This window comes from Phoxinus phoxinus, assembly GCF_949152265.1.
Source record: "Phoxinus phoxinus genome assembly, chromosome: 8".
NCBI lineage: Eukaryota > Metazoa > Chordata > Actinopteri > Cypriniformes > Leuciscidae > Phoxinus > Phoxinus phoxinus.
The window spans coordinates 9,715,626-9,852,032 of NC_136883.1; the positions used below are offsets into that span (position 1 = coordinate 9,715,626).

The window sequence follows — 136,407 nt, forward strand, 5'->3', positions numbered from 1 at the left end:
CTGGGTACCATATTTCGTTAATAACACATCAGAAAATGTTGTAATGCTTGATTTCATTTAAGAATGAAATTATCTATACTTCCACATGCTTGTTTTTTTGAGAACTTGTGAAATACTAAATTAATGACACCTCCAGTATGCTTTGTCGGCACACAAAGCTGCATGGAGAGGCATATTCTGGGTACCATATTTCAATAATAACACATCAGAAAATGTTGTAATGCTTGATTTCGTTTAAGAATGAAATTATCTATACTTCCACATGCTTGTTTTTTTAAGAACTTGAGAAATACTAAAGTAATGACACCTCCAGTATGCTTTGTCGGCAAATAAAGCTGCATGTTCTGGGTACCATATTTCGTTAATAACACATCAGAAAATGTTGTAATGCAAGATTTCGTTTAAGAATGAAATGATCTATACCTCCACATGCTTGTTTTTTTGAGAACTTGTGAAATATTAAAGTAATGACACCTCCAGTATGCATCGTCGGCACACAAAGCTGCATGGAGAGGCATATTCTGGGTACCATATTTCAATAATAACACATCAGAAAATGTTGTAATGCTTGATTTCATTTAAGAATGAAATTATCTATACTTCCACATGCTTGTTTTTTTGAGAACTTGTGAAATACTTAAGTAATGACACCTCCGGTATGCTTTGTCGGCAAATAAAGTTGCATGTTCTGGGCACCATATTTTGTTAATAACACATCAGAAAATGTTGTAATGCAAGATTTCGTTTAAGAATGAAATGATCTATACCTCCACATGCTTGTTTTTTTGAGAACTTGTGAAATACTAAAGTAATGACACCTCCAGTATGCATCGTCGGCACACAAACTTGCATGGAGTGGCATATTCTGGGTACCATATTTCAACAATAATCAAGTATATATGTATATATATATGTGTGTGTGTGTGTGTGTGTGTGTGTGTGTATACATACACATCAGAAAATGTTGTAATGCAAGATTTTGTTTAAGAATGAAATTATCTAGACCTCTACGTATATATACGTGTATATATATATACGTAGAGGTCTAGATAATTTCATTCTTAAACAAAATCTTGCATTACAACATTTTCTGATGTGTATGTATACACACACACACACACATATATATTTATATATATATATATATTAGGGATGGGCAACGATTAATCGCATCAAAAATAAAAGTTTGTGTTTAAATAATATTTGTATGTGTACTGTGTATAATTATTTTGTATATATAAATACACACACATGCATACATTTAAGAAAAATGATTATATGTATATATTATGTTATTTATATATAAAATATTTAGATATATATAATATAAATGATGTATAAATATATACATGCGAATAGTTCTTAAATATATATATATATATATATATATGCATATGTGTGTATTTATATATACAAAATAATTAATTGTACACATATATAATATATTATTTAAACAAACTTTTATTTTGGATTCGATTATTCGTGATTAATCGTTGCCCATCCCTAATATATATATATATGTATACACATACACACATATACATATATATATATACATACATATATATATATATTAAAAATTATATATATATACAAATATATGTGTGTGTGTGTGTGTGTGTGTGTGTGTGTGTGTGTGTGTGTGTGTGTGTGTGGAAGAAATGGAACTTAAATACAAAATAAGTACTCTGGTTGAATTTACCAGGTAGCTTACACCATTTATAGAGCCAGACAAGATCATATTTTCAGGGATATTTATTTTCACTGTTAAATGAGAAATGCTGCCCGATCCACAGGCTCATAATTCACGTACAACTGTTCCTTTAAGAAATACTGCCAAAAACATCGAGGGGGAGGGGTTAACTACCATCCAACATTTTTAAGGTGGAACGAATAGTTCGACGAATAAGGAGCTGGCGAAAAAGGAGCTGGAGTCAGCCTCGTTGAGAACGATGAATGAGCGCGTGTGTGCGTGTGTGACCAAAAGGGGGAGACAGAGAAAAGAGAAAGAAGCCAGGATCGTTTCAATGGATGGTTATTTTTGACCAATATAAGCAGTGGCGCCTCCAGAAATTTTTCATAGGGGTGGCCAGATGGGGCCACTTAAAATCTTGGGGTGGCACACCAAAACTATAAACCATAATTTCAGAATTGTATTCTACTGTTGTAGTAACCCATACGGAAATGTAATATATGACATATCCCTATATCACTAGTGACGGCGTCATATATGTTAAATATAAGACAATATATTGCTATCACATATACATACCGGTATCTCTACATATATGTTGATATAGGTTTTTAACATATATAAATTTGCCATATTAAATGAGTATATTGACATATATTAATATGATGTATATGATTATTATTTATATAATACTGTATGTTTTGACCATATATGTCACCGATATGTTTAATTTATATATGCCAAACTATTTAACTATTTATTTCAAGTCTACAGATCAAGTCTACATATCCACATTTAATTTCAATTTATATCTCATTATCCACATTTTATTTCAATTTATATCTCATTATCCACATTTCATTTCAATTTCTATCTCATTTTCGAATCTTTTATAAATAAAATGTATTATTTATTATTATTTTACCTCTTCTTGACCAGCTCATAAAAACAAAACAAATATTACACAAATTCTATTTGAAAACTGATAATTATATATGTGACATGTATGTAAAAAAAAAACACTATTATACATACATCAAATATATGGGCTGGTTCTCTTACGTAGAGTTCTCTCGTACTGCGTCGAAGAACGCTACGGGAAAGATATTTCTTTGTCGAGATTGAAGCCTAAAATTAATCCTTAATTTTGTAATAATGTAAAACGCTTTTCTGAAGCATACAACCTAGGCGGAGCAATACAGCTCACCCATTGGCTGCTCTGCCAGAAAAGCACAGCCTATGCGAGGCCAGGACGCTGACCAATGAGGGCGCTTCGCGCCCTTCTGCGTCACCTCCCGCCCAAACAGGCGTGGCCTAGGCCTATAAATACGAGCATAGCTGTCTAACACGCCGATTTTCTAAAATTCAACGAAGCTGCACGCATCGCTGGATTGGATTCGAGCCGCCACAGCCGTTTGGAACAAGCACCTCAGCAGGACGCGCCTCTTACCTGAAGCCGCTGGTCTTCGCCGCCTTCAGCCGCCGTTCCCTGCTGCGCTTCTCCGGCGTGGAATATCCTTTACATTATGTGTGTGTGTTTTGTGTGTGTGTTCGCCGTCGCGACACACAGATTTTCCACCACTAAAAGAGCCGAGCGTCTTTTTCAAGATGCCTCGCACCTCCTGTGGCTCGTGTAGAGCCCCGCTCAGCGACAGGGACCACGTGCTGTGTTTCCTGCCTGTGAGTATCACGCAGCTTCAGCTCTCGTCGATGGCGGCTGCCATCGCTGTGATTTGATGCCTACGGTGACTCTGCGGACTCGCCTGGCGTTCATTTACTGAAGCTGCATCTTTTCCGCCTGCTGTAGTGCCGCGCCGTGAAAGCGCCGTGCTTAGCAGAGCCCGGAACCTCCCTTCACCACGAGGTGCTCGCCGCTGCTGCCGCCAGCTTCTCCGCCCGCTTCGCTGGACTCTATGATCGACGGACAAGGGCCGCTGTGTGCCGCCGCGTCCGTCATGAACGAGGAAGGTGAAGCCGCGTCTGTGGAGGAAGACTGCTTTTCTCTCCCGCTTCGGATGGGCGAGCTCCGAGGATCTCCCCTCCCCCGCCGCTCATGAGCGTCGACGGAGAAAGACCAGCATCGATGCGCTTACCGGCTGGATGGCTGTTTTTCTGCAGAGGAACGTACGTTACCGTCCTCACGACCCGCGCCCTTTTCTTCCTGAATTCACGAAGAAAGCGCGGAGTCCCGGAAAGCCCCGTCTTTAGCCAGGATGCGCACTTCTGCTTCGAGGAAAGCTACAGTGTTAAAATCCCGCCGCGGCCGGATTTCACTAAAATGTCTCGCTCGCACAGTCCCAACATTCGCGACCGTGCCAGTGTATTTTGCAGTCACCAAATCAGCATCAATGCTCGTTTGCCTGCACACAAACGCCGTTTTCACGACGCCCCAGGTAAATCTGAAAATGTATTTTCTGGTGTCCCGGCCACGGCCGATGGTGTAATGTGTGTATCCGTAATGCCCACGACTCAGTGCCCATTCATACACACAAGCACAGCCCTGCACAATACAGGGCTTGCACACATAAAATCGACTCGTGTCGGTTGTGCTTCACATGTAAGTTAGTGAACGTGCCCGCTTTTCAGTGCCCACAATCACTACACACTGCATGTCCCGTGGTTTCTGTAAAAACGAAACGAATGCACGGTCAGTCGGTTCTGATAGACAGTACTCTCTGTGCTACACGGTGTCCCGGCCACAGCCGATGATGTAATGTGTGTAACTGCAATGCCCACGACCTAGTGCCCATTCATACACACAAGCACAGCCCCACACAATACAGGGCTTGCACACATAAAATCGACTCAATGTCGATTGTGCACTATATGTAGTGAGCGTGCCCGCTTTCAAGTGCCCACAATCACTACAAGCTACATGTCAACATGGTTTCTACGGAGCTCGCACCGCGTGCTCTCTCTCTCTCTCTCTCAGCTGAGAGAGCTGAGCGCGCGCGCGGGCTGCCCGTTTGATAAGCGCGCCCCCGCATCACGCCATGTTACAGCACACGACTGCTCTCGTGTCGCCGCCATTTCGCGACCAGAGCCCGGTTTTTCAACCCGTGCAAGCACAGCCCCGTACAACACAGGGTCTGCACACATAAAAACGACTCAGGTCGTTTGTACTTTACATGTAGTGAGCGTGCCCACTGTCCAGTGCCCACAACCACTACACACTGCACGTTCCGCGGTTTTTCTGTAAAAACGAAACCAACGGACGATCAGTCAGTTCACAAACACAGTATTCCCGGTGTTATAAATGTGCCCGCTACCGCGCGCCCACATTTATTCACAAATATACGAGCCCTACGGGCAGCCCCGTTCAACACAGGGTTTGCACACTTAAAATCGACTCAGATCGATTGTGCTTTACATGTAGTAAGCGTGTCCACTGCCAAGTGCCCACAACCACTACACACTGCACGTTCCGCGGTTTCTGTATAAACGAAACTAACGAACGGTCAGTCAGTACACAAACACAGTGTCCCCGGTGTTATAAATGTGCCCGCCACCAAGCGCCCACGTTTATTCACAAGCATAACGAGCCCTACGGGACTCGTCCCGCGCGCTCTCTCTCGACACAGAGAGCCGAGCGCGCGCGGGATGCATACTGTGTTAAACATGCCCCCCCGCCTCACACGCCACGGCGTCCATGTTACAGCACACGGTTGCTCTCGTGTCGCCGCCATTTCGCGACCAGGGCCCAGATTACATTCAACCCCTAGTCACACGTGCAGATGCATGGGAAGGACTTCCCGGGGTCTCAGAATGGGTGCTAGAGACTATAAAAAGAGGCTATTCGCTACAGTTTCATCGACGCCCTCCCCGTTTCACGGGAAAAGTCGAAACCACGGTAAAAACAGAAGTAGCACATCTACTTCGAGCCGAAATAGCGAAGCTATTGAGCAAAGGGGCCATAGAGCCTTTATCTCAAGCTCAGAGCGAAGGGGGTCTGTACAGCAGATATTTCCTGGTACCGAAGAAAGACGGGGGTCTCAGACCCATTTTAGATCTAAGGCGTCTGAACAAAACGCTAACAAAGCGGAAGTTCAGAATGCTCACGACCAGAAGTATCCTCGCGCAAATTCGCCGAGGAGACTGGTTTATGGCAATAGATCTGAAAGACGCGTATTTTCACATACAAATTGCGTCACGTCACAGGCGAATTTTGAGATTCGCCTTCGAGGGCCGGGCATATCAGTACACAGTCCTGCCATTCGGCCTATCCCTAGCACCTCGTACATTTACAGTGTGCATGGACGCGGCGCTGGCACCCCTGAGACTCCGGGGCGTTCGAATTCTGAACTATTTGGACGATTGGCTAATTCTGGCTCAATCGCCGTCAGAACTCGCTCACCACAAGACACTAATACTCGATCACCTCGAGTGCTTAGGTCTGAGAGTCAATTGGGAGAAAAGTTCACTGTTTCCCAGTCAAAGCTGTCTATGACAGCACAGCTGTCATCACAGCGCAGGCGAAATACCCTGCAAATGGCGAAATCCTTCCTCAGCGGCCACATAGTGCCACTCAGGAGATTTCAGAAAATGCTGGGCCTCATGGCCTCAGCCTCAACAGTGCTGCAGTTGGGCCTGCTGCGCATGCGCCCACTACAGTTCTGGTTGAGAGCGCGCGTACCGCGCCGAGCATGGCTACACGGTCGCTATCGCCTCAAGGTCACTCAGGAATGCATTTCAGCCCTGACACCATGGAGAGCGTCAGACTGGTACCGGTCAGGTGTAAGCCTGGGGACTTCCTCGAGCCTGAAGGTGGTGTCCACGGACGCGTCCACCTCAGGCTGGGGAGCACTGCTCGACGGCAGTCCGCTCTTTGGCCAGTGGTCAGAGCGAGCCGAACTACCGCACATAAACTGCCTGGAAATGATGGCAGTGGACTTTGCGCTGAGGCGCTTCTGTCCCCGGATAAAAGGACACCACGTCCTGGTCCGCTCGGACAACATGTCGGTAGTAGCCTACATAAACCGCCAGGGTGGCGTGAGATCCCGGAACCTATTCAGGTTAGCGGAACGCATACTGGTGTGGGCCCAGCACAACATGCGCTCGTTAAGAGCAATGCACGTGCCAGGCCACTTGAACGTAGGCCCGGACAGACTCTCACGGAACAACGTTCCCACGGGAGAGTGGTCCCTACACACACAGACAGTGCGTCTGCTGTGGAAAAGGTTCGGCAGAGCGGAAATAGACCTGTTTGCAAACCAGGAAAACGCTCACTGCCCAGAATTCTTTTCGAAGAGCACGAACGCGCTGGCCAGAGTCTGGCCCCGCCGTCCGCTCTATGTTTTTCCTCCTGTCTCACTCCTGCCTCAAGTGCTGGAGCGTATCAAGGAGAGCGGATGCTCAGTACTACTGGTTGCTCCATACTGGACGAATCAGACCTGGTTCCCAGCTTTGATGCGACTGAAAAGTACTGCCCCGTGGCCGATTCCAGTGAGGAGAGACCTCCTCTCACAGGCCAAGGGCGCGATTCTGCATCCTCACCCCGAGCTTTGGTCCCTACACGTATGGGCCATAAACGGGTACCCGCTAACCTCCCAAGAGGAGTGTTAGACACGATCGAGCAAGCTAGGGCTCCGTCTACTAGACGGCTCTACGCTTCCAAATGGTCGGTGTTCTCTGGATGGTGTTCAGATCAAGGTCTGTCACCACTTCAGTGTGGAGAACCGGAGATTCTCTCCTTCTTGCAAGAGCTATTGGATAAGGGAAGAACCCCATCCACGCTCAAAGTCTATGTGGCTGCCATATCAGCGTTCGTTAATCCAACGCTTGGCCGTTCACTAGGCAGGAACGACCTGGTGGTCCGCTTCCTTAGAGGCGCCAGGAGGTTAAACCCTCCAAGGCCCCCCCTCAGTCCCCGTTTGGGACCTTTCTACAGTGTTGAACGCTATGAAAGGGGCCCCTTTCGAGCCTATTCACTCAGTTGACATGAAACACCTGTCTTTCAAGACCGTGTTTCTTTTGGCTCTCGCTTCAGTGAAGCGTGTGGGAGACTTGCAAGCGCTCTCAGTGAGAGCTTCTTGTATGGAGTTCGGGCCAAACGACTCTGTAGTCGTATTGAAACCGAAGCATGGGTACGTGCCTAAGTCCCTCAACACACCGTTCAGGGCTCAGGTCATCTCCCTGTCGGCCCTGCCGGCCTCAGAGGACGGAAATGGCTCCCTTTGCCCGGTCAGGGCATTAAGAGCTTACGTGTCCCGCTCCGCTGTTTTTCGACAGACGGAGCAGCTCTTTGTTTCGTTCAGCGGACGCTCCAAGGGGCGAGCCGCGACGAAACAGAGTCTGTCTCGATGGGTAGTGGACGCCATTGCGCTAGCCTACGCATTTAGAGGTTTGGAATGCCCTTTGGGCATCAGAGCACATTCCACGAGAGGCATGGCCTCTTCATGGGCTTGGTATAGCGGAATCTCGTTACAAGATATCTGTATGGCGGCAGGCTGGGCCTCCCCGTCTACATTTATTAGGTTCTATAACCTAGAGGTTCCTGCGTTGCAGGCTAAACTGCTCTCGGTCTAGAAGACTATGTATTAGTGTCCTGCCCCGCGCTGCGGCCCAGGTCACTTCAATGTTAATATGTATAAGTGTTCCTGCCCCGCGATGCGGCCCAGGTCACTTCAATGTTTAATGTGTATAAGTGTTTCCTGCCCCGCGCTGCGGCCCAGGTCACTTCAATGTTTAAGCATCACTCACTGACAATGTGTCCTATGAGCATGCTATTACCCCTCATATATATCTATATTTACATATATATGCTGTTATGCCTTAAGAGGCACTACTATAAAGGGATGATGCTAATTTAGCCGCTCTCCCTATACTTCTTGGGGTAGGCACTTGTATACCAGGGCGCGCGCGCCCTTAGGTGTCTGTGTCGGTCCAAGAGCACGCACGGCGTTTTACATGGGGTTCCCGTAGCGTTCTTCGACGCAGTACGAGAGAACTCTACGTAAGAGAACGTACTCGGTTACTAACGTAACCTCGGTTCTCTCTAGAAGAGGGAACGAGTACTGCGTCTCATGGCCGTGCGTGTCCGCGCTGCGTCACTTCATTGACGAAAATCGGCGTGTTAGACAGCTATGCTCGTATTTATAGGCCTAGGCCACGCCTGTTTGGGCGGGAGGTGACACAGAAGGGCGCGAAGCGCCCTCATTGGTCAGCGTCCTGGCCTCGCATAGGCTGTGCTTTTCTGGCAGAGCAGCCAATGGGTGAGCTGTATTGCTCCGCCTAGGTTGTATGCTTCAGAAAAGCGTTTTACATTATTACAAAATTAAGGATTAATTTTAGGCTTCAATCTCGACAAAGAAATATCTTTCCCGTAGCGTTCTTCGACGCAGTACTCGTTCCCTCTTCTAGAGAGAACCGAGGTTACGTTAGTAACCGAGTACGTTTTATATGTCAATTGTTCCATTTTCTAATAGGTTTTATATATGGGCATATATATGGGTATATATATTTTATATATGTGGATATATTTCATATATGTATATTTCATATACCTAGCTATGTACATATATTACATTTCCGTATGGGTAAACCGGCCTGAAGAAAACTATCAGAAAGACTTAAGGAAACTCCTACTGATATACTTTGGTTTATTGTGTTATATTTAACGGACATTGCATCACTTTGCATGAATTTCTTAAATGAAATAAACAGAGTTCACAAGCAGGTTAATAATAATACACACTCCATTTCATCATTGCAAATAACACATAGCCTATGACTCGACTGACAAAACTAGGAACTAACAGACACATGAAGTAAACTTGTGTGTAGTTTATAAAGTCCAACCTTGCACTTGTTGAAAACAATCTAAACTCTGTTTTTATGACGCAGCTCTTATTGATGCGACTTCCCAGCAGCGAGAGATGTGAGACTCTGCTGGTGGTGACGTAGCTCCGCCCGCAATATCACGCACACAAATGCCAGTGATGCAACAGCCAATGTCGAGTTTTCCCAATTAATGCATGAATTTAACAGCATTATTTAAACTCCGTTACACATATACATGCACCAGCTAACGACGTTAGCTAGGTAACTCTTGTCAAAACATGTCAAAGACGCATCAAAAAGCTGTTGTAACAGTATACTGTAACCATTTGGCACTTAAAAAGCAAGTCACGACACATAATTCCCCGTCTTCTTTTACTAAAGAATATGTTTTACTTATTTACTTACCGGTAGTCTTCGTCTTCTTTCTTAACTTCTTTTAAAATTGTTGACCGACGGGCACGCGCTGAGCTGTTGCTGTCTGAGCGCGCAACAGCGGCATGTACGGAGGGGCGGGGGAGGGGCGGGCTACTGTGTGCGATCGAAAGTCTAGATCAGCTTGCCTGCCTGGCTGTGCATTAGGGATGAAATGCATAACTGATGCTACTAAATTTTTTACTGGCCATTGGGGTGGCCAGTGGGGTGGCCAGGAGTCGGCCAGGGGTGGCCACCCCCTGGTGGCGCCATTGAATATGAGCTCGGATCACAGAGGCCCATCAATCATTAAAAAAAAAACCCCTGACCTAATTTTAAGAAAACAAATTGACAAAGATTGAATCCAATATTTGTTGATAGCCTAATATAGCTCAACAAGAGATTTATAATCTATTTCTGTAGTATTTTTACTCTAAGTGAGCAAAGTCTGTAAGTTTTAGTCTAATGAGAAACTAACATTTTCAGGAAAAAGAAAATCATCTCTGGGTCAAAATGACAGGAACACAACATAAGGATTAATTAGCGTAAGACAAAAACATGTTTTGAAAAAAGGTTTTATGATGTATTGAAGTTATAGTGTACCTTTGAATGCTTCATAATGTACGGTATTTAAAAAGAAAACATTCAGGTATAGTGCTGAATTCATTTATTTGATGAACAGCTTTTGACATTAGTATATCACTCCATGAAATTGCATTGATGAACATATTAAATAATTACAGCTACAGGAACTACAAACTCTCTGGTCCTTCAGTAAGAGACATCCCCCCAAAAAAACTCAATCTGTCGTCTGAACAAGTTGAAGGAGAAGCAAACATATGAGATGTTGAACTGATCTGCATTACTACAGCAACTATTAATGTCTGTATAAGCTGTCTTTATACAAGCATGAGAGCAGGCTGATCATGACACTACAATGAGCATCAGACTGTGGACTGGCTGTTGTCATGTGAATGTGTTTTAATTTTTTACAAACCATTTAGAACTCAGAGCTGAGGAAAGACTGAAGCAGGGCTGTTGGATCAGTGTGACAAGAATTTTTAAGATGTGCAAATTAATGTTTTAAGAGAAATTCAATTGAAAATTAATATTATGGGTTTATACTTCACACATAAAGCAAATTAATAGAATATGAAACTTGACAAAGAAACAACGTTTACATTGACATTTCGTCCACTCAGAGGTAAGGCTTCATCTAAAATATGACAGTAAAGAGAACCATGAACAAACACATCAACATTCAATGATTTTTTACATTTTCATTTGTGTTCCAGTAAAGTTTTATCCTTTTCCTTTTAAAGTGATATGCATTTTTATCAAATTGCATTTGCAAATCTTCCACATTTTTATTTGTGTTCCATTAGAACTGAACAAATAGCAATAAAATAAAATAAAAGAGCTCAAAAAGGTCACATACACACAATGGTCCCATGATCATAAAACTCCTGAATGATTCTGTGCACTGAGGCTGAATGCTGAACTTGATACAATGCAGGAAAAAAAAAGCAGTGCAATACAAAAACAACAATTGATCGCTGGTATCTGTTGCTTTCCAGTAAAACATTTTTTTTTTCAAATTTCTTTAAATTATCCAAAATAAAAAAAATTGATGTCTTAAAAAATAGTCTGATTTTCAGAGAACATACTGTATGTCGAATTAAGTTTACTTTTCCCCAAATAGCATTTGTAATACATTTTAACAAATGCTTATATGTATATATATATATATATATATATATATATATATATATATATATATACATAAACAATTTGCCAATAAGGTATGAGAAATACCTTTTATTCAGGATATATAAAAAAAAACATTAAAAAAAAAATCGAGAACAACACAAAAATACTTGTTTACGGAAATTAGCTTTGCACTGTAATGTCTGCATGCATGCACTCTCTCTCTCTCTATCACACACACACACACACACACACACTCTCTCTCTCTCTCTCTCTCTTTCACTCACACACACACTCTCTCTCTCTCTATCACACACACACTCTCTCTCTCTCTATCTCACACACACACACACACACACACACACACACACACACACACACACACACACACACACACACACACACACACACACACACACACACACACACACACACACACACACACACACACACACACACACACACACACACACAAGCAGCTGAGACTGATAGAATGATGCAGAAGCTTTGCGTGATACAGGAAGGACTGTAACTACAGTAAAGGCATGGCATGATATAATCCCAGCTCACTACAGTGAAATGACATCAGATTCTCTATTTAGATCCAAAGCTGTGTTAATGGCCAATAACACATTGAACTAGTGTGGAAGATTTCAAAGCTGAAACCCATGCAGTACAGAGCAGAAACAAAGTATCAACATGTATCATTTTCTGACCCCAAAACACTGAAATAATGTAATGTAATATAATAGAATTGTGTGTGTGTGTGTGTGTGTGCGTGTGTCTGCAGTTCAAAACAAACAGCTTTTCAATAAGAGCTGCCTGACACATTCAAGATAATACTGATATCCTGCCAGACATGACCACAAAGGACAAACGAGCAAAACAAAACAACTAAAAAAATAATAAAAAATGTGTCCATATATATTAACTCATCCAACAGCACATGCCAGAAAAAACAACAGCTGTTTCTAACTTTTAAAGACGCATAATACTGAAATAAATAACAGCAGGTTTTTGATAAACATCGTCATGTCTTGAGAGTCAGTAGTTTGGGGTTTCTTTAGTTCTGCAAACGATATCCAGTGTGTTTTTGGGCATACAAGACGCCTTTGTGAATCTCATGAAAAATATCATGACGTTTTCTTATTTGTCTTATTTCACACACACACAAAAAAGAAAATCAAAAGAAACAAATATTGTATATTACTGTATAAATACAGTATACTAACAATAAGATGTTTTGCCTATTTAAGCTTATTTATCCAACACATTCTCAGTACTGTACTGCAAAATAATAAATTATGATATTTATATTGTAAAGTACACAAGTATAGATCATGATCATGTACTGAATATATGCTGATTTGAATAAAATACATTTGTTGAGATAGGATGATATTTTATTACATTGCTGTATGCAAGTTCATATATATATATATATATATATATATATATATATATATATATATATATATATATCATATATTGAACTTACAGACATTCTATACAGTATATAATGATACTTTTTTTGGGAAATATGTTTGTCATAAAAAAAAAAACAATCATAATGTTCCTAAAATTGGCTCCTAAATTTCTTTGTGCAAATCTATTTAGTAATTTATTTCATTTGATATTTCCCCGGGACATTTCTTCATGAGATTCACGCACGTACAGAACGGTGGAGGGCCCGAGGGCATCTGAAACCTTGTTAAACCTCATCCAGGAGTCTAGATCCCGCCTGAGCTAACTCTAGCTCTGATAAAAAAACCTGTAAAACAAGGACCTCAGGCTCTTGATATGTACGATGCTGACAGAGCAGGTCAGTATGACGCAAACCCAAACAATCCCATCATGCACTGGGTCTGGACTGTACCATCTCTTTGGAAATGATTCCTGAAGATCAGAGATGTAAACTTGAGGAAGCTCTCGAGGAAGAGATCAGCTCGAGGACTGTGTATGGATTCTTTTCACCAGTTTTCACCAGACATGACTACCTATCAGCTAATCACCACACGCTACTAACCAATAATAATCTACGCTAATGAAGTCAGCTGAGCTCCAAGGTCTAGGTTATTTATCTGATATGGATGAGAGCAGAGGACTACAGTATGTTCCACAACTGGATATCCAGGTTAGCTAGCATCTGAGAGAAAATAAATAAATCTGATAGGGTGAAGCAATAAATAAAATATCCTAGCATCATACACTTTCATAGATATTTATATATGTATAAGATTATACAGCCCCGGGAAACATATTCTGGTTGTGACAGTGGTCTGAAAAGGCATTAGTGTTAGAATGAGTTATTTTATAAGCAAAACATCTCTGGAATATTCCAGGTGAATCTCACAAAAAAATATCCAGGTTCCACAATCAAAAGAATTAAGTAAATTAAGCCTATTTTTTTTTTTTTAAACATTGTTTTGTATTAAATATAAATTTAATACAAAAATTATATAAATTATATATAATTTTGTTGTTGTTGTTGTATTGTGACTGTTGTCATGGATATTTCTGCCCATATTCAGTTTTGAGCATTTCTGTTATTCACATTATACTCAATGTTTCTCATCAATAATATCATTTCTTTTTTTTTTTCTTCATTCCAGTGAGTTCCAATTTTTTATTTGATTCAGCATATGCCAGCAAATACTGTACTATGTAAATAATATTATTTGTTTTTGCAATAATAAGATTTTTTTTTTTTTTTTGCAATAAAGCAATTTGGGGAGGGGAAGTGCTTAATTATCATTAAAATAGCGTCACAATGTCCAAAAACTTAATGGTATAAAGATGGGCTTAATTTTCTTTAAGTAAAACAGGTTTTTGCAAGATTCACCCTTTTAAGGAATAAACAAAAGTAATGAAGAAGAGCAAAAAGAGGGATTGGTGACATGGTCTAAATTGCATTCTCTTTAATTATGTGGCTTATTTACCTATAACAATTATTTATTTATTTCTATATTTTGGCTCCCTGTTCCTGCCTGTGATTGGCTGAGGTGAGGTGATTGACAGGTCTACACGCGAGTGAGGAAGGCCAGATTGAGGCTGCCGGGGATCTGAATGGTTTCCAGGGCCAGAGAGGAGGGGTTAAAGGGGAAGGTCACGGGGTAGATGACTTTGGTGTCCATCAGCAGCTGAGGCGACTCCTTTCGATCCCGTAAACGCGTCTGTCAGAGGAAACACACGAGTTGAAGCATTCAAAATCAATACATTGATAAAAAGACTTAAATAGCAACTTAAAGTTGAATTTTTAAAACATACCTGTATTGTTCTTATGAACAATACTGACACCCGTTCTTCAAATGCATTGACAGGCGTATACAAGTTCAGCACCTTCACGATCTGGATAGAAAATAAGAAATGATGAGGGTGTGTGTGTGTGTGTGTGTGTGTGTGTGTGTGTGTGTGTGTGTGAGGTTGTGGTGAGCAAAAAACATGAAGAAAAAAAATTGAGCAGTTGCATGACCAAACAAATCCAGAAGTAGGCCTCCAAAAAGAACAAAAGATTGTTTTGGTCAGTCAACCATGTACAACCAAAACATTTTAAAAACTACGGAACCCCTAAAGGGACATGGTGACGGAAAGAAATATAAGATAGGAAGAAGTATTCAGTATAATCTGTGTTATTCTGACACATGTAAAAAAATCACTATTTTGGAAACATTACCACAGTAAAGCAGGACAAAATTAATAAATACACATTCGGCAATACAAGCATGAATATTACACTGCAAAAAATGCTTTGCTTACACAGTATTTTTGTCTTGTTTCCAGTAGAAATATCTTAAAATTCTTAAATCAAGAAGCATTTACTGGACAAGTAAAATTACATAAGAAATTATATATTTTTTTCTGATTTTTTTTTAAAAGTTTTTGCTTAATAAAACAAGACACACACACACACACACACACACACACACACACACACACACACACACACACACACACACACACACACACACACACACACACACACACTTCAAATGGAAAACAAGAAATATAATCTTAATTCAAATGGAAAACAAGATTCTTTTTTGTACCCCCTTGGCAGATAATTTTGCTTGTTTTAAGCAAAAAAAATATTTAATTTCTTATGTCATTTTACTTGTCTAGTAAATGTTTCTTGATTTAAGAATTTTAAGATATTTCGACTGGAAACAAGATTAAGTAAGAAAAGCATTTTTTGGAATGTAGTCGATTTCATTTAGATTCATCACAATGCATTTAAATAATAAACAAACAAAAACAAACAAACAAACAAACAAATAAATAAATACTGTTTTTATCTATTTTTAAAACAAAAACATTGCCTCAAGGAACATTACAATGTTGTGCACGTTGGGAACTGCTGCTATAAAAATGTGAGCCTTAAATGTATTGCAATGTGTATTCTTTTTAATAATTAGTGAGTGTCTAAGTGGGTCGTTTTTGTTCTGTTTGCCTGAAAAAGCTATGCTATAAATGGACTTTTTCAAATAACGATTGGCTACATCAAGACGATATGAAATCTACTTGTGCAAAAGAAATGGCCTAAATCAATAAAATGATCAGGGAAATGAATCATAATGTCTAGAAAGAGAGTCTGGAGTGTGTGTTACCTGTGCTGTAGAGAGGGCGTTGCACATGGAGCAGATTGCCTCGGCATCCTCATCGGTTTTCTTCTTCACCTGCAGTAGTTGTGCGGCCTGAATCAGCGGCTCCAGCGTCTCTTTTGCGCCGCATGTCATGAGATTCTTATCTCTCAGCCACTCCTCCAGCTGACTCACGTTATACCTGAACACATACACACATTAACCCTTGTACAAGAGACTATATGACTGGACATAAATTCAAATATGGCCAACAACTGAATTTCTGCTCCAATCTTGCCTATGCTACTTATATATTTAATGTAATCTACACCACCGCTTAAAAACGTGTGGTCGGAAAAAGTTTTTATGTTTTTTAAAGTTATGTTTATGCTCACCAAGGCTATGATATGAAATACTATGAAATATGAAATATTACAATTTCAAAAATATCAATTTTATTTTTTATTTTAAAATGTTTAAAATGTATTCCTCTGTTGTCAGCAGCCATTACTCCAGGTTTCACTGTTAAAATCATTCCAATATGTTGATTTGGTGTTATTATTATTATTATTATCATCACTACTGAGAACAGCTGAGCTGCTTAATATTTTTGAGAAAACCATGATCGTTTTTTCATTCTTCGCTGAATAGAAAGTTTAAAAGAACAGCATTTTTGTGATTAAAAAAAAAAAAAGTCTTTACTGTCACTTTTGATCTATACATCCTTGCTGAATAAAAGTATTAATTTCTTTAAAAAAAAAAAAAAATCTTACTGAATCCAAACTTATGAATGGTATTGAAAATCTCATGTGACTGATTATACTATTGAATACTATTATTTTTTATACTATAATTAATAAAACAAATACTATGGAGTCCATCAACTGTTTGGTTACCAAACCAACATTATTCAAAATATCTTCTTTTGTGTTCATCAGAAGAAAGAAATTTATAAAGGTTTGGATCAACTTGAGGGCGAGTAAATGATTAAATTTGTGAATTTAATTTGTGATTTAAATTTAATGATCATTTTAACATTTTTAAACAAATTGGTAGATATTTTAAGGCCTCATTTCTCACTATGGTTTCAAGAATTATGAAGAATTATTGGTATTGTACTTAAAAATATTTACATTTCCAACCCTATTTGGCAGCCACTGTATGTTAATCTGGTCTGCATAAACATTTGCACTGTTCTGCAAACATCTAGAAGTGATGTGCCCGCACCTGATCTGCATGCCCTTGCTCCAGGAGCACATGTCTTTACGCAGCAGCAGGTTGTTGAGAGTAACGGCTCCGATGATGTAAAACTGCTGCTTGACCACCTGTTTGATGAGCTCCGGGTCGGTCCCGTGCTGACACATGATGGAGTGGAAGGAGTTGAGCTGGCGGATGATGGAGTCCAACGTGTACGTGCCCTCGTCTGCGATGCTCGACGTCCTCTTACGGAGACCCGTGGGCTTCACGCCGGAAACGCCCTGGATGGTCTCATGTTCCAGCATGCCAGAGACTGGCGAGAGCAACAACAGACACAGGGATAAATACAGAGGGAGAGAGAAAGAGCGATACAGATGGAAAGAAAGACACCCAGAGGTCACGTGCTCACCGATCATGGGCTGCAGGGTGTTCTCCATAGACTTGATGAGCTGTTGGTAGATCTGAATGGCCAGATCGCTCAAAACCTGCCGGTACTCGGCCAGGTCAAAGTTGGAGAGACAGTGATCGTTCTGTTTGGAGGAGTTATGCTTCATGAATTGCTGGAGAGAGAAGGAGAAGAAAGCGTCGATTCTGTTTAAGCAACAAGAAACTGTGGTCACATATACACTTCAGAGGCAATATACATTATTCACACACCTGTAGAACAATGGATTTACATTATTTTTCCAAGACATGTCTAGCAGTTTGTGATTAAATGGCAGTCTTTCTGGATAATAAATTATATTGTGTTTAAAGAAAATAATGTCTATTTATGATTTATGACCATTATGATTTTTTTTCTCATTATCGTAATGCATACTGTTTATTCAGACTTTTTTAATGTCCTTTTTAAGACCAAGTAAAGAACATTGAAGAAATAAATTGAAGGCAACATAATGATTCAATATGTTATTTAAATGTAAATGTCTAGGGAGAGACACAATGAGCTGTATTAGCAACTTCAGAGTTTGACAATACAACCTCCAACATATATCCATTACTTTTTAATACATTTTTACAAAAAAAGTAGCTTGAATCGCTCTGATTCTAATCACTAGAATACGGACATAACTTTTACTGTATCTTCTGATCGCACTGCAAAAAAAAAAAAAAGTGATGTTCTTCCTCAATATTTTTGGCTTGTTTTCCAGTGAAAATTGTCTAAATGATTCTTAAATCAAGATGCAATTACTGGAGATACTAATTAATCAAAATGAAGTGAGTTTATGATTAAAACAAGAACAAATATCAGCCAATGGGCTGAGAAAAATCTACTTATTTCAAAGGGAAGTGTTGATTCAAACTCATTCTTTGCATAAACTCACTTAATTTTGTTTAATTTTTCAAGACTTAATTTCACAATTGCATCTCAAGTAAATGTATCTTTATTTTATAGATGTTTAAATAGTTGTATTTAAAACAGCATGAAAATACTGATGAAGATTTCAACATTTAATGCCATGACTTTATGAATTTAAGACTTTCTGCTCGGATATAATACTTTTTTAATACCCGCAGAAACCCTGTTATTATGTACTTATCTTTATCATTATCATTAGTAGTAGTGATTCTCATTAGATGCTCATGTAATACATGAATTGCTCCTTTATTATTAATATGCTTTAAATCAGAATATATATTAAAGGCAGTAAAACAAATAATACCATAATATATAATAGTTTATATTTGTTTACATTACAAAAATGAGAATGACATATTTTGACATAATGGATATATATATATATATATATATATATATATATATATATATATATATATATATATATATATATATATATATATATATATTATATTATTAAATATAATATAAAATAATCCATCTATAAATATTATATTACTATATATATTATATTATTAAAAGCTCTATATTTCAACAGCTGTATATGTCTTCAATTACGTTAGTCTGGTAAAAAAAAACAACTAACTAACAGGAAATGGGATAAATTATTGGTCTCTATGTTTCTCATTTACAGCCAAAGTTGCTAAACTATTTATACTGTATGGTTCACTGTCAACCTTCTAGAGTTTGAGAGAGACAATAAGTATGATATCTATTTACTTGTGCAAATAACTCCACAACATTTGCAGTGTGAGCAGGCGAGCAGAGCGAGACAGGAAGTTCATGTGTGTCTGAGTGTGATCTCACCTCATCGCCACTGTACTGTTTCAAGCAGTGCAGGAAACGACACGTGTTGGACAACCAGAAGGAAACCGTCTCAAAGTCGTCACCTCTTTTCTGTAGAAAAAGCAAAACAGTAATAGTTTGCAGTGATTAAGGAAAACAGAGTTATTCCATTGTAATTATCGTAAAAAGCAATGTCCGTTTTATCATTATAAATGTGAATGGTGTGTGTCGAGACCTTGAGGATCTTCTTGATGCTGTTGATGACAGAGGTGAGTAAAGATCGGACTTTCTGGTCATCATTAACGTAGTCGGCATGGCGCAGACACATGAAGAGGATGTATGCCGGCAGACCTGGTATCAGATTCACTGCCACACCACGAGGCTTCAGCTCTGACGAAAATCACACATGCGCAGATCAGTTTAATCGAGCACTTTTATAAATTCCTTTTTTTTTTTTTTTTATTAAGGCCTTTTACCAGTTTTCTTAAAAAGAGTGTAGCGTGGAATGAAAACCATGTAAGCTGGAATCGAACTTGAACTTTAATTAACTTTAATCTAAGTTTAGATGTTAATACTAATAGAGGACAAAAACTTAAAAAAATATATAATAATAATATTATTAATAATAAAACATGAAATAAAATGTATTAATTAATCGAAAGATCTAATGGGGGAAATTGTATTTTAATTTTAATTTGATTTGTTCATAAATGTACTTTATTAAAATAGTAATAAAAAATAATTTAATAGATTTATTGGCAACTTTATTTTGATGTATGAAAATATTCATAATACAGTCTACTTTGACATGTAGTTGTGTAAAGTTACTTAGTTAGTAGAATGTCTAAAGTGGACTATCAAAATAAAGCATTATTTTTGCAGTTGTGGGGTTTATGTGATAAATTTATAAATTTTGCCGGCGCAAACCCTCTTTTAGCGTTTAAAAACTACTAAACTTGACCAAAGACGTGCAGGGAAAAATTATCGATGAAAAGGCGTGGGCTGTTATTTTTGCGATTCATTTAATTTATTTAATAGGGACACGTGTGAACAATAAACATGTACCACACTACAACATTTATAGCCAAGGCTAATTTGCAATGTCCGTCCCTAGAAGGGCTTTTCACATACATACAAAAAATACATTTACAGTAACATTAGCTAATTCTGACATTACATAAAGAATGTGCGTTTGAGCGCAAACTAACAATGATTACACACTTGATCTCTTTTTAAAATAGCCTTATATAATAACCTTAATAACCTCAATAACCTTATTGCATATGCTTTTGTAGGAGTTTCCCATTCAGAAGAAACATTTATGGGAGGAGAGTATTTAAAAACAGAATAGTGTAGTGTGATTTACCAAGGTTAGCGGTAGTCAATTTACTGGTATACAGAGAGAATGTGGTAGAAGGGAAAGAATATTCTCCACTTTTACCCTGTTTAGTAAATCTGGCCCTAAGTGTCTTACCAAGTATGAGATTTTTGACCAGTTTGAGTTCATCCTCTTTCTTGTATTCCAGCATTCCCTGGAAATCTTTCTCCCTGCGTGGAATGTTCACTGGATGAACAGGCTCATCGGTCGTCTGTCCGGGAGACACATCCATCTGCCCGCCTACAAAAACACAGAAAACATCCACACACAAACTTTAAGGCTCATATATACCATGTAGATTTAAGTTCCACAGATTTGACAGATGATTTCTGAACATGGGTCTCTAAACACAGCCTGTGACACACACCTTCCAGGTCATTGATCTTCTTTGCAAAGACTTTGAGCTGTTTCTTCAGCTTGCGGACGGTCTTGTCCTGTTTCTCCAGCTGCTCCATGAGATCCTGTGACCAGAGAGATATCATCATCATCATCAGACAATTGTAGCAGCTTATGGCAACTGAGTCTCTTTGGCAGCAGAGTGAAAAATAGGGTTTATTTTAGTGAATCGGGACAAAGCAGGTCAAACAAGCATATTTCAGTTCTGCAACAATCTGAAGATATCAGCTGTCTTTCATCTGTCCATGCAACTCATTAAACAGAGAGAAAAACAGAAGCAAAGATGGGTGAATCTCACACATAAATGTCACTTTTCACCCCATCCCAAAAAAAGGGAAAAATAAAAAATAAATATTTTGCTTAATGAAAAAAAAAAAAAAAATTATGATATGGTGTCATTTTTGTGAGATTCACTTACAAGAGAGAAACATTAAAATATTAAAAAGAAAACATTAAAAAGTGTGTTGATTCACACTGCTGTGGGTTAAACACACAGTTAGAGTTCAATGCAGCTCAGATTCTGTGCAACACACGCTAGTTTCAGTTAGTGTTCAGATACATGCACACACACACACACACACACACAATCCTACATACAACCATCCTGCGTAACATGCTGATTCTGTAGGCTTTATACTCCTTTGGATCATCAGAGTGAAGCTCCTGTGAATGAAACATCTCCACATCAGATGAGCCCTTACACACCTGATGCAGGTGCACAGTACAGCACTGAAACCAGATCACACGCCACCGTTTCATGAGTGAGTACATCTCAGATCATTTAGAATCACATGAAACAAAAGATTGAGCAGGGGGATATCTGAACTGTCTTTTCAATGCAAATACCACTTTTGGTATTCATCTGGACATGACCCAAAAATGATGGGTTTAGAGCCTATTGTCCAATATATCTGACAAATATGTACCCCATAGCTACCATTTGGCTAAAATGATTCATTAAATAATTCATGGCTAATAATTAGTCAATGTTTTATACACTGGCCAACATATTTACCAACATATATAATACAGTATATCATATATGTATGCTATATATGTGTATTTGACGACACAGCTTCCCACTGACACATTCTACTCCACTCTCCCCTAAATGTGCTAGTTAAATCTATTAAATTGTCAAAATAAATGGGACGTTTTAAAAAAAACGTGTTCGGCCTTCGGCCAAGTCTTTCATCATATTCGGTTTCGGCTTCGGCCAATAATTTTCATTTCGGTGCATCCCTAAATAATAATAATACAAAAAATTATTCTGTGATCTTGCGATTGCAATAATAAATGCAAATTCAATCGTTCGCTTAATTTTTTGCAGCAGCCTGCATTTTTGTCTAGTTTCTACAAATTTTTCCAGCAAACATGTTAACCTGACGGTGATGCAATATTAGCAATAACCCTTTATTTCGATGGCCACTTTAGACATTCTACTAACTATAAGTAACTTTGCAACTACATGTCAACTATCTCTAAATAGAGTATTAGTAGACTGTCTGCTTAATATCTGCTAACACTTTATTTTGATGGTCCTTCAACAGAGATTCTACTGACTACAAGTAATGTTATTACGTCTCAGTATGTAATATTGTAAATGTTATGTGTACATGTGTTATGTGTACATCTTGTCTGTTCTACTTTCACTGTAGGATTAGTAGAATAAGCAACTTATTTTACCAACCTGAACCCTAACCTACCAGTCTACTACAGTTTACTAATACTCTAATGAGAGTGAGATGACATGTAGTTGCAAAGTTACTTAGTAGAATGTATAAAGTGGACCATCAAAATGACAAGCCCTGACAAATGATTCACTATGTGTTTAACTGTCACACTGCTGTATTGTAGTCCATTTCACTGTAAAATGAGCAGAAATGGCTGGACACATGGATTATGAACCACAATTGACCGTTCGCAAATACCCCCCTCCCCTTAGTTACTGTCGCTATGTCCTATGTCGGACAAAATGGCAGATGGCAAAGTATGATTGGTCAGATCACCTGTCAATCAAGCTCCCTGCGAAGGGTCAATTGGTCCATGTACAGGTAATTGTGCTCTTACAGGCCCTCATTTACGGAACGAACTTACGGTAGACAATCGGGCATTCGGTCGTTTCCACGCAAAACTTGGCATTTATCAAAATGGACGTGAACAGTGGCTCGCACGTCAGGTTTCAACTCGTATATGCAAGTTTTTTAGTTAGCATGAATTTGTGGGTAGCTCAGTAATTCTGCTGGAGAATTCTTATGAGAGCATTTTGACTGGAATCATATTCATCATTTAAAAATGAGTTGCCAATGGTAAAATGTTGCATTGAGTGTGCCATACACCCTATCCATAACATACTGTATATGTACAGTATAGTATAATAAAGTATTCTCTTATATACAATTTTTATATAATCATTTATATGTAATAGTGAAACATTAATAATCATTCAATTAATTAGGGGTAATATTTCTCGAGAAACATCAGTCATTTAAATATTCAAACCTCAGCTGGTGTTCGATATTTAAATGATGACTGTTTTCAGATGCCACATTTATCAGTGTCCAATTTGTCACTAATGCTAATTACTTAAAATGTAAACAATGAAATGCCAAAAAAAGGTCCTCATCCTCATGCCACCCCAGAAGCATTTGACTTTCTTTCTTCAGATGAATACAAACATAGATTTTTTTTTTTTTAGAAAAGTACAGTTTAAAAAGTATATAGTTACAGTATTTTTATCAAACACACCAACCGTTTAATTTCAGAAGGCATTTTGCATGAAGCATCAACTTTGAGGGATTATATTGTCTCACAGAAATTGATTATTTTTCTAAAAGCCTGCATTTGTGTTCATCTGAAGAAAGAATTTAATATACATATGGGGCGGCATGAAGGTTAGTAAATGATGAGAGTATTTAATGTTTTGGGTGGATTATCACTTTAAAGACGTAATGATTATTGGTGGTTTTCACTGGACCACAATTTCTGAGAACAGCTGCAGCAATTCCAACCATTTTGGGCGAAAAAAAAAAAAACTGAAAAAAAGTTCTCTTGATGGCAGGGAAAAACATCTATATCGATGAATAAACTTTTGTGCATATCTCCTAAAGGTTCATTTTTTCAACTTACAGGAGAACACTAGCATACAGATGAGCTGAAATCTAATATGCATGGGCTAAATACCACAAAACTACATTTATGATCTCATGGGGTCTTTAACTTTGACCAGAAATTAAGAAAATAAACTTCAAACAACCTTTTTATATACTGAGATGCATTAAGGGCCAAGAACAAGTTTTACAGGCTGCATATCTTGAATGTGACATCAGTATTAAAAACCAACTGGGATAAATATTAGGCTTTTATTATACACCAGTTTAATATTATGAAAAATAGGTGATATGACGAATCAATGCTGATCAAAACCTGATGACGCAATCCCATTCACTACGGAGCCTCTGAATGTCAAAACCTCATAAAAGCTGTGAATTTACTCATTTAATTTAACAAACATTTAAGAACAATAGTTATTTTTTGCCGCCAATGGCTGTGTAGGTCTTCAAGGGTTAAACTAACTGTCTACTACAATACTCCTTTCTACTAATCAACTTACATTTATGGGGCTGTCAGGAGACGACTAAATTAAGTTATTATTTGTTCAATAGTAGGAAAACAACATTATTTTTAAGAAGTGGATAGTGTGTCTGGCTGGAGGTGGAGAAGCACTGGTATAGGGAAGTGTCAGGATAGTGTTTGTACTGACCAGGTTCTCGTTGGTGAGGCGCGTGATCTCGTGTTGCAGACTGGCCTCGATTCGAGCCTCTGGAGGAAGCTGTAGATTCTGAGCCAACAGCTGCTGCTGACGGTTATTGTCCTCTTTAACACTATGCAGCTCTCCACGCAAAACCTCCACCTCATTGTCATGAGACCGACGCTGAGCCTGCAACTGAGACTCCAACAACCTATAGAGAGAGAGAGAGAGAGAGAGAGAGAGAGAGAGAGAGAGAGAGAGAGAGAGAGAGAGAGAGAGAGAGAGAGAGAGAGAGAGAGAGAGAGAGAGAGAGAGAGAGAGAGAGAGAGAGAGACTGCCTTTGAGTTGAGGAAATAACCAGAAATACACTTCTTTATTAGACTAGCATTAGCTTCTGTTTTGAAATCAAAGTGTTTAAGGAATAGTTCATCCAAAGATGAAAATGTTGTCATTATTTGGTTATACTCATTTTAAACCTGCAAGGAGAAATTCTGAAGAACTTTTATGCAGCACAATGACAGTGCACCATAAAATTCGTACATGAAATTCGTATGCTATATTTCCAGGTCATCTGAAGTCATATTATAGAATGAGAATCAGATTGAAATTGTCATTATTCACTGCTAATCTTCATGTTTCAATTTTAAAATATTTCACTGATCAGTGTTATTTTAGTATCATTGAGATACTACTATAGTTTTTTTAATATTTTGAATTGTTTTATTTTTACATTTTAATATTAGTTAAAGTTGAGTTATTTTTTAAAGTTTTTTACAAAAAAATCATTTTCTTGTCTATATCATTTTCAGTATTTTTGTTCTGCAGTTTTAGGTTGAATTATTTTAGTACATCACATTTAACTAAAATGAGAAATGTTGCCTTGGCTAAAATAAAGTTTAAGTTTTTATATTTAACTTTTCCGTTTTTAGTACATCACTGTCATGTAAATGCACCCTTAGTTAACAATAATAACCCTAGTGCTGATGTGACACACCATGTTTAAAAATACAAAAAGAAAATGTGCCATAACCAAAAGAGAAACTCCTATTAGAATATGCAGAAAGAAGAATGAGATCTGAGAGTGGAGGTGAAGATTTTCAGTGAATATTTCCACCTGGTTCTCACACCAAGCTATCGTATAACTTCAGAAGATTTGGAATATTGCGCACAAGCTGTAGAGACTAGTTTTATGGTACTTTTGTGGGTTTTAGTACTTTTTGAAACTTGGTTTGGAAGAACATCCAGAACAAGATGTTATGACAATGTAAATAATGGCCAACTTTTAATGTTTGAGTGAACCATTCCCAACTAAGGCCAAGAAACCTGCCCATTCCTTCTTGCAGTGCAGCAGTCAGCATTCAACTCTAGTATTTACTTTTTATTAAATCTCTTTATGGCAGTCGTACCTACATGCTGTTTTAGAATAAGAATTTTGCAACCCAATTTAATTTAGGTTAGTCCAGTATATTAACACTACAAAGAGTTCTTGCAGGTTTTGATACGATGAAGCACTACTCATACTGTATGTTAAGGAGAACAGTCTGAACACACTAGTGTTTAGGGAAGTATAAACAGCACAATGTTAGATGATTATGTCTTTAGAAAGCCGAGGGTCCAAAATCAGTCTTAAAAACGGAGGATGGAGAGATGAGAAAGCTGAACGCACAGACATTTCTACATGCTCTCATCTCTCTGCTCTTTAACCTGTTTGTTTCCTTTAACCCTTCATAAACCAACCACAGCTCTCCATCCTCATTCAGTTTATGGTAGTCAGGGAATGGGGATCTGATGGGGTGGAACAAAGAAAGAAATGGTAAGAACGAAAAAAAAAAGGACAAACGAAAACAAAAAAGTGGCAAACTTAGATGTGTGTGGCATGTTGAGGAGTTTTACTGGTTATTTAAAAGAATTGTTCACCCAATATATAATATTTCATAATATATGCGAAGAATGGAACGTAATATAAGTCCAACTGAGATTTGAGAGATGCTTTATGGAGGAGGGAAAGATTAATGTAGGAAAACAATTACCGTAAGTAAAGTACCGTAAAATAAAACACAACAAATAATGAAGATAAAATAATGATGATAAAGAAGGCTGCAAGTGTAACCATCAATTCATAATAATAATAAAAAACAAAACAAAAAAAAAAGCAATAGTTTGCCATCCATTCAATCACATAAATTAGCTATTTGTGCACTGAATAAAGGTAATAAATGGCATCCAAGCGGTCAGCCAAAAGCCACATTTACCTTTGGACGGACAGAAATTCTGCTAAACACAATGTGATTTTGCTGCCATATTTTGTCCAATGAAGAACGCTGCACTGGTATATTATTGTGCTATAATCCATTTCAAATAAACCCTCCTCAAAAGCTCAAGAAGCAAACTTTGGTTGTTTAATATTTTAAAAGCGAACTAGACTTTATACAACCGCTTCTTATTAGTGAAAGGTCATGCCTAGCAAAGCTTTTCTGAATGTTTTCTCATCTATGTATGGGCTCTGGAATGCTGCTCTGCTCTGAGCTGCACACACATGCAGTGAGAGCGGCCCATCATGCCTGTCCATCTGTTACCTCAACCTGCTCACAAGCTCGTTCACTTCAGTCGGTCTGCGTGTAAACCTGGGTGATCTGTGCAGGACAGAGATGAGCCATCAACAGACATACAGACAGACACAGACGGACAGAGGCCTGATCCTAAACACAGAGGCTTGTGAATAAGGTTGTGAGAGCGATAAATCATAATTTCCTCAGTTGGAGATAGACGTTATTCAATGGATGTATGCGTGACACTACAGAGAAGATAACCAGCAGCAAAACATAGATCAGAACAGAGGTTCTCAAACCGAGATGGGTGGTGTGATGGTACAGTAGACCACTAGGGTGTTTGCAAACACTGATGATGTGTTTTGTGGGTGGAGCCTACATGGTGGCAGGAAATGACAGTTCTGCAGTAAGCAGTTTATGGAAGCCATAGAATAAAATAATGAAAGGGTCATTTTAAAAATAGTTTTTTCCCCCCTCAAATCAGACTTTATATCTTCAGAATAATCATAATTGGTAGATATAAAAAAATGTCCCCCTCAGAATTGTGATATAAACACACAATTGTGAGTAATAGAGTCAGAATTGGGAGATTCATTTTTTTAAATATAATTTCAGGTTGTAATGGTAGGGGTAATACATTATGTCCCCTATGAACTGCATATGTGAATATTATATTTAGACCTAATGTTTGCATCATATATATGCTTTAATAGTAGGCTAATCATCACAGGTTTTATCAGCCCAGTCTGTCCATTTAATGGCTTGCAACTATAAAGCTGTGTACAAAGCTGTGTAGACAGGTTTTTTTTATTTTAATGGGAATTATTTAGTTTGGACATGTCACGCCAAAGCTGTCTGATTTAAGCGCAGTGTGACTGTAGGTTGTTTACGGGCACCAAATCACATCACAACTTGCCACATTAACATATATAATTCAACTGATGAGCTGTTATACCATGACGACAATGGTTTAAAATCCAATGGCTTCAAATGTCATGCATCCAGTCATATTTAAATGTACTGTTTTGAATATCTTGATTTTAACTCAATCTTATGTAATAATACGTTTTTGGTTCACATCCAGTTAAAATAAGAAGAAAAATATACTTTTAAAAAAAGTAACAGTCCATTCGATTATTAGAAGCTTATGTAATATACACTACCGTTCAAAAGTTTGGACTTAAAAATATATATATATATATTTTCTTTAATCAGAACTTTCCATTCTCAAATAAGGCTAAAAAGAAGTATCACTTACTCCACAAACTATTTTTAACACTAATAATGAGAAGGAATGCTTCTTGATCACCATATTAAACATATTAAAATTATTTCTGAAGGGTCATGCGACACTGCAAAGCCAGATTTTCAGAAGTAATTACTTCAATCACAGAATTAAATTCCATAAAAAAAAATTTGATTAAATGAATGCTTGGTGAGCATAAGATACTTTTTCCAAACACATAAAAAACATAGACCCCAAACTTTTGAATGGTAGTTTACACAGCATTTTGGGGTACAATTTCTGATAAAGATTCCTATACAGTGATGCATTAGAAGTAGTAGCCCTCTGGGGGATGCAAATCAAAGTTTAAGAACCTCTGACGCAAGACATGAAGACTTCACTATGAGTAGGGCAGAGAACAGGACTTCACACAACATATACACAGTATGAGATGTAATGGATTTGTGATTCAGCACATGACTGCTGATAGTGGAAGATATGCACCTGTTGGTGTCTTTGAGACCCATGTAGGCCTGGGAGATCTCCTTGGCATCGGTCAACTTCTGCACATCCTCAATGTACGGCAAAGGTTCAGTCATGGTTGCCTAAACACACACAGAAGATTCGCACTCATGTGAGTTATAAATCGCTGAATCCATCAACTAACTGACTTTTGAGCATCAGACACATCACAAGAACCATTTCTCGTTCACTTCATTCTCAGTTAATAAAAGTAAAGTATAGTAAAGTAAAGTAAAAATAAAGTTAATATACAACGGTTGCGCTTTTCATAAATTGCCACATGGCTTACAAACTCTTAATGTTCGAAAATATCTTCCCAAACTCTGAACGACAGCAAACATTAGCATTATAGAGACTAAAATGGAGATGGAAGTGATGCAAATGATTGTTCTGCTGTCTGACCAACATACCTTTTCATCCTGTTGTGAGTGCAACACAGGACAAAAGGAGAGATGAAGTTAGAAATCTTAACAAGACTTATGAAGAGAAGAATGTTAGTGACAGATATTAATGCACAAAAACTGAAGTAAGAATGAAAGGCTTTGTGTCTGACCTTGTGTTGCATGGCCTCTTTCTGACTGACGAGTTGAGAGCGCAGGATGAGCACCTCTTCCTTCCGCACCTCCAGCTCCTCGTTGGAGGAGTTCAGCTGATCCAGCAGGACGGTGTACGGAGGAGACCCCGGAGCAGCGGAACCGGCCTCAGCGCTGCCTCTCAAAGACTGACGCATCTCATTCAAATGATGTTTGAGCTTCTTATTCTCAGACTCCAACTCCTGACGCTGAAGACAATTCAGAATGATCAACATACAAAAACATTTATAAACTAAATATTACTATATAACATATAATAAAACACAGCTTTATCTTCCTCATTTCAGACGTCCATTGTACTGGACAGTTTTTGTTCTATATCCAGCTATGACAGCAGGAAGGTGTTTCAACACAACTGTAATTTCATAAGTATTGGTCAAGGACCATACTAAAAACATATCTTTTAAAAATGATGCAATAAATTGACCTGAAATAGACATTTAAATATTTACTGGTAGTGTAGGGTACAAACAAATCTCGCGTCAGGTCTCAGCTCGTGTACGCACGTTTTTGAGTAAGTGTGAACTTGCGTGTGTGTAGCATAGTAAATCTGGTGGAGAATTGTAATGAGAGCATTTTGTTCATTCAGATTATTACGTGTGTGTGTGTGTTTACCTTGAGAGATTCATACTCCAGCTCAGCGCCACGAGCTTTCTTATGTTCCTCATCATCCTGGCCAACAAGAAAACACATTTTCAATTACAGTAACAGTATGTAAAAGTATATGTATGTATTTATGTGTGTTTGGGTTTACCGTACTTAGCTATACATTGAAAACAATATATCATAAATTTAAAGTTAAAAGACTGTAAAATTCTATGGTAAAAACTTAATTGGTAAATGTAGGTTCCCTTACTGTATACGGTGAAAACTTAAATAGATCTATTGGGACATTTCATGTTTATTTTATAATTTACAGAGAACAAATGTAAACGTAAACATTATATGAGTTATGAAAGGTAAATTTTACTCAAACATATACATGTAAATCCAGAAAAACTAGTTATTGCTACTAATTTGGCAGAGGTCCCTTAATTTTTTTCAGAGCTGTATATATATATATATATATATATATATATATATATATATATATATATATATATATATATATATATATATATATATATATACACACACACACACACACACACACATATATACACACACATGTATATATATATATATATATATCATTTTAGTATCTGGGTTAGGGAGATTTAGATTATATTTAACTGTGTGTGTGTGTGTGTGTGTGTGTGTGTGTGTGTGTGTGTGTGTGTGTGTGTGTGTGTGTGTGTACCCTAGCTCTAGCCCGCTGAAACTGCTCTTCCCTCCGGTCGAGTTCGTTCTGCAGTGACTGTTTTTCTTGCTCTAGTTCGGATACTCTCTTCTGTAGCTTCAGGAACAGGGACATGTCCAGTATCGCCTTGGAAACATCCTGAGGAGAGAATAAAACGCATCCCATTTTTATATCCACAATATGTGCCATTTTATGTTTTATTCCTAGGATCTTTATAACGTCAAAAGCCAAAGAATGTCAGAAAAGTAATTAGTTAACTGGCCTAAAATGGATTTTAAATCATAAACTGAGTAATATGAATGATCTAATTGACTTCTGCTCTCACCTCCCCTCCGCGGGACCCTTCCTCGGACTCGGCAAATTCGGAGTTGTAGGTACATTCTGATTCGTTGCTGCTGTGTGTGGAGTCTGTGCGCCTGTGACCAGGTTTTGGAACATTCTAGAAGAAAGAAAGGACCCATCAGAGGACTGCAGGCTTTTACTAAATGGAGTGTGCTGGATCTAAGCCTAAACCAGCCTAATCTTTCAGAATACCAATTGATTAGTTGATTTTCAAGTTGTGAAGTTAAGTAATCCCATAAATGATCGTGTCCTCACCACTGCAAGTGTGATCTCCTCTTTCAAATCGTCGTATTTCTCTTCTAGTCGGAGGTGTTCGGTAAGGAGGTTCTGGTAGCGAGACCGTTCCTCGTTTAAATCGTTCTCTAGCTGCTGGGTTTCCTCCTTCAGAGCCCTCTGCATTTTGTCTATAAAACACATACATGTTAAACATCATTCACACACATTCCCAGAGAACAGTCAACCAATATTGAATTACTCAATCATCTGACTGCAGACTGACATGTTGTTGACACTGCAACAGGACAGGGACGAGTATCATGTTAGGAAAGCACACACAGAAATGACAGACACTGTTTATAAAGGATTTGGATTTGTTTTTTGTTTTATCTGAGTGTACACTAGGTATAGCAGTGTAAGACTGGCCGATGATTTTTTTCAATATTTTATATTATCAGAATAGTGCATTTTCTGATGATTATAATGTGCTGTTTATTAGGCCATTCATTTTCCTAAAGACAGAGAAGTGTGACAAGTGTGACAACAGCGTTTTTAGGGCCTGAAAACACAAACTTTTGAAAACGGGTTTCAAAGTGCACGTTTTTGAAAACGATACAATTATTGTCTTGTTGTGTTGTGTTAGTTTAGTAAAAACATCTGCTGAAGTCTATTGCAGATATAAATATTCCGACATGCGTCTAATCATGGTTGCAAACGCAGTCAACTTGCTCTCGAGAGTTGACGGACAGGCTTTGACTGTTCCAATATGGCGGATGGTTTATGTATAGCAGCCCACAGAAACAGCTGGTAATGTAGATGTATATATATATCTATGACCATGACAACAAATGAACACAAACTAAAAGTCCATAAAAATTAAACCAAATCACCAACATAATGTTGCATTTTGTAGTTAAATAGTGATGTTTATTACAATGTATTGCTATACTGGTGCATATAAATGATGATTAACATGACTAAAAACATTTAAAGAGTTTGCATATACATCGAACAACATTGACATATTAAGGTTTTTGCTTACCTGTCCACTGCTGGCCTTGTTCCTGGATCAGTCGGTTCAGGTCGTTTTTCTCGTTCTTCAGCAGGTGGTTTTGCTCCTTTAGTTCTGAGATCATCTGTCACAAATATCACACAAACACAATCAGTCGACTGCATGCCACTTTAGTCTTTAAAAGATTATATGGGGAAAAAAAACTATTAGCTGTGGTAATCTGCATCGTGTCACAGATGCTTGTGTTGAACGGGAACATTGATTTAACTGCTGGGAAACATTCATTTACTCAACACACATTCAATGTAGTATTGTTGTGGCTTTGTGAACTCTACTGTACCACCCTAAAACTAAAACTACTTCTAACATTTGTGCTGAGCGCTAGTCTCTCTCTCTCTCTCACCTGTGTGAATGTAAAGATCTCCTCTCTTCCCAGGTTTAAAGCAGTGTTTCTCTAATCCCTGAATATGGAGATAAACAGGAGTATATCTGTGTCTTTAGAGGGCTCTATAATCTACGAGTACTGTCTAAAAACAGGGGAATGTGGGTAACCTGTGGGTCTAACTTGACTTTTTTGAGGATCTATTGTGGAGAATTTGCTAATGCAACTAGAATTTGTTAATGTAATGCCACACCATCAATGAGGTTTTGTAGGAACAAATCAACACACGTCTGAGAAACAGATCAAACACACACTTATATAAATTATTAATTTATATACGAGTCATACACTAATAACTTGGACACTAATGCTGCATTCACGCCATGTCTTAATTACCGTAGTCTCAAGATGACAATATGTGACGTTATATTACTCGGACTGGGAATTATGCGTTTCTACGGCACCACAATACATTTTGTCAGAGGGAGTGAGTCTACTCATATGTACACCAGGGAGATCTATAGACCACAATGCGCACATTGTTACGCCAGATAGCACTTCATTTTCTCACACAACTCTAGTGTTTGATATTGGAGTTATTTTGACATTTACCGGCATATTACTTTTAGCTATCTTAACTTTTTTTTTATACAGTTATGGTTTTATTATATTTGTCATTTATTATATTTTGTCCAACAGCCTAAGCATGCATACAGAATGATCCGGAAAACAAATCAATAAGGATAAAAAACTGTAAATAATAAATCAGATCCATAGCGGATTCCAAGTGATCAAGGGCTTATGGCGTCCCATTTAAACCTGTTGCAAGGGTTCCGCCAGTAGTGGGCGCTCAATGTTAGCAATGACGTACATCCGAGTGAACGAGACGAATGGAAGTTAGCGAGGAAAGGGCATGAAGAAATGGACTTCAACGCAGCCCAGGATTGGGTGATGACTCAATGCATCAATGAATCAGTTTGTTTTCAGTTCATTGAAATGAATGACACAAATGAACGGAATATGAAGTGAATATTTTTGATAAGTGCTTTGAACATCGTGAACACAAGTGAACGTGCAGCACCTTTTCCATCTCGTCCTGGTAGGTTTTCGCCCAGTCCTCGATGGCTTTCTTTTCCTTCTGTGTGTTCTTCAGGTCTTTGCGCAGCCGCTCCAGCTCCTCCAGAAGAGTTGTGACTTTGTTGGCGTTGTTTTTGGCATCCTCTTCTGCCCCTCGCAGACGGTGGACTTCCACACGCATGCGTTCAGACTCTGCAGCATGGCTGATCTCTAGACCATTCAAACGCTCGCTGAGAGAACGGTTGTCCTTGTTCTAGAGTGAAACCAAAACAGAACATCAGTTCATTCTGTTTAATTACATAAGTACTATTTTGGGGGGATTTTAGTTCTTGAATCAAAGTAATTTTACTTAAGTGAATTTAACTCATTTATATTTTTTTACGTCATAGCATTCTTTTGTTTAGCAGTCTTTCTTGCTTTGCAAAATCCTGTTTCTTTCTAAGTTTAAATATTTTTTTTACTCCAATGTCCCAATAAAATTCCTTTTCAACATGGATTCAGACTTTTAAACTCCACTGTACAAAATCTTTAAAATGACATTGAACCTATATTGTACTTTTTTGTCATATGATGATACATTTTCAATTAAAACCTCTAATTGTCATTAGAATCAGTACATTACATTGACAGCTACATAAACACACACTTAGACAAAAATTATGCACAGGGAAGTCCAGATTTAAATGATATGATCATATACAGCTAACACACTATGACTCATTCTAAAGGAATTAAAATCAGCAAGAAACAAATTAAAGCAGAGCTATGCATTTTCGCTTTTTGCTCGCAGGTTTCTCTATAGAGCTCCCCCTACACCAGGGGGAAGCGAGATGGCCACCATTCAACCCCGAAAAAAGTCATATAACCATTCCAATGACTCCAAATCTGTTCAGTTAAGGTAAATTAAGCTAAACAAACCTGCATAGTTTTGCATAGTTCACCTTTAACACTGACATGTCAACTGTCAACATGAAAGCATGCCTGTAACCCAGTTTCCTGTCCATAATCTGATTTTTTTTGTTTTTTTTTTGTTTTTACTAAATAATGATATTCACAAGACAAAAAGGAGGGTAGAATTTGATAGGGAAACGTAGTGTCTACATGACAGCTAGTTGGATGGAGGGAAGCTAAAAAAGTAAAAGAGTGGAAGTTGTTTCATGGGTGGAGCAAGCTATTACATTTTATGAAAGCTTTATGATGACAAACTTTTTTATGGAACAAAGTGCACTGATGCACAAATAGACCAGGAACGAACATTATGATTTCATATTGACTTATGAAAATCCTCCATTTTTACACTGAACAGACAAAAGAGTTACTTTTTTAGATTTTCGCTACTCAGAAATCATATTAACTGAACTTTTGAATGAGGCAAAATAAGCCACATCATCTCAGTGTGAAGTGCGGTACCTGCTCGTCTATCCTGCGCTGCAACTGCATGATCTTGTTCTCCATGCCGATGTTGAGTTTCTTGAAGTGTTCGACCGAGCGCGCCTCGATTTTGAGTTTCTTGAGTTCCCACTTGGCTCGCATGCGACGGATGCAGCACTGCAGGTACACGATGGCTCGGAGCGATCGCTTGAACCACTGCCGTGCCAACCAGCCGCGCACCATCTTCTGAATGATGATGGCCTTGTGCTCACGCAGAAGCTAAACAAACACACAACAACACATGATGAACAGGAGAAAACAACACAAATATACAAAAGTTAAGAAAGACATAGTGATCACTACAGTGACTGTTAAATCGCTTTTCTCTCTCACACCTTCTGCCTTTTTAATTTGCAGATATTACACATCCTGCCTCGATAATCCACTGCTGATCAACAGAGCTCTGACCGAAGGAAAATAGAGGAGTGAGAGAGAGTAAGTAATAATACAGCCACAGCTGCTGTGGTCCATCGGTGGGACAGTCCCTACACTGGAACAACCTGCTGCCTGTGAGATCACATGACCAAACACACTGGCTAAGAGACATGAGGTCATCACAACACTGTGCTACTTCATCCTCTTCCAGAGGCTTCAAAAACTTCAACCAGTGACTAGCAAGCCAGCAGAATACTAGGATGAAGCAAAATAATTTGTATAATAGACCTCAGAATGAAACAGAATTGCTACTTTCTTAGTTGAAAATCGTTTATTTATTTTTTTGTAACTGGAAAGTGCTCTTTCCCAATAGTCTAGAGTGGAGCCAAACACACAAAATGTAACGGTTTTATACACTTGGCAGCCAATTCATCATTCAAAATAATCTCTCAATATTTCAAAACACATTGTGGTCGGCACAAATCATGTTTTTTTCTTTTTTTTCTGCTGTTAAAGATTACACCTGGGTGCAAAAAGACTCTACATATTTTCTTTTCTTTTTTTTAATCTTATTATGACATTTAACTTTAATTTAATATATAAGTTGTTTGCTCTGTTTGCTATTATAAGCTGCAGATGCTTTTGAGATAAAAACATAGCTTCTTTCACACTAAAGTGAAAAAATATAAAATATTTGAAATCAGAACATTGGAAAAAACTGAATATTGTACACAGAAAATTTGAGATTTTACATGAAATGTATATTAACGTTCAAAAGTTTGGTTGGTATTCATTAATGTTTTTGTTCATTAATGTTATCTTATGTTCACAAAGGCTGCATTTATTTATAAACATGCATTTATTTACTATGCATTAACATAAAAAAGGAAAAACTACAATATTGTGAAATGTATAACAATTTAATGAATTGCTATGATGGCTAAGCTGAATTTTCAGCAACATTACTCCAGTCTTCAGTGTCACATGATCCTTATCATGTATAATAATAATTATAATATGCTGATTTACAGCTCAAGAAACATTTCTTATTATTATCAATGTTAAAAATGGTTGAGCTGCTAAAAAATTTGTGAGTAAACAGTGATACAGTATTTTTTTTTTTTTTTTTCAGAATTCTTTGATGAATAGAAAGTTGAAATTAATGCATCTATGCAGAGTAAACACATAACTTCTTTCTTTTAAATAAACTGAACACACTTTTTAACATTAGTGTAAATTGAAATTAAATTGACTAATTTTAGAATCAGTCACTCCTATGTGTTTAATCCACTCTGACTGCACCTTTAACCATTCAGTTCCCTAGGGGTGTAGTTAGCCGCTTTCACAGGTCATGTGTCCAATGCCTGAAATAATTCACTGGTTTCTAGTCTGTTATTTATAAACCCCCCTGCCAACATCATATGTTACCCTGATGCATGCAAGTATAAAACCCAGCTTGTTTAAATGTTACAGCAAAAACAGAACAAATGCAAAGGTGCATGCAAATAAAAGTTAGGAGTGTATTGTTAGCAGTGTGTTTATGAGGCTTGTATATGTGAGATTGTGTAAAACAGTGTATTAGAATGTGTGGTTTCCTCCTCACCGCTTTGTACAGTTGTCTGGCCATGTAGGCCCTGAGGATGCACTGCATGGCCAGGGCAGCAGCCTGCTTGCGTTTGTAACATGTTCTCTGGACATACATGCGCTGGTACTTCTGAATGAAGATTGCAGCACGTGTGCGACGCAGGAATTTTGCAAGACTGTGGGTCAGGAAGAACAACGTAGAGGTTAACACATGCAAACCTCCCCACTTAAATACAAAAAAAACAAAACAGTTTAGAGTGCAATAGTTGGGTTCCCAAAAGTGAGAATTCCATTCATATTTTAACAATGACTTATAAACCCTTAAAGACATATATACTGTGAGCTCCAATGTTGCTAATTAATTGTATATGCGTTTGTTGAATCCATCAGTTAGCATTATTTGAACCTATTCTTCCAAAGAATTTTGTATGATTCTGCTTTTCATAAATTTAGTCTGGCTCCGCCCACTTTGAGATGAGTCCCCTCCCCCTCACCAGCGGGCCTGGTGTCCACGGACGTATCTCTGGATGGTTGTGGCAGCATGTTTCATGCGCAGGTACTTCTTGCGCGCCAGCCAGCAGCGGATGGTCTTCTGGATGCGGATGCAGGCAGCACGCAACTTATCTGCACGCAGTTTCTCCAAGTACGCAACCTGCCCCGCTCGGAAAAAAATCTTGGTCTTGCCAAACTGGTACTTATCTGGATCCTATTGAGAGGACAAAAAAAATGGAGAGAGAATGAATAGACTTTTCATTCATGTTAAACTTTACCTTCAACTCAATTTTCTGTAGAAAATGTGAGTATTTCCAATTCTGGGTGGTTTTCAGGCATAGTGTTTTTATCAGGTTGAGTCCAAGTCCACACAGAGTATAAATATAATTTTATAAGCTGAACTGTCCTCTTCTTGTACCTGCACAAGTTTCTCCAGAACGTTCTTACAGGTCATCTTCCTGTCCGTCAAAACATCTTTTTGTACCATCAGGACACGGTACCTGCTAAAGAACTCTTGATACGTCCACCTGACAAACAAAAGTAGTCGCGCAAACACAAATATACAGTCAGGAAGTGTTTGACGAAAGGGAGTTCAGTATGGTAATGTATATATCTTCACTGTACCTAGATGGGAAACCAGCTGCGGAGATGCGGATTGTTTCCAAAACTCCACATGCACGCAGTTGCTGCACTGCCCTCTTGGGGTCAAACCTGGTAATGACAGAAATCAGATATCAGCCTAGAATCACCATCACTTCTGCTAAATCTACTGATATAAACACAGTTCAAAATGATATTTAGAATAAAATCTCATGAAGAAATTTTTTTAGGCCTACACATTGTCTAAACTAGTGAGCTGCCAACCTAGACAGCTTTTTGGGGCATGATTGACACACTCCTGATATGTAGTGAAATGATGCTACCTTTTGCAGTTCTGTTTAGCACTGCAGGAAGCACATAGATTACATGCTGCAACTTCAATATAGGTACAATTTCTTCATATAAGATGCCGGACAAAGCTTAGGGAAATGTTGTAGGTTTGGGAAGCTTTATGCATCTCTCGATTCTGAGAAAAACAATCTGATTCTAGGTTCTCAACCTTTTTGACTTGTAGGGCCTCGTTGTACAACAACATATTCAAAGCCCCCCTCTTCACGTTCGTTAGGATATTTCTGGTACTTGCTGTGATTGTGACAAGGAGGCTTTTTTAAATTATTTTTTTATGTATTGGATATAAAGGCAGGGTAGGCAATTTATTCCAGGACTATAACATTTTCGTTCAATCATTGCATTCGGTCCAACGAATGCAACCTTTTACAGCCCCTATCAACGCATGTATTTTCATACCTACGAGCCCCCCACTCGCGCAGACATCACACGTCATCAGCGTGTTTCATGCTATGCAGTTAGACAGACGTCAGTCACTGAGCACTGCAACAGAAATAGCCGCCACCTTTTACAGTTCCTCCTGAACCCGCCATAACTACTGTCATTTATGCATTTCAATGGCAACACGATCAACGGCGAAATGAATCTGCAGCAATCAGGTAGTACAGGTAACAGCTCTTTAAGTTGATTATGTTCATTATATAATTGTAATGTTTTGTACTTTGAGACATGAGACAGTTTAATGCCATCTCTCGTGATGCTTTTGTTTTCTCCCTGCTGTGTGCGTTCATGTGCTTTGAAGGAGGCGTGGCTTTGGAGACGCTCTGAAGAGAGGGTGGGATCTTATGCTTTTAAAGCTAGCTTGCTATTGCTAGCCTCTCCGAAAATCGCCTACCCTACCTTTATTATGTTTGCTGTTGGTTCATTGAATAAATCAATAAATCAATTATTTAACCACAATTCATTTTGTGATTATCTTCTGTATTAAAAACAACAGTTATTGAGGGACATTTTAAGTTTACATTTTGATTTTGTGTGTTCATTTGTAGCATTGTAATTTAGATTAAAGTTAGATTATTGTAATGCATTAATAATCCATTATTCATTTAAATACTTTTATGTCATCCTGAGGCCCACTTGCAAGTTTGCTGAGGCCCTCTAGTGGGCCCCGGCCCCCCAGGTTGAGAACCACTGTTCTAAGGCAATTCTTGGTCGACATTTTTTTTCTCAATAATTAATGGTTTTGCCAGCTTTAAATATCAAATTTATTTGTTCATTATTATTAAATTAGTTATAAGAAAGCTAAGCTACATGCCAATGTTAATGACTTTCACCCTTTTTTTTGCTCTCTGTTGCAGTGAACACCACTTAAATCTACATATTAAAAAGCTGACAATCTATTCCGAAAGATCAGAGAATCTCAACTTATGATCACAGTATATGTATACAGAGAGAGAGAGTGAGAGAGAGAGAAATACAGAAAGCTGATGAAAAACTGACGTGAAGGCTAATTTGAAATCGTTGGGTTTGATGCAGCGAACGTAATGCGGCGTAGTCGCATTCAGCGTCTCCATCAGCAGATGCAGAGAGTTACGGAACTACAGGGAGAGAGACAAGTAAACATTCATTCAAATTCTAACATAAACTTGCAGTATTTTTAATCTCATCCACTGCCACTGCTTATTTATACAGTATAATATACAGTACATTCATGTACGTAGATATTCAATAAAAGTACAAATAAGAGTAGGCTTCTACCTGCAGTCCGACTGTCTTCTTGTGTTCTTTGCTAGATTGGCCAGCTTTGCTCTTGACTGGTTTGACACTGAGGCGAGTGCGTCCTCCAGTGGTAGGAGCAGCACCTGTTGGACTCGTTGCTTTCTCCTCATCATGAAACAGCTCCACCAGCAGGTCAAACTGGGAATTACAGCCAAGACAGACTTAACATACAAGCCATGTGGGGCAGAGAGGGTTCAGATACTGTACCATCATTAGTCAAAGGGACTTTTTGGACATGGAAATTAAAAACTGTAATTAGCTCTTTACATTTTTTTTATTAAAGTCCCCCTGTGGTCAATAATTGTATCCCTTAAAACTCATCTTTGATCACCAAAATTACATATTTTGTTTTTTTTCCCGTGAAAAAAATTTCTTCACGCCTTAAATTAGCTTGAATGTAACTCTACACCCTTTGCCTCATTTAGTATATGCGGTTCTATAAATATGCAAATTAACCCCGCCTCCACTCACTTACACCAGCTCAGAGATCCACTCGTTGATGATCACACATTGACATGATTGGCTACAAGGTAGTTTGTGATGTCAGAAACACCAACAATCGCAATAGTGACATGGTGTTGATATGAATTTGCACATGGTTTGTCTTAAAGCATATTAAAACACCACATAGACATAAACAACAATAAAAACTTGATTTTTCACCACAGGGGGACTTTAATTTGTATATGGACTCAGCTACAGATAAGGTCAGTTGTCACTCCTCTTCTGAGTGCTTAATCCTGTTCTGTACATGGTTTATTTATTTACGGAAGTGAATAAATCTTTTAAAAGAAGAAGCCCCAAAAAGCTGTAGTTTACAGTGATTTCAGAATATCTAGGGGGAGTTGTTAGGTACAACGAAATGCAGAGTGCCTAAAACCCATGTTAAGCAGTTCTCAAATCACTGTAAACCATGGCTTCATGAAACTCATTGCTTTTATAAAATGGTTGATACATTTTCCTGGCAAGGTTTCATAAAATAAATGCACAACAGCAGTGATACTGATGTAATGATATCAACAGTATTTTACGATTATTTTTATTTTGTATTTTATTTTATCAAGGACGGGAACTATCCATTTTATAAAAGAGAAATCACTCCTGAAAACTTTAGGGAGTTACAACTGAATTCTTAACTGAACTGTGTTAAATGGTTAGCATTCATGTTTTTGTACAGGCTCGAGACACTTGAGCATTTGTCACTTCTAAAACTTAGCAGTGTGTCGTAGCCTTTGTCAACTGAACTAAATCTGCACACTCAAAGTATCACTTATTTGAATCCAGCAAAGCATAATTAACATTTATGCATGTCAGGACAAGCAAACCGGTATACAGTGGGATATTAATGAACAGAAGGGGTACTCAGATAATGTCCCTAGGGTCTCATTTACATTGATCGCTAAGAGTTTGCGCTCTGAGGGACGCTAGCGCTGGTACTAAGCATGCAGCCTAAGCAAAATAAAAGTCATTATGGGACCAACAATTTAAACATCAAGTCCCCACACAGCAAACAAACAAACTCCAGCTTTGTGTTCTAATGTTCTGCTTGTTTAAAAAAATTTTTTGAGTCTATGTATAGTACACATGGATTGCTTTGGCTGTAACATTTTAAAAAGCGTAGTTCACCCAAACATTTTATTCTTTTTGAGCTGGTCACTATAAACTGAAAGTGAGTGAATAATGACTTAAATCTTAATTTCTGGGTGAACTGTCCCTTTAAGAGCGTCAAAAATGTCCTGAAAAGGACAAACAGTCCAGCTGATGTCAAAACATTTCCACTAAACAGATGTTTTATTCTGTCTGGGCAGTTGAGTTTGTTTGGATGGTGTTTGGAGGCTCTAGAGCTGAAGCGGGTTTATTTTTCTACAGAATCAATGCAGTATTGAGATTGTGCCCTGCACAGCAGAAAGCAGCAGACTGCACATGCTGATACACACACACATCTCTCATACGCACACACATCCAAACTATCCAATCTTATTTGTTTGTATCTACTAGACAGCAGTGATATTAGAGAGATAGAGAGCTAAAGAGACAGCATGTATATGCTAAATTTTACCTTCTGCAGGGGTACAGGTAGTCATGTTCACAAACAACACATAGACAACATGACACGATGAGAAAATAGAAACAGAATTACTAAATGCAGAAAATACAGATACATCAGACAGATGTATATAGTGTACTAGCTGAACAGAAAAGCAGCAGACACCAGCTCTGAATAATATTATGTTGGCTTGACAACGAAATATCAAATATCATTCTAAATTTCTCCTTTCGTGATCCGCGTACAAAGATGGTTTGGACTCAATTCAGATAATTTATATCTACTGTATTAGTGCTGTCAATTGTCAAATCTATAATTAATTTTAAAAAATCTGTAATCGCGATTAATCACACCTATCATTAAAATCTGTTATATGTTTATATTGTAATACAGATTTTCACATTGAATAATCCAAATTATTGTAGAAACAACGTAAAGACGGTTTATTTTAAACATTTGTTTAATGGCATCTTTATATGAAATACTGCAAGTGATGTCTCTATTACTGTAAATATATATATTTTTTCTCAGTTTCTATAGGGATTAAATGAGTAATTATATTCACATTGCAGCATTATTAAAAGCCATAATTGTAAACATTTAATAGGCTTAAACAATAACAACTTTTAAGTGAACTTAAAACAATCTTCACATAAATTCAATTAGCTGTGCATTAAATATAGTGTGTTGTATATAGAGTGATAATACATAGTGATGATTTGGTCTCTGTCAATATCAGCTCTCTATGTTGTTCATTTTCCCACAATAAGTTTATTTTGTGCATTAATTTTCACAATAAGTAAGAACAATTGTGTACTTTAATCACTGAAACTATTATTGACAGCCCTAATATCTCTTTGGGGGGAAAAATAAGCATCAAGCCTTAGAACTAATATCAAATTTCGTCTTGACAAACAAACTCATTCAAATGATTAATGGCACAATGGAGAATGATTAAAAAATATATATTCAGAAGTTTTTAGGACTTTTAGCTGATGTCTGGCTTTATTTCTAATTTATAAGAAAATATAAATGTACCTAGATGAAGTAAGCAAACACACACACACACATGATATTATGAACAGATGATCAATGACATGAATGTGAAGCAAAATAAATATGGTAAAAACAGATGACCCGTGTAACATGTGAAGTGAAGGATTTGGATTATCCGCTAACAGACTGATCTGGAAAAGCACCAGAGAGCCCGAGCCTATTACTGATATGAATTGTTAAATTGAAATAATACTTGACTTAAAGAATAATTCTGTCAATCAAATTCAGTTTGAGGCATTCATATTTTTCCCAGGCAGTTTGGATTAGTACGGCATGTGTTTGCTCTTACCGCACACATTTACTGCCTCACGCTGAGGAGAAAAAGCGTTAAAGAGCATTCAGAAACCCCCATACAGATGAAAATGATATGATTTTACAGAATCAAAAGGGCACTTAAAAGTTCACTTAGTCAGTATAAAAACTACCAAAACTTTTATACATTTCCATGACTTTTCTAAGCCTGAAAACATAATTCCTTATTTCTCTGGCTGTGGGAAGCTCTACAATATTTTAGCAGGTAGGTCCGGTCGATAAAAGCAAAGAAGCTTTTGTGGCTAGTTCACTAAAAAACATTGCACAATAAGAATACCATGGTATTCTTTGATTTAAGGAGTACGAAGTAAATGCCATCCCAGCTAACAGGGAACGTTCTCAAAACTTTGGCTAACGTTCTGGCAATCCTCTTTATAAAAATGAATGAACCAACGTTCTTCCAGTAACGTTAATAAAATGTTTGTTCAAAGTTATCTGGTCTTTAATAAAGTTCGCTTGACAACGAAATATCATTCTAAATGTCTCCTTTCGTGATCCACGTAAAAAAAGAATCAGAGATAACATATCTGAAAACATCTATTAATACAAAACTCTTCTCAAAACATTAGTACAAAAACGTTATATATATATCGTACAAACGTTTTAGTTAAAACACTTTTTTTTTAATGTGACTTCTTGTTTCTGAACGTTCAGAGAACATTCAAAAGTAACATTTTCTTAATGTTTTCAGAATGATAAAATGGAACATTCCCGAATTGTTCATATTACCAAGAGAAAAAAAACATTTTTAAAACATTAAAAAATCTGGACGTTTCGAACGTTCAGAGAACATTCAGAAATAACGTTTTCTTAACATATTGGGAACCTTAGCCAAATGTTGAACATGTTTTTGTAAGCTGAGATGGTAAATAAATACTGAAATAATTCAGTACCATGGTTTATATCAAAGCGCTATGGTATTACAATCTGATCATTTGAGCCATTAGTTTGGGAAACTCTGATCTATGGAGCTTTTCATTCAGCATGCCTGTGTCTCGTTGGAATACCTTCCTGAAAATTCCACAGAACACACCTCAGGCCATGAAGGCACAACTGACGGGTGAGGATTGACTTCACAACACGAGCAGGTATGCAGTAGCGTTCAGTCTGAACCGGTGTCAGTCAGAGCTGCTGAGTCATGCAAAGGCTCTTTCAGAGCTTAGAAACCGCTCTGTTCTTTAGATACCGTGACTCAAGATACTGTAACATGGTGAAATACTGTAAGACGGAACAAGGATATGTAAGGATCCAAAGTGCTAGAAATATGAACATATACTCCCTCAGCTGTGTACATGCTGGAACTGTGCCAACGGACTGCACTAATGCTCCTTTACCAGCAGATGGCACCGTGCCATTGACCTTCTCACACTTTAAGCTTCATTTAAGGTCAAAAATCTTGGATGAAAATAGCCTGGCAACAGCTAACACTGGCTTTAAGGCTGGTTTTGTCTCACTATACAGGTATTAACTTAACTAAAACCTCACAGTTTCAGGTTAATGACCGGGTACATTACAGGGACAGTGGCCATTTTCACATTACAGCCCTTATTCATAAGCAAATAGAAGGCCTTCTGATGTAGTCATTTAAAAAGCACTCTTTCCAGGTTTTCACTCACCTTACTGCCCTTCAGAACATGTATCTGCTCCTCATTTACTGTATCTTTATTCTTCTCCAGAAAACCATCACACTGATACTCCACCTGACAGACACAGAGACAGTAGAGGTTATCATAGGAAAGAAAATCCATGTATGAGTCTCTGAATAGTTTCTTATGTATGTAATTTAAAATGTTCAACTTTTTGATGTCTTTAGATTGAATGATTTTTGCAATGTTGTATAATAAGGTTTCATAGCGTTACTGTATTATAACTGTGATGTGATTATATATGATAATTTTTTGTATTTTTTTATAAATTTTTATTTCAGTTTTAGTTTTATTTATTTTAATTAATGGACCCTTTTCACAGACTGTGATGATTAATGGTCAGTTTTTTGTTTCAGTTTTTTTATATATATATGTCATTTGTATTATATTACCTTTGCATCCAATTAGAAAAAAAAAACAAGTTAACGCTGCTGTGAGGGTCTGTGGGAGTGACGGTCAAATTGACTGCCGTTATCACTCTCTCTATATTTTTATTCCTCTTTTTGAAAGTTGTGCAAACACTGTTGTAGCGTTTTTCTTTTGCTATTTGAGCAAATGGGAACATAAAAATATATATTTAATGTAGTTTCCGGCGGAGCTTCGACCGGATCCTGAGGGAGGTTGGAGATATTGAGTCCGAGTGGACCATGTTCTCCACCTCCATTGTCGAAGCGGCCGCCCGGAGCTGTGGCCGTAAGGTCTCCGGTGCCTGTCGAGGCGGCAATCCCCGAACCCGGTGGTGGACACCGGAAGTAAGGGATGCCGTCAAGCTGAAGAAGGAGTCCTATCAGGCCTGGTTGGCTTGTGGGACTCCTGAGGCAGCTGACAGGTACCGGCAGGCCAAGCGAACTGCAGCCCGGGTGGTTGTGGAGGCAAAAACTCGGGCCTGGGAGGAGTTCGGTGAGGCCATGGAAAAGGACTATCGGCTGGCCTCGAAGAGATTCTGGCAAACCGTCCGGCGCCTCAGGAGAGGGAAGCAGTGCTCCACCAACGCTGTTTACAGTGGAGGTGGGCAGCTGTTGATCTCAACTGGGGATGTCGTCGGACGGTGGAAGGAATACTTTGAGGATCTCCTCAATCCCGCCGTCACGTCTTCCATTGAGGAAGCAGAGGCTGAGGGCTCGGGGTTGGACTCGTCCATCTCCCAAGCTGAAGTCACCGGGGTAGTCAAGAAACTCCTCGGTGGCAAGGCACCGGGGGTGGATGAGATCCGCCCCGAGTACCTCAAGTCTCTGGATGTTGTGGGGCTGTCTTGGTTGACATGCCTCTGCAGCATCGCATGGCAGTCGGGGACAGTGCCTCTGGGATGGCAGACCGGGGTGGTGGTCCCTCTTTTTAAGAAGGAGGACCGGAGGGTGTGTTCCAACTACAGGGGGATCACACTTCTCAGCCTCCCTGGGAAAGTCTATGCCAGGGTACTGGAGAGGAGAATACGGCCGATAGTAGAACCTCGGATTCAGGAGGAACAATGCGGTTTTCGTCCAGGCCGTGGAACACTGGACCAGCTCTATACCCTCTACAGGGTGCTGGAGGGTTCATGGGAGTTTGCCCAACCAATCCACATGTGCTTTGTGGATTTGGAGAAGGCATTCGACTGTGTCCCTCGTGGCGGCCTGTGAAGGGTGCTCCGGGAGTATGGGGTCCGGGGTCCTTTGCTAAGGGCTGTCCAGTCCCTGTACGACCGAAGCAGGAGCTTGGTTCGCATTGCCGGCAGTAAGTCAGACTTCTTCCCGGTGCATGTTGGACTTCGGCAGGGCTGCCCTTTGTCGCCGGTTCTGTTCATAATTTTTATGGACAGAATTTCTAGGCGCAACCAGGGGCCGGAGGGTGTCCGGTTTGGGAACAACACGATTTCATCTCTGCTCTTTGCAGATGATGTTGTCGTGTTGGCCCCTTCAGACCAGGACCTTCAGCATGCACTAGGACGGTTTGCAGCCGAGTGTGAAGCGGCTAGGATGAGAATCAGCACCTCCAAATCCGAGGCCATGGTCCTCAGTCGGAAAAAGGTATCTTGCCTACTTCAGGTTGGTGGAGAGTTCCTGCCTCAAGTGGAGGAGTTTAAGTATCTTGGGGTTTTGTTCACGAGTGAGGGAAGGATGGAACGGGAGATTGACAGACGGATCGGTGCAGCTTCTGCAGTAATGCGGTCGATGTACCGGTCTGTCGTGGTGAAGAAAGAGCTGAGCCGCAAGGCGAAGCTCTCGATTTACCGGTCAATCTACGTTCCTACTCTCACCTATGGTCATGAGCTTTGGGTCATGACCGAAAGAACAAGATCCCGGATACAGGCGGCCGAAATGAGCTTTCTCTGCAGGGTGGCTGGGCGATCCCTTAGAGATAGGGTGAGGAGCTCGGTCACTCGGGAGGAGCTCAGAGTAGAGCCGCTGCTCCTCCACATCGAGAGGGGTCAGCTGAGGTGGCTCGGGCATCTGTTCCGGATGCCTCCTGGACGCCTTCCCAGGAAGGTGTTCCGGGCGCGTCCCACCGGGAGGAGACCCCGGGGAAGACCTAGGACATGCTGGAGAGACTATGTCTCCCGGCTGGCCTGGGAACGCCTCGGAGTCCCCACGGAAGAGCTAGAGGAAGTGGCTAGGGAGAGGGAAGTCTGGGCATCTCTGCTTAGACTGCTGCCCCCGCGACCCGGCCCCGGATAAGCGGAAGAAGATGGATGGATGGATAGTTTCTCATTCACCACTATAGAAGTTTACTCAACCATGATGACTTCCGTTTCTGAGAAACCCGGAAATGTGAAAAGGGTCAATTCCTAATAGACAACATCATGTCCCGCTCTACATTTTTTCTCATTCGTGAAGCCATTTCACTTAGTTATATGTCACAATATGGAAGAAAAGACCATATCGACTTCTATTTCATGCCAACTGTAATAAATACTATAAATAAATAACTTCATGCTACCTGATTAAACAATCTTAACCAATTGATTTTTTTCACTTTTGTAAACTCTCATTTTGGCCTATTTTTATTTTAGAAGAAATATCTGAGATCAAGTATTTACTTAAAATACTCATAATCGGACTACAGTTACGTTACTATTGATTACATGATTACGTAATATTCACAAAATGGCAGTAAATATTTCAAAAAAAAAATTATTCTCACTACCGTAATTCTTTTTTATCTTTTAAATTGTTTTGTGTAATTCCACAAGACAGAAGCTACACAGCATACCAAATAAAATATTGAAAATATTTTGATTGTTTTTATTTAAAAATTTCACATTTTTGTGCTTTAGTTAATTATGACTTTTTCATAAACGTACAACCCTCCTGCAGTTCCTTCACAACCCCCACTTTCAAAAGTAATTTAAAAGTAATCAAAAAGTAGTCAGATTACATTTCCTAAAATGTGTTATGTATTAGATTACGCTACTAACTACAGTTTTCATTATGTAATTTGTATTCAGTAATGGACTACAATATATAAGCAATCTATAATAGTACTTTACGACTGTTGCTTGTCAGACGGTACGAACATCCACCTCGCTGTAAGCCGTGTCACACTGTATGTTGTCATTAATGTCAGACTGTACGGCAGTCAAGACGCTTTAAAAATGGACGCATGCAAGAAGACTCGTCCGGAGTTGTACATCAACAATCCGTGACACGTTACGTGACGTGAGCTGCATTTACATGAGGGATATAAATGGTGGATAGCAAACAAAGACAATCTCTAGCATTAATTTTGATCATGGCTTCTTTAAAAAAAAAGACAAAAAATATGATGTGTGTGGAAGAAGTAGTCGAGTCGTCACACTACAGGACTGTGTGTCAAATCTTCTGACACTGCCAGAGGTAAAATGTGATCGCAACAGTCATTAATCTGCAGTCGGTGAACATGTCAAACTAATGATCAATAATCAATAATCAAAAACAATAATCAATGTCTTGATGGTAGTACACTTCAGATTTTGGCCTAGGATCTGAGGAATCTTTTAGGATTCACAAAATTGGTCTCAGACGGATAAATCGTGGCCAAAATGTATATTAGTAATGCTAATTAGAGATTTAAGTGGAGCCCGATTTAACCTTGAGGATGTTTGAGAAAGCTAATGCTCAAACCTTAATTTGACTGTGTGTGTGTATTGGATGTCTATCACACACTCTAAATGTGGCTTATGATATCCACCCTCCTTCTCCATGAGTGTTTCCTCACAGATATCATACACACCGTTTCTAAAAACAGATCCACGGTGTCATAAGCTCACGTGAAGACGTATGAGCACCCGTACGCACACAGGACACTTGACTCAGTTGTTTTGGCATTAGCATGTTTCCAAGCTAACAGAATGATACTTAATTAGGATTTATTTAGAACTATCTATTCATATGTATTAGTGTCTATTGTTTACAACATCCTTTGGTTAAACTTTATTTTAAGGTGTCATTGTTACAGTGTAATTATATTTTTAAGTACTGAGTGATATTAATGAACTACATGTGCACTTACTATAAGGTTAGGGTAGGATTAGGATTTGGTTGAGGGTTAGTTGCATGTAATTATGCATAATTTACTGTTATTACTATGGTAAGTACATGTAACATATGTAACAAGGACACTGTAAAATAAGGTGTTACCCATCCTTTATATCAGAAGTGTACTTACAATGTATTCAAATGCTAGACCTGTTTCACATGCAATTCATCTGTGGCCTGTTTTGACAAGAGTTTCTACAGAGTTATTACAAACAAAGTCATCATGAAATCAAAATTCTTATTTTTTTATGGAATATTGAATTGCATTATGCAAATATTGCATTATTATAAATGGTTTATCCGTGCACATCATAATTTTTTATGTCCCCTCGTAATTTATTATCAAAATAACTTCACTATTGCAGCATCATCTCTTCTCTGATGAGGCGTTTACCGGGACGAGGGCGGGACAACCTGTCACTCACATGACAGCCAATGGAAGCCAATGATCCAATCAATTCCCAATGGACAAAATCAAGTCCCGCCCTTATTTTTTCTTGTTCGAGAAGCCGTTTCACTCTGACATACATCACAAAAGGGAAAAGACTATCGAAACGTCTGTTTCATGTTGACTTTAAACGTGAAATCTATTTTATTTGAGGTGAATTGTGTGCACATCCTAATGGTTATTATTAACTAAATCACCTGGATTCATTCTGTGGTCAGATATTTATATAGAAACTGAAACAGTTTATCAGAAATGCTGAACCAGCCTGAGTGTGAAGTGTGCGTGTGTGTGTGTGTGTGCGTGCGCACCTTATCTGCAAAGTGCTGAATAATGAAAGCTTTATTGGACATCCGTGGCTTTTCAAAAAGTGCACACGTCTTCAAATGAGTGTTATACAGTTTCTGAGCCCAGGAGTCATCTGAACCCTTCGGCATCTAAGAGAAAGAGAGAGAGAAAAGAGGCTGTGCAGTATATGGAGTAAGAACTGTAGTCTCAAACAGGATTCCAATCACACACCACAGTTTTTGTTTTTGTTTTTACAGTGATGTACACTACCATTTAAAAGTTTAGGGTTAGTATTTAAAAAAAAGAAGACAATAAAGGCAATCTGGTTTGCACAAAAACCATTAAACAGCACTGTTTTGAATATTGATAATAATAAGAAATGTTTCTTGAGCACCAAATCAGCAGATTTCTGTGACACTGAAGACTGGAGTGATGGTTGCTGAATATAATGGTTGCTATATTTGCTCTCTTCAAGTCAAAAATGTTTTCTGTGGTCGACAGATGCTGTTGATGAAGCTTAATTTGTATTGAATCCCAAAAAATCATAAACGTGTCACAAATACGTATCTATTAAAATCGTATAACATTAAAAACATCTAGTTAAACAACAATTTTGTTCAATTGAATTATTAATTGTTGAATTTGAAAATATTTGTTTCGCAAACTGTCACATTTATCACCTTGGATTGCGTATGGATATTTTGAAACTTTTTTCTGGCATTTTAATTCACAAAGCCAAACGTTTTTTTTAATACAGCCAATCACAGTAAAAGATGAAGTACATCAATATCTTAATTTACAATAAGCATGTGAAACTGTACCTTGCACTCTTCGTCCAGCAGGTCCAGGACGCCCATCTTGGCCTCAATGAGGTTGATACACGGCTGATTATCATAGAAATCAATGAGAGTCCAGGGGATCTGCTCTCTCATGTACTCCTCCTGCTCCAACTTAAACACATGCTGCACACGAGAAGACAGGAGGACGACAGGAGATACATCACAATAAATGAACACAATAATCACCGATCAAACATGAACTGATGAGATACGGTGTCAGAGGTCTCACCATGTTGAACTGTTGCTGTAGTTTCTCATTGGCATAATTGATACAGAACTGTTCAAAACTGTTGATTTCAAAAGTCTCAAACCTGGAAGAATAAAACAAAACATCACAATTGACTTCTCTAAACTGAACCAGTGTGGTCGGTTCTCAAACGTGTGTGTGGCTGTATGAACACACACCCGTAAATGTCCAGGACTCCGATGAACGAGTGCTGCTTGACCGATGAATGTAGCGATTTGTTCACATGGTGCACGATCCAGTTGAAGAGTTTGGCGTAGATATGTTTAGCGAGGGCATCGCGGGCATTTATGGCCTGTAGTTTGGGGACGGGCTTAATGTACGTCTCAGTTGCCGTCTTCAGCTTCTTATGACACAGCCAATGAGACATGTCTTGATACGTCACACCCATCAATTCACAAAACACACTCAGGTGACCATTATTCGGCTGGACGGAAAAGAGAGAAAATTACATCATTAATTCACAATGAAACAAATTTAGGTCACACTTTATATGACGTGTCTTTAACCACTATGTACCTTTAAAAAAAATAATTATGCAAGTACAATGTACTTATGTTCGTATTGTATTGCAAAACACATTTGCTGCTATTGAGGTGGGATACGGGTTAGGTTAGGGACAGGTTTGGTGGTATGGTTGGGTTTAAAAGTGGTTTAAGGACTAAGGAAAGGATCAACAGTGTAATTATAGATGCATTCACAGAAATTAATTACAGCTGTAATTACATTTTATAAATATATATTCATGTTTGAGAATGTTTTACACAATACGTGCATTGCATCAGATGATTAAAGACGCATTATATAAAGTGGGACCAAAATTAGTACAGTAAGAACTCTGGGGTATTTGGTTAAAAATGACCCTGTATGTGTAAAAATGCAATAAATTGTAAAATCTTAAATAGATTCAATCATTTAACCATATCTCTTTGATATTGTGGCAAAAACGTAAACTTTATTATCGCACAGCTCTACAGTATACATATACAGTAGCTATATATATATATATATATATATATATATATACACACACACACATTGTATATATATGTATATATATATTATATATACATACATGCATACACTGACATATAAAAGGATATAAAGTATACTATATATATATAAAATTTTAACTGCCTGACTTTGTTTAATTTTGACGCAAAATGTAACTATATTATCTTCCAGCTCTAATATGCTAAATGGGACTATAATGCATGAAGATGTTAAGATCTTATAAACATTAACAGCATGATTTCCTGTAAAGCTCTATTTGGTCTCTATTTTTGCCATACATAGATAGTCCTGCCCACAGTGAAATCACATTGGTCCAAAATGCCACTTAAAAGTCAACATGAAACTCACTGGAATGATACTGCTGTCCGAGTCTCTATCCTTCACTTCCACGTTCCCCAGGTGCAAAATCGAAGCTAGAATCCGAAACAAGCCGATCTGATAGGACTCATTTACACCTGAAGAGAGACATCAACAAATGAACAATAGGAAAACATAAAAAAAATCAGCACAAAATCAATCAGTCTAATAAGCTAGTTACAAACTGTATAGCTCTGAAACCTACTTGAACTGCCTTCATTTCATGTCTCGATTGAATCCAACAGTGCTTGGAGTTAATGTTGCTAAGCCAATACAACAAAATAATTGGCTAGTCAATTTAAAAAAGAACAATTTTATTGATACTTCTGACACTGAATGAAAAACATACTTGTTTACAACCCACGTTTCTCAGAGCTTGCACCACAATGCATTCTGGGACTCCCCAGTCCGCTATCAGTGGCGTGCACCTAGTTTTTAAAGATTCTGAGTCATGATAGTCAAGTGGTATATTATTATAGTATGCATAGTGGCTGGGTTCAAATCAAAACCCATCACAATCAAAATCCATTGGCTCAAATATCTGAGTACATGCAGATCATAATAAAAATAATGACAGTATAACTAATTTGGTGTACAGTAGTACATAGTAAAGCTCTATATAAAAGCCTCATTCATTCACTCAATCACTCACTCACTCATAATCTGCGATTTACTTCCTCTATCACATCTCAACAACATGAGAAATGATTGAGCTTTCAGTCTGACCTAGCAGTGTGAAGGCGTGCCGTGTGGTCGACATCTCCTTGGCATCATCTATTCCATCTATCACTGGGTTCCTGCCCTGTTTGGTGTAGTGGAAATTATCAGCCTTCCCTGTGGAGAAAGAAACGCATGCACAAACTTTTATTATACCACTCTAATAAAAAATGATTGTACCACCTAAAAAAAAAAAGCAGCAGCAGACTTTCTGAAGGATCTACCCCAAGGCTGGGTTATCATCAAACCCAAATGTTGATGTAAAATAATCAATCTTATGAACCAATCATTTCTTATGTTAGATATGTTCAAATGAAGGAGATAATAGAGTTCAAATAAAGAGACAGACTGCAGCATTTATCAAACTTATTTGGCTCAAACATATGTACGGTAAAGTGATTTCTGTGCAGGGGCTCAAATGAATGACTGAATCGATTTTCTAATTTGACGGTTATTTGAAATGTACCATCTGAACGTACTGATTAACCAAAATGAACTGGACATTCCAATTTAACCTGAAGAAGAGGTCAGTGCGAGTGAAACTATGTTTGATCAGTTTGCTGGGTTCTAACCTAGTATGATTCCCAAATGAGTTGGTTAATTTTAGTAAATCAAAATCATAACTTACAAACGCATTATGTTTTAAAAAAGATTGATCAAGCGTAGCGTTAGTTCTGGCCGGTCACGTCAGTCAAGCTCGTATCAGCTGATCCACGTCTACCCATAGGAATATGACGCCTATCACAGCATCCCTGTATAAAAGGTCCATTCAGTGTTATCAGCAGCTTTATTGCGTTGCGCGGGAGCTAATTACCCCCTCCATCCCCAGCTCCACCTCTCATCCAGTCAGGACTTGGCCTTCTGATATTCCTCTACGAATCAGACTTTTTTTTTCTTGAATTGCTGTACATTAAATTATTGAATATTAATGATATCTGCAATACTGCATACACATGCTAGGCTGCATGGATGGGCAGGGAGTTCTTGCCCAGAGCAGAACCATACAGCCAATCCAAATGATATCCTACTTGTCAATCATCTTTGATGATAGTGGCCCTGACAGAACTAAATTAAGAGAGTTAAATCAGTGTAGTTACTGACTGGCTGGTTCATTTGACAATGTTTAACATTACAGTAAACTAAAATGTATTTAGTTAAAAATCAAACATTTATTCGGACACACTATGCTCATCAAACAAGCCTTAATTGTCCAGGAAACTCCCCAACCATTAATAAATAGAAACTTTAGTACTACACAGATTTGCATTAATAAAAACGATTTTCTTATTCACAGACACAGACCCTAAAATACAAGACCTTCTTCATAGATTTAACGAACGATACACTGTTGCTTGGCAACAGAGACCTTATTGAGAGATTCACGCACACACAAACTCTCACATTAACGGGGCGTCAGCTGAGCAGGAAGTCAGCTGAGTAGGCAAACAGCAGGAGACAGAGCACAGAGCCAGCAGTGTGTGTGTGTGTGTCTGTGTGTGTGTGTGTTTCAGAGCAAGTGGGTGAAGCAAATAGAGATGATAGGGAGAGGTGTGTGTGGAACCAAACTACAGTAGCTCCAGTATTCATATGCGGCTGTGTGTGTGTGTGTGTGTGTGTGTGTGTGTGTGTGTGTGTGTGTGTGTGTGTGTGTGTGTGTGTGTGTGTGTGTGTGTGTGTGTGTGTGTGTAGACCTGCACAGCCCGCCTCTCAGTAGGACATCTCTGATAGCCGCTCTCCATGCTGTGTCAACACGAACACACTCTAATCAGACACGTTACCCACAAACGCACATTCACCTATTTAAATAGGGACATGCCATAGACTTTTTAATTATGCAACATTATTTCCAGAGACTAATCTTTTATATAAAATTGATTAGAAGTACTATAGACCAACCCTATATACATTTTTCAAGTATGATTTTTTTTTATTTTTAGGATTTAAGCATCTCATTTTTACCATTTACTCATTTACTAACCCTCATCTCATTCCAAACCCTTAAGGTTTTTGGTTCATCTTCAAAACACAAATTCAGGTATTTTTAATGAATCTTGAGAGGTTTCTGTCCCTCCATTGAAAGTCCAGATAACTAAAACTTAGAAGATCCAAAAAGGTCGCTTTATATGATGAACAGATGTAATTTAGGCATGTATTTACATCTAAACAATGATCAACAACACACATCTAGAGCATTACATATGGTAAGCAAGGAAGTGCATGGTACACAAGAACCGGTGACACACACAAGCGTCTGTGTTTACCCTACTATGTGTAAAAGTCTCTATGTATAAAAGCCTAAATTAAATCTTCTCATCATATAAAGCGGCCACATCTTTTCACAAGTCTTGGATTAAACCATATGGATATATGTAACAACTTCTACGTTTTTTACCTGGACTTTTAACAGAAACTTCTCATGTTTCATAAAAAAATATCTTAATTTGTGTTTCGAAGATTAACCAAAGTCTTCTAAATGTAAATGAGTAAATTATTACATCATAATTTTTTTGGGGGTAAACTATCCATTTAAGGTGCACTATATAACTTTAGGCCCTTTAGCAGTTAAAATAACAAAAAAACTGCAGAACATTGTTTTGGATTTGGTTCGGCTCCGCAATTTGGTTGATTGTGGTTTGATGGTTACAGGATACTATATTAGAGCGGATGGACAAATAAATAACGTTTGTATGTTTATTTGTTTTTACAAACAGTGATTCCTCTGAGCTTTTCCGATTTGAGTGATCCACGGTCCATTTGTATTGTTGATTGTGACTACAAACTTTCAGCTTCACGCTATAGACAGTCAAAAATTTGTACAGAAACAGCATGGTTAGAAATATGGCTTTTTTTGCACTCTCTCATTAATAATATTTAAAAAATATTATCAAAACAAAGTTAAATTGTGTAGCTTTAATACTTAATACTAAAAACATACAAGGACCCACCTCCCAACAATTCCATTACAGCTAAAATACTCCCATGAAGAGTAATCATAATCTGAATAATATTCTCATAAAGAAATTCTCCTCTTGAATGAAATATGCTGGGTTATTTTGGCTCACCGAGTTTCAGGGCTTTAAACTCCGGGAGGTGAGCAGATGCACAGAGCTGATAGAAGATATGATAATTCCTCTCTTCATCCGCCTGGAGAACAAGGAACGCAAGAAAAACAAAAATAGCATATGAGATTATTTAAGATCAACAGTTGGTTCCATCTGCAGTCTTTTATTGCGTCACAAGAAACCCAAACAAAATGTGTAGGACTTGGGAAAACAGACGTTCAAAACAAATCCATTACTGCTCATGAAGCTGCATATGCTTTTTCAAATATTACCTTTCATGCAGTGAGTAATATAGCCGTTTGTGAATGTAAAAGCCCGCAAAGTTTCAAAGACCAAAGTCCACAGCAAATAAAGTTATTTTCTCCTAAAAGAAAGAATAGATTCTAAACTGCTGAAAGGAGTCGTCAGCAATTCCAGCCTAGGGTCGTCATTGGCTGCCCGCGAGCAACGTCTACTTTGACCTGTCCTCAAACACTGTAGTTGTAGCTGAGGCCTGGGAGAGTTTGGTTCGTGTTTTCATGTTGAGAAGATGCCGTTTTCAGAGAATCCACTTCGCATGCACTCCAAAAGGATACGGACTCGTGTTGGAATTGATACAGTAAAACTGACGCCATCGTTGCTGGTCGTATCACTGTGAATGTAAGTGCTGAGGAAGCCTCTGGAGATAAAATTCAGATATGCGCGCTGTAAGTGCTAGACCAATCACAACAGACTAGGCCATCTGACCAATTAGAGCAGAGTAGGCTCTCGGAAAGGAGGGGTTTAGAGAGACTGAATATTAGAACGAACCGTTTTCAGACACTTTAATAAATTAGGTGATGCTAAAATGTATAACTTTGATGGATGTAAACCTATTGTAGATGCCTCCAACACAAAATTAGGAACCTTTTATATAGCACAATAGGGGCACTTTAGCATGTTTGAGAGGCTTTTTTTTTTGCGAGGAAAGAACAACACTTTTCTGGAGTATATGATAATAAAGTGTGTTAATTATATGATCATAAAGTATGTTAATTATGAAGTGTGTCGGTGTTGACTTTGGCATTCACGCTTTATCGGAGATAATAAACTTGACTTGTCAGTTTAATGTTCATGCTATCAGATCTATTTATGAACAGATATTCAGAGCTTTCAGAGCTTCTCCATTAGGTCACCTGATGGAGTTTTAGGTCACCATTAGGTCACCTGATGGAGTTTTAGGTCACCATTAGGTCACCTGATGGAGTTTTAGGTCACCATTAGGTCACCTGATGGAGTTTTAGGTCACCATTAGGTCACCTGATGGAGTTTTAGGTCACCATTAGGTCACCTGATGGAGTTTTAGGTCACCATTAGGTCACCTGATGGAGTTTTTCGTCTCCTTGCCACTGTTGCCTTTGGCTTGCTCAGTTGGGGATATTCAATTAATTAATCAATGAATAATACTATTGATTAGCATTACCAAACATGGACGTTTTATTATTATGTTAATTTAATACTGTGAAGCTGCTTTGATACAATCTGTATTGTGAAAAGCGCTATACAAATATTCTTGACTTGACTTGACTTGACTTTCAATTAGCACCAAGTAAACAAAATAACCATGAGCAAAATCACATTTCACTTTGGTTTTGAATTATATCTGTGATATTACCGTGATATTATTATTTGAATGAGCTGCCTCTAAACACGTGGTAGGTCCCAGTAAATGTGAACTCTTCCTGTGTAAGTGGGAAGTACTTGGCCAGAATAAGCTGTGGACAGCTGTGGATTAACTGTACCACAGGGGCCAGTTTGCATAAATATAAACTTAAGACTGTCAAGCAGTTAATTAGGGCTAATCAGTCCTACTTTTCGTTTTCAAATTAGACAAATCTACGTTTTTATGTAACTGACTTAAAGTTATGAACAGTCTTGAAGAAAAAATGTAGATGACTAAATTTATTGTAAAACTAGTCTAAGCATTTTATGCAATCGGCCACAGACATCACTATGGTTTGTGAGACCGAACATTCTTAAAGGGATAGTTCACCCAAAATGACAATTGGCAGTAATTACTCACCCTCATGTCGTTCCAAACCCATAAGACTTTCGATCATCTTCCGAACATAAATTAAGATATTTCTGATGAAATCTGAGAGCTTTTTGCCAGCATACGTTTATAAAGAGATTGTAAAACAAATCCATAAAGATCGAGCAGTTTAGTCAAAATTTTCTGAAGATCGCTTTATATGATGAACAGATTGAAGGCTTTTTGAAGATTTAGGCTTTTCACATATAAACATTGATCAGGAAACAAACAGAAGCTCAACCGAACCTGCTTGACGTGCGAGAACAAACCTCTTGTGAAGCTCAATCGTGCTGCGTAACACACGAGAATGAACCTCATTGGCTCTCGCACATCAAGCGAACATGCTTGAGCTTCCGTTTACCAAAACTGATGTGTGAGTTTATGAGTGAATAAAAGCCTAAATTCAATATGTTTATTATATAAAGTGATATATAAAGAGTCTCTTCAGAAATTTTGGACTAAACCACTATATTCATATGGAATGGATTAGTCTTACAATCTGTTTATGAACTTTTTGAAGCGTCACAGTGGTAGTTGCGTAGCTGTCAATGGAGGGACAGAAATCGCTCAGATTTTTTTTTAAATATCTTGATTTGTTTTCCGAAGATTAAATAAAAAAGTCTTACGGGTTTGGAACGACATGAGGGTGAGTAATTAATGACAGACTTTTAATTTCTGGGTGAACTATCCCTTAATGATAATATTATTTGTTATTTTCTTCTTATATTCTAAATTGAGAATAAAGTTAAGAATAATTTATTTCTTAAGAGTAATTTAATAACTAATATAAATCAATAACTCTCCATTAAATGCAATCTGCCTTTTTGCCCAACCAAACTAGACCATCAATATATGAAAACTTATGGGGAAAATTAAATAAAATTAGCCTTTTCTTCCCATTAGATTATAATTTGAATTACTGGGGCAATGATCAAAGGAAAACTTCAGACAAATATCCCTTTTTAAATAAAATTCTGTTTACCACCCACTACAGTTGATAATAGCAACGTTAATTGTGCCAGGCAAAAAGCTCTGACTAATATATACCTATCAAAACCTAATTTATCTAGAAATAAGGAGCGTTCATGCTGAAAAGAAGGGTAATTATTTAAATGAAATACACGCATGGCACAATACCAGCACAGATTGCAGGTGGTTAGTGAATAAGACGCAGGTTTTTGTGATGAAATACCGCACACAAAAACGGTGCAACCCATTACTGTCACAGTAATGCATGAACAAGCTTGCAAAATACCATTCAATTTACATACTTGCATAGAGTACATTTCTGGTCAAACTCTGCATCTGACAATCACACACACTTAACTCATCTGGAATTCCCCTAAGCACAACAGCAGTCTCTGTGAGTATGTTATATAACACTAAACAGACATGTTTAACTCCATTATCCTCATTCCTGTCCAGCTTTAATCTTTCTGAGCTTCCCAGAGGGAGAAAAGGCCTCTGAATTCCAAACATGTTTCTCACACCTGGGCCAGATGAAGTCATTTATGGAAGACTGATCAGTTTTTGGGCCAATAATACTGGTGCAACCTTGAATGACAGACTTTATAGAATTATATATTTTAGATGTGGGCAAGCGAAAGACTAAAACAATGGCTGTGTCTGAAATCGTTCCCTTTACCCTTACATGGTGCACTATTTGATAATGATGCATCACTTTTAACACAGAAAACTACAAAAAAAAATTACTAAATTTACTAAAAAGTAAAATAAATAAATTTGATTCAACAATCAATCCATTAATCAAATAATCAACACACAAATACGTGTTGTATATAAAAATCTAAAATTAAACATACAATTTTTTTTATATATAATTTTTTTTATGATATATCAATTCAATGAAATTCAAATATTTTGATATTTAATTTATCCATGTTGTGTGCACAATATAGACGCTGAAACAGTCAAAACTCGCCATCGGAAAAGCACCACTTAGCCTAAACGTCACCGTATCAGTCTATGATTTCCGCCCAAACCTCAAAAAATTATTTTCTGCCAAATATTATCAGTTACAGAAATGTTGGTGCATCACTATGGGAACAGCCATTTGTACTAGTAGTGTTCCGAAAACCAAAGTGGACAAGTGAACTCATTCATCCCATAATCCACCTCAATGAGTGTACAACCTAGAGAACACCACCGATGCCGATGAATAATGAATAATAGGGGACGATTTCGGATACAGCCTGTATTTGCTCAATGATCAGCTTTCTTTTAAAACCTAGTGAGCTACCTTGTTGTCTACTGTTTACATAGGCAGCTACAAGGCAGCATCCGGTGACTGACTCTTCATAACCATTAAAAAAAACATTCCTCACTTGAAGCTCAACAAAGACTCGACTCACAATTTATTCCAAATAAGTGTAAAATTAGCATCTTGCTAAGCTAACAATATTATGTGATACTCTAATAAGCATACAAAGCACTCAGCACACAAAAACATTAAAACAGTCCATCTTAAATTTGATTTAACTGTATCAATACTTTTCAGCACTGGCTGACATACTATTTTAATTGACATTTTTCTCGCTTCATCCGCTATTTTGGAATTCATTTTTTAGCTAATCGCAGTACATTCTGGAATTTGGCCAGATAAAGGTATCGAAGAAGGCAGCATAATATTAGCTTATAGCTCACTAGGGCTTGGAGTCCTGAAAGTGCAGAAAGACATAGGAGCCTTCGAGAAATGAAGATCGTACTGTGAATTAAATCCCTGAGGTATCTGAGAGGAGCTAAAATTAGATCTGCCATAAGCAGGAAGTGCGGTGTGCTTCAGAGGGAGTGGCGGCTGCTCCTGTCTGTGTACACTGTCTCTCTTAGGCCATTTTTCAAAGTAGTTTCAATTTAGTTATAGCACAAAATACACATGAATGAACACCAGAAGAATTGTTGAAAGATCCAGTACAGCTTACTGAAAAGTATCATCATGTCTCATGTAATCGCTCAATCAGTGTTTCAACCGTGGAAAGGTGTCGATGAAACCGCTTGTAAAATATGTAGGCTAACTTAACATTACATTTACCTCAGAAAAGCCATTCAATGTCTATAGTTGGATAGGTGGTTGGAAAAATAAACTCTAGAAAGGAGCATTTTTCTAAATATGTGCAATATAACATATATATATATATTTTTTTTACATGTTCTTTAATATCGAATGTATGTTTGAATACCTCCGTCAAGTTATGACAGCCACCGTTTAAGTATTTATATTTCAAAACACAAAGTGGAGTAGAAACATAAATATGTTGCTAAAAAGTTATATTATAAAGTTGTTGTTATTATTATAAAACTGCATTATGTGCAATTTAAACATTTGTATACAATTCAGAATTCATTTTAACCTTTAATATTATAGTAAAGTTGGAAAACAGCATGACTCGTATGTCCCCATCTAATCATGCAAATGTAAAAATTAAGTTGAGTATCTGATATATCTGGGATACCTTTTTTTTTCCTTTTTTTTACATAATAAAAACCATTAGAAAGACTGAAAAGCACACAAACAAAATAAATCTCTGGATCACTAAGTGTTTGATAACATCTGGTGGTAATTCTGAAATACAGCAGGCTTTTGGTTTAAGACTCCAATAGAAGAAACCACACATTCATTCAGTATTCCAAAGGGGGAAAAAATTGGCATGGAAAATCACATATGAGGGCAATGAGAGAAATCAACATTTCCATCTTAGTGGCACAGATTTCCATGCTCTTCCCACTACCGTATTCTACATTGATTCTTAAACATTCATATAATCATACAGTTCATTTGTTTAACGGATTTGTTTTGCTTCAGTAAAGTTCTGGGATGACCATGGCACTCTTTTAGATTATAAAGCCTTTATTATTGCGTGGCTACACACAAAACAAAGCTCTTCTACGCATTTCAGTGCATGCAAAACGAATGATTCAGAAACTGTCATGTTATGTTATGACATCACAACCATCACAACATCAACATTTGACCACCAAGATTTTTACATACTATACTATAGATCTATAAACTATTTAATTTTATATTGTATGCCAAAGGCACTATTACTCTTTTCATCAAAAAGGTTTACCAATCCTGACATAGGTCAAGTCTTAAAGGTACAGTTGCAAAGAGCCTGTTTAATTCTAAATGTCAAAGAGGAGGAGGAAAATGGTCTTGATGAATAAAATGTTATGCTCAATAAATATGTGACTTAAGATTGTGGACCTTTGGGCCAAAATAAGATGCTGAGAAGGTTTAGAATATGGTTTAAGATATAAAGACCAAAGTGAATCTCCAAAGTGACAGAATGCCATTGCTCATCCCTCACCTGAAAGACGACGCGTGATTTCTCCAACAGATATGTCCTCATGTTCGCACCGATGATGTGATATCTCTTATCAAAGCCGATCTCAATGTATTTCCCAAATCGACTGCTATTGTCATTCCTGGTGGTCTTGGCGTTACCGATGGACTAGAGATGAGGACAGAAAAGACATCAGTTTGAGTGGAAGTACTGGACTGACCTGGGGGTTTCTTTATTGTTTCAGTTAGAAGAGAGCAGGGTTAAAAGTTGAAGGAGCACACAGAAAGGTTATTGATTAAAAAACAGAGTGACAGGAAGATCATGTGTGTGGGAGACGACACGGAGCGTCTCTGGGTCTCTACAGCAGATCAGGAGGTTGATACTGCCTCCCCCAGAGAGCAACTGAGCTTCTGGAGGAGCAGCGTGTTTATAGGGCACAAGTTCATTAAACCTGACCAAAAAAAATTAAAAACTAACTAAGCTCAGATCATATGTGTTTGTAAGGTGGTTTTCACTAATTTATGTCGTTTTGTTATTTAGCTCTGAACAACCGTATGTACTATTCCATCAATGTGAGTTAATGCCTGTAGCTAGGCTGAACCAATAGCATGAGTTTGGGGGTGGGGCTACCAGTCTGTATGTCCAATGGAAGATTGGGGGGAGTATTGGGGAGGTATACATATTGAAAATAATTTCACATAATATTTTACAATCTCTTTTATTATAAGGCTGTAAAAAATCAATGGGAGAGGTTTTATGTTTGGAATTCCCATGATGCTTTTACATGCCAAAATGTATACAGAGTAAAACATAGTGATTGTGTCTGTTTTAAGTATGTTGAAGAAATATGTGAGTTGAGGACAGCAGAGAAGGTTATGTGAGTTTTATGCTAACACAAAATTTACTCTAATACACATGTGAGCACTCAAATGCACACACACTCTCTCTCTACTGTTGTACTGAGTGAAATGAGCCCTGGGGAGACGAAGACCATGCAGTGCAGAGCGGATATAACAGTCTGAACAAGACACTCATATTCAGCCAGTGAACAGCTTTTAGTCTCCCAGCCCAAGGGTTTTGGCTCTCTGAGATATAAATGCCTGTATTATTAAAGACCTTCATGAAAACAAACAGCCCGAGTCTCAGCACTGATTCCAGAACGACGCACTGATCTAGGGATGCTGGAAAAACTCACCTCCATGATGGGGTTGGACGCCAGAACTTTCTCCTCTACGTTGGCTTCGCTGGCAGAGCCGCTGACCGTGGCAAAGTAACGCATGGCGTATTTTGCTGAAACAGTTTTCCCTGCTCCAGATTCTCCACTCACAATGATGGACTGATTCCTCTCATCCCTGAATGATGCAAAAATGCAAAGTTCAAATACATTTATTTTTTTAAGAAAATGTGGTGGTGTGAGTGGTTACGAGTGTCGCTAGGACACTTAATATTCAACAATAGTATTGATCTGCCAGCATTGACACCATTATATGAGAACTGAACTGAGCTTGACGATGACATATCTTTTTTTCTCCAGAGCGACTATATATATATATATATATATATATATATATATATATATATATATAAATAAACTAAATTAATAACTTTTTTACAACAAAACTGAACCATCACTGAACTTACTTAAGCCGGACTTTAACGCAATTTAATTCTAGATCTGCTGTACAGCCGAAACTAACTTTGTTACATTATTTTCCTGTTATCTCTGTAAATCTGTATTGTAAAAAGCACTATATAAATAAAGATGACTTGACTTGGCTAGGTACCAGGGTGCTTAGAGTTTACACATTAAAAATGCTGAAAATCTATTGATTTGTATTGGTGTGTAATGGTGTATTGCAAAGACAAAGAGGAAAAACACAAGGCTCTGAGAAAATGGTGCTCCATCATGTGAAAACTGTAGCTTTTGCTGCAACACAGGCATCCACTGATCAACGAACCTTTCAGACAGACAGCTTCAGTAGTGCACACCGTTGCAGCTGCATTGAGAAGGAACAAGAGACCCAAGAAACCAGCGAGAGAAACATAACCTTGGCTGGTCTATTTTTGGCTGGGCTGCAGTGAGCAACATCCTGACCTACAAACCTTCCCTTTAGATTGAGCAGTATAGCTCATACTAACACAGACACATAGTCTATGCAAATATGAATGCTTGGCTGATGCAATGCAAGTGCAGATCCATTGTACCTAAAAGGATAGTTTTCGATAAAATGGAATGGAAAACAAACAAACATATTCTGAAAAAAGTGGATTTTGTGCATACAATAAAAATGTCAGTGGGGTATAATAATACGAGCAGAGACATTCATACAAGTTTGGAATATGAGGGTGATTAAATAATGACCAAATTACATTTTTTAGGGTGAAATGTAAAATATCCCTTTAATGTGTGTTTTTGCATTTCTAAAGGCAGTAACAAGCCACAGTACTAAAGTCAAGTCACCTTTATTTATGTAAAGCTTTTTACAATACAGCAGCTTTACAGAGAGCTTTACATACACAATGGAGCAATAGTTATCTTGTTATGTGTTATTAATACCAGACATGCTTCAAACCAAATCGAAGAATGAGCAGGTGTGACATCATCCAAACTTAAACTGGCCAAAATGAAGTTTGCTTGGAGTTTTTGTCTGTGGTTCGAAACTGTCCAGATAACTTTGAGTTGGCTAGTAAACACCTTAGATGTGAACTTGCCATGCAAGATCGCTGTGTTGACCAATAGAAAGCTGCTTGGTTGACTTCTGTTTGAGCTTCATACTGTACATACTGTAGCTTCACTATTGATAATAAACAATGGACCTTTTTGTCCATGAAATTCATCTGCAATTTCTAAAATGTAACAATAAAGCCCTATATAAATAAACATTACTTAACTTGAATGACGTGGTGAATATCAGAAAAATAAGATCTTGGAGAAGACCGATACTTTCTCAACTGCACTTTTCTCATCATTCTTGCTGTGTTTATTGTGTTATTGGCCCTGTTAACACCTGGTATTAAGATGTGTTTTGGTCGATCGGATCACAAGTGGACGATGCTAAGTAAATACAGGTGTAAATGGGGTCTAAAACGTTTTGAGCTTGTCCACTTCCAGAGGTAGTCGAAACCGCATTAGACCAGATTGCTTTCGTAGTGTTAACGCTCATCAGGTCGAATGCGTTCGAACAACCACAAAAGACGCCTACAGCTTTAATGCCTAAACATTATGGGAATTGCGCTAGCCAGGTGGGATTTAAACCCAAATTTGGTTAGAAGATGAAAAACAAACCAAGCACAATGTTCTCTCCCATTCCTGATTTCACAACACACACTCACCGCTTTCAGCGTGGTCTAGCGTCTGGAAGATCAATAACGAAATCTGATGCTCTCTGTATGTTTTTCCATCGTCTCCTTTCGTGTTCATATCTAAATGGCACAAGCTTATTTTGTTAAGCTTATTATTTTCTAAAAAAAAGCCCATAGACCATCTCCTCGAAGAAATCCGGACAGAGGTGGTTGAAAGTGGACAAAAGAGAAACACCAGGTGTAAGCGAGTATGTGTCTTCCTCGCCTACTTGTGATCCGATCGACCAGAACGCATCTTAATACCAGGTGTAAACAAGGCCATTTAGAAAATAGTGTGCAGCACATAATATTCATCTAAACACTGCTCCCATCAACAAGAACAAAACAGAACTTCACTATGAGTATCAAGGCCTTTATTCAGGTAACTATCAACCAACGACGGTTTAACTAACTTAAACTTGCTTAGCCCCACCTGGCCATCTGTTTGTAAGCCTCTTCTGCCACTGCGAAGATGTGAGGGTCCATGTCGCCCATATTCTGCCCGCTGTACGCATTAATGATGTCGGATCCATAGATGGGAAGCGTCTCATACGGGTTTATAGCGACCAAGACAATACCTGGGTCGAACAATAAAAGACCATTGAGCTCAATAATTCTAGACACATTGAAAGTGTGTATGTCTTGTGTATGTGTGTGTTTACCGCAGTAGGTGTAGATGAGTTTGGAATCAGTGAAGCGCACTTTCAGGTTGTGTAACACAGCAGGCTCGTGAAGGTAGCTGAGAGCCGTCAGGTCATTTTCTCCCACCAGGATATCTGGGTTACGCAGATGTGGCAAGTTGTTCGTCTTGGGGTCCAATTTGTACTCCAATTCCTGAATAACACAATTCACAGCACAACAAATGATATGAAGTTGTGTTTTGATGGGAACCGTCATACATCTTCTGAAGACAAACAATGGTTTTCTGTGAGGAACAGGCTGAAAAACGGACTCATTTACGTTTCAGGATATTCAAATCTGATTTGTTGCAATTGGTTGCATGCCACCGTAGAATTGACATCACTGAAGTCTGAAGTATCAGGATAATACAGGCTAAAATTAATGGATAGATTACCCCAAAATGCCATCATGTGTTCACCCTCACCATTCCAAACCTATATGAATGTCTTTCTCCTGTGGAACATCAAAAAAGACATTCTGAAGAATGTTGGTAATCATACAGTTTTTGGGTAACGTTAATTTCCATTGTAAGAAAAAAAAATATTAAGACATTTCTCTCTCTTTTTTTCACAGACAAAAAAATGAAGGCGAAGCACTGCTACTTGGGCGGAGTGATAACCACATCACCTGAGAAGCGCTCTGAATGAACTCTCTGCTCCTCACCACGGCTCGTCTCAGGTGCTGCGGTTATCACTCCGCCCAAGTAGCAGTGCTTCGCCTTCAGAGAATATAGTTCCCAGTATTTATACGGTTAAAATATGTCTGTGTCTCATGTGACTTTGTTTTTTGTACACTCTGTGACTATACAAATCACAACATGTAAATAGGAAAATGTTTGCGTTATTTTGTCACTTATTTGGATTAGTATGCTAGCTGCAACCATTTACATCCAGTCTTTGTGCTAAGCTAGGCTAGCGGTGGGTGCGTCAAACAGACTTATAGCACGCACGGAGATGAAAAAGGTATGTATGGACTTATCTAACTCTGGGGGATAAGTTGAATAGGCTAAAGTCCCAAAAAGTCGGAGTGTTCCTTTAAGGTTTTGATCGACATAAGAGTGAGGAAATTCTGACTTTTCATTTTGTGTGAACTATCTCTTCAAAGGCTATGGCTTATGGAAATATTTTCATTGGATGAAGACTCTCAAACTATCGAATGACTTCACTATGACATACTTAGAGCAAAGTCACATGTTTTTGTCCTGTTTTGGAGCTGGACAAATAATATTCACTTGCATTATATGGAAAAGATCTAGGTCAACAATCTGCAAAACATCTTTTGTGTTCCAATGTAGAAAAACAATAGATTTTGGACAACATCAGGACTGGAATAGGGAAATGCTAGAGGCGCCACCAATCCGTAGGGGCGCTCACACTGAAGTGTGTAGGTGTGTTCAACTTGAAGCTAAATACTGTAACACAAGAGTGTTTCGAAAGCATACGGAGGCATATGCTCTCTACTCCCAATACTTTGATGTCATAGACCGGTCTGTCTGCGCAGCGCCGCTTCAAGTCGAACACACCAACAGACCGATGGCCGAATTTATGACACATGATAAAATTAGCATTAGCATGCCATAGCCTAGATAGTCAAGAAGCCCTCTGATGCCTAGGGAAGAAGAGAAAATGAAAAAAAAGAGGATAAAGACAGAAGTTATGTATTGAATGGACATTTGATCTAATTGCATAATTGTTAGACGATAAAATTGGTTATTTTGAAAAAGCTAGCCATCTTGCTAGAGATAACGTCAGTTATTTTTACCTTAAAATATAAACTTTTCATGTAGAATTCACTTTTAAAAATATCTACATTTCTCGGTTTCATCCATAGTGATAACATGAAAAACATGCTATAGTTTAATAGAAGATTTCTGCAATCTACTAGAAAACAAACACTCATAAAATAAATGTTTGTATATTAAACCGTATGTCAGAGAAGTGCTCAATGAATATGTTTTGTGCATGAATTAGGGATGTCATTTTACACAAATTCCCATGATAGTTTAAATGAACGATCAATTAATCAATAGCCTTAATACTGCAATATGCAACTACTGTCACGCTATGTTGCCCAAGGGTCCTCACGAAGACAAAATAACAAGAGAAAAGTCTTTAATCCAAATAACTCAAAGTTACTCAGGACAAAGAACTCAGGAAACATAGGACTATAAATACTAAACCAAACGAGGACTAATGGCCCAATTAACAAGGGACAGGTGAATGAGATGAATCAAAGAAACACATGGGAAAACTGGGTCAACTGAAAATGAGCAAAAAGAAGGTGAACACAAAGACAAAGACAAAACATAACATAACTGCAGTGGCATATAGCCTTCAGCATGACAGGATGTGCTAAATAAATGTGCTTTTTAGTCTAAATAAAGGGCTAGTAGGATTGTAAAACGAGTCGATGCGTTTATTAAATAATTAATTTAATTCAATGATCAATCAAATATAACGACTAATACAGATGCCTGCTAATCAGAATGTGTAACTCCTGTTGTGGACGCGCTCCTTCTGGAACAACACACTAAAACGAAACCCAAAGAATTAACAACATTTTATTACAATATATTGTTCTCTTTATAAAGTTATGAAATATGACAGCCCCAATCATAGTCATTATTAGTCATGCATTGCTGTTTGAACTGAGTACGCTGAGGCTGAAGACGATCACCGGCACGCTTTACTACCGCATTAATTCTTAACCAAAAAACCAAACCATCCTATATGAGATAAATGAGATATACACAGATATGTTAGGCCAGCACAAAATAAACTAGGGCTGGGAATCGATTAAAAGAAATGAACTAATTAATTGCACAATTTGCTGTAATTAATTGCAATTAATCGCATTTCCCCCAAGCTTGTAATCATCAATATTTAAACGTAGAATCACCTAATTAAATTAAACAGAAAAAAAGGAACAGAAAATAGCCCTATATTCAAATAATATTAAACATCATTATATCAATATATTATTCTTCATTCAGTTCTATGCAACTGAATTAACTCAGATTTAACAGATTTAAAAAAAAATACTAATTATCAAAATAAAGTATAGTACTACAAAGCTATTATTACCAGAGCATGTGATCAGAGCAGATAACTGTACCATTGTTGCCCAGCATGGCTATACCAGCTCAGTAGGGCTATTGCAAACAGAAGTCTACTACTGAGAAATTTCACGTTTTTTGAGCTGACTTTGCTTTTCCAGTGCGTGATCGGTGCATGATTGGAGCGTTTGGGCCGTGAACGACAAAGCAGAAAGCGCAGCGCAAACACGGAGCGGAACATTGAGCAGAAAGCACAGCGCAGCGCACCCACACACACACACAGAACGGAGAGCACAGCGCGCCGACAATGACACACACACACACACACAGACGAAACGGAGAGCGCAGCGCACACAGAGCGGAAAAGCCCCTTTGTGAAACCTGACCGCCGAACACGGAGGGGCGGGGCGGCATATTTTCGGCTTTTATTTTCGTCCAAAAACCGACAATAGCAGCCGCAACAGGAAGTCATTAAAACAAGTCATGTCAATTGCGTTATTTAATTTTTGTATATGTTAAACATCTCAAATTAATCGCAAAGATTAACGTGTAAACAAAGAGTATAGAAGTAACAAGAGGCGAAACTCAATAGAACGTTCCATTGCAACAAACGCACCCGTGCGCAGAGCTGCAGCTCCGCCATCTTGGACTGAACACGTCATAGAATTGAACGATACCGGTTCCAATTCAAAAGCTGTTAAGGGAACTAAATAGTTGTTTCTCGTTTTTAATATCTCTATAGCAGACATCCAAAGTCTCCCGGAAGTTCCGGGAGTCTCCCGCATATTGATAGCGGCTCCCTGATGCCGGCAAATTAGCTAAAATCTCCCGAAATCTAGAGCGAGCGAGCAAGAGCGCGCAGCTCCAGACCGTGTTGCGCACACGGCAGAAAGGGTGAGGGAGTAAAGAGACCTTGCGTGTGTAATTAAACTTTTGCCATGAAAACACTCTGCTTTTATGTTCTGCTTTTTTATTTTTAGAAATTTGAATGGTCAATATGGATATTGCAATTTTGTCAATAGTCTGGAAAGTGGAAACATTTTTTTCCATATGATCCAGGTCTGGAAATGATTAAAATCAAATTCCATACTTTTCCAAACATATTTGTTGCTCAAGAAACATTTCTGATTATCAATGTTATGCTTAATATTTTTGTGGAATCTGTGATAAAAAAAATTCATGATTATTTGAACAATGGAAAGTTCAAAAGAACATCATTTATTTGAAATCGAAATTATATAAATAAAAAAATTAAAATAGGATTACTGCCACCAAAACTTTTGAACGGTAGTGTATATCTGTATAATAATATGACAGAAATATGTAATAAATGAACCACTTCCAATCAAATAAGAATAACTAATCTTCTGATATTAATCGGTTATAATAATTGATTTAACTTCAACGATAATCTGGCAAATGTCTCCTTTAGAATATAGACATATGGTTGGTCTTGTTTTAAAGCATTCTTGAATTACAACCATTTAAGTTTGGATAGTGATTTTCATGTCTATGCGAAGGGGGGGGGGGGGGGGACAGTTAAAGGGTTAATTTAGTGATAACAATGAATTAATAAAGCGGTAATTTGCCAGGTTAGGTGTTATCTCTGAAAATATGCGATTTAAAAAGCCAATTTCGACCAAACACATAACGTTATAATAAACTGTTACTGCGGTTATAGGATAACGTGTTATCGTTGCCGTTAGCTCACTTTGACGTTAATAAAAACCTTTTCTACTTTACCTCTCTGGATCTTTGGTGAATCTATGAAATGCTAGTTGATTGGTTGTATACTGGTAGTTGTTGCAGTTGATGGCAGAACACTGTTTTCTTTGTTTCCAATTATTTCCAGACATAATGCTGTTAATGCTGTATAGTTGTGCTAACGGTAAAGCCGTTGGTTCAGTCCAAAATGGCGTCAGCGCGACCGCAGCGCCATCTAGCGATTGTTGTCAAAACTGCAACGGAGTTTCGCCTCTTGTTACTTCTATACTCTTTGGTGTAAATTCCCCCAGCCCTAAAATAAACACAATATTACAGCTTACATTTGCACAAAACAAAAGGCTAAAGGCGAATGCACACGCAAACTTATAGTCATGAAGGTGTAACTAGCCTTAACGTAAAATGGTCCCAAACATAACTCCGGCGCGCTCGCTTAATTTTTCCCCGTGTCTGCTTTACGTGTTTCGCGGTTGAGCAGCACGCATGCACGTGATTTTGCTTAATCGACGATCATATATCACGATACGTTTTAGCGATTAAGTTATCATCGATCGCCGATTAATCGTTAGCATCCCTAGCATGAATGCATACTGTAGTTATTAACGCATACTGTAGTTATCTGAATCGTCAATTAGAGAACACAAGAACACAAATTACAAGGACTATTAAATACTAAAAATACTACCACCGCTGCTTTTGCTTACCCCCTAAAAGAGACTACTGATGTGAGAGTTAAGACTCATGTAGACCCGGAGCCATTGTTTAAAGGAATATTCAGGGTTATTTTGTGCATAAAATGGACCAAAAATGTAACTGACACAGAAAAAGTATTAAAAAAAATATTAAGTGCCCATGAGAAGGATTGTAGAAATGTCAAAACTAAAGTGTGACAATCGGATACAGAAATGGTGTCAGTGTGACTATCATAAAATCAAATGCTCATTGGATCACAAAAATAGGTTGAGAAGAAAAGAAGACGCATACCTAATTATTATGCACATCTAAAAATATGGTGCTTTTCAAGCCACATCTTTGTTTTCCACGTCTCAGCTTTGTTTGTTTTTTGAGCTGTATAGTAATGTACATTTAGGTTAAGTGGAACTACTTTTTCAAAGTGGGGAATTTCTGCATTATTACTGACCTCTTTACAGAGTTTGTTTCATGTAAACAGCGCTTTACAGATCATGTAATGGCCAATGATCTGGGCTGCTAACACAAAGGTTGGAGGATCAATCCCTTGGACAAATCCCAAGAAAATGTAAGTACTCCAGTAAACCCCTTGTACTGTGAGTAATGTTCATACAAATAATCTGATGAGGTTTATAAACACTCATTACTCAAATATACACACACTGACCTTTCCATCCTCAAGCTGTAGTTGCAGGACTCCGTCTCCTTGTCTGTAGTCCTTGGTGAGCTCTGCTGACCTCCACACTTCCTCTACATCCGGGATCCAGACCCGGGCATACTGTGTAGAAAAAAAAAATCATCAGTTAATATCACTCGACACAATGTTCCTTCAGTATTGCTCTTTATCTGGTTGTTTTAACACACATATTTGAAAGCATTGTGATTAATTATAAGAGCAAGACAATTCTGCTCCTAAACATGTCAGTTGATGCAGAAAAAACTGTGAAAAACAGATTAAAACATTTAATCACATGACACAGGAACCTTAAAAGCAGGCAAAAGAGATCAAGAACCAGCAACATTACATAACGCAATTATGCTATTTTTAAAGGTTCCCAATTTTCTGCACATCACCTCATTTCTCAAAGAGTCTGAAAACGTTAGTTCAAAGATTCAGTCTCTCTAAACACCCCCTTTCCACAAGCCTACTCTGCTCTGATTGGTCAAATGGCTCAGTCTGTTGTGATTGGTCCACCGCTTAAAGCCCTTGTTGGAAGTTTTCAGTCCTTTTACATTTACAAACATCTAAACACTGCAAAAAATGCTTTTGTTACTTAGTATTTTTGTCTTGTTTCAAGTCCAAAATCTAAAAATATCAAGATGTATTTACCAGACAAGTAAAAAGACTTAAGATATTATGCCTCGTTTTCTGAAAAAAATTATAAAGATTATAATTTTTTGCCCTATTGGCAGATAATTTAGCTTGTTTTAAGCAAAAGCTCACTTAATTTTGATTTTCCCCAAGAAAACAAGACATAGGCCTAATCTTAAAACAATTTTACTTGTCTAGTAAATTCATCTTGATTTAAGAATCTTTAGATATTTGGATTGCAAACAAGACAAAAACAAAAACACTAAGAAAGAGAAGCTTTTTTGCAGTGTATTACACGCAGCATGATATTCAATAAAGCATAATGGGACACTTTAATATAAATTAAACATTTAAAGAGTCATGTCATACTGAATAATTATATATATATACACTTATAGCTGGCTTATAATTTGCATCAGCTTTCATTGTGCCTGATCTGCCTCATCACTAAATCATAATTACAACCATAATAATAGAGACAGCGTGAATGCAGTCATGACAACAGTAGACAAACAGCAGTTGATCTGAGAGAACAACCAGAACCAACCAATAATCCTGATTATACATGAATGACTGACCCTATAAACATGAAGAAACAAACAAACAACGAAACTAAAGAATGGAAAGTACAGTAGTTCAAATGAGCACATTTATGACAACTAGCTGCACACTATGTTCAGGCCTCCAGACTGTGGTCCATTATCCATAATATAACCACAAAAAAAAAAAATGATACAATATTGATACAAACGCTTAAAGCTGACACTAAATATAGGCTAAAGAGAATAAGTCTGCATGGATTATCTATTTCAAACAATTCTATCAACTGGCTCCTACGTGTTTCTGAGTCAGTGTGTGTTTTAAGCGTTTCAGAAAGCAGCCTGACCGTGTCAGCAGTGGTTACGTCAGAGTTAGTCACGCGGGCCAGATGGGATATAGTCCAGGTTTCCACACCATCATCATAACTCATTCGTGTATGAGGCTCACACAGACACACTGCCCTACACCTCAGAAGACTCCTCATGCATTTTTAACAACATGGAGTGATATTAACTTCAAAAGTACCAATACTAGTAAAATTTCACAATACTAGCCTACAGAAAAAAAGTCTAAACATTATCCTTTAAATAACTTGTTAAAGAGTAACTCAGAGCCTGACTCCACCCACAGGCAATATTTGAAAAATGCTGGACCCGTCTCTATGTAGGCAAGGGCGTGGTGAGCTGGTACATGCTTACATCACGCAGTACCACAACAACCAATAGGAAAATTAAACTGCAGTATCCACCGTTCAACCTGAAGAGGGCAGCACTCAGACGTTTTTACACCATATATTGTAGAATTAAAACACTTTATACCCAAATGTCAACAAATTTACTTGAATCAATGAACAGCATTAATAAAGCCCCAGCCTTACAGATCATTAACTTAAAAAAAGTTGTTTTAGGGTTGTTACCCTAACAAATTTAAACAAAATTAAATAAAATAGAAGTATTTCTCAATTAAGCATTATGCTTCTATTCTGCTTCCAGTTTTTGATGCAATTCAAATAAATTAAAGGGATAGTTCACCCAAAACTTCGTTAATTTCTCATCCTCACGTTGTTCCAAACCAAGACATTCATTCATCTTCAGAACACAAATGAAGATCTTTTTGATGACTACAGTATATGTGAATAAAACCCTAAATGTGTACATAGAGGGTTGTTTACATGATAATTAATGGTCGACTGATATTGATTTTTAATGAAAATTGAAATGGCATCAATATGGCCAACTGGATAGTTGCATAGCATAGTTTGAAATCAAGGGTTTAAAGTTGTGTGTGTCCAGTCAGTGTCATTTGAACGCTCCTCTCCACATTCAATCCGCATACTTACACACAGAATACAAGAGTCCATGCAGTCTACAAATGCATACCGGTACTTCACAAGATTTCACAGATGGATTCGACTTAGTCTGCAAGGTTTGTGAAATCAAATGTTTATTAAATATTCAAATATTTGAATATAAATGTGTATTTGCTCAATTCTGACAGTAGATGAGAAAGTGTTATATTGTTTGCCTTTCTATTAATAATAATATAAAAGCAGACACTATAATAATACGCATTCAGAGCTGCTAAACAGAGAAGATGGAGAATGGAACGATGTGTGCTCAGTTGCTGGTGTTCTCAGCGATGTCAAAATAAAAGTCCCACTTCCAACACATCGGCCAATCAGAAAAACGTATCGGCTGATGGCGATATGTAAAAAAAATGCCAATCAGTTGTCCACTCCACCATTAATAACAAATATACATAACATACGGTTCAGAAACAATACGCAAGATGCAAGGACAAATGCGTATGTTTAACCTAAGTCTCTGGAGAAGACCATCCCAGAACTGAGCTCCTAGCAACAGAGAGACAGGAACAAGAGGAGAGAGGGTAAAAATAGCATCTCAACACGATCACACACACACACACACACACGGTCACTAAACCCGACACAACTTGCTCCTCTCTCCCACTTGGTCACATTCACACTCAATGACGATTACCCATAATGCCAGAAAATTGAGGATTACAAGACAATGTGAAAATCAGTATGTGTGGTTGCAATACATCTGAAAAAACATGATAATCCTCATGTGACACAAGCACATGATTCAGCAGACAGAGACAGACATTCGCACACACACACACACACCTGACCCAGCAACTAATGAAAGGGTATCTGTAATGTGACATAATACATGAACTTATGGCATGTTCAGCACACACACACACACTCATATGAAATGATGCATCTAGAAGGTTTTATTATAGAAATATTCAATGCTCATAGGCCTCATACACACTGCTATGTTTATAATAATCATTTTAACAATTTATAACACTTTTAACAATTTAACAATAATATAGGTGAGCCATACACGGACGACTCGCGAAATCCAGTCATAAAAACTGAATTTACTGTAGAGCGTGAAATTTCACAGAATTTGTTACATTTTTGATGAATAAATAAAAAGCAGGTCACTCAGTACACATAAATCATATCACGATTTAGACTAGTGTATGTGAATATTAAACTGCAAAAGACTATTTAAATATGAATCCATGTTCTGCATGTCTGTGAATGAATGGCGCAGATGAGCGGTTTCATTTACCACACACACTAAAGCACGTGTAATGCTCGCGGTGTTTTCAGCCTCTGCCGCCTCACTAAATGATGACATGAATGCATGAACTTCATCTCCAGAGCCGCTCTGAGAGTCACTTCATGAGCATTTTACCGTTTCATTTGAGAAAAACTATCGTCATTGTTACGATTTCCTGATAGGTCTAGGGGAGGAATGAAACAGTAAAAATGGATGGTGGTGAAATGAATGTGCAACAGCATGAAGCCACCCCGTCTCCAGACCCAGAGTTGTTTCACAATAACCACATAGTGATCTCATTCAAGAAAGTAGTTTGATTTACAAATTAGGCAAAAGAAAAAGAGAGGTATCAAATTCAGAAGGGGGTATAGCCAAAACAACAAACATAATCAGTCTTACTCATTAACCAAACTACCTAAACTAAAAGAAAAGAAAACAAAAGTACAGCGAAATAAGCTAACTCCCTTGCTAGCATAAACAGGAGAAAAAAAGTATGATTCAAAATAATGGCACCCACCTCCCTACTAACCCCACAAAATAAATAAATAAGTGATTAAGTAACAAGCTTCAAATAAAACAAGAGAAAATGATGCATTAAAGGTAACACTCACTTCTGCCTTTAAAATATCAATCAGGGAATGGAACAGAAAGAGACTAAGGGTGCTTTCACACCTGCCTTGTTTAGTTCGGTTGAATCGCACTAGAGTTCGTTTTCCGAATTGGTGCGGTTCGTTTGGGCAGGTGAGAATGCAGCGATCGCACTCGGGTGCGCACCAAAAGCGGACCAAACAAGCGTACCGAGACCTCCTAGGAGAGGTGGTCTCGGTACGCTTTCAAACGAACTCTGGAGCGGTTCGTTTGTGGTGAGAACGTGATCCGACCTCGAACAGACCCAACTGCCAAATAACTGCGCATTTTTGGACTAAACCAGCTGCCGTAGTCAGCCGCGCTGTGCATTATGTCAATGTTTAGCAACATTAATGCACGCGTTGCCTCCTCCTGAAGTGACTCGCTGCGTGCATTGCATAAAACATTATTTTCAAGCCGCATTCTCGCTTCATTCTCAAATGTTATTGTTTGCCTAAAGTGGTGTAGACAATCTAATATAATAAACTATGACCAGGGATACAATCAGCCCACAAAGTCGTTTCTCCATAGTAAAAAGCGGCGTGTTGTCTGCCGGATTTTCCTCCTCTTTGTTTACTTCCGTCAGTTCTGTTGGAATTCCCCCGCACGTTAATTCTGACAATCAAAGTGCAGTTATGAAAATACGTTCAAGACCCATCTGGCCAACGAGTGATGTGGATGTTGTCACGTGACTGCATTTTGGTTCGTTTCATAAACTGATTCGGACCAGAGCAATCAGTGTGGTGTGAAAAGGAACCAAAACGCCTGAAAAATGCTACAAAGTATAATTTTTCACCCTTGGTCCGGACCAAATGAACCGAACTACAGATGTGAAAGCACCCTAAAAAGAGAAAACTACTTCACTAAGTAGTACACACACAATATAAGGTAGAGATACACTGTTCACTACTGGCTTCAACAAAGTCTCAGGTCTGGGGTTGAAGACGGGACCTCATTGCTGCTGCTGCACACAGTCAAGCCACCACCAACACAGCTCTGATGGTGTTTGCAGTTTAAATACTCCCAGCATCCAATCACAGCAGGCCATTGATTATCTGTACCAGGTGGAACCATTTCTCCTATGAAGAGAGACAGGGATAGAGAAAGAGAAAACCGCACGGCTGAACACCCACAAACAAAACCTTACAGCTCTGGACGTAACACCACCGCCACCAAAGACTATAACCGCCCACTGGTTATAAGTCAACCTACTAATTCACTAATCATCAAAACATATTAACTGTCTAAAGAATGAGTTCTGGACAGGGCATCAGCAATGATGTTGTCACTTCCTTTCTTGTGCCGGATATCAAGATGGTATTCCTGCACAATTAAAGACCACCGCATTAAACATTGATAAGTGTTAGACATGCGTGTTAAGAACACCAATGGATTATGGTCTGTATAAACCAAACCAGGACCATCACTTCCACCCAGATAAACTTCAAAATTTTGAAGGGCTAGTAACAAAGCTAGCGCTTCTTTCTCAATTACACAGTAATTTCGCTGACACTTAGTGAATTTCTTTGAGAAAAAAGATACAGGATGGTCAATTCCTGCTCCATCCTCCTGAATCAGGACTGCTCCAGCTCCTGCAGCGCTGGCATCCACCTGTAGTTTGAAAGGCCGTGAGAAATTAGGAGCAGAGAGAACAGGTGCCGTACAGAGGAGATCTTTGGCTGCACTGAATGCATCCATGCACTCTGAAGTCCACACAAACTTCCTGGATGCACTGAAAAGATCAGTGAGAGGAGAAACAATAGCAGCAAAATTCTTGCAAAAACTTCGATAGTAGCCACTCATTCCTAAAAAACGGCGCAACTCACGTTTATTAGTGGGCTTGGGAAACTCAACAATTGCAGCTATCTTGGCTTCTATAGGTCTCTCTTGTCCTTGGCCAACACATTTACCAAGATAAGTAACTGTTGCTTTGGCAAATTCACATTTTGCCAAATTCAGAGTCAGAGATGCTCTCCTCAACCGTTCTAAAACAACATTTAACTTTTCAAGGTGTTCCTCTCAAGTGTCAGAGTATATACAAATATATCTCAACATTGGTCACTTCTGACAAAACTCTGTTCATGAGCCGCTGGAACGTAGCTGGTGCATTTCGCATACCGAAAGCCATGACCGAGTACTGTAGAAATGAATCAGGTGTGACAAATGCAGATATTTCAGAGGCACGAGAAGTCAGCGGGACCTGCCAGTACCCTTTTAGTAGATCTAATTTAATAACATAATGAGCAGCACCAACTTTGTCAACACAATCTTCCATCCTTGGAAGAGGAAAAGAGTCTGGTCTGGTCACAGCATTAACTTTACGATAGTCAGTGCAGAATCTGAATGTAGAGTCAGGCTTCGGCACTAGAATGCATGGTGAACTCCATGGACTTTGACTGCGATCTATATCGGTTTATATCATAAACACATTCACAGCAACCCATCAAAATAAAAGTTTGGTTTAACTTGAAACTGTGACAGAAATATATTACTGTTGTACAGTAGAATCTAGCTACGTTTCAATGTAATAATAATACTAACACTAATAATAATAATAATAATACATCATTATAAAAACATATATTTTTTTAAATAATTTAAAACAATTAAAAGATAAATTAATTTAATGTTTTATGCCTTCATTTGATTGCCAGAAAAAAACTTTTTTTTACAAATTCAATTCAATTTTATTTTTAAATTCATAAATTGTTATTTTATTAATTCAATTAACTAGACATGCTTTTTGATTATTACAATTTTTATTAAAGTTATCAATTTGAAAATAAAAATAAACGTAATTTTTGTTAAACTTTTAATAAATTATTGTTGTTAAATTGTATACGTTTTGTGATTTCAATTTATTAGACATGCTTTTTGATTATTAAAATTAAAGTTAACCATTAAAGTACAAATAAATTTAAACTGAATTTAGGAAAAAATAAAACGGATTTCATATGGCTCTAGGAAAGGAACCGAGGAAAGGAACCAAGGATGCACATATAAGAAATGAGAAAAACGAAAAAATTTGGCTGCACAGGGACAGTGTGCGCGGACGTCTATGGGACCCTTCTAATGACGTATATTACTTCACAAGGACAGTGTGCGGACCGTCACAGAACACGGTTTTCCTAAGTATACTTTTGGCTTAAGGTAGCCTATATGTTGATTTTGACGCGAAAGCTTAGTGTAGGTGTGTACAGCTAAACGCATAGCCTTTAAAAGTATCTATGAAGTGCATTGAGTCCAACAGCATGCAAAGGTTAACTCGGGGGAAACCCCAGCAGGAAGACTTAACCAGGGTTTAGATGAGACTAATCCCAAACAGGTGAACTACACCTCTAACTAACAGTCATTAACTTAATCTTCACCTGTGACATTCCAATCCCATTCAATTGGAGTGTTTCATTGAAACCCACACTGATCTCAGAGCCACAGAGCAAACTCATTTCACGACCACGTCATTCACTCTGACAACATTACCTAAGTATTATGTTCATGAAGTGAAGATTATGAGGGGATTCAGACATAGGCTACTCATTCTTTCACTGCTAAGTGCCATCATGAATGCAGTCTTGCACAATCCTATCAATCCTATAATGATCTGTATTAAAACAATAGTAAAATGCTTTACCCCCCATGTCGTTCCAAACTTGTATGAGATATTCTGAAGTAATGCCAACTATAATGAATGGAGACTGAAGCTTTCAAAGAAAAATTCAAAGACATTGTTGACAGTATTAATATGTCAATATGACCTCAGGTCATATGATAACTTTGTGTGAAGAATGTATGCAAATCTAGTGATTATTAACAGACAATTTTGACCCCAGACCTACAGTAGTTTTCCTTAGTTCATGAAAGAAGTAGCAATGTCCAATTGAACACCAATCATTCTTTTGAGTCTCCAATAAATCAGTTGATCGGTTAAAAAATTATCTGAACAATTTGCTCAAGAATTGCAGTAATTCACCGGCTCGATGATCTGGGCGCAGTGGTTAAACGCTCAGGTTATCAGTTAATAACATATCGATCTGTTTTTCGCAAAGCACTATTTTACAAAAACTGGAATAACATAAACAGGTGATCACAGAATATTACATTTTTGGTGCACTATTAGGCCTATTTATTTAGTTGTCTTAAGGGTGTGCAATATAAGTAAATAGTTACATAATAGGGATGTTCGCCGGAGTCAAATGTGACGTCACGATATGGGCGTGGTCGCGAACTGGTTGGCAGAAAGAACCAAAACATGTCGCAGACTCGCAGCAGTCTACCTGTGTTTTGTCAGCATATGCTAATTATTTGTCCGAAGAACCAAAAAAGAGATATAAGGTTAAGCTTTTATATAACCAGGGTTCATGTTCTCTGCCTGATCAATATCACCTGAGTGAGAATTGGAGCAAAAGCCCGGACACATGGCCAGATTTGACATTCGGCGACATCTATCTGTATCTCATCGACACGCCATCTATGTTTACCAGAGAGTCGATGAAGGCGTACAAATCTTTAGATGCCTATAAATTAAGTAATAATTACGAATATTACTTGTTGTAACTAAGGATAACTGGTAAATATGTTACAACTAGAGTAAAAATACAGGTGTAATTTATCCATGGGCTATATTCAAAATTATCTTACCTCTGATATATAACATTGGTTAACATATACGTAAAATGTATGAATGAAAATACAATAATTTGCCATTAATTTATAAGGGTATGTCAGTGTTATTATACTTCCATTGCTCAGTCACAGCATGCACAAAAAGTTATGTAAACAAACACTTTGACACGTCTTCCGCGGTATTTTGTACAGTTATTCATTCATTAATTAACCCATCATGGGATAGAACCTACTAGTAACATTTATTTACAAAATTAGTTTTAATTTTTAACGCAAAATGTAGGTAGCAGACGCGATCGTGGTCCGCTGGCTCCCATTGTTTTCCGCTGGGTATAGACGCCTAATTGCAGAAATTCAAAGCTTTCTTCTTGATTCAGGCTGTTTAGGTACACGATAGAAGCTCTTGGGGTTATTACTCTTATCGAACCTGTTAACACAGCCGATCACAAAGCACGATACAACCATTTTCTTCTGTGTTTGCGCTGCGCTTTAAGCGGTCATTACTTTTCTTCTGCCAACCAGAGCGCGTCGTGACGTCACGGCGAACATCCCTATAACAAAAACAATGGAAATTGAACTGACAAAACATTTTTACCAACTTAAGTTGCCTCACACAATAGATAAACTATTGTTGTCTTAAATATAATTTTTCGACACGTATCGACACTTAAATATCTGAAATTGTTCCAATATTTATTTTCCGCAGAAGTGGAATTGTGACTTTTTTTTATCTCAAAACTGAGTTATGAGGTCAGGTTTGTGAGATATAAACTCTCAATTCTGGAAAAATAAGGTCGCATTTGCTAGAAAAGAAATTGTGGGCTATAAACTCGCAATTCTGACTTTTTTGTGAGATATACACTGACACTCACAACTGAGTTATAAAGTCGAATTTTGAGAAAAAATGTCAGCTCACAATTCTGACTTTATACTTCGCAATTACAAGTTTATATTTATATCTCGCAATTCTGACTTTATAACTCGCAAATTTTAGTTATATCTCACAATTCTGAGTGAAAAAAAGGTAATATAAACACGGAAATAAAATAAAAATAAATAAAAATTCAGAATTTTCGAACTTCTCAAACAGCTTGCAAGTACCAAATTGAGTTATTTTCAGCGGCTTAAACGGTCAAGTACACACAAAATAATGTAAAAATGTCCGTCTCAGCAAGTTTTCACATAAACACGTGTAACAGTATATTGGATCCGTGGATTAGCTCTTAAAGTGACAGCAGCCTAATAAACCTCCAGCAGTCTTTGTCATTAATATTAATAAAAACAAAATCACTCACTGCTCTTGACTAAATAACTGTGTAACTTTAATTGAAAAGATTATTCTGTTTTTAACAATGAAGTTTGTCATTGTTAGTGTTGAAGTGTTGTTTTAAATTTGATTACTTGGCTCAATGTAGTATTTCTGTACCTGAATGCTACTATTAAACCTACCTGACAAATTTAAACCACTGTTTATTCATTTGTATATTTATTCTACTGTATATTATTTGTTTGTTTGGTCATATTTTATTACTGACTGTTTACTTGTCTTTTCTTTTTTGTAAATTCAATCCAAAGTTTTGAATTAAGCTTCCTTGTGCTTTGTCTAAGCTATTGCAACAAAATTACCCCATTGTAAAAACACAAACACATTTAGGGTAAGTTTACACGGCAACGATGTGCTAAAAATGGAAACTTTTTTTTCTTTGTACAGATGACAACATTATCAAAACCATTTTTTTTTTGTCCGATTTTCATTCTAAGGATGTTAATCTTGATAGCACTGTATTATTACTTTGTCTTCTGGGTAAACTTCATCTTCGCAAAGCCAGAATCATTCACTGTAATCCCAATTTTATAATGTTCTCCTCTGATATAAAGTACAGTTTTACTTCCTTTAAGAAAATGTCAAAACCTTTGAACACAAAGGCTTCGGAAACATAATCCTTGAGTCTGTTGTAAGGAACCTTGAATATGACAAAATGTTATATTGTGTTGATTTCTGTAATTTTTATAACCACTTGTGATGATGTCCGTATGCCACCCTTATTTCTTACTGTTAATATCTGTATCCTTTTATTTGCAAAAGCCTATAGAGTAAACACGTAAAAGCCTACGCATGTCCATGACCTCACCGTTTCCACAGATTTGTTTTTTTTTGTAGTTCGCACGGAGATGATAAGGGTATCGTTTTCAAAAACTTGCATTTTAAAACCCGTTTTCAAAAGTTCACGTTTTCAAGTCACCAAAACGCTGTTGTCGTGTGAACAAACGTCCAAAACGCATAAAAAAAGCCACTTTTAGTTGAAACCGATGTCGTGTAAACGGCCCCTGAGTGAGCAAACATTTAGGCCTAGGTGAGATAATTGTAATGGTAATTGATTCATGTTTATATGCGAATATAAAACTAAATAAAAAAATAAAAAATCTGTTCATCGTTTAAAGCGATCATGTCTCTTCAGATGTCTCTTGGATCGATTCATATGGATTACTGTTACGATGTGTCATGTAGCCTATGGCTTGAAAATATTGATTGCCTAGAATTTCAATGGATGGACAAAAAAATTGAGATATTAAAAATATACATGTGCAGTTTTTCACCATAGTATCGAAAATTATATTGAATATCAATATTTTTCAAGGTAATCAAATGCATCGTGACAACACTACGATAAACTCCAATTCTTCAAGCATGTGCAAATGACTTAAAAATAAATCGTGATGATTAAAATACAAAACCAAATATGACCTTTTTAAAAGAGGAGTGTGATTATTTGTGTGTGTTTTAGAGAGAGAAAGAGAGGTGGGGGATGGTTCTTTACAAAGCATTTGTAAATCGTTTCACGGCCAAACGGAGATTATAGAATTAACCCTCAGCTTTCACTTCAGAAGTCACAACTTCTTTTCCTCAACGAGGCCAGATTCAATCAAAGTGAGTCGATTCCTCCGTAAATCTTGATGTTGAACGTCCAAAAGCCCAGTGACACTGGTCTCTGGTACAGCCCTCTGGCTATTCATAAACTCATAAAACAGAGACACACTATAATCCACCCCTCATTCTAGACAGACCACATGGCTTTCTGTGTGAGAGCTTGAAGATTACAGAATCAATTAAATGAAATTCCTCATCTGTATGACATTCACATCTCAGCTGACTGCAAACTGAGCGAGAGAAATGTGTGTGAAGGGAAAAGTTCACCCATGTGACACCTCAGAAAAATGTCCAAGCTGTTCTATTCCATATCCAGTACAATTAATGTGATTTACATTTACAAGCTGCATAATAAGTAATATATCCTGTACACAATATAAAAAATAACTAAATTTAAGTTGCACACGCACCCTGGTTATCATACTTCTTGAGAATACAAGCATGAATAAGATCTGTTCTTTACATAAAGGTGCTGTATGACTAAATACTTGGAATATTGGACTACATTTAAGACACTTATGATGTTTTGTGTCCTTTTTGAAACTTGACAGCCCCAGTCCTTTTTCACTTTCATCTTGCGTAAAAGAGCAGTTTAGACATTCTGCTAAACATCTTCGGGTGAGTTATCCCTTTAAATGTTACATGATGCTCTGTGCTTTGACCTCACAGTCTAAAGGAGAAAACAAGGAAAAATAGAGAGGGAGAATAGAACAGACCATCACATGACGGACGCTCATGTGAAAATCTGCTGCCTGCTGTTTCCCAGAGTCTCCCTTCACCAGCAAACCCTTCACCCACCGCACTGTTACTATTGACCAGCTCACACATATGCTTGCCAAAAATGCCTGAAATCCCACAAAATCTGTTTGTTGGACAAAAATAACTACATTGCACTTGTTTACAGTTACTCCAAGCATTCCTAAGCCAGGTTATCCAGGATTCTCTGGGGCACAGAAGAGTGTAAACAGCCATACTGATGAATGGCCACAGCCCGAGACAGGATCCCATCCAAACGTAATGACGCAAGATTAAATTCAGTCAAATTAAATGGAGATGCAATGTACACACGGACAATAAAATCCCATGATATGAGATCACGGCCCATTTCCTTCAGCCCACTGAGCAGAGCGTCTCCCTTATAAGCATAATTGGTGCATGATTCAATCCTTATCAGTTCACACTGATTCATGCTTGCTTATGGATGCTGCATAACCACTACAGAAAATAATTCCTATGAAAAAATAGCTTCGTAAATTAGTTCATCTCATATCGCCCCTGAAAGCATATTATTGGATATATTTATATTTTTCTGTATCTATAATTGTGTAAGTAATGTTGACACAATGTGTGTGTGTGTGTGTGTGTGTGTGTGTGTGTGTGTGTGTGTGTGTGTGTGTGTGTGTGTGTGTGTGTGTGTGTGTGTGTGTGTGTGTGTGAGATGCATGATTGTTCAAAAAACACATTATTTTTTTCACATATTTTACATTATTACTGCTCCTGTCAGTCCGTCCCGACTCCCAAACATGTCGTTTTCGATGAAGCTCCTCCTTCCGAAATATAAAATGTGATGTGATTGGTTAGCTGAACAGTGTGTTGTGATTGGCAGCGCTTAGCGTGTGTTCGGGAAATGTCCGCCACTCCATAACTTCAAGCTCTACTCTAGTGTAAATAAAGGATGGCGGCAATTTCAAACCAATTCGAGCCCGATTCAGACCCTGACACTGTTATTGTTAACAAACAAGAGGATCATCATTCCATGCATGGACTTTGCAAGCACGGATTTCACAGGAAGTTTCACAGTGGTAATGTCTTATACATTATAGATATTGGGCCCTATTTTAACGATCTGAACTGCAAGTGTCAAAGCGCAAAGCGCAAGTAACTTTGTGGGCGGTTCCTGGCGCTGTTGCTATTTTCCCGGCGGGATAAACGACTCTTGTGCCTGGTGCAAATCTAAAAGGGGTTGGTCTGAAGTAGCTTCATTATTCATAGGTGTGGTTTGGGCGTAACGTGAAATAAACCAATCAGAGCGTCCTCTCACATTCCCTTTAAGAGCAGACGCGCTTGTTCCACGGCGGATTGCTATTATAACGGTGGGTTTGCCAAGCGCACGCCAGGAGCGGTTCACAGCCGAGGAGGCCGACGCTCTCGTCAGGACCGTAAAAGACAGAGAAGTGACATTGGGGATGATGGGAGAAACCCACCCAAATTAGCTTCGGTTAAACAGGCGTATAATTTGGGTAAATGTGTAGCCTAATCTAGATTTTTTTTTTTTTTTAAATAGATAGATCTTTTTCACATCTTCACGGGAACAACAATGATTTCCCTCGTGTGTTAATATTTTTCCTTGTAATAATGTATGATTTGCAAAAATTAAACCTGCTGCGTCTGTTTATAATTATTAGAGAATCAAAGTGGATGCGCGTTAACATGCTACATTATGGCCAAGCACGCGCCCTTAAAATACCATATCACTAACGCGCAACGCGCCACTGTCTTTAGACTGTTTTTTTCCTGGTAAGTGGCGCAATTGCTTTCTAAAACTGGAAAATAGCACCAGGGGAGTTTTGCGCCGGAACACGCCTTCTCTTTGCGCTGAACCGCCCCCGCGAGCGCAAGTTCATTCACTAATTTACCGACGTGCGTCTGTGGAGGGAAAAGTCCGCTGTGCGCGGGTGCAAAATAGGAATGATACATGCGTCGGTGTTCAAAGTCAATTGCGCTGGGTGCAAGATAGGGCCCATTGTGTTATCCACCATTTAATCATGATATTTGTTTGGAAAACTATGGTTTTTCAAACAGTAATTGATCGCAAAAACATGGTTATTTCCTAAGGGTGGGTGAACAGCCTTACAAAAGCGAGAGCTTACAAAAGCTATAGTAAACGACACTAATGTTGGCTAGCAGGAGAGCGTATAAAACTTAGAATTCGAACTGCTTATAGAAAACGCAACTACAAATAATAAGACATATGTGATCCAACAACAGATTGTCCCGACAAAGTGGAAACTGCTCCATTTCAGGAGATGCAAAATTACGTTTAGCCTGCATTGTGGTTCTGGAAGATGTTCTCCGTAAAATGTGCAGCGCACAGATAAACATCGGTATTATAATGTTCAGGAACAGTATTTAAAATAAATGTTAACTGCTCTAAGTTTGTCGGCCTTAGGACTGTCAAACAAATGAGTTGTGGAAAAAACAGCGACTCTTTGACATAGCAGCAGCTCAACCAGGCCTCGTCCGCTTTTCTGCTTATTCCGTGGGCGGGGATTATTTAAATGAGAAACAATATGACTTCATAAAGCCCAGAAAAACCGCGTTATAGTCCAAACGAGACGTTCATTGTAGTTCTTGAAAAGTGGATTATATTAAATAAAATATCTCCCTTTGGAGTGGACTTTGAGCTTTGTAACCTTGCTATCTTTTTTATGCTCAAACAGCAACATTACACACTAACTAAAGTTGAAAATGTGAAAAGCATAATTGGACCCCTTAAATTCAATACATTTTGACATTTTATTATTAGTAGTAGTAGTATCTAGTTAATTATCTAATCTAATCTGTACGTCCACAATAGTTACAAAGTATTTGCTGAACTGAACTCAAACTGAGAGAAGAGAAATTTGAAAATATAATGACCAAGAACACCAAAAACAGGTGCAATGAAATAATTTGATTTATTTGAATCAGTTCAACCCAGAATTGATGTAACTAAAAATAATTAATCCTTTTCGTGAGTCTTTTTCATGCAACAACAAGAAAATAGTCAGAAAATGTAACATTCATAGGCATATTCCAATAAAATTTTTTTTTTTTTTTTTTTTTTTACCTAAGTTGCGAAAGACCACCAGGGATTTTCTAACCAATTCATAGTTTCTCCAAAAACCCATGATCACCAACTAAAAGGGAAGTAGCACAGTGAAATTGCATGCGTTAAAAACAAGCAAAAGGATATTAATTCCAGTACTTACTTTAACAAACATATAATCCAACTCCTGGTTCATGTTTAAAGCATAAACTGCTCTATTTCATACTGAACAATACAAGAATGAACCCTGCCCTATTTCTGCCAAAGCTGGGAGCAGGCTATGGATCGCTCAATGCATCTGATTGGATCCCTGATCCCAGGCGGATAGGCTATATATTGAGGGACTCTGGGAGAGACGGTCTTCCGAGTGGCTGATGCTCTAGTCAGCAGAGAGAATTGTTTGTCAGAATCCAACACTCTAGTGTCACATGAGCAAGAACAGAAGCTTTTAAAAAGAAAAAAGAAAAAATGGATCATTCTGCAAAGAACGTACAACAACTGCTGCTTGCAGGCGGGACCGTCAGTGGATAGAATCAACAAGAAAGATACGTTTAAAACTTGTATGCGAACATGTCAACAGATGCACATGCAGATAGTACAGGGATCTTGTTTACCGCTCATTCCATTTACCCCTAGAGCTCATTTACCTCCTAGTAATGCAACGCACATGTCAGTGGTTTGCCATTAAAAAAAAAAAAGAACAGAGTCATTCACATATGTGACCCTGAACAAAACCAGTCATAAGTCACATAAGGTATATTTGTGGCAAAAGCTTACAAAAAACTGTATGGGTCAAAATTATCGATTTTTCTTTTATGCCAAAAATTGTTAGGATATTAAGTAAAGATCATGATCCATGAATATATTTTTTCAATTTCCTACCTTTAAATATATCAAAATTGTATTTTTGTGAGTGGATGCAGCACAATCGCCAACAGAAATGGAAACCTTTAAAGGCGATTTACCTCAATATTTAGATTTGTTTGCACCCTCAGATTTCCGATTTTCAAATAGTTGTACTCTGTATCTCGGCCAAATATCATCCTAATCAAATGTTCTATCCTAACAAACCATACATCAATGGAAAGCTTATTTATTCAGCTTTTAGATGATGTATATATCTCAATTTCATAAATTAACACATAAGGCTGGTTTTGTGGCCCAGGGTCACATATCTAATTATCACTCAAAGGGCCAATAGCATTGTTACAACATAGAATGTCCAAGATAATAAAAAGATAAGCGTCCATGTTGGTTTAGAAAACTTTAAAGGTCCAGATATTCTGGAAAGTTTGTTTTCATTGGCAAGCTGTTTCAAACTTCACAAATAAACTCCAAACAAACTTCGGTTTGCCCTGATTTAGTTGTAAATGATGTCAGTTCGTTCTTCGATTTTAATTGCAATATGCCAGGGCCTTTTAAAACACCATTTAAAACAAGAATGTATTTTCCGTACAAAATCAAAATATCTACAGTTTAAGGGTCTTAAAAAACTAAACACACAGCATGGTCTTCAGAAGTCCTCTCTGTTCCTGTTTCTGCATGTTGGCAACAAAACTTTTACAAATATTTGTAATATTTTAACAAATCGCTGCTTTTTTCTCCAAGAAATAAAAAAGTTTATGCCAAACTAGGCTACTTCAAATTTTGAAGAATTGCATCCTCGGAATGAGGCTTTTCCTGTAATAATTTCCTCAACGTGATATTTCCTTAGCCTACTTTCTTCTAAAAGAAGATATTTAGAAGAACGCTGGGGTGCAAACAACACTTTTTCAAATGATCCTTTATATTTCACAAAAAAAAGAAATCATATTTAGAACTACATGATAATAATGTCCTTAAATAATAATGTATTGCATGTATTTGTAATGGATTTTTGAATAAATGAACAGATCTCTGGATGTTCAAACGTTTACAAGCACACATCTACCCAACCCCCACATTAACACATCGATGATGCTTTTCAGAGTCATGTTGAGGTAATAAGGACAAAGCGGGAGCGATACTATTATTTCTAAATGCCATTAAATGAAAAGTTTGCAAGTCTGTCAAACCTTGCACAGTCCAGGCTTTGTGTAGCAGCACCCGCAACTCTGCAGATCCTATTGAAAAATAGATCATTTCAACCTGATCTTATTGTTTCAGTGTCCGATGTGTACAAACTTTACTGGATCTGACAGCAAACCTGCAACTGTGTGAGTCCATCATAAATTGACATAACTCACCCTTCACAGAAATAAATTAAATAATAGGCTAATAAAAAGTCAAATACAGCCTCATTATATAAATAGCTTTTTCTTTACACTAAGTTCCAGACGCAGTCTCGGGTTCATGTCAAGAGTGCAATTTCACTCTCTGTTATAAGGATCTGGTGATTTTGCAAAAAGTTGGATCCATAAGATCTGCAAGCAGCCTGAGGCAGAATTCCATACTAGCGAAAAGAACTGGCCATTCCCTGCATCAATGCCAGTTTTATCCGGAGAACATGAGCACACACAAATACCTCTGTGTTCTCTGTGTAGCTTACAAACCCAAGGAAATTGTGAATGTGACTTCCTGGATTCGTTGACCTTTGAGAGAGGATAGGAAAACCTCATGCTGACTGCAAGACTGCCAAATCAAATATTCAGACGTGATGTCATCATTGCAGTTAAGATCATTATAACAATGATTTGATTGTCTGCTGATAGTCATAACAGAGACACTACAAGATTACACTGCATTAAAGGAATAGTTTAGGGCTGCATAACGATTAATCGCAACTAATCGTTTGCAGAATAAAAGTTTTTGTTTACATCATATATGTGTGTCTACTGTGTATAATAATACAAATACACAAACATACATGTATAATTTTAAGAAAAAAATCTATTTTCAGTATTTATGATTATATTTAAATATAAAAATGTATATAAACATGTCAATGTTTTAAATATATGCATGTGTGTGTATTTATAAATACATAGGCTAATTAGTGTACACAGTACACACACATATATATGATGTAAACAAAAACTTTTATTCTGCAAACGATTAGTTGCGATTAATCGTTATGCGTTCATCCAAAAATGAAAATGATGTCAATTTACTCGCCCTCATGTTGTTCCAAACTCATACCGTGGCTTTCTTTCTTCTGCAGAACATGTGCGAAGATATTTTCAAGAATGTTTCAGCTGTTTTTGTCCATATAATCAAAGTCAAGTCAGAAACTTTAAAAAAAAAAAAAAAAAGGAAATGAATCAATACAACGATTGATGTATTCCAATGCCATGATGTTTGGGCATGTGACGTGTGAGAACCAATGCGGTTTGATGTTAGTTGAGGTTTGAGGTTTGTGTTGAATGTCTTGATCTGATTTGCGGGTGAATAAAGGGTTTTCGAGCTGTTCATCGTACGAAGTGATCGTAGCACTTCAGAAGATTAATTTGATGAAAAATGTGGACCCCTTTGACTCTCATAATATGGACAAAATCAGCTGAAACATTTTTCAAACTTTGATCTTCTTTGTGTTCTGACAGTTCTGCAGACGGAGGGGAATCATATAGGTTTAGAACGACATGAGGGCGAGCGTATGACCAAATTCTCTTTTTTTTCATTCAGTACTTTAATAGGCTGTAGTCAATTCAAATGTTGAATGCTTTGTAGTGAAAAAATAGGATGTTATGACAAAAAACATGGTTGAATCAAACTAAGCGGTTGACCAAATTGGGATTTTTTAATAGCTTTATGTGAATATCTAGAGCAGGGTGGCCAATGTAATTTCAATACATACCTTAAACAAAATGTAGGATTGAATTATAAATGAGATGCACACCTTGCCAGGACATAAACAAGCAATACTGTATATCAGTAGACCACTAACTAAACACAATCACGCTACCAATTTAAAAATGCACAAGTCTGCTAAAAATAACCCTTGTCAAGCTACAAACCCTTGTTGCACAAGACTTGAATCTAAATAAATGTGCTGTGCTCTAGCAGCTTTCGAAAGGATACATCAGTGCATTTACAATAAGACAGCTGCATCATGGGGGATGGGTGGGCCTCCCCCCCCCCCCCCCCCTTCTCTCCCTCTCTTTTCAGTAAGGAAAAAAAGCCATTCGTCATCTGACTACATATGTGATGATGTCATGTTCCGACTTCCACGCAACAATATATGGATTTTTTTCTCAAGGAGACACGCCTTGATCCGTGCGGACCGGCCTACAGGCCGCGGCAGGGGATTGAAAACAACTACAATGGAAGACGCGTGGATGCAGCTGTTATGTCCGAGATGCTTGCATCAGCACCAGAAATGGTTGCATCATCCCATGCAGGCAGTGATGCTAGCATCAGCACCGCCTGCATCCCACTGGCTCTCTGTGGTCAGCCATCAACTACAACTGTGACCCATATCAATACATAACAGGCCTTTGAAAACCTCAGCTTGCCTGCCAAATACTACACATCTCTGCTGTCCAAGGATGCCGAAGGTGTTTGTCCATCAACAGTCCAGCTATACAGTTCACAACATCTTTCTAAATAAAATGACCAGCGATGTAGGGGTGTCATGTAGCCCACATTTAATTGTATTCATATTAAATGCTTTGTTCAATGCGATCCCAAATAATTAAGGTTGTTCATTTAAAGGACAAATCGAATAGCATAGCAATCTCTGCAGACAAAGGAAAAAACACTAAAACACAATTTATGACAGCAATAATTCGTATTACAATTAAACAATAAGTTGTTCGTCGGACATAAGGCATGCATGATGAATTACTTCATTCAAATGATCAGAGGACAATAATGACAACATATGCCCTAAGCATTACGCGTGAGCATCAACAATAACACCACTTTCAGACATGCAGGAATTGGCATCGCGTTGACACATTTTCATTGCATTTACAGTCTTTTTTGACATCAGCATTTGATGTCAACACGAACACGATCGCATGATGAGTGTGTGAGTTTACCTTTGTATATAATTCAGACGCAGCCATGATGATGATCGCACAATGTTCCTGCAATCACAGTCAGCTGAACATCCGATCAGCGGCGAACATTCAAATCTGTCTTCTAGATCTCACTCAGTGAAAAGCCTTTAGAAGAATGTCATTGAGACAGAGGATTCGGCTCATTCCTCATGAATCCGCCCGTGTTTTTGGCGTGTTCGTTTTTGGTGAGATCTATGCAGGGAATGAGTCAATGAAAACGCGGTTGCCATGACCGAGAGAACTAATGACGCAAGAGTGCGCTCTGGTGGACAACACTGGACCATCACAAATCCCACTGAGTTTTCTATATATTTTTTTATTTTATTTTTTATGACACAAAATGAAAACTATTAATAATCATACGAATAGCAGTAAATGCAGATAGGCTATATATAAAAATAAAATATATTAAAATTACAATTAGCCTACATAACAAAATTAATATCATACTAGACCCCGCGCCACCACCCACCACACACACAGTAAATCGGCCATTTCCATATTCTCCTAGGTTACTTATTTAGGCTACACGTTGAGACCACTGTATAGTTACCGTCTCTGCATTTTTTTTTTTTTTTTTTTTTTTTTTGCGGTGAAAATATTGTAACAAAACATTGTTATTAGTAAAATACGTATAGTAAAATACAAACTGTAGGCTAGGTCATACGGCAGTTCGTGACATGGCACGTTACTCACTATTGTAAATCATCGTCATGGTTCCTTCCAGTCAAAATATATTAAATATATTCTTCACGTTAACGAGACTGTAAAGTTGTGCCACGGACATCTAACGTTAAATGTTGCTGCATCTTCTTTGAGAAATAACTGTTTTCCCATCGGTTTGGTGTCAAATCTAACAGGCTAACACTGTAGCCTATAGTAGCCTACCCATGAGCCTCGACCGTTATGGTCCACCAGTTTTAATTGTTTCTCCTTCGATTGTGAGAACGGGGATTAGTTTTGTATGTTAATTCAATTAAAATAAAATAAATATATATTTAATAAGTGGACGTCAGAATGACTCATGATACCGCATGATCCTCAGCATCCGTTGCTATGGAGACGGAGCCAGTCCGCTTTGCGATTGGGTGATTTCTTCAGTGATTTCTTATTGAGCTCAAACTACTGTTGCAGGTAAGTTACGGGAACCCCAAAATAAGTAAAAAAAAGTTATATTTATTTTAGTAAAATAATAATGACAAATCTTATTAAACGCATGCAACGTATACAGTACATTTTGTGAATTAAATATTTACAATAATTTAAATTAAGTTTGTTTGTAGGCTAGTTGCCATGTCTCCATGTAGCTTTACTAGCGATTAGCAAGCTAATAATATAATACACATTCATTTATGAATATGAGTGCTATTTTTTCATGTTTAATCTTTGATTTGATTTGATTTTTTCAGTGATGCTGAACTTGCTCAGCCAGCTACCCACCGAGTTGTGTGTGTCATCATCTTACCCAAACATTGGAGTGTCCGTGCTCAACTAAGGCAGAGGCGGCATCTATCTAGGTGAAACGAACAATGGTGTAATGATTCAGTTCGACTCCCAAAACAAGACGATGCTCACCCGACTGGCCAATAGGAACATGGCCCCGCCCATGACACAATTTTCACAGCGAAAGCAAAATCCTGACACGAGAGCAAGAAATTGCATCGAGAGCAAAGAAAAGCGTTTTGAGAGAAACACTTTTTTTTTGTTTAGAGAGAAAATGTTTTCACACTGATAGCAAATATATATATATATTTGAGAGTTTTTTCAAAGTATTTTGAGAGAGATTTTTTTTCTCAGAAATAATTGTACAAATTTCAAATTTATATGTTTTTTATGTTCTAATCTAGAGGAAATACTTTCTCTCAAAAAAAATTTAGTCTCAAATATAATTTTTTTCTATTGGTATGAACACTTTTTCTCTCAAATATATTTTTTTTCTCTCATGAAATGCTTTTTTTCTATCAGTGTGATAACTTTTTCTCTCAAACTTTTTTTTTCTCTCAGATCATTTATTTTCTCGCATGTAATAAAGACACAATTCTAGCTCCATTTGTCTGTCTGTCTGTATCTGTCTGCATTACAATGGCCACCAAACATAACCTTGACTCGCAGGATCCCCAATACCAACCAAGAGGGTAGAAGCATGGCTCTTGAACTGAAACATGACTGAAGTAGAGTTTTTTATAGCTTACCTTTATATACCTCAATCGTTTTATACTTGAACATACAGTTGGGGTGGGGATAATTAAAGTAAAAACGTGCCAAACAAACATATGGATCCGACTTAAGTGTACAGCGCAACTTATGCGAGTAATGCGACATACTGCTGATATTTACGCTACGGCTACGCCATGACGCACAACGCTACTTCCAACCATAGACTATAAAAAATACTTCCAACTGCATAAGTTGCGCATTAGGCGTAAGTAGACTTTGTTTCGCCGGAAGCTAGAATTTTACTTTGTAACATGTTAAATATGAATATTTTTCTTACACAAACTCATGTCTTTACTTCAGAAGGCCTTTATTAACCCCCCGGAGCCGTGTGGAGTTTGTCTATGATGGATAGATGCATTTTTTCAGCTTCAATCTTATGGTTACAATCCAATGCCATTATAAAGCTCGGAGGCATCAGGGTGTTTAATAATATAACTCCAAAGGTATTCGTCTGAAAGAAGAAAGTCATATGGCTTGAGGGGATAAATTTAATTTTAATGTGAACTACTCCTTGAAAACATTTAAATTGTGAGCCTCATAACTTACAATGGTTTGAGCTCAATGAGAAATCACTGAAGAAATCACCCAATCGCAAAGCGGACTGGCTCCGTCTCCATAGCAACGGATGCTGAGGATCATGAGTCATTGCGTCCACTAATTAATTATATAAAATATGTATTTTTATATTTTAATTTAGTTCACTGATTCTTGAGAGTCGGGACAAAACACGTTTTAAAAAACTTTTTTTTAAAATACACACTATATCAATTAGAGTTATACGTTTCTGCAGAGAAAGGTCTTAGCTATTTAACCATGTAAAGGAACAGGTTCTAAATAAAAACACATTTTAAACAAATTTACATGTTTCCCTTCAGAACTGGATTTGTGTCAACTCCGTCAGACACACTAAAAAGTAAACAATTTAAATTCTTCCAATCCAACAAGAATCTAAAGTTATGAAGTATATTGTAATAGTGTTTAGTTACTCTGATATGTAAACAAAATACAATATATAAACTTAAGTTGTGATTTCACACTATTCTGAAAACTCAGATTTCTAAATATTTGCATTTTCAAACTTTGATTTTAATTTCAATATTGTAAAAACAAATTCCTTAAATAAATAAAACCTAAGAGGATGTAGATCAGATGGTCCTTTATTACAAAAACAACACCAACTGAAGGAAGAATATTTTTTTCCCCAAAAAAATTAACAAAAACATACATCCAAACGTCGAAGATCTGACGGTGTTGACGAAAAACTGACGGTGTTGACGAAAAACTGACGGTGTTGACACAAAATGTGTGCATTGCTGATTAGTGAACAGATGTGCTCTTTAAACACTACTACTAAAACTACTCCTTGTTATTAGAGTATTGAACTTACTGTAAAGCAAACTATAATAAACATATTGCACATACACCGTTTCCAACTATTTTAAATTAAACCGTTTCCAACTATAAAAAACAATAAGGGAAACCAGGGGCTACCCTCTGCCGTGATACATTTTTTTGGCCATATCGCCCAGCCCTACACTGGCTTCTCATTTGTCTATCTGTCTCTATATATATAAATATATATATATATATTAAAGTGCTGGCAAAGTTACACGTTACACAATAATAAGCAGACCACTGCCTGCCCATTCTCTACAAGTCAGATGCGTATGGTTAAATAATGTAATGCATGCTATGTATGTGCATTTATGTGTAAATAAAACCCTGAAATAACAGTTTAACCCTTCACTATATTCACAAATAATATTATATTCGCACATTAAGAGGTTATTGGTGGATTTGTCAACTCCGTCATCGTACAGGTCAACTCCGTCAGACATAGAACCTGACGGAGTTGACGTCTGACGGAGTTGACGTAAGGGCATGTATTTTCCGCCAAAACATGTATTGTACACTGCAGCTAGGTAGTTTTTCCTCAGTTGCTAGCGGTCCCAATAACCTCACTAAAATGCTTAAATTCAATCCACTATGGTTTAAAAAAAAGTATCTTAACAGAAAGATGGTATTGACATGGTGCAGCTGTGACCATAAGAATATTGACATTGTTTGTCTAAAATATAAAAAAATGTAAAACGTACTAGAGCATGTGTGGTATTGCTGCATTCACCACAGGCAGGGAGATGAAAAGCGGTCCTCAGGGATATAGCTGACCATGCTATTTCCTGATTTAAAGAGCTTTATGAAAATATCTGACGGAGTTGACAGAAACTGAGGACACAACTTTAATAGGCAGATTTCTATGGAAAATATTGTTTGATGTTCACTAAATGCATTGTTTTTTATATGTATACCCCTTATTTTGTATTTGATATATATGTTTTCACAATTGTAGAGCTTTTTTAAAGTTTTTTGGGATGGTTAATGTTGTGACCTCTTGCTGAGGACAAGTGCAATAACATGGACCTTCTACGTGGACCTGTAGAAAACCTTCAAATTTTCCCCAAAAAGATAAAAAGTTTATTCTAAAAATCAGATAGGTATATACAAATCCTTTAGATTTAACTTTGTAATGCCAATCATGATGAATTTCTTAATTTTTGCTATAAATTAGACTTTTCTATGTGGGACATGTTTTGTCCCGACTCTCAAGAATCAGTGAGTTAATATCCAAAACTAATCCCCCGTTCTCACAATAGAAGGAGAAACAATTCAAACTGGTCATAACGGTCCATAAGGCTAGTATTTAGGCTACTGTTAGATTTGACACCAAACCAATGGAAAAACAGTATTTCTCAAAGAAACAACAGCAACATTTAATAATAATAATAATAAAAAGCTTAAGTAGTAGATCAGTAAGATCAATAATTGCAGCAGAATAACCTTTAAAAGGGGGTTTCGTTTTTGATGGAGGGAAAACTGCCATTTCTTCAGTGGTTTCATTAACTTTTTCATTAACATTAAAACATATGTGCTGCATCTGTAATATAGACATAATTTCCATTAAACAATCATTTTCAATGGAAAGAATTGGAAACCAAGCAAACAAAAGTTATATTTTATAATAATGGACTTTTCTTGACAAATATGAGCAAACCAGGGTATGGAAAATATGTGTTTGTCCTCTTGGTCTTTTATTCAAAATATCCACAAAATGTGTAACCATTAATCTTTTTATTTATTTATTATCATTCTACATAATTATTTGTTACTCAAATATATTTGTGTCTCTTCCTTTAATACTTTGTGCAAACCCCCCTTTGCCAAAATAACTGCTCTGAATTTTCTGAAGGATGTCTCTGAGACTATTCCTCCATTCTTCAGATTCAGAGCTTTATGGTAACGGACTCTCTTCGTCGGGTCATAGATCAGTTTACATCAGAATAACGAAAAGGCATGCCATGACCTCTTTAAAGGTTAAAGACTAGGCCAATTTTGCTCATATTTACCAAGGGTGACAATATTTATGCAGGACGTTTTCTCTCTTTTTTTGCCCATGAACGTGTTCAGATTTTTTTTTTACTTTGCTTGTCTCTAGAATGTTATAGAGCAAAACAAAGTATATAGGCCAGAAGAAAATAAATTAAATTTAAGTCTTTCCAATATGTAAAGATAAAAAAAAAACAGAATAACCGATGTTCCTCTCCTCCACTCAATAAATGTTTGACTCTGCCATTAAAAGCACTTTTGATTAATCAAAAAAACAGGCTATGCTTTATAAGTGAATACAACTGGCATACGATTCCATTCCACACACACGTAGTGATACACTGTAAGTAATATAATGCTGATATTATTCAATATTACAACAAAAAGCCCATTACACACCATAGTTCTTGTCTTAGACTGTCATAAGCCTTCACCTTATGCATATTCTGTTCTGAAAGACGTAATACAATATGACATTAGGATGCGTTACCATATTTCCTAATGATTGCAAATCATGATTGCATGATTTTTGGAATCTGTGAAATGAAGAGAGTCAAATAGATCTTTTGCTTATAAAAAATAGACTCAAAACCACAGAAGGTTTGCAAAACTATTTTATTTACAAGTCAAAATGGCTCAAAAGCGGCCACAGTTTATGCTCATGCAAACCGTGGACAATTTACTGTAGTGCGACGATGTGGTGTGAGGAGCCGACAGGCGACTGTCTCCCTCCTCTGCATAGAAGACAATGTACAGGAGATCTCATGGAGTTTATTACACATCAGAAGGTGAAGTATCCTCACTGCCTGGTGTCTACAACCAGACACAGATGATGCGTGATGTGAACGTGTGGCGTTCTAGAACTGCTTGCCAATCTGTGTGTTGGCACTACATCATTATAAGGCTTTAAGCTCTATGATACAAGGCAAGATGACAGCAGCCTCGGAGATCTGCATTACATGCTATCAAACATGACTAACCAAGTGTCCTTCACTTAAAGCTGAAGCATGACAAAAAGAAACGAGCATTCTCATGAACGAAACGGGGTGCAGATCAACCACATTATTAGAGATTACTTTCAATTCATTATCGATTCAAGCAATTAACTCCGCAAAACATGGAAAAAGTTCACTCTGAAATGAAAATTCTGGTACCATTTACTCACCTTTCTGTCATTCTAACACCACATGACTTTCTTTGAAGCCATGTGATCAGTCGTAATAGAAAAAAGCTGTTACATTTTACAATAAGGTTCCATTCGCTCGCATTAGTTAACTACATTAGTTAAACATGAACTAACAATAAAAAAATAGCATTTTGTAATCTTTAACCAACAATGAACAGTGGTATTTTTATTAACTTTAAGATCCATAAATACTAGAACAAATGTATTAAATTATTAACTAATGTTATTTAACGGGACCTTATGTAAAGTGTTACCCAAAAAAAGCTTTCAAATCTCATTCATGCATATTTAGACTTTGTTCGATTTTTGTTTTATTTACGGTGCTCGTGCGTTAGCGCCAAATGCTAACGGTTGCTGCATTTCTCATGAATGATTGCAATACATGATTTGAAGGTTGAGTTATCGTACAGCTTCAAGATACAAGTCTCGTGAGGAATATTTGCTGTACTTTTTTGAAATTCCTAGAGGTTTACAGCCCAGACCTTCTTTGATTGAAAAAGAGCAGCTTGGACATTCCACTAAACATCTTCCTTTTGCACTCGCCAGAGGAAATGAAGTCATACGAGTTGAGTAAATAATGACAGAATTTTCATTTTTTGGTGACCTGTAGTCCTCGAAGCCAGAAGTCTTCAAACCTAAATCAAACACACCTGAACAAGCTAATCAAGCTCTTCGGGATCACTTGAAAAACACACTGGTGTGAAATTCAGTTGTGCTGAAGCAGGTTACATATACACTTTGCAGGACAGTGGGTCCCCGGGAACAGGGTTCAAGACCTTTGCTCTAAGCAGTGGGTAATACAGGAATGGTTAGAATTAAATGCAGAACATCTTCTAAAATGCTGTTTGCCCTCACTCACTAGCAAATATGTACACTTTCAACTACATACTACGACACATTTAAAATATCAGAGGACCTTTTGAGAACTTTGAGAACCGCCTTTGGAGCCACGACCCAACCCATCTCACAGACAGAGCGGCATCACAGCCCTGTAACATCTGCAACTCTTGAATATTCAGTGTATTTTCAGATAAGACAGGAAACGAAAGAGGACGAGGGCAGGAATGCAGGATCGGAGATAAATGTGGATGAAGACTGAGACAGGAAGAGGGAGTGTGGAGTGAAGGACACCAGCAGGTATCAGCCTGCCAGTTTGCTGGCCACCAGAGAGGGTTTCCTCTGCGGCAGGTCCTGAGGGGTGGGGATGTGGTCTCCGGTGATGTGGTCTCCGGTGATCTCGACCTTCTCCATCTGTGCCACTGGGAGCTGCTTGTTCTTGGTCTTGGCCTTCGCCATGTTGTAGTCGCCCGAGTCAAAGTATTTTGGCTGGGAGAGAAAGCAGTCGAGGAGAATTTGTTTGAGTGAATCATGGCACAGGAAGTGTTTTATTTCTGTTCCAGAGCACTTTGAAAGATGTTACACTGGAAATATACATAAACATATTCATGCCACTGAATGGGAATGAAACCATGTTTAACAAAAACTAAATAGAAAATTCTCAACACATTTTAATGTAATTTTACTCCCAAAAAAGGCCAATCAGAGGCATTTGTCTACAATATCGGTCAAAAGTTCAGAATTAAGATTTTGAAAGAAGTTCTTATGCTCACCAAGGCTGCATTTGTTTGATAAAAGCACAGTAAAATCAATAATATTGTGAAATATTATTACCATTTAAAATAACGGTTTCTATTTGAATATATTATAAAATATAATAATTTATAACTTTTTGTTTTTCATTTTGCAGCATCATTATTCCAGTCTTCAGTTACGTGATCCCTCAGAAATCATTCTAATATGGTGGTCAAAAAACATTTCTTATTATTAAATGTTGAAAACAAGGTTTTGCTGCTTAATATTTTTGTGGAAACCATGACACACTACCATTCATTCAAACGTTTTTTAATTTTTTAACAATTTTATTCAGCAAGGACACATTAAAGTGATCAAAAGTGAGTAAAGACAATTAAAAAGTTAAAAAATATATATTTTTTCAAAAAAAAAAAAAATAATAATAATGATAATAATAAGCAGCACATTTTTTCTTCAATTTTGGTAATAAGAACCACTATTAATAATTGAGCACCAATAATAACTGATTAAAAATTCAGCCCCAAATCAGCATTTTATGGCTCGTTTCCACTGAGCGGTATGGTGCGGAACGCAATTATTTGCGTTTCCACTGTCAAAAGTTGTGAATGGTACCAAAATGCTGAATCGTACCGTACCACTTTTTGGGTACCCTTCCGTTGGGGTACCTAGCACAGTGGTACGGTACTAAAGGGTGGAGCTAGACTCGCTGCAGTACGTTGATTGGTTGACAGAGAATCGTCACTTGCGCGTGCTACAAGGGGAATGGCAACATTAAAAGCGCCATTTTTTAATATACAGGTGAAATATAAAACTACTGTTATCGTGTCACGAAATGTAGTTTTAAAAGTTTTTTAGGCGAGAATGTAGTCGTTTAAAGCTCAAATCTGTGGTCTATTTATAAAGACTGTAGTGGTTAAACATGAGATATAATTCGTCTTGTGTAGACCTAACAGCGATCTTTGGTCTCGTGAATCTATAATTCGTTCCCTGGCCAATCGTTTTGTTTGAGGGCTAAGTGAAGTTTCATATATTTAGGCTATTTAACTTTACGTTAGACTAGAGGGCTGAATTTGTACATTTGACTGAATTGTTTGCTTTATTTCTTATTGTATAGCTTCTTGTACCTTTTACTTATACTTTTATAATGGCTATTATTGATCAAACTGAAATTTAAAGGAACCGTATGTAAGATTGTGGCCAAAACTGGTACTGCAATCACTTTCAAATTACTGTAGAGCAGTGTATGGTGCTGGAGACTGGAGTAATGTATGATGCTAAAAACTTTGCCATCACAGGAATAAATTATATTCCCATTTTTACTAGGCTATAATATCCATTACATGCCGCCTTGGTAAGATAAGACACTTCTTATAAAAACTTTTTTTCTTTTAAATCATAATCATCCAAACTTTTGACAGGTAGTCCACGACCGAGTTTACTTTTCTCCTATCCATAACACAGTTCCCATGCTATCTGTAGCTCATGACTCAAGTCACATGACGCTGTGATGTTCTACTACCGCCAGTATAAGACCACCAAACACCTGTGATCTGTATCTCTTATAACCCAGTGGTCTAAAAATAAAATAAAATAAAATAAAAGGGTTTTCATCCCACCAGCAGGAGTAGAAAGAGAGAGTATGAATGAATCTCACCCCCTTCTGCAGTCTTTTTCTGAGGAGATCGGATCCTCCGGGTTTATTACCCAGGTGAGGGTATTTATCCTTCAGTTTGGCTTCCTCCAGTTTTTCTAGACAGATCTTGTTCTCCTCCTCCTGAGAGAAAACACACACATCACTCACATATTTAAATGCGATACATTTAGGCCATACTGGAACCATTAAAAGAATATATCAAGGACTCACACACAAGGGAGTTTTTCTAAACAAAATTCTGAAAAAATAAATCATAGATGCTTGCCCAAGATCTTATTATTAGGAGATATCAAGCTCAGCGAAAGTGTAGCTAACGGTCAAAATTAATCGCATTATAGTCTTGACGTTTTCAGAATTTCAGAGTTGTGCGACAGTCTATAGGCGAGTTCGACTTAAAGCAGCTCTGTGCAGACTGATCAGTGCATGACAGATGCAAAGCATTCTGGTTAGAGAATTTATCTGGAGTTGTTTGCACTTATTAGACCGTAATAAGTGCAAAACAGTGCAGAAGGCACTCGAAATTAAATGTAGTTTTAGTTTGGCTAAAGGACACAAAACATGCAAAGAGCAGAAAAACTGATGTCTTCTCAGTTAAAAAGCAACACAACAACGAATCTTAAAATCGGGCACACAGAGATTTTGTGTTTACACCATTATTTTGTGAATACGCGCTGGTATTCAGTGACATGTTTCGTTTTGAGGTGGTAGAGCAGATTAGTCGTGTGTGTTACCGAACTGTTGCCCCACACACTCTGTATAGTTTGCTGCTGCTCATCGGACGGCTTAAATCCAAACCAAGTCCAAATAATGGATGTTGCACCGATCTTTTTCACCAGCTCCTCCGTTTCGCTTTCAGTCATGTTTACTCAAGATGACGACGAATATATGATGCGTTTCAGCCGGTTGCAGCTCATGGCTCTAAATTTCGCGGGTAGATTGCGTCATCAACATGCATTATCGCGATATCGTAGGCCAATTTTGTATCGTTTATATCGCATATCGTTTATATCGCCCATTACTAGTATTTGTGTGAGCGTTCTGTGAAGAGTGAGAAAGGTTTCTATTCACGATATTCGTAATATGTTTTTGGAGCTGTAGCCAATCACAGACATGTTTGAGGAGCATGTAAACACAACGGCCAATCAGAGGCATTTACATTAGCCACGGATAGTTTGTTAAGCGTGAGCTCTACACATTTGTAGGATGCCTTAGTTCAATTAGGACATTTAAGTACCTTTTATAAACGTGTCCTAGAAAGAAAAAAACATTACTGGAGTGCATCTTGAGACAAAACAAGTCACTGGCATAAGTTACTTTCTGTTAAAACGGCTCAAACTTGCATTTTAGTCTGAGACTGAGCCCTGAAACATCCTGACCACAGGAATTTAAGAAGAAAATATATATATATATATATATATATATAAATAAATATAGCTGCAAGCAGCGATTACGGGCCCAAGCCGGTGGCACCGCCACCCTGGTGCCTTTAGTTTCACTAAAGGCACCGGGCTGGCGCTGCCACCGGCTTGGGCCCTCCATCGCTGCTTGCAGCTATATTTATTTATATATATATATATATATATATATATATATATATATATATATATATATATATATATATATATATATATATAAAGCCGCCACCCCGTTGCCTTTCGGGTTCCTGTGCACGACGGGCAATAACGTAACCCCGCTTTGACTGTCGAGAAGAAGTCTGCTTTAGAGCTTGCATCAGTGTGAGTTAGAGGATGGATACCCGACCCGAGCCCGACGGGACCCGCCGGTACCCGACGGGCCGGGCCGGGTTCGGACAGATATTTAGAAATGATGTTGGGGTTCGGGTCGGGCTCGGTCACATCAGCGCGATAAGGCATTGAACATTTTAAATTTAAAACAGCTTATTATGTAGGTAGCCGATGTGCCTGATGCTTTCACTTGATGCAAACGTTCGTTTTTGTGATTAAAATACATGTAAAATATTACCATAACATCCGTCTTCCTGTGTGCGGACATTTGTTTATGTAGCCGTGACAACGAAACGCGTGCATAATGTGCGCGCGCCAGGTGTTAAGAGCGCTTGTTGCTCCGCGCGCTGATGCGCTTGTCCTGTTGACATTTCCGATTGCCTTCCTACAGTTGCTTAATAAAAGCGGGCTTTCCACACAAAAAAACGTACAATTGTCATTAGTATGAGAAAAAAATGGGATTTTAACTGTCGGGCTCGGGTCGGGCTCGAACATAAATATCTTTATGCCTGTCGGGCTCGGGTCAGGTTCGGTTACTGCTCTGTCGGACGCGGACCAGGCTCGGACTGAAAAATTTGGCCCGATCCGCACTCTAGTGTGAGTCTTTCTGCTCCCCTCCAAACACACACAGAAAAGGGGGGGGCTGTCTGTGTGTGTGCCCTCCCTCCCTCCCTCCCTCCCCACACACACACACACACACACACACACACACACACACACACACACACACACACACACACACACACACACACACACACACACACACACACACACACACAGAGAATGGCAGGGGGAACTCTGTCAGAGAGAGACAAAACCACATTCAAACCAAAATATCTGACTTCCTGTTGGTCGGAACTAATGACTGTAAATGAGAAAGTTGTCCGGATCGATAAGCACAATATACAGACCGAGTTTTGTGACTGTAGGTAAAAATAACCCACCCACTTTAGTCAAAAGTATCTTGAAAGTAACACACTTCCTGCTGCCAGTTGGTGGCGCTATAACTTTGACTCACAATAGTCACATCCATGTGATCGCCCTCTTACAACAAACACACTGCTGAAGTTTCATCAAGATCAATAAATGTATGAAGACGTTATAACACATTGTGTTTTTCTTTTCTCGCCATAACTTCGTTTCCTCGCCACGGCCAAACCGTTCGAGATATCAAAAATCCGTCCGCAATTTAGCGTCCACAATGTCTTTACTTCATGCTGACCGAGTTTGGTGGCGATAGGATAATTTTTCTTGGAGGAGTATATCAAATTCCAGGGGCTTGCATTTTCATACAGCCCATAATAGCCGACTTCCTGTTGGACTGGCGTAAAACTTAGAGCACGAAAGTTGTTCGGCCCGATTAAATCTATATGTGTACCGAGTTTCATATTATTACATGCAAACGTGTTTGATATATGGACCAAGTTTTTCGGACCACGTTCAAGGGGGCGCTGTTGAGCTCCCCTGCCACGCCCGGGTACCAGCTTCAGCCCCGCCCTGATGGCCGCAGGTTCTGACCTGTGTGCAAAGTTTCAAGAGTTTTCGAGCACGTTAAGGGCCCCAAAAGTGCCCGAGAAGTCCCACACAGCAGAGAAAGGGTTAAAATAAAGCCCCCCTCCTCTCTCACACACACAGACACTGAGAGAGACTGGCAAAATTCCCATCAAATCACATTCAAACCAAAATATCTGACTTCCTGTTGGTCGGAGCTAATGACTGTAAATTAGAAAGTTGTCCGGCTCGGGGAGATAAATATAAATACCGATTTTTGTTACTGTAGGTAAAACTAATACCCCATTTTTGACTAAAGGTGGCGCTACTGAGCCCCTCCACCGCGCCCGTTTCTGAAACTTCACACATGCCTAGTACCTAATAAATCTGATATGCATGTTGAGTTTCATGCAATTTGAAGCATGTTAAGAGCCTCAAATGCACCCAAAAAGAATATTAAAGTTTGATGCGTTGCCATGGCAACAGTATTTAAGATATCAATAATCCTTTCACAGGTCTACATCTGCCGTGTGTTTACATTATACAGATGAAGTTTGAAGCAAATCGGGTAAAAATAAGAGGGTGATTTCAAAGCATTTTGAAAGTGACACACTTCCTGCTGCCAGTTGGTGGCGCTATAACTTTGACTCACAATAGTCACATCCATGTGATCGGCCTCTTACAGCGAACACACTGCTGAAGTTTCATCAAGATCAGTTAATGTATGAGGATGTTATAACACACTTCCTGTTTCCAATATTCGCCATAAATTCGTTTCCTCGCCACGGACAAACCGTTCGAGATATCAAAAATCCCCTCGCAATTTTGCATCCTCCATGTCTTGACTTCATGCACACCGAGTTTCGTGGTCATCCGATGAATTCTCTAGGACAAGTGTTTCAAATGCCAGAACATGCGTTTCCATACAGCCCATAATAGCCGACTTCCTGTTGGACTGGCGTAAAACTTAGAGCACGAAAGTTGTTCGGCCCGATGAGATCTATACGTGTACCGAGTTTCATATTATTACATGCAAGCGTGTTTGATATATGGACATGTTTTTGAATCCCATTCCAGGGGGCGCTGGCGAGCCCCCCTGCCACGCCCGGGTCCCAGCTTCAGCGCGGCCCTAATGGCCGCAGGTTCTGACATTTGTGCAAAGTTTCAAGAGTTTTTGAGCACGTTAAGGCCCCCAAAAGTGCCCAAAAGGTAGTAAAATAATAATAATAATAAAGAAGAATAAGAAGAAGAATAATAATCCTTAGAAAAACAATAGGGCCTTCGCCTTTTCAAGGCTTGGGCCCTAATTAAAATACAGGCATTGGGCAGTGTCTCTCTAGACACAAACACCACCACACACTTCTAGTGGACCATAAGTAATGACTGAGAGGCATTATTTTTGTACGAGTCAATAGTTTATTTTTTTCTCTCGAAAATCCTACATAGTGCACCTTTAAAGGGGCCCTTTTAAGCTTTTTTGCTTTAGTTAGCTAAATTTAGTGTGTAATGTTGCTGTTTGAGCATTAAAAAGATCTGCAAGGTTACAAAGCTCAAAATCCACTCCAAAGGGAGATATTTTATTTAACAGAATCCACTTAAGAGCTACAACGAGCCACGTTTGGACAACAACGTGTTTTTTCCGGATCTTATGAAGTCATAAAGTTCCTCATTTAAATAATTCCCTCCCAGTCCCACAGAATACGCAGAAAAGTTGTCGAGGCCTGGTTGAGCTGCATTAGAGAAGATGAAGAGTGTTGTTGCTGTTTTTTCCATCCCGGAAGAAGTTTGTCTTAAGGCTGAAGACCTTAGAGTAGTTCAAATTAATTTTTGTTCCTTAACATTATAAACATCCTAAACGTTTGTCTGTGCGCTGCACATTTAACAGAGAACAGAAGACAGACAGAGTAGAATGCTTTTATACGCACAAAAGCTTCTCCTGAAAGACGTAGCCATCCATTCCCATTTTGTCTATTAGAGGATATTCAGGATAACATCGTATACAAGCAACAACAACAACAAAAAACACAACACTGAAACATCCTGTGAAATCCATACTTGCAAAGTACGTAGGCTACATTAAATACGCTCTGCAAGATCCTCTTGTTCGTTAACATAATCGGAGTCTGAATCGGGTTCGAAATTGATGCCATCCTTAATATTTACATTCGAGTAGAGCTCACGGTTATGAAGGGGGCGGGACATTTTTCCCGAATACATGCTAAGTGGTGCCAAATCACAACACACTGGGCCAGCTAACCAATCACAATATTTTTCGTATTTCGGAAGGAGGGGCTTCAGCGAAAACGACACGTTCGAGACCGACTGGGGATGTAATAATGTAAAATATGTGAAAAAATAATGTGTTTTTTGAACAATCAAGCATGAAAACATTACAATATACCCCAAAAACAAAAAGACTTTATAAAAAGGCATACTAGGACCCCTTTAAAGATAAATTCCTCTCCTCGACCCCAAATCCATGCCATTGGCTGAGAAAGCTTTTTTTATGGGTACTCTAAACTGTGCCCAATTAGAAATTACGGCAAATCGGGTAAGCTATTTATTTTTAATCCTGGCGTAAACCGTTTTTTGGCCAGTAGGTCCAAAACCATCTTTTACATTATATATCCCATTATATTACTTTAAATAAGAAATGTCAAATTAAACATTTCCCTTTCTTTGTGCTTTCCATTGACCCTTTTAACTACTTAACCTACTTGGCATAGCACTACATGATTAAGAAAAGCGCTGTTTTGATTAGGCTAACTAACATTAGCTAGAATAAGATATCCATATAATATGGTACGTTTTTTTTAAACGGGCATAGAGGATGATGATTCTGGGGGTGATACGATCTTGCATAATCTTGGAAACAACATTTTTTGATTGGTCGAGCAGCATTCGAAGAGTGCTTATATTTAGTCAAACTCTGACTGGTACTTTCATTGTTTATACAAGCTTGATTGTACTAATGTGGTTCGAGACTGTGTGCAGCACTGAGTTAAAAAAGCAGAGCTAGGCCTATCTTTTCTTGCAAATAGAAGAGGTGGTGTGAATGAATTTGCCTGAAGCTTGTAGCGTTTTTTTATTTATTATTATTACTCAGTGAACAGTGCAGTTTCTCTCAAAATGTTGATGCTATGGCTTCTTTTAGAACTGTTTTAATAGGCAGAGAATAAATATGAACTAGCTAATTTGTCAAATTCAAATTATTCAATATTAACTTATTTTTATGTATTTGTTAGTATCGAGCAGCTGTCATTACCTAAGGCCTCGTGTCTCCATTCAAATTATGGACATATTGATATTCAGAACAACAGCTTGTGCGAAATTGCTCAGGTGTCACATTTTTAAATAAATCAAGGTCTACAAAGAAAATTATATCATATGCTCAAATGTTGAAAAAAATGTCCATTTCATTTTAGTTTTAGGACAGCATAAACTGAAATTTGATTAGGAACTTTCTAGAATGTATTCATTATTTACAATGAAATGATGGTGCTGCTATATTCATTGTTTGGTGGTTCAGAATTTCATCATTCTAAGGTCTTTATGTACAACTATACTGATCTCCTTTATGTATACATCCACAGACTGTGACAAGATGCAGGTTATAAAACACATTTAAAGTCGATATATTGAATAGCCTACTGTTCAACAGTTAACTTAGCCTCACATGCTAACCGCTAGCTAACATCATCACAACTCAATCTAGAACAAAACAAACCAACTGCAGCATTTTTATGAATCACATCTCAACATATATATGTATATTTATCTATCAGGTGGTTTAATACCGCTAGTCATTTCAAAGATTCAATTAGAATATTGGTATTTAATCTTAGAAGGCCTTTATACATCAGTGGAGAGCAGCAGGCTTGAAACAATGTTCAAATACACTAGCCAGACAGAAAATAAAGCAATCATCACATCTATCACCGATATCACCGTAGGTTTTATACACAAATTGCATTTTATTCGATGTCTCTTTGATTCTATCGGACTTATAGTCTGTAAATACTGTTAGCGGAAAAGCTTAAATCTGACTGACTGCAGCGGTTTGATTTCACAATCTTCAAATATACTTACTTTCTGCTCCTCCACATTCGTTTCCTCAGGCTTTGTGTCCTCCATTTACTCTGATATGATCGGTCTGTGATGTTTAAAAAATCACAATCTGAGCTCCTGATCTGCGGAGAACTCTAGTGTAGCCCGCTCACGAATGTACCAATCCTACAAAATTGAAGGCGGGATCATGAATATTAACCACGCAACAAGACGTTCGCAAGTTGAAGGCTTATGAATAGTAATTACGTAACGTAGAGTTTGCTGGACGAACACATGTGTTTTTATTATTAACGAAGCAAATACAAACAAAACAGGTACAGTGTAAAATCTTACTACAGCCCTACAGAGCATATCTTATAAAAGAAATACATAAAAGAACAGAAGAACATGGAGCATGTTATAAATGGCATTTACATGTTCAAATTATTCAATAAGATTGATTGTAAAAGAAGCCAGTTTCTCTGCATTCTTGTAATTAATCAATAATAAAGAGTTATAAAAAAGTTTCAACTCATTCCTCCAATGAGTAATGTTAGGAATTGTCTTGAAAAAACGACATTTATGAATGAAATGTTTACTTAACAAAATTACATTGTTAATGCCAAAATCATTGTGATCATTGCGAAAAATACCAAATTTTATATCATTAATTGTTAGATTCATCATCTGAATACCTTTGGAGACGAACAAATGTTGAAGGTCCAGCCAAAACCTTTGTACAACTTCCCACAAAGGTGATCCAAATCTTCGGGTTCATTTTCATAGAAGCTACAGTTTCCTACATCCATTTTAAATCTCTGTTTTAAGAAATCATTAGTTGGATAAATCCTATAATTTTAAACTGCATTTCTTTCGTCTTTGGCGGGACTGGTAATTTTAAGTATTTGCATCTAATCTTTTTTTTTATCTCCTTTCCAAAGTCTTTGAGAATATATTCTCTTTTGAGAGAGCTTATTTGACAGTTAAGTAAACGGTTCCTTATAAACTTGTTGTTACATTTATAAATCTGAAACTGAATACCATTAATGTAAAGTTGTCTTAGGAGTAATTTTTTAATATATTATATCCTGCTTAATCATAGCTACAAGTGATACTGGGAGGGCTTTCACAATCTGTTTAAACTTCTTTTGGGTACATCGAATTAGAAATTTGTCACAGAATTCAACATGTTGTCAAACATTTCCTTCCACATCCATGAAGTGGGCAATAGCCACCTTTAGAGAACCATTCTGAAATAAAGAGATTTTCTATTAACCAATATATACCTATTATTCCAAATTGGTGTATTGTGTGGTGTGAAATTATGCTTGAATATTAGTTTCCAAAACAGCAGGACCTGTTGGTGGAAGTCTGAAAGTTTCATAGGAAGTTTCTTAAAATCAAAATCACATTTTAGAAGAAAACTTATGCCGCCTATACTTTTTCAAAAATCCAATTGGGAATATAGGACCACAATGAATTTTGATTTTGAATATAATTTTTCAACCATCTAATTTTCAACATACCATTCATACAATCAAAATCTATTGCATTACCACCTCCATCTTTATAGGTTCTAATTAAATTTGAATTCAAATGCTTGGCTATATGATATTTATTTCGCCATATGAAATCAAGATTTTGTTTGCTAATAGTTTTAACTATTTGGGGTGTTATTGGAAGGGAGTAAGCTGGATATATTAGTCTGGATAAACTGTCCATTTTAGTTAACAATATTCTGCCAAAAATGGAAAGATCTCTTTGTAGCCATCTATTTAGAAATGATTTGAAGTTGTCAACATTGTCTTTTATGTTTAGTTTTTCAGAGATCGTTTTGTCTTTAGTCACCACAATACCCAAGTATTTGACTTCTTTTTTTACCTTTATGTTATATAATGATTGCATGGATTGGTCTTTTAATGGCAATAATTCACATTTATTTAAGTTTAACTGAAGTCCGGAAGCTTTTGAGAAAATATTGATAGCTTGTAATGCTATGGGAATTTGGAACTCATTTTTAAGAAACAGAGTTGTATCGTCAGCCAACTGACTTATAATTATTTGTTTTGCCCATCAAATTCAGACCTTCTATCACGCTGTTCTTAATTAAAATAGACAGAATTTCTGCAACCATTATAAACAACAAGGGAGAGCTTCCACAACCTTGCCTTATTCCTCTACCAATATTAAATATTTTACAAGTCCCGTGTCCCAAAGACACACAGCTATATCAGAAAAGAGCATATGTATAATATCTTTGAATTTGTCGCCAAAACCAAAATAATGAAGTGTTTTTAAAATAAATTCATGCTCAACAGAGTCAAAGGCCTTATAAAAATCAAGGAAGAGTATAAAACCATCATCATCAATTAAATCACTATAGTCTAATAAATCCATAACAAGTCTGATGTTATTATGAATGACTCTTCCTTTTATAAAGCCTGACTGTGTCTCACTTATTATGTCTGCTATCCCTTTTTTAAGTCGTTGCAATGGATCCTGAAAATATTTTATAATCCGTGTTTAATAGTGTAATCGGTCTTAAATTGTCTCATTGCAGGACGAACACATGTGATGCACCTGAAAGCTGAAAAATTGTAGTCTGGCTATCACCAAACCAAGCTCAATCTTTTAAGATTGAACATTCAAAACACGAAATCAAATCGCCGGCAGATCAGGCTTTACCCGTCTAGAAAAAAATTGTGTTTTAGGCATCCTACAAATGTAGATAATGTAGAAATGTAAATATAAATAACTTTGAAAACAGAACATATTAACTGCACTGCAGTAAATAACTTTAGCTGCACTGCAGTAGTAAACGTAAATATTTTGATACATTGTTCAACATTTCATGTATCCTGCCCTACAACATTGTCTAACTAGATCTGTCTGTATAGGCTGTAACAAGCAGAGGTGGCAGCGGTCTTGAGTGGCATCATTTTGTACTTTTTGCCTAAGGTTGTTGCTGTTGGTACTGTAAGGGAAACAGAGGGCTGTTTCATAAAAGATGCTAAGAAAAGCGGGGATTAAACCTAACAAATAAGTTGTTGCTAAATCGGTTTTAGCCTAATGGACTTTATGCACAGCTGCACTTCTTCCAGAACTTTAGCCAGCTCCTTTGTTTCCTGTCTGCCATTATTGGACAAACTGATTAATCCAGGTGTGCCTGACCAAATAATCAGACACACCTGGATTAATCAGTTTGACCAATAATGACAGACAGGAAACAAAAGAGCTAAAGTTCAGGAAGTAGTGCAGCTGTGCATAAAGCCCATTGAAGTTCACGAGAACCATGGGGAGAACTGCCACTCTCATTAAACTTCCGGCTTCTGAACTAGTTGCAGTTCCACTCTGGTTCCATATGAGGGCGCTCACAGGACGAGTGCAGAATGAATGGATGACTATGGAGCTATACCCCTCAAAATCCACCTTTCTCAGGATATAATTTTTTGTCTAGTAATTTGAATGTTGTATTCGAAAGGAGATGCAAAGAAATTACACATTGCTGGGTGTTAGATTTTTTAGAGTCACTTATTTGCTTTAAAAAGTCTTTTAAAATGTCAATGACGTCATACACATCATACGAGCAGAGATACTGCTTTACGGCAATCCTTCAGTCACTTTGGTGCTTTCGCGCTCTGCACTTTCTTTTCTCTCAAGGCATCGACAACACAGCTGACACAGGTGCTCTTCTAGCTACACGTGCTAGAAGAGTTTTTGCTAGAAGGCATTCTGGTCCCGCTTCGGATGCCACGATGCCATCAAGCGGTATCTCTGGTCGTAATCAGTCCTTCACTGACAATTCAGTGTTCATTAGCAGAATGCTAGTGTGTTATGGGCAACAACAACTCAACCTGTAAGAAATCGAAAGGACATAATAAATACTCGTTCACTCAACTTTCCTATTAGACATTCTCTGGTTTTATGCAAGGTGTTTATCACGCGAAAAGACAGGCGTGACTCTCATTTAGGTGTCACATTACACCTCTATGTTGTTTTGCATTAAATACAATTATTTAAAGCACAGTAATGATTTTATAGACACAATAAATTATAATACATACAAACCTAAATTTCACAGAAGAAAATGCACCAAATCTGCGACGCTGAGAAGAGAAAACTGTTCTAGATTGGAGAGCTCAAACAGCCCGCGCTCACTCAACCGTTGTTGTCGTCACGTTAGATGGTGGGGGAGGGGTGCAGTAAATTTACTCAATTTCTTGAGTGTGTGTTAAATATATTAATGATGCCGTAGACGGGCTCTGATAAAACACATGACTTTAATACGACATTTGATAAAATGTCCTCAGAACTGTGCTCTGTTTGTTTATTGGCAGGTTATGTAGTCATTCATGTCGCAGCATCTTTCGGCTATGAGTGAAACGCATGATGGCGGTCTGAAGTCCGAAGTTCACCCGCAGAGTACAAGCATGGAGTACGAGTCAATCACAGCACAGGTCAGAGGTCATAATCTGACTCCCCTCGCATGCACGCGCATGACGTCACTGAACTAGACGTGTTCATATGTTTGTGTTCATATGTGTTCAAATGTTTACTGTTCATATGTTTGCTTTGTAAATGCTGTGAAAGTTTACTTTTCTGAAAAATATGTATTTTTTTATTTTAATAGACAAAGATTATCTCCAAATGTGGCCTTTATCTTTGTTTGATTATGGGGAAATAACATAACCAAAAAAGGGCTAAAGAAAAACCCAACTATTTGTAATTTCAGATAGATATGACAAATTATATTGAGTTACTACTTGGATTCAATAAATAGTAAAACAAAACGCAGTATAGGTCTCTAAGCTCCCAACACATGTGTACTTTTATGGAGATAACTTCTATGAGCAGGTGCATCAGGGCTCTTCTCTCGACCGCATACAACATTTTAAGGCAAGTGCAAATGGAGTGTTCAAAAAGAATAAATGAATAAATAATAACCATGTATTTATGCAGTGACACAATCATGATAATCATTCACATTAAACTATATTCTTGGGTGAATTTCAGGTGATAGAGGATGAGGGAACGAAATGTAGATTAGGATGACTCAGAGGTGTATATATATATATATGCACAGTTAATTCTGATATTTGCAACAATTTCAAATTCAGACATGTGGAATTATTTTACTTGCTCCATTATCATGTCCATTGCAATTTTAATTCCAGTTATCACATGAAACCGAGTTTCATTGACCAAGTCTGAATTATTGCTGTTGTTTCAGTGCATTGTGTGACACCTGAAGCTGCACTTGCAGTTCAGCCTTCAGTCTGCTGTGTCATGAGCATTAGAAATCCCAGTTCTGCTGGGGAAATTCTCTGGATTTGTCGTTCACACATTTGGTTAGTGCAGATCTCTTGTGCCCTGCAAAATGCTGTGGCACTTCTGTCTGACGTTTAGCATTTCACACCGTCCTTGTAAATTTACTTCTCTGATCAGATAACATTTTAGTTGGTGCACCCCAGTCAAGGATGATTTGGTTTGCTGTTACCTGTGCCACACTTCCAACAGTGTTTTATAAAGTAAAACAAAATAAAAGCACACCTCCGCTTTTTGCACTGGCTAGCACACCAATGAAATTGAATTTTAAGGATTAATGTCACACTTCTCCAATTAATGTCCTGCTTGGCGATTATAATAATGTATATTATAATTCGAGTTATAATACAATATTATATTTAAGGATATAAATTAAATTATATTGTTTCTGGTCTCTGAAGGGTCTCTGCTCAGTCTCGTGTCAATATATTTGAATATGAAAAGGTTTTCTGGCTCAGGGCTGATGAGATGTACCTTCGCTGTTTCTGATGTAGATTTCAAATGCCTTTTCGTTTCTTCTAGTCTTTTTAAAGACTATATAAAGGCAAAGTGGCAATTTTAGCGTTTGATTATTCTATTTACTCTTTACTTTATATTTTCCTCGTTTTTTAGATTAGGAAACTATGTCGCTTAGAGGTCCTCACGTCACGATCACAATCCTGTCAGTTTCGGTCACTAAACAGAGGTCAATTGGCTAAATAACTGAGATTTGCTGTATTCACACGTACACAATCAAATATACTTTAATAGCCCCCATGGAATTGCATCTACCTGATTTTAATTTAATTGTTTTACCTCAGTAGAGGTTTTGGCCACCATTAAAGACGCTAGTTGACCAACTTTACTTCTCTTATAATGATTTTGGATTGGCCAAGCCGTGGTGTCCCACGTACAACTTATCTGAAGTAACGCTAAACTAAAGCAGACGTACCCAGATTTAGGTTGGTCAAGCAGCATTTTGCTCTTCTAAACGGAAATAACTCGTCTTTGCAAACCACGTACACTTGAATCCGTGCCGAATATTAGTCGTCACTAATCTGACGCAAAAATTGCGGTAACATACGAATCCGTTTCTACTTGGGAAAATAATTGCAGAGTAATTCAGAATGAATTCAAACGTAACCATTTATACGTTTTGTAGGCGAAAACAGCTCCCATAGAATGGAGAGGAAAAGTGTGCGTTCTCTGAAGCTTTGAATATGAAAGGGTTTTTGTTTCAGGATTAATGAGATGAGCTTTGTGAATCACATTGTGGCCACATGTCAATTCTATGCTCCTTTCACATGGTTTTACTGTAGCTATATGGAAAATAGCAGAGCTTTCCACCAAGGAGACAAACAAATTCAACATAGACACACGTGAATTAATCCAGTTTACACAAGATACATGGCCTAGAATGCATGGCATCTACAACCTAACCTAAAGTGTATGAAAAAACACTTATAGTAAGCATTATAGTAATGTTTTAAAGGATAAACTTAATTTTCCTATATGTGCACATTGTAGTAGCATAAACAACTATAAAGTGTGTTCTATGAGCACAATGTGTTAAGCACAATTTCAACTTTGAAAATACAAACACACTGTAAAAAAAGAAAAGTTGACATAACTTAAAATTGTAAGCCAACTTGCTGCACAGCTTTTTTGAGTTTACTCAACTTTTAAACTAAGTAGTTCACTTAACTCAATTCACTAAGTAAGGTCACATGTCTCCCAATTTAAAATCTTTTGTTCAGCTTATTGAGTTTTTATAGTTAAAAAAACTTAGAAAATAATACAATTTCAACTTTTAACGTTATTTTCTCATGACTTGTTTTTAATCAACATTGAAAGGTTACAAAATAAAGGCTTGATATTTTGGTCCAGGTTTTATTTTAAACCAGCAGCAACATGTTGGTAATGGAAAAAACATACAATGTTTAACACTTTAGCCATTCTCCTTATTGTTAAAAAAGTAATAAAAAGAGTAGGCAGAAGAATAAAACACTTTTTTAAAAAAGAGTATTAAAAATTCAGTGTTATCACATTCAATTGGTCATAAATACTTTAAAAGTTTTATCTTTTAAATGTTTAACATTTTAAATTGTTAACATGGAACGTTACAAAATGAGCAGCTTTATAACATGAGTTAACGTTTGTGCTTAAAGTGCTGAAAAAGTGGCACAATGTTTATCACAACCTCAAGTTTAGTTTAAACAAAAACAAGTCAAACATAATGACAAAAAAAAAAGATCTACTTATCTAAAATGCTTAAGATACAAACACCTCACAAATGCAACTTCACAGTAATAGCTTAGTTTTGAGGGACTGTACCCTAGCTAAGCAATGAGTGCCCATCTCCATGAAAACCTTCTCAATAACCTCGAAAGTGTATTTCAGTTGCTTTGGGTACTCAAAGTCCAAGGCAAACAGAAGGCCAAACAGGTATGCAAGTGCAGACTGCAAGTCTGGAGCATCTCTCAGTACAATCACCTCCAACACAACAGCAAATTTTGTCACACTGGGCAGTGTGCTGGGATGGGCATCATCTTCAATTACAATAAGGATTCCCACCTTCATCCCTCTGGTCTGTCTGTCCTCTGGAGTCATGTCCTAATAATAATAATAAAAGAGAAAAAATCAATATCACTTGACACCAACAAAAAAAAGGAACTATAACGTAATCCTATACAAAAGCTTTTACGTTTACATCCCACTTGCAGAATCTGCAAGATGTTTATCATTTTATATAGTAAATACACAAAATACAATTGGCTCTTATTCAATTTAGTACTGCCCTAAATAAGCTATATCACAAAAAAGCTATTATAACAACTAAGATGGTATATTTTCAGTCATTATTCAATTTCATTGCAAAATCTATCACAAAATATAAGTGACAGGCCGTCATGTTAACTGTAATAAATTGCATACCCAATCATTGACTATAAATCTAAACAATCTGTTCGCTGTTAAAGGGAAGATTCGGAGAAATGGATCTGTAATTCCCAAGTTTGTACTTTATGCTCATTTTCCAGCCATCAAATCCTTTGCCATTACCTGGCTCTGTAAGGCATGCCATGGATGCTTCAGTACAAGTGCAGAAGCAACATCTTCAATTTCCTCAGGGTGTGGATATGCTTTCAAAGCAAATATTGTCTCTGCAATTTTTTCCAAAATGTGTGACTTCATTTCTCTTGGTACACTTAAAGCTTTGTTTGTTTGATCATAAACATCATTTCCTTTGTGAAGCCTCAGCTCGACATGGTACGAGAAAGTAGGAATTGGAAAGGGTGATGGCCACTGTGATGTACTTCTCATATTGCTCTGAATGATGGCTGATGGGGCCTGGGGAGAAGCAGATGACGAAACACTGGCAGTACCAAGTGAGGAAACAGATTGTGCATCAGACTGATCAAGAACAGATGAATCTTTGTCCCACACAATTTTTAACATAGCCTTTTCAGCAGGCAGTTCAGAAATGTCTGATAAATTGCACAGTTCATTTCCAAAGTCGGGGTCCTCATATTGTAGCAAAAATATGATAGTATAATACTAACAATCCTAAAGAATTCTGGCAAACCACTGCACTGGCCAGCAGAAATGATCATGTCCCTAACATATCGGACACCTTGCAGACGTACATCAGAGCATAAAGAAACAGTTTTCTTATGAGGATATTTCTTTGTGACTGCTACCCTGAGTGTTGCATCTAAAGAACTGATCTCAACCACTTTAATGTTCTCAACATATAACTGTGGCTTGAAGAGAGAATGTCCTTCTAAATAATATGCAGACATTTGCTGATGCTTTGTTTCCAGAGTGAGAAGCACATTCTTGAAATTGTGGGTATCGTGCACCACTTTTTTGGGAAAAAAAACTGTGCTTAGCTTCATTTCGAATCTGATTGTCCATAATTCCACTAATGGCCCAAAGCAGCGGATCAGGTGTGGATAATCATCGACAAAGTGGTGTTTTGATCGTATTTTGAAAAATGGATAGGTCTCTGTGAGTAACTTCCGATGATCTGCTATTTTAGCCTCCAAATAGCATAATGTCTCTTCTGAAAACTTTGTAGATACAACCAATTCCAATCATCAATGTATAACCTTAAAGAAATACTAATCTCCTCTTCACCTAACAGTTTGTTCTCTTTGTAGTATCTTCCATCTTGAAAAGACTTGTAATGACCAAGCAAAGACTCCTGATTAAATACAACCTTGTCCAAAAACTCTTTATGACCAAGTAAACATTCTAGCTGCTTTGTAATAGAAACATAAACATAAGAATTTTTTTTTGACTTGTCATACAAATATTCAGTAGGTTCAATCACTGCAAATTGCTCTTTAAAATATTAAATTCTTCTATAATCTGTAGATAATTTGCCTTGCGCTGATGTAGTTACAAGAAGAGGACTTGTTTGAAATATTGCATCTGTAATGTCTTGGACAACCTGACAATCTGATATGTTATGATTAGCAAGTATTTCTCTTACAGCAAGGAACTTAGAAAAATATAAGATGTCATGGAACTGCTCCACTATTTTTTGTATTGCACTTTTAGAAATATGCAATACAGTTTGCATAGAAAGAAAAAGATGTGCAAGTTTATGTTCAAGTGTCTCAGCATCAACACTTTCTGTGTTCTGTTCTATAGATTTTTGATGAAGGTCCTTCTCCAAGATCACTGTTCACCTCCGGCTCTGTGTCATCCAAGTCTTTTTCTGATTCCTTATGTACTAATCTGAAATCTTTGATGGTGTGATTTTTATGTTTTCTTGTTCTGTGACTGCTAAAGGTTGAGAGATTGTTTGTTTTGAATCCACATCTCTGAAAGGGGCACAGAAGAGTTTCTTTATTCCTTAGATGTTTTCCAAGATGAGAGAATAACTGGGTTTCAGTGCAGATCTTGTTCAAATCACACAAAAATGTGGAATTTTCTAGTCTCTTTTTCTGCTTGTGTTGTGTATTTTGGAAAGATGTGATTTAAGTGAACTTGGGTTTTTGAAGGTGCAGACACAATTGTCATAAAAACAGGGCCAATTTGGTCCTCCTCCATGTCGTAGTCTAATGTGTTTCAGAAGGACATCTTGAGCAGAGTGGGAAAATTTGCAAATTTTGCATTGCATGTGCTGATGAGTGCCTAAATCTGAATTGCAAAAACAAGGCCACTGCTAGAGCAGAACTGTATGCGTGTAACCTCAAAACCCCAAATTAAATACCAAAGTATACATCCCCTGTCTGTATTCTGCGACGGTCCGTGTGATGTAATTTCTTTTATAAAAGACAGTTTGTGGACATCCGCGTATAGCCAGATTTTTCTTTCCATGCAAACGCATACATAATCATTATTTTAAGAAGTTTTTTTTTTTACATATTGCATCTTTAAATACATGCACACAAATCCATTAACTTGATCAAATTTGCTAATTTATTTTGTAACCCACAAACTAAAGTATTAAAATCGTGTCTGTGAAATTCAGAATTAAATGATGTGCAGAGATTTGTATAAATAAAGACATGTTTGTGAATACAATTCTTATCTTTTGAATTAATGCATCACAATTTGTGGTAACATTAGCCTACTTTTTAATTCGATCAAATTCACTGCAGACACGAGTTGAAATGCATGTTTGTGGATAGCAAAATACATTTACAAATTTCACAAATTCATTGATTTTTCTGCATTTGTAATAATATCAAATCGAAATCAATCCATAAAATGATACTTACTTTAAATTAGACGCTTGCAGTCTTGTCGACTCCGTCGAGTCTGGAAACACGTGAGAAGCCTAGCCAGGCTTCGAAGGGCACAGGGGGAAAATGTGCAGATTTTCAGATTTTGAGCTCAGTCTGAAACGTGAAATGAAATCCAAATATTAGGCCACTGTGTGTGTTAATTTAAATTTAAGATAGAGTCGACATTAAAATATTTATTTGGTGTAACGTTATTGCAAAAATTCCCAAATTAAATAGTACATTTATCAGTGCATTATAACGTCATAGCCTAGTTAGTTTAAATTAATAAGTGGCGATTTCAAACTTATTCTTAACTTAACACGATTACCTCAGGTTCTATTCTAAACATTTTACATGCTGCATGCTGAAGTTAGAAGACTTGTTAACAGTTGTTAATAATGCACAATGTTTTATTACAATATTGTTCTCTTTATAATGTTATGTAATATGACAGTCCTCCCAATAGTCATTATTAGTCGTGCAGTACCGTTTGAGCTGCGCGTGCTGAAGCTGATCACGCGCACTACAGCGTTAATTCAAGGGATGCATCCAGTATAAGATAAATCAGATACAGATAGGTGGATATCCCGGATGGGAGGGGCGCGGTTGACATTCATTTTCGGTTGACATTTTCGGCTGGCTTTTTTATTTCGGCCCGAAACCGATAATGCCATTTTCGGCGACCGAAATTTCGGTGCACCCCTATAGCATCCCATTTCAAATGACTGTGGTTGTAGTGTCTGTGGGAGTATGGCGTGGAGCTGTATACCATTTTCCCAGCAGCTCTGGTAGTACTCCAGTCTTTATGAATTCAACCACTTTGAGGTAGGCATTGTGAAAGAAAACAGGATCATACTTGATCCGCTGGATGAAAAACTCCTGCGGTGTCCATACAATAAAATCACAGTAACTCACTTGTGGAAACATGCATCTGAGCTTGCACTTATACATGAACTTGTAGTCAGTCTTAAGTGTCATTGTCCCATCCTCTCCTATGCCTAGACAGAATGATGAATCTCTGCAGCTTTCGTTGAGTGAATGGTCCCTGCTGTTGAATGGGCATTTTATCTCCAGTACGCCGTCACCATGGCAAGTGCATGTTACCTGGCCGTCGGATGTTGCACCAATCCAGGTATAGGTCTGGGTTGGTGATGAATCCTGATGCTTTAACCTGGAATGTATACACAGTATATAGATGCACTGTAAAATATGATTGATATGCTGTACATATATTAATTAATTGTTGATAGACCTGGAAGTCTCCATGGTGATCTTGCATTATAAATATATAGTTTGCCCTTGCTCTTTCCTCATTCACTTGACCCCATCTGACAAAATTTTTAATATAAACTGTTCATTAAAATGTATTTGTCAGAATGACATTTACTGCCTATCAACATTTACCTTAAGGTGTTGCACTCTGACCGCAAAACTGTCATAAATGCCTTTTTTGCTTGTAAACTGCTTCTCCTCATTTACTTGTATTGAATGGCTAAACAGGTTACATCATGGTAAGTAACTACTGTACATATACTAAACCTTCACCATATTTAATTGTGCTTTATTCTATTTACCTTGTTGCGTGGATAGCAAATTATTTTGATCAAGGATACCGGTTTGTTTGCTTTGGCTTCCTCGTAGAATACTGACCCTGTGACTCTCCCTGCCCTCTGATCAAACCATACCCTACTTTGCTCCCTGGTCTCCTCTTCAACTACCAAACACTGGAGAAAAGTTTGTTAGTTAATTTGTTAATTATCTAGATTGTCGTGAATTTTAACTGCACCTGTAGAAATATTAGTAGTAATTAGTTGGTAAGGTTGGGTGTCAGATGCAGGTTATCAAAGACCTTGGCACTCTCAACCAGTAACGTGGGCAAGCCCATCTCTAGCCAGGTGTTTGAATATATGGTTGACAAAGGAGTGGGCAGGTCCAGCTGCATCACCTTTGGCATGTACCTGCAGTGGTGGAAGATGTATTCAGATATTTTACTTAAAGTGATAGTTCACCCACAATTTCTGTCATCATTTACTCGCCTTCAAGTTGTTCCAAACTTGTATACATTTCTTTCCTCTGCTGAACACAAAAGATTATATTTTAAATAATGCTGGTAACCAGACAGTTGATGGTACCTATTGACTTCCATAGTATTTTTCTATGGAAGTCAATGTGTGTCATCATCTGTTTGATTACCAACATTCTTTAAAATACCTTTTGTGTTCAGCAGTTGTTGTAAGCATGATATTGTATATCAATTTATACAGGTTTGTAACAACTTGAGGGTGAGTAAATTAAATTATGACAGAATTTTCATATTTGAGTGAACTATCCTTTTAAAAAATAACAATTGAGTAAAATATGTTGTGTCAGGTGCTGTAGTAAAATGTAACAAAAGCATGAGCCTTAATATATATTTCATTAAAGTATCATATGCATTATGCTATTGGATGCTGTAGGAAACATTTTCCTTCGTCAAAGCAGAGACCAGGAGGCGTTGGGATCGCGTTCAAACAGAAGTTATTCTTTTATTGAGAACTCTCTGTGCGTATCTGCAGGTTGTCCAACAGTCTAGTTTAAACAGTTTACATTTGTAGTTTAAATACATTCCAAGGGGGAGGGATTTACATAAAGGAGGAGACTCTGAACAAAGCATGCAAATGATGTAGGCGTTAGCTCGTGACCAAACTTTCCGCGGCTCTAATCACATCAGCATAACAGTTGTTCAGAGCATTGATGCTAATCCAATCAGCCAGACTAGTCAACGTCTGGGGCTGGGGCCCGGTCTCCAAGAGCCATTAAAGACAAAAGGTGTGAGTCTGACTCATTTAACTTAGAAACGGGTCTGGCAGGAATCTCTTGCTGGAAACACAATACTCATCATTTATACCTCAAATGCTAAAATTCGATGTACAGAACTTTCTCAGTTTATATACTATTGTATTGGAATCTAAATTAAACATTTAATACATTTCACCACTGTGTACCTGTGGGAGTGGCCCTCGATGACACAAAGGATAGCACTTTTATTTGGCTTTGACTCTTGCACTTCACTGTGATGAAGCATAAAAAAAAAAACATCCTGCACTCTTCATCTGATGGTGTAATGTCAGGAAAACCAGGGCCTTGAACTAGGGTTGTAACGGTATGAGATTTTCACGGTATGATAATCGTCTCAGAAAATATCACGTTATCACGGTTTCATGGTATACGGTTATAAATGGAACTTTATCTGCAGGGAGGGATGGTGTTCGTGAATATTGGAGAACATGTTCGACGCATTCCCTCCTTTAACAGCCATTCTTCGTCAACATTTCTGGACACAACTGGATATCCATCTTCAAGGAAAACCCTGCGTTGCGCGTTCCTTTTTCGGATACCCAAAGTATTCCCACACTGCAGATTTTAACTTATTTGTCAGCGGGGATAGAGATTAGAATATCCAGCCGCATCCAGCCGTCATTGTCTCCGCTGCACATATGGAGTCTAAGCAGTCAAGTGGAAAGAAATTGCGCGCATGTGAGATCTGGTTTAATTTTTTTTCCAAAACCGGTAATAAGCAAATATTCACGATATGATAATCGTACATGTCAATTAGTGATGCACCGAAATGAAAAAAATGGGGAGGGGTGGGGTGGGGTGGTTGACGAGTGACAGCTCGACGGTGAGTGAAACCCAAGCACTTGCGCGCGGATGGGAGGGGCGCGGTTGACATTCATTTTCAGTTGACATTTTTGGCTGGCTTTTTTATTTTCGGCCCGAAACCGATAATGCCATTTTCGGCCAAAATTTTCGGCGACCGGAATTTCGGTGCACCCCTAATGTCAATATCGTGATAAACCGCAATTCATCGACTGGCCGCTTGAGGCTGGCTGCAGAAGTGAGTCAAATCTGTATCTCCCCCATGTTAAAATGCCCAACTTTACAGCAGAAAAAAAACAGTTTACAGCCTGGTTCTCTATGTGGCTTTGGTCTATACAGCTAATTTCGCTCTTTATAACAACTGTGAGGGGGGTGAATTTTTTTATAACTCACCCGTTTAGTTGATTAATATTTAAAGTTCTGCAAAATTAAGGGTGTGTCCACTTTTGAGTGACAGGTGGATTGCCGCTGATGTAAATGCTAGCCGGTTAGCCGTCACTTCACCTCAGCAAATTCCAGCTGCTGAACTTGCCATCTCTGCTGTGTTTGTGCTTTTTTTCGGGATTATTTCATATAATTTAATACACACATTACTTCGCCCACGTCTTTGGATTCCGCCGTTGTCGTCGAGTATCGTTCGAGAGAACAACCAGCGCTGTATTCCAGTTTTTTTCCTCTGTGAACATGCACTGATGAAGTTTTCAGATTTAAAAGCGTCTATAGATAGATATAAAGGCTGCACTCGTTCTGCGGTACCGTTGCTCTGGAACAGATTATAATATGCTTATGTGATAAAATCCTGCAGGTGTCTGTGTTTCTCCGTCCATGCAATAAATGCACATTCTTGAATGAGCGCGGATTTCTGGCGCATTTACTTGAACTTCATAGGTTTTATATCTATGGTTTGACCCATTTGAGATGCGGCCAAAATCAGAATTTAAAATGGACTGAATAATAAAGCTCTCTACGAACTTGAGCGATGCCGCGCTGACGGACCATAGACTGTATAAAAGAGTGACTGACATGCACATAATCACGGTCATACACACTCTCAGAGTAATATAACGTTATAAGTTACTGCATAATACATTTTCAACTAGCAGAATAGCTGTAACTTACAGAATCACGATACACAGTCTCACTTGTAGCTATGTCTTTTAACTATTATAATATTTCAATGGGCAAAAACAGGACCTTTTAATTGGCATTCTGATTTCAATCATCAACTGTCACTTTAGCGCGAGCCCCTGTGCAGTCGCAGACTTGGTACTGTGAGTAGCATATAGCATTAGCTCCCAAGCCTGAGCTAACCTGGAGCTAACTCCATAACGTTGCGCTAGGTGTGCGTGGTTTCAGATAGCCAGGCTCCTCAGCTCCGCCTCTTTGCCCATATTCTATTATCCGGGAGTGACGAGCGGGGACGCGAGGCCAAGATGGCGATGGCCGGCTCCGCCCACTTTAGGCTTCAAAAATGCTCTTCAGAAACCTAGGGGTGACGTCACGGACACTACGTCCATATTTTTTTACAGTCTATGGTTACAACCCTACCTTAAACATGATGGGGCTCTTGTTTATGACAGAAACTGATGTTAGGGATCTCTGCATTTTGGACACCTCGGACAGACTCCATACCTTGTAAGGCCCATGCACAGGGCTTCTGGGTGCAAGCCTGCCCATTCTTGACATCAACAGCAGCCAAAACACAATACATTAGAGCTGCTGCATGAGAGCATACCTCTCCTAAAGAGGTAATTTAAAGAGGTAATTTATTTAAACAAAATTTAAATAAAAGTAAAATTAGCAAATTACAGGTTAGCTAGCTAAATTAAAACATGTAGTTTACAATTGGAACACGTATAACGTGATTCTAGACAGCTAGGCTATCTATGTTTGTTTACATTAGTAACATTAGTTATACATATATGGCTGAATTATGTTGTTGTTGTTACCTGCTTCAGTATGCTAAACTACTGCTCACTGTTTCTGCCTTAAATTAATACATTGTTTAAATTAATAGATTATTAGCTAACTGTGGGATTTGTATACATTTCTGAAATGCATAGCCTGGACAGTCTAAATTGTAATGTAGACATTTTCTGTAAAGCTGCTTTGAAACAATATTGTGAAAAGCGCTATACAAATAAATAAGAATTGAAAATAAAGGTGTCCAAACGTCACTGATAAAAAGTGATGTGCTTTACCGACATTATTAGCAGTTAGGTTCAGCGATGCTTTTATGTTCAGCGATGCAGCGATTACTTGTATAACGTTAACGTTTATATCGCTTGATTAAACGAGTGCCACTTACCCTTCCTGTTATTGTCACGGGTATGGTGCGGATGAAGACAGGCAGACGGGTACAATACTCCAAAACAAGCTTTTACTAGAATAAACTTACAAAAAGCTGGTACAGGCTGAAGGGTAACACTCAAACACAGTAACATAAACATTGACCGACAACTGAAAGGTGAAAGACAGGAACTTAAATACACAGAGGATGACGAGGGTACAACAGGTGATGACAATGAAGGATGATTAACTGATTAACTAGACAGGTGATGAAAATGAACTAATGATGATGAAGAAAACAAACAGAAAGTCCATGATAAACGTGACATAACGCCCCCCTTCAACAAGGCGCGACCTCACGCCGTAGAACAACAAAGGGGTGGGGGGGTGGGCGCCCTGGAGGCTGATGAAGGGGTGGCCGATCTGGAGCAGGAAGCCTCCAGGGCGGAGTAGGCCTTTCTGGCGGCCAGGGCGGAGCAGGACGTGCAGGCGGCCAGGGCGGAGCAGGACGTGCAGGCGGCCAGGGCGGAGCAGGACGTGCAGGCGGCCAGGGCGGAGCAGGACGTGCAGGCGGCCAGGGCGGAGCAGGACGTGCAGGCGGCCAGGGCGGAGCAGGACGTGCAGGCGGCCAGGACCCTTCGGGCGGCCATGGCGGTGTGGACCCTCCGGGCGGCCATGGCGGTGTGGACCCTTCGGGTGGCCATGGGAACCGTGTCGGAAGGGCCTCCACGATCCCCTCAGAGGACTTATTGCCCCCCCCCAAAATTTTCTTGGGGAGGTCAGCACTGGACTGGACCAGCGGCGAAGAGGGCTCTGAGCTGACCGGGGCCAGCGGCGAAGGCGGCTCTGGGCTGACCGGGGCCAGCGGCGAAGGCGGCTCTGGGCTGGACGGGACCAGCGGCGAAGGCTCTGGGCTGGACGGGACCAGCGGCGAAGGCTCTGGGCTGGACGGGACCAGCGGCGAAGGCTCTGGGCTGGACGGGACCAGCGGCGAAGGCTCTGGGCTGGACGGGACCAGCGGCGAAGGCTCTGGGCTGGACGGGACCAGCGGCGAAGGCTCTGGGCTGGACGGGACCAGCGGCGAAGGCTCTGGGCTGGACGGGACCAGCGGCGAAGGCTCTGGGCTGGACGGGACCAGCGGTGCAGGAAGCTCTGGGCTGGACGGGACCAGCGGTGCAGGAAGCTCTGGGCTGGACGGGACCAGCGGTGCAGGAAGCTCTGGGCTGGACGGGACCAGCGGTGCAGGAAGCTCTGGGCTGGACGGGACCAGCGGTGCAGGAAGCTCTGGGCTGGACGGGACCAGCGGTGCAGGAAGCTCTGGGCTGGACGGGACCAGCGGTGCAGGAAGCTCTGGGCTGGACGGGACCAGCGGTGCAGGAAGCTCTGGGCTGGACGGGACCAGCGGTGCAGGAAGCTCTGGGCTGGACGGGACCAGCGGTGCAGGAAGCTCTGGGCTGGACGGGACCAGCGGTGCAGGAAGCTCTGGGCTGGACGGGACCAGCGGTGCAGGAAGCTCTGGGCTGGACGGGACCAGCGGTGCAGGAAGCTCTGGGCTGGACGGGACCAGCGGTGCAGGAAGCTCTGGGCTGGACGGGACCAGCGGTGCAGGAAGCTATGGGCTGGACGGGACCAGCGGTGCAGGAAGCTCTGGGCTGGACGGGACCAGCGGTGCAGGAAGCTCTGGGCTGGACGGGACCAGCGGTGCAGGAAGCTCTGGGCTGGACGGGACCAGCGGTGCAGGAAGCTCTGGAGTTGGAGTGGGGCTGGTGGCATCATCGACGGTGAAGGATGATCCGTTATTCCATAATACCCACTCCACATAGGCAGCAAAGTTCTCCCGAGGCCCATCTCCGGGCAGGCGTGCTTTGGTCTCAGCGTTGAGGCCTGCCCGGAAGAACATACAGAGGCTGATATCATCATAATGTACCAAAGGTACCAAGTCCAAATACCTCTGTGTGTGGGCCTCGAGAGACTGATCCTCCTGGGAAAGGAGAAGGATCTGGACGGCTGGAAGATCCATACTGTCTTGGTCGGTCAATCTGTCACGGGTATGGTGCGGATGAAGACAGGCAGACGGGTACAATACTCCAAAACAAACTTTTACTAGAATAAACTTACAAAAAGCTGGTACAGGCTGAAGGGTAACACTCAAACACAGTAACATAAACATTGACCGACAACTGAAAGGTGAAAGACAGGAACTTAAATACACAGAGGATGACGAGGGTACAACAGGTGATGACAATGAAGGATGATTAACTGATTAACTAGACAGGTGATGAAAATGAACTAATGATGATGAAGAAAACAAACAGAAAGTCCATGATAAACGTGACAGTTATCAAGAACATTTTCTTCATCTCCAGATGATAGATTTGGGATCATTAACCCATCCTGAGGTGAAGTAGCGGTAGACTTCAGTGCTTTTAAATGCCTTGAGAGCTTCGCCGGTGTATGGAGAGGGATTGTGGACGAGGTAGATGTAAATGTCAGCAAACGTCAAATTTGGCAAGTTTTTACTAGACTTTAGTGGAGTAAGCAGTTCGTTTGACAGTAAATACATATCTATACCTAAAGTATCTATTTTATTTAAATACCGTTGCTTTTCGTCTGTAGTGAGGTGTGCTATTTTAGTATACAACATCTTTCCGATCACCAAGGAGAGGCTACTCAATTTAACGCAAAGGTCCTAAAGATGGCGGCCATAACCAAAAAAGTCAAGTGACTGAAACCCATGAAGTGAGTCACATTAGTGTCAGTAAAGGTAATTTACAAAAGTCAAATAGATTTTTTTTCCTAGATGGTGAACTGCACAAATGTCACAAAGGCACTCCAAAAGAAATAAAAGCAAAAGTTGTTTGTGGAGCAGAACAGGCAGATGAAATCTTCAAAGACTTCCATGCCAGCAGCCATGGAGCTCATTCTGGCCAAAAGAAGACCAGAGATGCCATCAGCAGAAGGTTTTATTGTCAGAGGATATTGACACAGGGGTAAAGCATCTAGCTGACATTGTCAAAGTAATATTGTATATTATATTGTATACGTTTACTTCACAGTACTTTAATATTTTATGTGTTACGATGTTGATTCCTGGACTGATTATAATCATGTATTTACTGATGTCCAGTTGAAGTGGATTCATATGTAGTGCATTAATTGTATTCTTTTATTTATTTATTTATTTACTAAATAATAACCCAGGGCTCAACATAAAAAAAAATCCCCACTGGCCCCTAGATCAGAGTTTTGCTGGCACCTTCTATATTTTTACTGGCCCTGAAAGAAATATAAGGAAAAGCATGGAAAACCATTTCTGGCATATCAGAATGGGTGCTGAACATAATAAAACGAGGTTACTCGCTGAAGTTCGCTCGCAGACTGCCGCGCAGGGGCGGACTGAGACCAAAAAGTGGCCCTAGACTTTCTGACCCACAGCAGCCCACCACATCCCACATCATAACACATTGGCTCATTAATGTGCAGAATAATTTTTAACACTACTTATAGCATAAAAATATTACACAATACAAAAATAAATGCTATTTAAACATTTATTTTAAATAACACAACACATATTAGATAATATTTGTAAAACAAAGGGAAACAAAGAGAAGAACATTAAGACACACAACAATATTAATATAAAACTATCAAGACATTAACATTTTGCATTAACATGAATCCTCATGGCATAGGCTACTATTAGGCTATCATGTGATATTAAACTTGCTTCTTTTCTTCCAGCTTTTCATCCATAGACAATTATTTGTAATTATCTGCTCAGATAAATTCGCAGTAACGGATCAATATCTCTCTCTCTCTCTCGCTGTAAAATTAAACGTGAAAGGGGGCGTGTTTCAAGATACTAAATGGAGTAGACCAAACTAATTAACAGGGAGGGAGGGCAATACACTCACATGCACACAAAACACACACCTTGTCGGCCGCGCCCGCGCGATCGATTCTCTCATCCATTTGCGTAGAAAATAAATGTAATATTATGATTTGCGTCATTTTTAAAATATATTTGTGTAGCCTTCCGAGTGGACCGGCACACATTGGCCAGTCCGCCCCTACGGTGAAAAGCGAAGTATCACATCTATATCTAAATAGCGAAACTGCTGGGAAAAGGGGCTATAAAGACCGTTCCTCTAACGCAGAGCTTTTACAGACGCTACTTTCTCGTCCCCAAAAAGGGTGCTGGTCTCAGACTCATCCTAGACCTCAGACGTTTGAACAAGCGCTTATGAAATGCTCGTTCAAATTGCTGACAACCAATCCTCGCGCAAAGTCGCCCGTGAGATTGCATGGTTTATCTCAGTGGATCTGAAAGACGCTTACTTTGAGATACAGATAGCATCCCGTCACAGGCCATTCTTGATATTCGCCTCCGAGGGTCGAGCTTATAAGTACAATGTCCTGACGTTCGGTCTGTCCCTAGCACCTCGCAGGCTCGCACGTTCACGAAGTGCATGGACATGGCGCGCGCCCCCCAACAACAGAGTAAGTTATGCGAATACTGAACTACCTTGACGATTGGCTGATTTTTAGCTCAATCGGAGGCAGAGCTTATAATTCACAGCCGGAATATTAAATAACCTGAAGTAACATTGACACTCTTCGCGCCACTGTGTGTGACGAATTGCTGTTTGTTTTGCTGATGGCCAGTGAGTGACTGGCCAATCAACTAGCCCGACATACTCTTTTACTGGCCCCGGGCCATCGGGCCATTGCTTATGTCGAGCCCTGATAACCATGCCAGGCCAGCAGATCCTCAATAAAAAAGGAGACGGAGTAAACGTCTATTGTGGTATGCATTTTTTTTTCTATCACAACCCTAAATAACTAATTATGAATAATACAGCAGATAAAGAAGCTACAGAAATAAGCTCTATATATGTACATGTAGATTAAACAGACAGATAGCAACAAGTGCAAATTTTATATAAGAGACTATCTGTAGGCCTAATGATGTTGATAATGCTCAAAATATTACTTATTATATAAGTTTGATATATGGGTTAATGTTGGTTTCTTGTCATTTGTACTAGGTTATACAACCCTTTGAATTGATTGGCATGGACCTGATAGGCAAACTCGCAGTTATGAGTAATGGAAATCAGTATATCAGTCGATTATATCAGTATATAATCGACTACCTGACAAAGTGGCCCAGGCATACCCACTGAAAACAAAAACAGCGCAAGAAGTCACAGACTGTTTACTGAAATTTGTCTATCAGTTTGAGGCCCCTCAAGGGCTGACTAAGGCAAAGAGTTTGTCAATGAGGTTAGTTTACATGCAAACATTGACATAAATACACTGATCTTATGAAGTGTTGTCCTTGTCCCTTTAAACTTCTTTCTTTTATAATTGCAACTCAATGCACATGTCTGCAAGGTGCTGAATATTGAAAGGTCCCATACCACCCGCAGACCAATGGACATGTGGGAAGAATGAATGGAACGATCCAGAGGTGGGTTTTAAATATTGTATACTGATTGTAATTAAAAGTTGCCAACGGAGTCGTTGCCCTTGTTTGGCTGCTGCCAAAGTCAGCTGTGTACATTGCTGTAGTTTAGCAGAGGAAGAATGGTATTAAGGTAATATGCCTGATTCCCAGGACGCACACTGGAGATCAGCTTAGTTCCAACATGGAATGGCATTGTTATGGAATAAATCAGAAGATTCAATTGCAAGTAAAAAGTCGTATTTATTGATACCAGGTCAGATGATATGAGAGTAATGATATGCAAGTGTCCAGAAGTATCGCTCTTGGTAGTACATAGACGCTGAGGAACAACCCAGTCTCAAGCTGCTGAAGAGATGGAAGTCCAGTGAAAGCAGAGATTACTCGGGGACCTGAGACCAGGAATGCAGTGGAAGATGACGGAGTGAAGATGACTACGACTCATGAGTATGAGTTGCTGAATACGGATGTCACACATGAAGCTCGAAGACAGGCGGGAGACAAAATACACGGGGGAACATCCACAACGATCTGACAAAGCCAAGGCGAAAACTGTGAGAATAAATAGTGATCGCTGATCAGCTGCAGCTGGCGCTTAGAGACCAGTGGGATAAATTTAGAGACATTAAAAACGGGATGAATTCTCCTGTACGCCGGAGGGAGTTTGAGTCGGACTGCCACCGGACTAAAGATTTTGGTGACAGTGAACGGGCCGATGAATTTAGGAACTAGCTTGTTAGAAACGGAGTGGAGCGGAATGTTCTTGGTTGAAAACCACACTTTTTGACCCACGACGTATACGGAAGGCCTTGACCGGTGGTGATCGGCCTTAGCCTTAGTGCGCGCCCCCACCTGGAGCAGAGTCTCGTGGGCTCTGCTCCACGTGCGGTGACATCTCTGGACGAAGGCGTGAGCGGAGGGGACCACGACTTTGGATTCCAGACTAGGAAAAATTGGTGGCTGGTATCCTAAACTACACTCAAACGGAGAGAGGCCCGTGGATGACATTGGTAATGAGTTATGTGCGTACTCAACCATAGAAAGTTGCTGGCTCCAAGAGGAAGGATTCTTGGACACCAAACATCGCAACACTCTCTCCAAATCTTGGTTGGCTCTCTCGGTTTGGCCATTGCCAGTTTCATGGTCACCTCCAAGATGGCAGCATGTCCCCAACCGTCTACACTTCTGTCTGTCTGTGTGATTGTCATTAATGTTATTGTCTCTTGATTTTGCTGTCTCTGAAATACTGGACTTGCTCCGAGTAGGCTAGGTTACTGTCTTTGATCTGTAAATAGACAGTTAATCTGACAGGCGAACGCAACAATTGGTTAGGCACTGTGCTGGGATTAATCTACACTGGCCGTTTTTGTTCATCGTTAACGGTCTATAAGGGAACCATTCCATCACACATCGAACTTGGATTTAATTGAAGTGAAATTTACTCTCTTGACGTTTTGGATGACCTGGACCGCCCTGTCAGTGCGGAGCTTGGATCCTGTTCAACGGAGCCAAATCGCCGACACGCCTCTCGAATCTTACGTGTCCAAATTTCTCATGAGAAAGGGAAGTGCTTTTTTCTTGCCTTTGTGACTTGTGCTTGAAATTGTATCTTTGTTGTTTTAAAATCCGGCGGGTCCTGATTTTTAATCACTTTTTTCTCAGCATCGCTTCAGGGCTTGTTTTCCTGTTTACATGTGACGTGACGCAACGTCATCTGTCTCAGGAGGTCGGAAAAACTGGACTGGATTACTAACGTATCGGCTGGGAACGGAACATGCAATGGCGCTGCCCTTTTTTGTAATATGTTTACTATCCTTGAGCGGATTGTATGGAAACCCGCACAGGACCAACTACTCCCGTGCAGGTCTTTTAAACACAGTCACAACACGCTGGGGGACGTGCGCATCTGTTTGTGCGTCAGACATTAAATCAATGCCCCTGCCTCTGTTCTTTTCCTCTGACACTGCGGACTTGGCCCGTCTGATCAGTGTTATGGCTTTACAAGACAATTTTACTATTTCTGAAAGCTGCCTTCGTAGCTTTGTACTTAAAATAAGTTCTAAAAA

The 136,407-nt window shown here is 38.3% G+C and overlaps 2 protein-coding genes across 5 annotated transcripts; both read right to left on the reverse strand.

The window, feature by feature from the left end:
* Positions 1 to 14,194: 14,194 nt before the first annotated feature.
* On the reverse strand, positions 14,195 to 94,866 carry myo5aa (myosin VAa). 4 transcript variants are annotated; one of them, XM_079621648.1, is made up of 42 exons: positions 94,564 to 94,866; positions 73,834 to 73,944; positions 67,681 to 67,852; positions 67,452 to 67,596; positions 64,872 to 65,028; positions 63,701 to 63,844; positions 57,323 to 57,404; positions 54,270 to 54,377; positions 53,535 to 53,641; positions 52,334 to 52,599; positions 52,158 to 52,239; positions 51,911 to 52,051; positions 51,113 to 51,238; positions 45,834 to 45,917; positions 40,782 to 40,940; positions 40,524 to 40,621; positions 38,760 to 38,846; positions 38,554 to 38,662; positions 38,138 to 38,349; positions 37,663 to 37,819; positions 35,664 to 35,903; positions 34,258 to 34,506; positions 32,825 to 32,918; positions 31,822 to 31,970; positions 31,550 to 31,663; positions 31,225 to 31,362; positions 30,540 to 30,596; positions 29,885 to 30,112; positions 29,314 to 29,414; positions 27,612 to 27,668; positions 26,740 to 26,820; positions 25,048 to 25,246; positions 21,882 to 21,947; positions 21,256 to 21,349; positions 20,985 to 21,128; positions 19,746 to 19,900; positions 19,532 to 19,621; positions 17,774 to 17,924; positions 17,395 to 17,677; positions 16,195 to 16,369; positions 14,858 to 14,938; positions 14,195 to 14,763 (listed from the first exon to the last, which is right to left on the reverse strand). In XM_079621648.1, exons 1-42 carry the CDS (start codon positions 94,588 to 94,590, stop codon positions 14,611 to 14,613), a joined length of 5,673 nt encoding a protein of 1,890 aa, XP_079477774.1. In that variant the 5' UTR covers positions 94,591 to 94,866; the 3' UTR covers positions 14,195 to 14,610. The 4 variants fall into 4 exon arrangements, with proteins under 4 accessions (XP_079477774.1, XP_079477775.1, XP_079477777.1 ...); XM_079621649.1 differs by lacking the exon at positions 21,882 to 21,947; XM_079621651.1 differs by lacking the exons at positions 21,882 to 21,947; positions 26,740 to 26,820; positions 27,612 to 27,668.
* Positions 94,867 to 100,248: 5,382 nt separating this feature from the next.
* On the reverse strand, positions 100,249 to 112,175 carry arpp19a (cAMP-regulated phosphoprotein 19a). Its single transcript, XM_079620597.1, has 3 exons — positions 111,944 to 112,175; positions 104,619 to 104,738; positions 100,249 to 102,697 (listed from the first exon to the last, which is right to left on the reverse strand). Exons 1-3 carry the CDS (start codon positions 111,986 to 111,988, stop codon positions 102,512 to 102,514), a joined length of 351 nt encoding a protein of 116 aa, XP_079476723.1. The 5' UTR covers positions 111,989 to 112,175; the 3' UTR covers positions 100,249 to 102,511.
* Between the last annotated feature and the right edge of the window lie 24,232 nt (positions 112,176 to 136,407).

What these genes read in the sequence shown, in the direction of transcription:
- arpp19a (XM_079620597.1), bottom strand. Translation starts at nt 111,988, where the DNA reads ATGGAGGACACAAAGCCTGAGGAAACGAATGTGGAGGAGCAGAAA. An exon ending in CGAATGTGGAGGAGCAGAAA is followed by an intron (nt 104,739 to 111,943) that starts GTAAGTATATTT and finishes GTTTTCTCTCAG; the next exon opens with GAGGAGGAGAACAAGATCTG. An exon ending in GAAAAAGACTGCAGAAGGGG is followed by an intron (nt 102,698 to 104,618) that starts GTGAGATTCATT and finishes TTTCTCTCCCAG; the next exon opens with CCAAAATACTTTGACTCGGG.
- myo5aa (XM_079621648.1), bottom strand. Translation starts at nt 94,590, where the DNA reads ATGGCTGCGTCTGAATTATATACAAAG. An exon ending in GCAGCTGGTTTCCCATCTAG is followed by an intron (nt 38,663 to 38,759) that starts GTACAGTGAAGA and finishes TTTGTTTGTCAG; the next exon opens with GTGGACGTATCAAGAGTTCT. An exon ending in AGGAGATCACACTTGCAGTG is followed by an intron (nt 31,664 to 31,821) that starts GTGAGGACACGA and finishes TCTTTCTTCTAG; the next exon opens with AATGTTCCAAAACCTGGTCA.